Source organism: Pinus tabuliformis, chromosome X (assembly GCF_031772625.1).
Source record: "Pinus tabuliformis cultivar Carrire ecotype Pingquan chromosome X, CPIR1, whole genome shotgun sequence".
Lineage (NCBI taxonomy): Eukaryota > Viridiplantae > Streptophyta > Pinopsida > Pinales > Pinaceae > Pinus > Pinus tabuliformis.
The window spans coordinates 512,659,132-512,803,310 of NC_142308.1; the positions used below are offsets into that span (position 1 = coordinate 512,659,132).

The 144,179-nt window shown below is 37.5% G+C and overlaps 1 protein-coding gene across 2 annotated transcripts; it reads left to right on the forward strand.

The window, feature by feature from the left end:
* Positions 1-14,914: 14,914 nt before the first annotated feature.
* Positions 14,915-89,467, forward strand: PEX6 (peroxin 6). 2 transcript variants are annotated; one of them, XM_089453321.1, is made up of 17 exons: positions 14,915-16,125; positions 19,336-20,049; positions 20,223-20,466; positions 20,617-20,758; positions 21,340-21,526; positions 21,652-21,843; positions 21,956-22,249; positions 82,635-82,706; positions 83,562-83,648; positions 83,749-83,871; positions 84,002-84,112; positions 84,290-84,328; positions 84,425-84,546; positions 84,636-84,780; positions 85,160-85,240; positions 88,183-88,449; positions 88,612-89,467. In XM_089453321.1, exons 1-16 carry the CDS (start codon positions 15,808-15,810, stop codon positions 88,270-88,272), a joined length of 2,961 nt encoding a protein of 986 aa, XP_089309447.1. In that variant the 5' UTR covers positions 14,915-15,807; the 3' UTR covers positions 88,273-88,449; positions 88,612-89,467. The 2 variants fall into 2 exon arrangements, with proteins under 2 accessions (XP_089309447.1, XP_089309446.1); XM_089453320.1 differs by having other exon boundaries at positions 88,628-89,467.
* Positions 89,468-144,179: the final 54,712 nt, after the last annotated feature.

Genomic DNA, 144,179 nt, shown 5'->3' on the forward strand with positions numbered 1-144,179 from the left:
ATGATGAGAGGAGGTACAGTGCAATGCATGCTGGGAGATAGGACCAGCAACATCACGGATGAAGTAGGAGGAATCAGTGTGATTGATGCTGTCAAGGATCAAAGTGACAGAGGCTAGAGCAGTCAAATACTAAAGAGCACAATGTTGCATAGTTTTTCAGTCGACAGAGGCAATAGCAGTGAGAGACTTTGATGACAGAGGCATCATTTTGCTAATACAGATAGCGGGGTTTTTAGCTGAGGCTTTCCCCAGAGTATTCTTCTGTGTTTCATGTTTATGGTTTCTTCTTCTTTGTTATATGTGTTCCGATTGATCTTGCTCAAATTGATTAAGCTTCCGCAAAGTTTGATAGTAGAAGTAGATCAAGTATTTTTCTTTAGTACATTGCATTATCAGGTGATCTATAGTGAGAATTTCTACATGGTATCGAAGCTAACTGATCTATAGAGAAATTTCTACAGAGTTTGATCAAACCAGTGGCATCAATAATATTTTCATTAATACATCTAATGATAGTGGTGCATATCTTCCTGTTGATTTTTCAAGCCACCCAAATTTGATGATCCACCAACAGAAAGTTCAGAGACCTGTCAGGAAGTCAAGACACTTTAGCCCCCGCTGTTGGCTATGTCAAGTTCTCTTGTTCCCGTTGACACCTCTGAACTGAGTTGGAACTATATTTTCACGCATAATTCTTTCTTTAACATATATCCACTAGTTGTGAGTTCATTCTTAAAGGAAAATGTCAATTGATTGTGCTTTCAGATGGGGTTCCTACTCTAAATGGTGTGAGGTCTAGTTGGGACTTCACATCAGGGAGACCCCCTTGGTCGACGAACTCTAGCACCACCAACATCCATAAAAGTTACATAGATAGATCATACATGTTTTCTCTTATTTACAACAGAACCCGTACCCTTTTCTATCCGACAAAAGGCCAAAATATCACTATGTTGCATAATTAAGTGATGTTACACACCTCATCACTTTTACAAGTTCTTGCCCATCTTTTGGTCTTTAAAAAGCAACATGTGATTTATAATGGTGTCCACACTCAACTACTTAAAAAGGGTTATCATCTCTTACCTAACCAGGTTAATGGAATTTCTCCCTGTAGTTGTCTTTTGTCCTAAACTACTTCATCGGTTGGTTCCTTCACAAGTGCTTTCTGGTCCTCCTTTAGACATAGCTCTTGAAGGAGATTTCAACAGGCGGATTTCTGATGTCCACCCTTATTGCAATAGTTCTAACTGTTTTTATTCATCCAAACCTTTTTTTATCTCCTTTTTCTCCTGATGTGGAGAGGGATCCTTATGTCATGGCTTCTTCCTTGAATGATTGTCATTGGTGCAACTTTGGCGAGGCAAATTTGACTTAGCTCATCTTATGAAATGCTCACCTCCATTTTGCGAATGACTAACAATCATTATCATTAGAATGGTGTCATTTTCTCTCAACCTGCATTGATTTATACTCATTAATTAGATAGTCTCTTGCTTTTGTGGCTTTGGAGTGTCTTTCATCGGTGGTCTTAGGGCTTCTTTCTTCAGTGGACTGGGAGAATGATCCATCTTCCTCTCTGACATAGCCTAGTCTTGCATATCAAGGTATTTCCACCACCTGGATGGGATTAACAATGCACTGGCCATTAACTCCTAGGCCCTTTCCTTCATATCTCACCTTCTTCATTATCTTCGAACTAATGTTTGTAGTGTGCTTTTCATGAAAAGCACCAAAATTATCATCACAATGGGAACATGAAACTAAAGAACCACTAACTTTGTTTACTCAGTTGTCATTCCTAGATTGCGTGAAGATGACTTTTCTAAGCCTTCATTACACTGCAATTTTTCCAATGCCTCTTTTGTGGCTTGTAATTGAAGTTGAAATCGCTACTTCTCCTCTTCTACTTCTTATAACAATCTCCTCAACTTAACATTCTCTGCTTGAATGCTCTGGCTAATTTCCTCGAATTCTTGGAGTCACGCATTCTTTGATATTTTACCCATCTTTGGTACAACATGTGCAATCCCAATAATGTGGCCTTCATCTCACTGCCTGAATTAGAATCTAGGTCATGTTGCATTGTAGCAACAATTTTCTCTTCCCTTTTAGACCAAACTTCTTAAGCTTTAACTTTGGATGTAGTTTCCAACAATGCTCTTCATCATGCCTATCTTTCTTGCAATGAGTGTAAGAGGGATTTCCTTTCTTTTTCTTTGTTGTCATTGTCCTCTTTATATAGTCATCGTGTTCACGATTTCCTCTGTTTTTAAGATGAATTGCTTTCACACTAGCTTCATCTAGATTAGTGGGATCAAACAATAACAATGAATGATGAAGATAACTGTGTAAGCACTGATTATTTCATTAAAGTCTCTGGTGAGTCTAAAGGAAATATTCAATGCTAATGATTTCTTCCTAAACTCTTCTGTAAAACTTTGAACATTTTGACCTTTACCCTTTCTCAAATGTTGTCACTCCATCATGGCTTTTTTCTTGTAACCCAATGGGTAAAATTGTCCTCTTAATGTAGATGTAAATTCATACCATGACCAAAGGAGTTTGCCATTATGTTTGCTACCTTTTTGAAGTTTTCTCTCCCACCATATAAAAGTTGTGCTTTCCAACGCCCAAAGAGATGGCAATTGAATCTTTGCATCGTCCTCTTTGAATCAAATTTCACATCTAACGTTAACAATGACTTCTTAGAAGCATTTTTGTAATGACTATTTAAATGATGAGAATGAGGGGAAGAGGAAGAGATTGAACTTGAAGATGAAGATTCAAGAAGTTCTCCTCCACCTCCTCGGTGTACTGACACATTATCATCAGTTGGAGCTCCCTCTTTCTTGCCCTCTTTTTGCATTCTCATTTCATAATTTACAAGCAACTTTTCCACCCAATCTACCATATGTTAGCAGGCCATGTGGAAAGCCTATTCATTCTCTGCACACATGTCATCATTCTCCATTTTATTTCTTTGTGTTGCACATCCAATCCTATGGTTAAAATACTAGAATTTTCCTTCACCCTTTTTAAGTTGGACCCTAGTAAGCATCCACACTCACAATTCAAATCAAAGAAGACTTGTCTGATACCAACATGATTTGGGATCTTTTCTTTAGTGACGTTAAACATAATTGCTTAAAGAGCATGAAAATACCATAAATGCAATATCCATGAAGAAGCAACACAAAATTAAGACACTATAGACAATGCACCAAGACTTGTTAACGGAGTTCACACATAATGTGTGAGCTACATCTCCAGACCCAACTTCAAAGTGGAGAGGCCTCTATATCATCTCAATAAAATGATGGCAAGTATGTGGAAATACCTCACTTCTGGGGATGACCCAAAAATCCACTAATCAAACTGCAGCATACTCCCTACCAGCAGCTCCGCCTCAAAATTATGCAACTTTAAAGTATAAATGTGACCACCTTCTAACATGTGTAAGGTTGCCTCAAAGTTTATGCCAAGCATTTAATGAAACATGTGGGATTCTACCATGAGCCTTCAAATACGCTGCTCAAAGCCCAATTATGACTACAACAATGGACTCCTTGAAAAAATTCGAGAAAAATGAGTATATACTTGACAAGGTTTTGGCACTGTCACCTCCTCCTCAAAATTTGCACCACAATAGATAAGAATATGCTTGAAACATTCTACTAGAAAATTCTTTGTAATATGGTCTGGAATATTCTCCAAAATATTTCTTTAGATTCATGCTTGCGTGGAACCCTTGTCGTCCTACCACTCATTGCACTGAGTTCCACCATCTCTCCATAGTCACGACCTTCCTTTCTCCATGTGAATGCCAAAGGGTTAAGTAATGTTTGATGGGTGGAGTTTGCAAAGCCCACAGTTGGGTGTATTAGCTGTCATGTATAACTTAAGGCATGGGTTGGGCGGAGGTCCCAAGGTCAAGCCTGTGGGGCTCTGGGAGCACCACATGGAACTCTGGGTTGACTTTGACTTTGATATTTTTTGTTGTTTGGTCCAAACTTCAGATGAAAATATCTTCCTCATATGGACTCAAATTGAGGTTTCGTTCACACCATTGGAATCATCTCAATGAGATCTACGACTTAGTATTGGTTTTGCTGAGATTTGAGAATTTCGAATTTGGGCCCTTTTGAATCCTCTTGAATTGATCCTCTATCCCTTCAACTATCCTTTCTATATAAACTTCATTTTTAATATGCACTTCCACTGTCTTTAGACATGCCCAATATTTCTCCTCTTCCTTTGAGACTTGAGGAGCCTTCAACTCCTCAATTGGCTTCCAAAAATCTTTTTCCAAACCTTCTTAAAAAACACTAAAACTATACTCCTATGTAACATGGCCAAAAGAATGACATCGCTCACTTGAGCAAAATCTTAATATGATTGAAGAATCAATGATGAGTTTAGCTACCCATGACTATCTTAATACTTTAAGGGATGCCTCCTTATATATCCATCTTCGCTGATATAAAGAGTCAATGTCCTGTGTACTACTAAAACAATCTCTATACTTCTTTAAAAACTTATCATTTTGACATTCAAAAGTAACCTTGGAAACTTAGTCCACACTAAATTTATGTGACCTAAAATTATTGGATTTCATGAACTTTAATTAATAAAAAGTTTGATCTATTGAAATAAGTTTATTTATGAATAAATATTTATATAGAAACAAACTAAATATAAAATTTAAGAAAATCTTCATGAGAAAGTTTTCATTGTAAAATCTATAGTATTATATTAGTAATACTTTTTATAAATTTTTAATTCAAAAATTAATCCTTAAAAGAGGGGTTTAATTTTAATATTGTATTTTTAGACTTTTGAATATTTGATACTTTTGTCAACGCATTTTAGCTCAAATGGTTTGGTGAATAGTTTGTTTCCCTAATTGCATGGGTTCAAGTCTTTAGACACATGTTGTAACTGACCTATTTGTGGAAATTATGAAATATTTGTACCTAGTGTAATAGCGACAATTGATCTTTCAAAGTTATTGATTCTCCATAAATTCTCACTTCAGTTAAAACATGTATATTTGATACCTTTTAATCATGTTTCGAAGTAATGGATTTTCATGCCAAATTCATGTTTCACTATGATGAGGAGGCCTCCTTGTAACCTATGATAGATTGTTTTGATTGTTAAACATTTCAATATCCTTCATAACAATGTGGGAGGATCCTCATGCTTTCCATGATGATGAGGAGGCCTCCTTGTTACACACGGTATATTATTTTGATCTATTAGAGGCTTCTTTTAACCTAGTTGTTCCAGTTAGTAGCCTCATCATGGCATGTTATAAGATAGGATGATCATGATCATGATTGCCTGCCTCTTACAAGTAGTTGTTGATTGAAGCATCACCAAAAGGTTTGTTAGGCCCCTATACTACTAGTGTAACCCCCTATTGTTGTTAGTATAACCCACTTATTATATTGATGTACCCATGTAGTGCCCATATTGTTACTATTGTGCCACATAGAAGCCCACTATTGTTATTATTATGCCCTTACATTATTATTGTTATGTCGGCTCTGATTATGTTATAACCCCTTAGACTCCTATATATAGAAAGGAGGTCTTTTCATTTGTATCATCCAAGAATTGTTCATTTATGTAATGTAAAGGAGGTTTCCCCCTCGAAGAGACTGAATTCTAAGGCGTTGATCTATCTTTTCTATCTTTTCTTGAGCTGGTTTCATAACATTTGGTATCAGAGCTTTGGATTCTAGGGTTTCGCTGCTCCAAACAGGTCATCGTGGCATTTTCGCTATAACTTCTTTTCTGTAACGTTTCAGAAGTCTAAAAAAAAACCCATTTGAGAAGAAATCGTGCTGAACCTTGGGTCCAAATTTCAGAGCTTTTTGCGCGATATTTTCGGAGATATGATCTGAGGAAGTTGGTCTTTTTGCAAACTCCTGAATTACACTCAAAATAGGTGACCTGGGGAAAATCGTCATAACGTTCTTTCTGAGCATCGGATTGAAATTTCGTAAGAAGGTACAGAAAGAGGACGGACTATAGTTTTCTTTTATATATTTTGCAGAGTCAAAGGTTGAAACAGTGACACGTGGCACTTCATACAAGTTCGCTCTACTAAACTAGTCTATAATCAAGTCACTGTGGGAGATTTCGCATAACTCTTCCTTGGAGAATCCAATTTGGGTCAAACTTGTGGCATTGGAAAGAGGACACAGAGGGCTACTGCAGGTCACAAATTCAGAACTAGGTGATTGAAAAGTACAGAGTTACAGTCGTTTCAAGGTCGAGCTCCTAAAATCAAGAAAAAGCAAGATGAGGAAGTTTGATGGCAAGGATCCGGTAAATTGGATACTTCAAATGGAGCAATATTTTGATCTACATGGTGTACAACTGTTACAAAAGGTATGTATTGCATCTTCATATTTAGAACCAGATCAATTTTTATGGTATGAAGGGCTTTATTCTCGTAAAAAACTTGTTACGTGGTCAATTTTCACGGAGGAAATGATAGCACATTATGAGGATACAAAGAGCAACACCTTCTTTAGAGCAACACCACAACAATTGGAAAGAGTAAAAGGGCTTTGTGACATAATGGAAAGAAAAATTATGGAAACCAGGAAGCATACCCCTCACAACTATAAAGATGGAAGTGTTGTTTCTCCCAGCCTTCCACAACCTACAAGGGTTACACCACAACAATTGGAAGAAAAAAGAGAAAAAGGGCTTTGTTACAATTGTGATAGCAAATGCACTAAAGGTCATAGGTGTGCTGAGAAGAAATTATTTTACATAGAATATGAAGAGGAGGAAGAAAATGATCAAGAAACATCAAAAGAAGAGGATATACGCCAGGACACCACCCCAGAGAAAGAAGAAATGAATCCGACCATATCTTGTAAAGCATTGGAAAGAATTACCACTCCTCAAACTCAAAAGATAGAAGGACATATCAAGAAGAAAAAGGTTCAAGCAGAGAAAGATCACATCGAGCATCAACAGCAAGTTCTCCAACTTTTAAAGGATAACGCCACTTCGGTGCAAAATCAAATGAAACAACAGGTAGATCAACATCGTAGTGAAAAATGTTTTGATGTAGGTGATTGGGTATTTTTACTGCTACATCTCAAGCAAGCTATTTATGAGAAGGAAATGTTGGCAATACTACATGCACTTAAAAAATGGCGACCTTACCGAATGAGAATACTCTTCAAGGATGAGGATGTGGAAGCATTGTTTTTTGCTATTTATATTATCCAACCAAATTGGATAAACGAAGCAAGGGATGAATGGAAGAAGGACGAAGAAGTATGGCCACTTATTCAAAAGTTGCAAAAGATCCCAATTCAAGCAATATTGTCAGAAATTGAAGAGGAAGGAAAAATCATATTGGAACCTGGAGCAGTCACAGAAACAAGAACCCGACAGCTACGAAATCGATCAATTTCAGAGTATTTCATCAAGTGGAAGAACTTACCCGCTGAATATTCCACATGGGAGGACAAGAATTTTATACAGAAGCATCAAGAACTACTCAAGCATTGAGGACAACACTTTTTGAAGGAGAGGGGCATGTTAGGCCCCTATACTACTAGTGTAACCCCCTATTGTTGTTAGTATAACCCACTTATTATATTGATGTACACATGTAGTGCCCATATTGTTACTATTGTGCCACATAGAAGCCCACTATTGTTATTATTGTGCCCTTACATTATTATTGTTATGTCGGCTCTGATTATGTTATAACCCCTTAGACTCCTATATATAGAAAGGAGGTCTTTTCATTTGTATCATCCAAGAATTGTTCATTTATGTAATGTAAAGGAGGTTGCCCCCTCGAAGAGGCTGAATTCTAAGGCGTTGATCTATCTTTTCTATCTTTTCTTGAGCTGGTTTCATAACAAGGTTAATCTCACAAGTTGCTTGAATCAATTAGCATAATCATTTGATTGCAATGCTAGAAAGACTTGAATTGGCCATCGAAAAGGGCCTTCTTGAAGCTCTATGGCCTCATAGTATTTTGTTGTGGCTTGCAACAAGCCATGGCATCTTGATGTAGGCCTATAACATCCAAGCCCACAATCCACAAACACAAACACCCATGTGTGTGCGTGTGTGTTTCATAAAAGCCAAAGTTTCACATTACTTTGATGGATCTTATCTAGAAACACCATATATTTGTGGTGCTCATGGAATATTGTTTCTAAATCAAAATCATCATGTTCAAGTATGCAACTAGGTAGGATACAAATAACAAAGTTGAATTATTTTCCTTATGGTTATTTCTAAAATATGTAATTGAGAATGGGATTAAAAGGTTTTAGGTGATGGGGGAATCCAAATTTTCTCATGGATTATGTTAATGGAAAATAAAACATTTAAAATATGGTATTAAGTCCAATTATGCATAGGGTTTATGAGTTAAAAAGACAATTTCTTAAAAAAATATCTTTTACTCACATTTATAAAGAATTCAATACCCTAATTTTCCATGATGAAATTGGTAGACAAGATGCTCTTAGGAAGTAGTGCAAGAGCATCTTAGTTGAAATCCAAGTGGTGACATTTTTCTACGAAGATCTCATCAATCACTTCTTCCTATGCAACAATATATGTTCATGTGTGTGTGTGTGTGTGTGTATACAATTGGGTAAAAGTGCCAATTGAGACACTCATGAAATTTGACCTGCATTGAGTTATAGTAGAGTTATATGATAGGGTGTGATTTTCCCTGCCTCAATGACTCATATTTATGCATAACCAACATCCAATACTTTATGCCATAACCATTAAACTAATGGCATTGTTTGGCAACAAGCCATAATATACACAATAATCATAGGCAAGGATTCATAAGGGTAAACTTGCAATCTACATAATATTGATAACATCAAGCAATTACCCATACCCTTCAAACATACAATCCCTCTTCCAAAATGTCATCTTAATCTATGTTATTCTACTACTAATAGAGGGACATTTACATAACAGTGACAATAAGAACAATTTTCTTGACTTTTAAGAACGTAGACTTGCCTTACAATAAATTATAATTGGCTTTCTAATGAGTCAAAACCTAACCCATAGAATGATCATTCTTACACAAGCACAATGTTATTAGTGCAACTAATTCACTACAAAGTTGTAGCATTCACGCTAGATCTCCTAGGCAATACAACCCTGAAGCACTCTTTAAGACTTACATGCATTAAGTGTTGTACATGATTTATAAAGATAAATATCCTCCATTTAAGAGATTCACTCCAATGTTAATAATGGCTTTGCTTTCATGGATAATGCATCGTTGTAATTAAGGATAACGCATGACTATAGTCAAGATGGTAACACTTCAAGGTTGTAGATATAAGTTCAAATATGCAAGCAAACTACCAAATCCATAAATTCTTAACGATTCCATTTTGATGGCACATCTTATTGAATGAAAACATGGTTTGATAAAACAAATTGATGGAATGTAAATTTTAGTACATAAATTAGGACTTATTTGAATAAAAATTGCACAACAAGCTAAATAAGGGTGAGTGGTTTTCCACCCAATTGTAGGCACAATTGTACATAATACTTTTATAGTTGGCCACATTATAACTAGATCATGATACAATAAGGGTGATTTTTAGTAACTCTTATCAAATATGGGAAATTATAGCCTCTTAATAATGTTGAAAATATTACCAACACTGAGAGGGGGGGTGAATTAGTATTGAAAACTTTTAACAATTGTTTAAAACTTCAAAGACAACATGCAAATAATACTTATAAAAAACACATTAATTTATGCACAAAACTTATCTTAAATAGTTTTAATGTTTACAAATACCAACTTGAAGGAGGCTACAACCCCCTAGTTTACCGACACCTACTAGAAGGAGGCACCAACCCCCTAATTTATAGGCTTTAACTTGAGTGAAGCTACAACTCCCTTGCCTTGCACCACGCTGCCACCCTTGCTTTAATAAAAAGAAATAAAGACTCTTGCACCATGGATATTGGCCCTCTCACATACACTGAATAAGAGAAAAAACTTCAACAATACTTGTTGTCCATTGTTGTTATATATTAGACCTTATTAATTAGCCAAAACATACTCCAAAAGATCTTCAAGATAGGTGTCCTCAATCCAAGTGAAATTGCCTTCTTCCAATAACTGAAATCACCCTTAAAATGGCTTAGTCTGCTCCAAATATGGCTGTGGCCACATGTTGTCCAAGGTGCAGACCTATAACAGCTTGCGGCTAGTCACTAAAAAGGGTTAGGCCCCTCCAACTCTTTCACCTCCAATATGGATTTACCTTGCTCTTAAAAGTTGTTCCCTTCAAGAGAAACAACTTAGTCTGCAATATAGTGATGAAATACTCCAATCCAAGCTACTCTAAGGTTATTTTTCTCCTCCCAATAAATCATCCCCATAAGATAGTCCTCAAAGAAGTCTAAAATAAGCCAAAAACCCCTTAAACATGTGCCAACAATGTTCCCCAAGAAAATCACTTCCAAACAACTCTTCTTGACTTCTATTTCATGAGATATGAACCTTAGAAAACCTTCTTCTCCTCACTTCTTTAAATAGACCTGAATTTCTTAAGCGAAGTACTTAAATGCCTACCTATATATAAAGCTCTTTGGACTGAAGGGGTGCATATCTTTGAAAGGGTGCGACTCTTCAAATTATTTTTGTGGGTTGACTTGACTTTTGGGGAAATAACATATAAACTTAAAAAAATCATTTCTCCTCAACTGTGAGGAGTTAGAGGAAGTGTCATATAACATTGGAAAGGTCTCAAAGTAAGCTTCCAAACCATCTATGTCATGCTTCCATGTGAGCTAGGTGAGTGGACTAAAAATGCATTCAAAGAAAGGGTATCACGTTCTATTTTTCTTGGACAACCTTTGAATTAATGACAACTTCTTTCAACAATTTCCCTTTTGTCATTGATGGAAACCAATATACTCCCCCCTGTGATCATGTTCCCACTATCTCCATTCTTCCTAGTCTTTCTCTCCCCCTTTATCATCAATGGAAAATATTGATTCTTCTCTTTGGGGTTGCTCCTTTTGAACTTATGGCGCTCAATAGTACTTCACCTTTATTTTTTGTCTTCTTATCCTTTCCTTCCTTGTTATCCTTGGAGTTCTTTTGCATGGCTTCAATATTATTTCTCTCCTTTTTGTCTATGATGTATATGTTATTTGATCTTCTTATTACTATTGCAACCAATCTTCCTGAGTCTTCTTCTCTGATTTCACATCTTCAAGAATCAAACATGAGATTGTATCCTTGATCACATATTTTGCTAACACTAAGGAGATTATGCTTCAAATATTCAACTAGTAAAACATTTGTTGCTTTTACATTTTAACTTCCAAGACTTACTACACCCTTTCCAAGTATCTTGATAGAAGAATCATTTCCAAACGTAGCACTGCCACTTTTTCTTTTTCCCAAACTAATGAATTTGTTTTGGTCCCCAGTCATGTGTGTTGAGCACTCACTATCTAGGTGCCATTCGTCTTCTTTATTTTCAGCAAGGAATGCTAGTTTGCAATCTTCCTTCTTTTTCTTTTCCCATATTGTAGTTGGTTTCTATTTCTTATGATAGAAGCATCTTCTTTTATATTTTTGCAATCTTGTGCCTTGTGAGCAAGATTATTGCATTTGTAGCATACAATGTTTTGATCAATTAGTGGATCAAATGGATTGTACTTTATATTAACAAATCCATTAACATTTCCAGGTCTATGGTTGTCTTTTGTAATCCATAATCATTTGTGTCTCTTGTATAGAGGTTTCTTGCATTGATTTTACAATGAATTGCCTTAAGTCCAAAGTTTCTACAAGAATAAAAGTGACCAAGAAAAATATACCTAGTAGGAATGGACCTTATTGGTGGCTCATTTTTCTTGAATTTTGATCTTCTATTCCAGCGACGATGACATGTTCATGTTGTTCTTCAACTCCTTTTTTTTTTCTTTCACCTCTCAAAGAATTGGCATAACTTCTAGACTTTCCTTCATCTTCCCTTACTGGTGGTTTTGCGTTGCTATCATAACCAAGTCTTGTCTTATCCATAGGTGATCTTTGTTTGTTGGTCATTTCATTTAATCTTTCAATACTTCTTTCAAATTTCAAGTAATCATTCAACTTTTTTATTGTCAACATTAGATCCTTTCTTGTGTGATCCAATTTTCATTTCAATTCCTGATCATCTTTGGGTTTATCTTACTTCTCCTTCAAACTGTTAATTGTCTTTTCAAGCTCGTGATTTTCTCTTAACATCTTTTTAGTTGGCATTTCAGTTCTCTGCTTTTGTTTATGAGCTTGATATTTTCTTCTTCAACATACTTCATTTTTTCTTCAAGATTCTCTTCATCTTCCTGTTCAATTTTTATATCATCTTTGATTCCCCAAAAGGTGTCTAGTTCCATATTTGTTTCTTCTACACCAAACTTAATTGTATTGTTTACGAACTGTTCTTTAAAATCAATATCATTTGTTTCAAAAGTTTTATGGTCGCCATTCTAGGTTTCTTTCGTTATGAAGAGAACTTCCTTTACATCGTCGCCTTCTCCGTCACATTCATTTGAAGAACTGTCATCCTCTTTGGAGTAAAGACTCTTTTTCTTGTAGAACCTTTTCTTTTCTTCAAAAGGACATCTCTTAGAATAGTGTCCTATTCTACCACAATTGAAACATTTAAAGGATAACTTACTTTTGTATCTTTTGGTTCCCCTTTTGAGCTTCCTTAAGAAATTTTCTTCTTCTTCATTTAATTCATCATTTGGTATTCCTTCTACCCTGTGTTCTTTGTTCATTTTCTTCTTAGAGGCTTTAAAGGCTACTTCTCTATTTGATTGTCCATATTCTATATCTGTTCTCATTTCATATGCTGTGAGGGTGCCATGTAGTTCATCCATTGTCATTTTGGTCAAATATTTGGTTTCTTATATGGAAGATACCTTGGCATCATATCTCAAAGGAAGTGGTCTCAACACTTTCTATACAATCAAATATTTTTGGGCTTTTTCTCCTAATCCTTTGATAACATTGGCAACTTCATCTACTTTGAGTAAATAGGTTGCAATATCTTTTGATTCATTCATTTTCAGATTTTCAAACTATGCTTTGTGTCATTGAAGCTTGACCTGTTTGACCTTTTGATATCCTTCATAAAGACTTTTAAGTTTATCCTAAACCTCTTTAGTTGTGTTGCACCCCATCACCTTGGTCTTAATGGTTTTTGACAATCCACATGTGATAGCATGATGAGCCTTTGAATTACAACTAAATAATTTCTTCTCATCAGGATCAGTTAGAGGATTTTTTGGAACTTTGTAGCCATTAACAATAGAGAGCCAAACATCCACTCCTAAAGCCTTCAAGTAAATTTCCATGTTATTGCTCCATAATGCATAATCATTTCCATCAAACCCCTTAATTGTATTTGGAGAGAGGCCTTCCATTTTTATTGAGAAACCAAGTGTTAGAAGATAATGATTGATTTCTCTTGATAATTATTTGTGAATGTTTTTTGGCTTCTTATTAAATTTTATTTTCTCTTCATCAAATAATCACCAAAACATAAAGATCACAAAAAGACAAAGAACACAAGAAATTAGTTTCCAAGCCAGGGCGAAACCCCATAAGGGGGAAAACCCAAAAATCCTATTCTTATAGAATCAAATCAAAGTGAGATATCCAAGACCCAAAACCAAGACAAAGATTGTCACAAAGTTCCCAAGTTAGCCCTCCTCCAAGTCGCCTCTAATCAAGTCAAAGTTAACAAAGTCAATGTTGGTCAAATCTTTGAAATTCTTGGTCAAACCAAAGAAACTTTACTCCTGCAATAAAGGTTGAATTTTGGCCCTGTAACAACCTATGAAAATCACATGTGTGGACAGATTTAGGGTAGAAATAGTTCATCTTCTCTCTTCTTTGACTTCACTCTCTCTCCTTTGACTTTTGCTGATTTTTCTTCTTCTTCTTGCATAGAAATCGATGATGTTGATTGATTGATGAATGGTCTCCAAATTGATTGAGTTGCCTTGTATATATATAAGTCCAGTAGGGTCGAATAGCTGCCCCTAGAGTCGACTTATACAAGGAGGGCTGACTTGGTCTTGTGGAAGACATTTCGACTCTTTGACTCAAAATAAAAATAAATTTTCTTTTTCTTACAAGAAGTCCAAATGGGACTTGACTCATTCACATTTCTTTTAACTCCCAATAAATTCTCTTTTGACTCAATTGAACCTATAAGCATGAAGAACATGCTTTGACTTAAGTAAAATAGCAATGATGAATATAATAAATGGATATGATAAATACATCAATGATACATTTGAATTATAATATGAAAATCGAAGGGCCTGGAGTATGCCCTAAAACTGCTTCTGCTTGGCTAAGAGCTCGTCTTCCTCGGACGTAAGGAAACAGGTTAACGGCCCAAGACCCAGAGGCATCTGGCAGGAGTGAAAGCCTGCTCCCTTACGGACCACCAACGGGTTATTTCAGGTGGCGTGGTTTTCCTTGATAACAGTGATGTGTCAACTGACATTTGCGGATAGCAGCCAGAGATGGCTGTCCTCACTGTTGGTTTGACAAACTGAGTTTGATAGGTTTTTCCACCTTTTGAAAAAAAAAAAAAAAAAAAAAAAAATATGAAAATCGAAACTAGTTACATTTCCAACCTCCCTCTTAGCTAGGGAGGTATTCATAATGGCACAACATGTTGGATAAAATGTACATGAAAATACTAAATGATTAAGAAATGTTAAAAGATATTTGGGTACCCAAGTTTTTCATCACGTGTTCAAATTCGGGAGAACGGACGAAAGTACCTTCCAATCGGGAAAAATATAAGAAATAAGAAATAAGACAGGGAAAAATATAAGAAATAGCACAGACCATCTAAACTCCGTGTGAAAGGGTATGGGAGTAATCGAAATAGAGAAAAGCCAGTGGGGAATCTGGGGATAATGCATAGTTTGTAAGGGAAAGTGATGCAGATGCGGGCTGTTACGTTCCTGCTAGTTAGAAATCATGACAGCCTATCCCTATTTTGGGATTCTGCCAACCATGACAAATTGTCAGAGAAATATATAAAAAGATTCGCACCTTTGGAGCATTCATTCATACATGCAATGGCATTTGAATGAGAGCATTTGTGCTGTTTGCAGGGCAGTTTGATATTTTGCTCCTACACAGCAGCTATTGTAATGACAGGCCTGGATTTTGAAACCTGTCTCTTTGGTTCCTTTCTGGGATTTTTGTTGCATTTTTTTAATATTGATTCCATCGAACAGGATGAACAATTGAGAACTTGATTTGGGGTTGTGTTAAACTTTGGCGGATTTCAGGTCACAATAGCCAAACGTTATTTTTCATACAAATTTTACTCATCAATCAACAAATATTGATCTATTGCCTTCTCAGCTGCAACAACAATCACAGAACAATCCACTATTCAAGTTTCGATCTCGTGATCTACTTTTGTGGGTATAGTACTGCTAATCATTCGGAGCTAACGGCTGTCACTTAATAAAGAAAATATAATCAAGAGTTCTTTGTTACTCCGGAGGTTTGAACCCACTGCTCAGTCCATAACCTCCTGAGATTCTAAGCTAAGGCTATCGAAACTTAGAGCTAAAGCTACAGAATCGAAGAATGATGTACCGAAGGCCGTTCTGAGAGGGTTATTGCAATTGATGTATGAAAGGTGGGAAAGAAATGAGCGTAAACAGGATAGGGAAAGGAGCATATAGAGCCTAAATCTGGCTGAGGCATTGACAATGGATGGAAGAAAGAAGCCTCTGATATTGGCTAGCACCGCTGAAGTTGTTAATTCCGTCTTGCTTTCTGGAGAACATGATGGTGAGCCGGGTGCCCAAGCAGATTCGTTATCTAATTACTCGAGATTTTGCTCCATGCGTCTCTCTGCGGGGCTTCTGCATCTCCCTAGGGATGTGAAAGATGGTTCTGAATTAAATGGCAGTTTACAAGAATTGTTGTGCAAGCGTGGTGGGAAGGAAGCACCTTACGATGATGCAGCTATTGTGGGATTGGCATCAAGTACACTAAGGGAGTTATCTCTGACTTCTGGTTCATGGGTAGGGCATTTCTCTTAGTTTTCATTTTTATTATTTAATTTGAAGTTATTATCAACAATTCCCTAATAGCCAGCTGAGTAGAAAGTTTTTCACATATATCTTCATGTACATTAAGGAAGTTATCTCTGACTTCTGGTTCATGGGTAGGGACATTTCTCTTAGTTTTCCCTAATAGCTGATATTTGAGTGGAAAGTTATTCACAGATACCTTCACACACAATGTGTTTTAATCCATGAAACACCATCTCAGGATCTACCTTTGACATAGCCAAACCTGGACAGTAGCGTCTGTCGTTTCTCATGGCACATAGAGACAAACCAATGACTTTCGGGTGCTCACTTCCCCTCGGGAGTAAAGTGATTCGGGGAGTGGCCCTGGTCACCGTGACCGCTATGAGCAAAATCCTGACCAAGTGAACCATGATAATTAAAACATTAGCCACTGATGTAGATCACCCAAACCACGGTTGGAACAGTAATGCCTAATAATCGCGGAGTTACGTTTGAGCGCTAAGCTATACCAGCTCAAAATCAAAAGAGTAACAAACTCAAAATTCTTACACACATGACTGGAAGGAAAACATTAGACTTCTCTTTATAGAGTACATAGAAAATTGTTATTACATCAACATACTCTTTTTCATGCTTAACCAAGCAAGTAGGGCAAGCGCATGAGATCTAGCTCTGACATCTAACATGTCACAATTTTTCTCAAGGAACTCTAATGAGCTGAACATTGAATAACTACTAGAACTGAAATTTTTTCAATTCTCGATTGTTTTTCTTGAGGCAATTGTTCGAACATTTGGGTACAATTTTTTCACTACAGGAAGCGTAAGCATAAGATGACCATTTTGTAAACCTGACTCTAATCGTACAATTTTTGATCTTAGATAAGATAAGATAAGATAATTATATGTATGTCCAACTAATGACCACAAAGTAGGTCGAAGGGACTGTTGAGTACAATGATGTCCATAAAATACGGAACCAAATGGTCTCCTATAAAAAATACAATGAATGAATATAAAAGGTACAATGCAGGAACATAAAAGATACAATGTATGGAATGCCCTGACGAAAAGGATCAGAACATCTCTCCTAACATCCGAGACTGACTGAAGAGCACTGAAAAAATTCCACAAAGTTTGCTGGCCTGATGAAGGGTCAGTGGGAGGTATGGACTGTCCACTAACTCGTTGTCTAGGGGAGTTTGTGCACTGCTGAGATCTGGAGGACCTAGTCCGTCTCCTAGGGACAGATCTGAGACGGTTTAGCTGCTGAGGTCTCGTGTGGCAGGGTGAGGTCCCATGGATCCTCACTGGTTTAGAGTCTGGATATGAAACGGTATCAGTCATTCTCTTTGTGCCCTTGTCTGAAAGTAGTACCCTGAAAAATGTCATGACTGTGTGGGTCTGGTCTGAAGAATTGTTTTACATTTACTCACATATTTTCTTTTTTTTGATAACTGCAAGGAATATTTTCTTTCACAGAATTGACAAGATTACAAATTACTTTTACAGATATCGAGAATCCATTTTGGTGTATGATATTTGGTCTGATTGTCTTTTATTTTTTGGCTCCTTACCTATTATCACAACAGACCAATTTCTTTCATGATTCTGGACATGGGTGTAACACCCTGTATTTATGAGATCAATTCTAAATTAGAACTAGACTTATATTCCATAAATTCAACTTTGAACTTGCATGCATTAACTATCTACTACTAACAAAAATGGATGGTGTGATTACATTCTTTATATTCATACTTTTGTCAGAGGTTGGGCCACTTTAGTCTTTGCATTCTGTCCCGAGGGATCTTTGGTGATTGCTTCTTTCATCTTCTGGATTCCTTCCTTGTGTTGCAAATAATTTATTGTTATGCTATGGTCTGCCATGTGCTTGTATCATATGAAGTCTCTTCTCTCCATGCATGGCTCATCATCCTCTGCAAAAATATTATCAGCGTGCCCGTTCCTTTTCTCTCTGTAGATGAGAGAGCAGATCTCCCCCTTCAAGGTCACATTACTCTCCCCCAGCTCATCCAGCAGTTCATTCACAAACCCAACCATGATGTCCTTGACTGCCCAATGTGTTTCAAATTTTCATTTGCTTCTCTGTACGCAGACCTCTATGCCTTTCCATTGCCTGGGTCCTCAAGACCTCTGTGCCATCGTATTACCTGGGTTATAGAATGAACCACAATGGTGCTGTAACATACCCCCTACTATCCCCAATTCCCGACTAAGGTTAGTAGGAGGTGAGGTAGTTACTATGAATACCCGACTCCCATTATCACATTATGGAAATGGGGTCTAAATTTTTTTGATCTTTTTCAAATTTCAACCATATCAAAACTTAAATTGGTTAACATCGTTGCATTCGTCTCGTCGAGACCTTTCCAACAATATAAACTTTGCTCCAATCTGACCCCCGGATCAAAGATATGGTCGATTAAAGTCTTGGCCAAACAGTTTGTGCCACATCATCAACCTGTGGCCCTGCCACATGGCGCCCCAGTCGGCCACTCACTGCCACATGGCAGTGTTACCTTAGCTGCCGACCCGCCATGCCTCCTTTAATCTCCTGGTTCCAAATTCCAGGGCAGCCTTCATCTTTCCAGTGATGGCTCCTGCATCCTTTTTTGGAAAATTTACAACTTCCCGCATTAGCCTGCCACTGAAACTTCCAACTTGTGAGAAGACAGGTTTCATGACTGCAATAACTTAACCAATAACAAGAAATTCTTATGCCGCTGGTGATACTTCATTCCACTTCTCCCAGTAGTAATTGGCATGAGTTGTTCATCAGTAGTCTATTTGGTGTTAGTTTGGATTGCATTGCCATGAGCCTGATCCATATTACTCTTGTCATAGTGATTAATGAGGTTTATGACTCTGTGTCATGTTCCCTGTTACGAGTTCCTGACTGCCTGTTAAACCCATGGGGCACCAATGTACAGTTTCCTTGCTTTTCTGAAAATAAACAGTGACCACTAACTATCCCTTTAATGTAATTCTAGGATGTTCTTAGTTGTGCATGTTGAATTAGCATAATAAGGTAATAGGTTTATATGTTTTCATCTCTTCTCCTTCTGGGTACTTTTGTATTTTTTTGTGACTTGTCAGATTATATGAATGTATCCCAGCATTGAACTTGTCTGTGAATCTGTTGGAGGATGCTAAACCTTTTTTAAATGGATATCAGGTGATTGTGAAGGATGTCCATACTAATGTGGGGAGGCTTGCAAGAGTCTTTGTTTTGGATCCTCCAGACAAAAAATCTATTGAATTCCACAAATCACAGAGAGTACTATGTTCTCAGCTGGCATGCTTGAAGCATATGGGCCTTCTGTCAGCTTACTGTTTGTCTGAAGATTATGCTTTAGCCATTGATCCACAGGTGGCGTATCTCTCACCTCAACTGGCCTTTAATATTGGGCTACATTTAGCATGCCTGAAAACCCTCATAGGACGTGGTAAAGGATCTTTTGCTTCTCTATTCTCTGAAAGTGTTTCTGCTGAAAATAAGGCTCTAAATGCAACTGCTGAAGTGGAAATCATTCCGTTTACTGTTCTTCATCAATCAACAAATCCAGTCCTGCCTAGACCCCTGAATCATAATTTTGAGGGTTCTCAACCTATTATGCCTAGATATGCTTCACACTTAAGAATATCTTTTGTAAAAATACCTTCTAGTGGAGTTCTTGATGGTTTAAAGAGCAGCATCTATTCTCTAGAAGCAAAAGAACGCCAAGAAATGATAGATACTGCCTTACATGATTATTTCAAAGTTGACAGAGTTCTCGCAAGGGGTGACATTTTTTCTATCCAGCTTGATTGGAACTGCAAATCAGAGATTTGCAGTCACTGTAACAAGAAGACAGCAGCAGATGCTTCAGATGATATCATCTATTTTAAGGTAGTTCATTTTTTTTCCATGCTTTTGTTCTCAAATAAGAGGGCTAGCAATTTTAACATGCATTCACAAAAGGCTGGATTGATGCTTTCAATTTTGGCAATGCCCCTTTAAGTTGTGATTCTTATAACGGTTTGACATCGTAAATGGCTGTTTTGGGTTTTTCTTATCCTTAGGTGATGGCTATGGAACCCTTGAATGAAGCTATTCTCTGTGTTAACTGCAATCAAACTGCCCTTGTACTTGGTGGCAGTGTACCTTCACAAGTGCCTCCTGCTTTCATGGCTATTGGAGGTGCAGAATGCACACCTTTGCAAGAGGATATAGCTCGACATTTGGCATCTTTGCTGGCACCTTGTTTACATCCTTCTGCATTTTCATATAAATTTAAGATGACAGTGCTCTTGCATGGTCCCCAAGGTAACACTTTGTACAATTTGTTTGTGTTTTATAGCCTCTGATGTTTGAATACTTTTCTTTTCTCAAGGATAATGTCTTACATCATGAAATCTATGGGCATTCAAGGGATAAGGTCTCTTTAATTCTTACCATCTTTATTGATTATGGCAGGCTGCGGTAAACGCACTGTTGTCAGACAGGTTGCAAGGAGCTTAGGTCTTCATGTTGTTGAATATAATTGTTATGATCTTCTGGGAGCTTCAGAAAAAAAGACATCTGTTGCTCTTGGTCAAGCATTTAATACTGCTCAGAGGTGATCTTTGTTATCCTTTTAAGTTTTACGACATGTCCTTTGAAGAATTATAAGGCTTAGGTTTTCTGGAAAACCTTTTCTCTCTTGCCTTTGCGCTGGAATTCTTACCAAGATCTTGCATAGACACGTTTCTTTACATTGAGAAATGTTGCATTTGTAGGCTGGTTTTATGGTTCCCTTGGTAAAATAACGGTCTTCAATTGCTGTCTTTTTATTGATTAAAGCCATAAAAGTGTAGAAGCTGGTTTTCAGAAAATTGGAATCTGTCATTTAAATTATAGTAGTTTGTGGTAAATAAACATTTTTACCACAGTGACATCTCGATTGCATCTGTTGATATCTTCATGGATATCTTCTAATTATTCTAGTGGTTACCTTTTTTTTAACCATTATAAGCACAACGGAGCTTAGTAACATGAGTCTGTTTTAACTGTTAATTTATACTAATTCTGAATATCTAATGATGTTGTTTGTAGCTATGTTCCTTTCTCTAAATACCTAAATATATATTACTAGATACAGACGTAAGAGGATTGTGAATGACACGTACAATTTCTTATCTTGTTGTGATGCATAAACAGATATGCTCCTGTTATTCTTCTGTTACGCCGTTTTAATGCCTTAGGAAAGTCTTCAGCAAGTGGAAATACGTCATCTGATCAGATTGGGTCTGCCTCTCAAGTTGCTTCTGTTCTTCACCAATTTACTCAAGCTCACTTGAATAAGCAAGGAGATGATGTTGATGCCGTTGAAATGAACGATGCACTTGTAAGACATCTTTGATATCACACTTTTTGTTCAAGTGGGCTGTTCTGTTTATTTTTTCTAGGCTTAGCTGCTACTATATGAGAAGGCATTTTTCAGCAATATTTTTATAGTTTACTTTGATGCAGATTACATCTAAAACATGGGGATTGAAAGAAGGTCTATTATTTCTAGTTGCAGCAGCCGACAGTACTGAGGATATCACATCCTCTATTAGGCGTTGCTTCAGTCATGAGATAAGTATGGGGGCTCCTACAGAGACACAGCGGAACAAATTGCTCTGTCATTCTGTTCACAGTGTGGCAACTGGTTCTGACAATGTGAGGAATCAAAAACTGGTTATCCTTTTACTGTTTCTTTTCTTTTGGATATCTAATATCTGTGATTCTTATTGTACTTGTATCTGATGAATTTATATTTTGTTGCTAGCAGGATAGTATTAACCTTGTATTGAAGGACATTGCTGGACAAACTTCAGGATTCATGCCTAGGGACATTCGAGCCATAATCGCTGATGCAGGAGCATGCTTGGTTTCGAGAATCATGGAAAAGGATAAGAAAAATGAACTGGATGAAAATACACAAAGCCTTGATGTGAGGCCTAATGCTATGGATAACAGAAATGAAGACTCAAACACAGAAGTACATTCCTTGTGTAAGGAAGACTTCGAAAAAGCATTAGACCGAATGAAGAAGAGAACCGCATCAGCTTTGGGGACACCAAAAGTAAGACAACAAACTCAACTAAGCTGGAAATGTTTTCATTTACATTCTCTAGTATTCAATGAGAATAAAACCAGCATAAAGCTATCTCAAATCCAGATCTATCATGTGTTGAGAGGAATCAAATCCCTTAAGGTGCAAACGTTTATACAAATTTTACACTCTAAAAAAGGTTTGCACCTCAAGGGATTTGATCACTCTTGGCACATGATAGGTTTGGAGTTAAGATGGATCTATGCTGGTTCTTAGTATGTGTATATATGCGATGTTTCAACTCCATATTGAGCACAGATTAAATTGAACACCACATTATTGAAATGTTTTAACCATAAGAAATCTCTTACTTTCAATTGTTATATGTGTGTGTGTTACATGTCAACTCCATATTGAGCATGGAAGGAGTTACACATCTCCCTTAAACTTAGCACAACGCCATTAAAATGGTTTAACCGTTTGCACCTTAAGGGATTTGATTCCTCTCAGCACATGATAGATCTGGATTTGAGATGGATCTATGGTGGTTCTTAGTGTGTGTATATATGCGATGTGTCAACTCCATATTGAGCACAAATTAAATTGAACACCGCACTATTCAAATGTTTTAACCATAAGAAATCTCTTACTTTCAATTGTTATATATATATATATATATATGCCACATGTCAACTCCATATTGAGCATAGAAGGAATTACACATCTCCCTTAACTTAGCACAATGTTATTAAAATGTTTTAACTATAAGAAATCTTTTACTTTCAATTGATTTATATATATGTATATAGAGCAAGTTAATATTGAAATTTTTACTTAATGTGAACATTGAAATATTTTTTTCTTATTAATATTTTTTTTTTAAATGTTAGCTGTCAATTCCATATTTATGTTTGACAAATTTATAATATTATTATTTATAATAATTATAACTTTTGGCAAATAATATAAGCTTTATTTCATCAAAGCATTTTATCATTACCTATGTTGCATTAGTTCTTGGAATGGGGGAACATTGGGAACTTGGGTACGGGTGTTCGGAATGGCTAGAGGTTTCCCCAAAATTTACAGGAAATGGTTAACTGGGAGCGGTAATATTATTTAATAAAAAATAGAAAAATATAAAAACAATTTTTTCTTTTAATTATATAATTTAAATTTCTTATATTTTTGAAACTTTTAATATAATAATATTCAAACATTAAAATCACTTTAACATTTTAATTCATTATATGAATATCAAATTCAAAACTGAAAATTTGAAAATATAAATGATTCAAGGGACACTTTTGAATTTAAGAAACATAGCGAAAATCAAAGAACTCATCATATTAATATTCACATTGCTAGCATGCCCAATGCAGTACATAATTAAAAAAATAGCAAATGCCTAAAGTGGCAAAGTAATACATGGTCCAAAAATGCTCAAAGGCCAAAATATAACATTAAAGTTGAAGATGATCATAAAGTGCAATCTTTGGCATCAAGACTATCCATAGGCTTGAGCCTTGCTAGGCACTCCAATTCCATCATCACTATCATCAATACCAAAATCACCTGCAATGCTATCCAAAGCTCTGCTAACTAAACCTGCATCTGGTGAAGGATTATCCTCATCATCATCAATCTGAGAAGCATCCTTAGCATCAACATCCCATCTTGCTACCGGGCTCTGTAAATGCTAAGGTAGCTTCCTTGAGCGAAGTCGAAGACTACTATGCATATAAACGAATTTCTCCGCTCTCTTAGAGGTAAGCCTATTCCTTTTAACAAAGTGAATGAAACTATAAGTGGACCAATTCCTTTCAGCCGCCTATGAACTAGAAACTTGAGATAGCAACCATGAGGTAAGATTTTAAAGCTCTTGGGCTTTTCCCCATACATTCTCCACCATCCAATGGGATTCTTTTGTGCATAAATCTTGATGTCCACCCTTGCATCTTGAGAGAATGTGGAAGGGTTTAAGGTACCAAAATCAATAAATTGTTCCTGCATTACATTTGCTTCATTAGGTGTATATATTTTGCTTATGGCATCAAGAAAGCATTGTTTCACTTCTTCATCATCAATGGGTAGAACTTTGTTTGGTCTCTCCATATCCACTTTGGATTAAGGGCATAAGCAGCCATGTGAAGAGAGGTATTGAGTTTGATCCATCTCTCCCCTATTATCTTGTGAATTTCATTGAAGAACTCTAAAGAGGGGTTTCTGTCCCAAATGATCTACCATGCTATCAATATATTCATAAACTTCTCCAAGGGTGGGGGAATCAACAGCTGCATAACTAATCAACTCCACAATTGGAGCTGTGAAAGAAACAACATATTTACAATCAGACCACCAATCATCATTGAGAAGTTGCTCTCTTATCTTCTTTGCCTACACTGATTTAGATTCAGACCATGCTTTCCACTCTTGAGAAACAACAGTGGCTTGTAAGGGTGCATGCACCTCAACCATACGTTGAAGAAGAATGAAGTATGTAGCATATCTTGTTTCTGCAGGTTTCAAAAACCTCTTCCCTGAATACATCCTATAGACTGCTAAAGAGGCATGGTGGTTGCAAATGCACATTTGTGCATCTCTTCCATCTAAAATAAGTTTTGCAATCCAAGATATTTTGCCAATGTCTTTGAGGACATTGTTCAAGGCATGTACACAACAAGGAGTCCAAAAGATATGCCTATATCTACTTTGAACCATCAAACTCATTGCTTTGTAAACAGGTGCTGCATTTGTGATTACATGTACTACATTTGAAGGACCAAGCTCATCAATTGCTTCTTTCAATACTTCAAACATGAAGGTAGCATCCTTTAGTTTCCCACTACAATCAATTGCTCTTAAAAAATAGGGCCCAACTAGAGATGTAACAATAATATTCAACAATGGCCTTTGTTGAATGTCTGTCCAACTATCCATGATTATTGAACATCCTGAATAAATCCAAGATTGTTTAAGGGGGCCCATAAGCCCCTATGTTCTTGTCACACCCTTATCTAACAATGATGTCCTCATTTTGTTGTAATTTGGAGGTGCATATCTTGGCCTAGAAAATATGATTTTTTGCACCATTTCTTTGTAATGGGGAGAACGGGTAGCATTAAATGAAATTCCATTTGCCATAAAAAAATCAGCAATAGCATCATCAACCTCATCCCTATGTAATACATTGTAGATTTTGGAAATTTGTTCCTGAGCAAAACTAGTAGGCCTCTTATTACTCTCAAAAGTGTTGAAATATATAACTAGGTTCAGTCTTGATAATGACAAATGTAATCATGTTTTTATATATTTGATGTAAAGAGAAAAATAAATTTATTATTGTTATTCTGGAGGCATGGGTTTCATGCTCAAGGGAAATTTATTTTTAGGTCAAGCACCCATTGAGTGCTTATAGGGCTTGTCATTGAGTCCACAAGTCAATTGAATCATTGTCATGTATGCAAGACCCTTTGGGCATGTTACATATTGCAAAATTTTTTTATTTGAGTAAAAAATAGAGTTAAAGACCCTCCAAGACCTTGTCAAGGGGCTAGCAACATGTCGGTCTACATAAAGGGACAAGTCGGCCTAAAGATAGCAATTTGTACCGCTCAAAAGCCTATAGATAAGGAGGAACTCAACCTCATTTGGACACACACTCAAGCAAGTTCAATCTCCTCAAGATAGAAGCTGGAAAATGTCGAAAAAGAAGAAGAAGAGCAAAGATCAAAGTTTTGGGCCTCTCTCTCTCTCTCTTGTGTTAGGGTTTCTACAATTGCTGGGCAAGTTGAAGTGCTGGAAAGTTGTGCAAGTCAAAGTTGCAGAAGAATCTGCTGCGTCAAAGTTTTAGAGAAATTGCTGGATCGAAGTTGCAGAAGAAACTGTTGGGTCAAAGTTCTAGAAGAATCTGCTAGGTCGAAGTTGCAAAAGAATTTGCTAGGGTCGAAGTTGTTGAAGTTAGAATTGCTGGAAAAAAAGTTCATCAAGGAGAAACATTGACTTGGTCTTGGTCAAGGGTCACAGGTCTTGGAATTGGTCAATTGAAGTTCTATAAGAAGAGAAGAGTTCTTGTGGGTTTTCCTCTCAAAAGGAGAGGTTTTGGCCTTAGATGATTGCCTACATATTCTGTCCTATTGTCTCATTGATTTTATTGTTTGGTGGCTGTTTGATGATAGAGAACACTAATAATAATCAAGTGAAAGAAGAAGCTAATTAAGTTAAGTAAAAATACACCACAAGCAATTATCAAAGTAAGAGAAATCACCTAATCTAGCTGCCCTAGATTTCTCAACATGGCATCGAAGCTAAGGTGACAAGACAAGGAAAGGTAGCTTAAAGAAAGATTCAAAAGAAGTATCAAGAAAGATCAAAGATATTGAATAGGACATCGGGAAGAGATACACAAGGGCCGAGCACAAGGAATATCGAAGAAGACCTCAAAACCATAGCTAACCAAAGAAGGGTTTCTCACTTGAAAGCATTGTTGGGAAGCTCGCACATCATCATCAAAGAAGATCTCAAGGACCCTACCTCAAAAGAAGACTACACATTGAAGCATCTTGAAGTCTCTACATCCAAGGGAAGCATGAAGAAGCTTTGCCATCATCATTAAGGTGATCTCCCTCCCTTTGAGTCAAGGATCACTATCAAAGCATACTTGAAGGAAGACTTCTTCGTCAAGAAGACATCTTATATTATCAACATCATCAAGGAAGGCATCAAGTTTAAGATTTCATTATCAAGAAATATCTTCACTTGACAAATACCTCTATATTTGTGTCTGAATCGGCTATCAAAATGTCTTCATTTTGCAAGGAAAGCAACAAGTTGGTTGGGTCAACAAACTATCTTGCATGGAAAAAGAGGACAAATTTGATCCTCATAGAAAATGAAGTCATTGGTCATGTTAAGGGTTTAATTGTCGAACCGCCAAAAGAGGCTCAATCTCTAGCAAAATACATGAAGGGGGAAATAAGGGCTCAAAGAATCCTTATAGAATCAATCAAGGATTCTCTCATCCCATATGTAGCGAAATCAGAAAAGTCAAAAGGCATCTATGACAAACTGGTAGAATTATTTTCGTATAGGAGAAGTAATATCATTGAGAACTGAGCTCTACAAGATGAAGATATCAAAAGAAGAAGGAATAGCCTCATACTTTATGAGGGCGTAAAATATATGTGGCCAACTACAAGAGTTAGGAGAAATAATGTCCGATAAAGAAATGACCACCGTGGTGCTCAATGCACTACCTGATGAATGGGGCAACTTCATATCAAACATCTATGGAAAGAAGGAAGCCACCCCATTCAGTGAACTCTGGTCATTGTGTAAGATTGAAGAAACTAGGTTAAAAGCAAAAAGTGATGTGGGACCAAGTGAACAAGTTCAAGCATTTGCTACCATGGCTAAGAGAAAAGGAAAGTTTGGTCCTCTGAAAAAGAAGAAGATCGATATGTCAAAGATCCAATGCTATGGATGTCACGGGCACTACAAGAGAAATTGTCCTAAACTCAATAAGGACAACAACAAAAGAGGAAGGGAAGAAGCCCATGTCACTGAAGAAGAGGAAGAAGCTGAAAAGAAGAAATCAAAGGAGGAAGTGAAAGATCTCTACTACCACTGAGATAATCTCCTTCATTATGTTCTTTTTCAGTTTTCATGAAAGATAGCTATCATGGTAGAAAGCATTATAAGAATGATAGGATGCATCATATTAGAAGATGGCATACAAGAGATCGTAACATCATTATAGAAGCTTGAAAAAGATAGCTGAAGTAGAAGTCTACATGGTTGTAGAAGTCATCATAAAAGGAAGTAACTCTTGGTAGTCTCATTGAAAGCATAAGTAATACTTATGGGTAGAAGAAATTGATCTAGCATAGAATTCATCATGCATCATCTCCATTAGGAAGGAGCATTTGTTGGATAAAGATAATCAAGATCCTCCTTTGAAATCTTCATTAGAAGGTTCACCTCACTTGGAAGAAGCAAGTGTCTTGCTGATCATTTCACCTTATGTGAAACCCATTGTTTAGAAGGATGATGGTATGATGACAAAGGAGTGCAGCATGTCAAAATGGTTGAAGTACATTCAATCAAGGAAAGGAAGTTGCTGAAGGCAGTCTAGATGACCAAAAGGAGAAAATGTTGAAATATGTAACTAGGTTCAGTCTTCATAATGACATACTTAATCATGATTTTATGTATTTAATGTAGTGAGAAAAATAAATTTGTTATTGTTTTCTTGAGGCATGGGTTTCATGCTCAAGAGGAATTTATTTTTTTAGGTCAAGCTCCCATTGAGAGCTTCTAGGGCTTATGAGTCATTGTCATGTATGAAAGACCCATTTGGGCATGTTACATATTGTAAAAAGAATTTATTTGAGTCAAAGTCAAATCAAAGAACCCTCTAAGTCCAAGTCATGGTGCAATATTCAAGTCGGCCTAAAAGGAGCAATTCGACCCAATGAAAAGCCTATATAAAGGAGACCTCGACCTCACTTAGAGGAGACACTTCATTCACACAAGTTCGATCATAAAAAAAGAGTGCAAAGGAGAAGAGGACAAAGGAGGAAGAGACAATTGAGTTTTTGGGATTGTTTCTGGGTTACTTCTCTCCACACGTGCAAAGGAATTAGGGTTCATGTTGTTGCAGTAAAGCCGAGTTGCAAAAGTGAATTTAGGTCATCAAGAAGAGCTACTTTGGACGTTGAATTCTATAGGAGAGAGAATCTACCGAAGCGAAGGAGAAAGGAATAAGATCACACCATCATTTCTCACACGTTCAAGGGTTAGGGTTTTTGCAAAAACTTTTTTTGGGCAGATCAAAGTTGCAGAAGAATCTGCTGGGGAGGTCGAAAATTGCAAAAGAAGCAGCTGGAAGTCTGAATTGTAGAATGCTGGAAGCAAGATTTGACTTGGCCTTGGAGGGTCTTGGGCAAGGGTCATAAGTCTTGGAATTTTTCAATTGAAGGTCTATAAGAAGAGAGAATTCTGGTGGGTTTTCCTCTCAAGTTGGAGAGGTTTTTGCCCTGGATGATCACCTACATCTTGTGTCCTATTGTCTCATTGTTCTTTATGTTTTGGTCGCTATTTGATGATAGAGAACACTAATTATAATAAAGGAAAGAAGAAAGTAAATCAATAAAAATAAAAATACATCCAAGCAGTTATCAAACAAAAGAGAAATCACCTACTCTTGTTGCCTCTAGATTTCTCAACATGGTATTAGAGCTAAGGTGACAAGTCAAGGAAGGGCAGCTTAAAGAAGGACACTCAAGGACCGAAGCACTACAAGATCATCAAGAGCGTTAATCATCAAAAGGGACCTCTCATCTCAAAGGCACTACAAGGACAAGGTTTACATCATCATGTTGAAGGAAGTTACTAAAGAAGACCAAAAAACCCTAGTTTGTTCAAAGAAGGATTCTACACTTGAAGCATTCTTGGGGACCTCGCACAATCATTACTTCAAGGAGGAGAAGACCTCAAAAACCCTACCTCCACTAAAAGGACTTTGAAGCATCTTGAAGCTTACACATCCAAGGGAAGTAGGAGAAGGCATTGTCATCGTCATCAGGGAACCATGGTGATCACCCCTCTTTGAAGGATCACTTTTGAAGGAAGACATCTTCATCAAGAAGACATCTTCTATTATCATCATCATTATCAAAATCAATAAGGCATTAAGTTGAAGATATTGTCATCAAGGAGTATCTTCACAAGTAAGTATTTTTATGTCCACATCTGAATCTATCAAAATAACCTCATTTTGCAAGGAAAACAACAAATTGGTTCGGTCATCAAACTTTCTTGCATGGAAGAAGAGGATTGATTTGATCCTCATAGAAATGAAGTCGTTGATCATGTTAAGGGTTCAATTACTAAACTTCTAAAGGAAGAAGCTCAAGCATGCAAAGTATATGAAAGGGGAAGTAAGGGCTCAAAGGATTGTTATAGAATCCATCAAAGATCCCCTCATTCCATATGTATCAAAATTGGAGACGTCAAAAGAGATGAATGAGAAGTTAGTAGAATTGTTCTCCGTAAGTACTGTTGGAGAAGTGATATCATTAAGACAAGAACTCTACAAGATGAAGATATCAAAAGAAGATGGAATAACCTCATAGTTTATGAGGGTGTCAGAAATAAAGACTGACTACAAGAGTGGGGAGAAATAACGTTTGATAAGGAAATGACCACCATAGTGTTCATTGCACTATCAGAGGAATCGGGTAACTTTACATCAAGAATCTATGGAAAGAAGGAAGCTACCCCATTCAATGAACTTTGGTCATTATGCAAAATTGAAGAAACCAGGTTGAAGGCAAAAAGCGATATAGGATCAAATGAGCAAACACAAACATTTGCTGCCATGGCTAAGAGAAAAGGGAAGTTTGGGAAGTTTGGTCCTTAGAAAAAGAAGAAGAATATGGCAAAGGTCTAGTGCTGTGGTTATCAAGAATATGGGCACTACAAGAGATATTGTCTTAAGTTGAAGAAGGACAACAACAAAAGAGGAAGGGAAGAAGCCCATATCACTGAAGAAGTGGAAGAAGCTGAAAAGAAGAAATGAAAGGAGGAAGTAAAGGATTTCTACTATGATTGAGATAATCTTCTCCAAGTTCTTTTCAGTTTAGTAAAATATAACTATCATGGTAGGAAACATTAGAAGCATTATAGGATGCATCATTTTAGGAGATGGCATCATAAAAACAAGAGCTCAAGACATCATCATAAGAAGTTTGAAAGATTGTTGAAGTAGAAGTCAATGGCAGTCATGATTAGAAGGAAGGAGCTCTTGGTAACCTCATTGAAAGCATAAGTAGTACTTATGGGTAGAAGAAAGTCATCCAGTGTAGAGCTCATCATACATATTAGTAAGGAGCATTTGCAAGACGAGGATAAACAAAATCCTCTGTTGGAATTGTTGCACCTATTTTGTCACAAGTCCAAGGAAGCAGTTGTACAAAATCTTTCAAAGTTCAGAATCATCAGCCAACCAGTTCTCATGTTATTGTAAACTTTATTTTTGCAAATTAACGTAAATGATGCTATCACGACCATTTAATTATGTAACAACCTATGTAACTCTATGAATTTGGCGACGAATTTGATCCTAGGAGGTTTTTTGTCTCAATGCATTATGTGTGTTTCTAGACACGGATAATCAACAGAGTTTTCCCCCCAGCTTAACCCAAAGCTAGGGTGAAATTTATTGACAAAGTCTTAGGTGAGTCCTAGTGTTCTTAGTCGAGTCTATTGTTAAAGTGATTTGAGAATAATTTAAGCTATTTGATTAAATTATTTTATTACAGATCACTTGGTCCACTAGATCATATTGTGTCATAGAATTTGGTAAAAATTATGAGGGTCTATAACGAACGGGTATTCCCCCTTTGAGGGTTGAATTTGTAATTATCTGATGTAAAAAATATTTTAGTGCATGGTCCCTCCCAATCAGACACCATGGCTAAAATATTTGAGGGCAAAAAAATAATTAATCCCCTCTTGTGACAATTAATTATTTTTTCTGGCAAAAATAAAATTAATTAATTCTTGAGAAATTAATTTCCAAGTGGAAAATGACCAAAAAATTCGTGGGTCAAAAAGAAGTTAATTTTTGGAGGTCCCCCACCAAGGCAAAAATGGATATTTTAAGAAAAATTGAGCCCTTGGACCTTGTTGGTGAAATTAAAGTAAAAAATTTGAGGAAATTAATCCAAAATATTTATTTTCGGATTAAAAAAATGATTTTTATGAGAAATTCGAAATTTCCTCAAAAATAATATTTTTGACGACAAAGATTAAAAGATGATCAAGTATTTATCAATGGTCGAGATTTTGATGGGGATCAAGCCAACTAGCCGTTGTTTTCCACTTGGAGGGATTTATCTATAAATTAGAAGCCATTTGCTTCTCAAGTCACGATGATGAAAGCTCTGACTCTAGTCGATGTAATTTTGTAACGCTGGTTTTGTTCCACTAATATGCTAGGAACATTTGAAATATCATAATAAAAGACTTTGGGGTTTAGTTCATGGTGTTTTTTGTCTGATGATCTGTGGTATGTGCTTTCCTATATTGTGCTTAGAATTTTATAAACTTGTTTATTCATTAGATGGTGATAAGAACATTCTATTGGTAGATTTTGGGTCTATCTTAGGTGATCTGATTTGCCGTATGTCTAACAAGTTTTCTTGAAGAAAATATACAAAGTTTGCAAGTTCTTTGACCCTTGGGCTCGATGTTCATAGACTTTGGAGGCGAGCCGACCTTGTTTGGGCTCCAAGAATTTTATATGGTTTTCTTACTTCGCTAAGGCTGTGGGCAATACCATAACTTTTGAAACATATCTGATATATTGTCGTTATTCATCATTTAAAAAAAACTATTTACTCAAAAATATTTTACTTTCACAAGCATTGTATATTTGTATATAACTTGTAAATTATTTTTTGTAAAATTATTTTTCTAACTCTTGTTTTGCATCTAATTGGGGTTTGGGGTTTTATTTCAAATTTTTCTATATAATGGGGCTTTGGGTATTTTTTATTTTTTATTTGTGCAGGTGAGCTTCAAAAAGATTTGATGGGGCTTTGAGCTAGATCTAGGTCCTTGAGGGTAAGATCTAGTCTCTAGAATTTTTTGGGTAAGAGTTTCAAAATTTTTAGGGCCTTAAGGCCCAACTTCCTCCTTTTAGCCTAGCCGCAACACAGGATACACAAGATACTCAAGATAATCTTGTTACATGGCATCTTTCTCACAACCTACTCTACAGACTAGCTTCAAAATAGTTAAGAGGAAGGATACACCTAGAATAGGCATCTAATTAAAAGCAATCAAGATTCTGGCATCACACCTAAGTTACAGGATTTGCATCACATATAAGATAGTTAAACACTCGAGCAACAATTGTTCATCCGGTCATTTGGTCCTCAATTGATATAAAGCAAGTAAGTTGACTCCATAAGGCACTGATTTCATAAGTAATTTAATCTAATCTCTAAAAGCCTGCTAAATCAAACAAGTGGCTAGGCCATTCAGTCGTGTCTCTCGGGCTCCTTGGTTGCCAACTTGTATTTCATTTCCATCTTCCATAGGGACTACCCCCCATTGCTTGCTGTTGGGAGACAGCTAGAACGGAGAGGTCGGGGATCAAGGTGACAACTTCGACCTGAAGTCGTTGTCGCACCGTGCCTATACAATTTGAGCGACAACAAGAATCTTCATTAGGAGGTTCATCTCTCGGAAGAAGCAAGTGTCTCGCTAAGAATTCCAACTTGGATGGGATTCATTGTTTAAAAGAATGATGGTATGATGACAGAGGAATGCAACATGTTGATATGGTTGAAGTACTTTCAATCAAGGGAAAGAAGCTATTGAAGGAAGTCTAGATGACCAAAAGAAGAAAAGATATATGGATGCCTATGTTTGATAAATTAAGTCATTATGTAGTTGCAGATAGCATGGGAGAGTACTCTACCTCATGAATATGATCAAAGGAAAGAGATCTCTTTCAAAGGATGCATGAAAGCATGGTTCACATATTGACTAGATGAAATCAACATAATATGTTCACATATGGAATATGAGGTGGTTGAAAAATATGAAGGAACTATGAATGGAATGTTCCTGGGAAGAAATATGTGAAGAAAGAAAGAAGATCGTGAAAGATGCAAACATCTTATGACTAGAAGGATTGGCGATGATATCTCCATGGGAAGATATGAATACCTTGAGAAAGTCTGCAAAGAAAGAAGACCTGTGACAATGGAATATCTTGGAGATGTGTCAATATGTATGCAGGATGTTGGTTTTGCAACAAGCAAATGTCATGATGAAGGGCCATCACAAAAGGAAAGAGAGTTGTGGATGACACCTACAACTAGTACTCATGTGATGGGATGGAAGATCCTGAAGAAAACGTGATGTAGAAAAGGTAGCTGTATGAAGAAAAAGCCAGATATGGACTAGAAGATCATTTTCTGATAAAGAAAAGGATGACATGACTAACATGGTTCGTGAATGAAAGTGATGGATGGTTGATGCCCTATGAAGATGTCTCGAGAGTTGAAGGCTCCATAATAATAAGGATGAAATTCATGATATTGAAAGGAGGAGCTCTCCTAGCAATTGATAGTGCCATGATCTCCACCAAAGAGATGTTGTTGGAAAACAAGTCCTTGGTTAAAAGGGAGTTTGGACAAGTCCTTGATTAAGAGGGAGCTTGGGTACATTCCTTTTTATAGGAATGGGTACATTCCTTCAGAGGAATGGGTATGTCCTCCCTAGTTGAGAGGGAGAGATAGACACATCATTCTTGTCTTCTCTTTGGAAGAAAGAATGGAGGATTGGGTAAGAACCTGGTATCTGATACACTTTTAGGATGTGGTAGGGCATCCAAGGCAAGAGTAGTTAAAGAGGACCGATATTCTTTGAGGACAAGGAATCTAGGATAAGAATAGTCCTAGAAGGACATACCCTGTCAACACCCGGGTGGGGTATGTGCCTTGAGAGACAATGATGATGGTGTCTTTAAATCATTGATCTCGCCAATATTGTGCTTTGATCTTGTGGAGAGATAGAACTTTTACTCAAGCCCTTGCTATGTGACAATACTGGTTGGAATGATGCTAAACAAATGATTTACTAATCCGACTCTTCTTATGATAATTCTTCAGATTTAGAATGTCCAAGTACCTTGTATGGATTATGAATACCTCCCTTGTTAAGAAGGAGTGTTGAAATATGTAACTAGGTTCGGTCTTCATAATGACATATGTAATCATGATTTTCTGTATTTAATGTAATGGGAAAAATAAATTTGTTATTGTTTTCTTGAGGCATGGGTTTCATGCTCAAGAGGAATTTATTTTATAGGTCAAGCTCCCATTGAGAGCTTCTAGGGCTTATGAGTCATTGTCATGTATGAAAGACCCATTTGGGCATGTTACATATTGTAAAAAAAATTATTTGAATTTTGAGTCAAAGTCAAGTCAAAGGACCCTCCAAGACCAAGTCATGATGCAATATTCAAGTCGGCCTACACTCATGATCAAGTTGTCCTAAAAGGAGCGATTCGACCCAATGAAAAGCCTATATAAAGGAGACCTCAACCTCACTTGGAGGACACACTTCACTCACTCAAGTTCGATCAGAAGAAAGAAAAAGAGTGTGAAGGAGAAGAGGACAAAGGAGGAAGAGACAATCGAGTTTTTGGGATTGTTAATGTGCTTCCTCTCTCCACACGTGCGAAGGAATTAGGGTTCATGTTTCCGCAGTAAATCCGAGTTGTAGAAGTGAAGTCAGGTCATCAAGAAGAGTTGTTTTGGAAGCCAAATACTATAGGAGATAGAATCTACCCTAGCGAAGCAGAAAGGAACAAGATCACACCATCATGTCTCACACGTGCAAGGGTTAGGGTTTTTGCATAAGATTTTTCAGGGCAGGTTGAAGTTGCAGAAGAATTTGATGGGGAGGTCGAAAATTGCAAAAGAAGCAACTGGAAGTCTAAATTGCAGAAAGAAGCTGGAAACAAGATTTGACTTGGTCTTGTTCAAGGGTCAAAGGTCTTGGAATTTGTCAATTGAAGGTCTATAAGAAGAGAAAGAATTCTGGTGGGTTTTCCTCTCAAGTTGGAGAGGTTTTGGCCATGGCTGATCGCCTACATCTCGTGTCCTATTATCTCATTGTTCTTTATGTTTTGGTAGCTGTTTGATGATTGATAACACTAGTTATAATAAAGGAAAAAAGAAAGTAAATTAAGAAAAATAAAAATACATCACAAGGTATTATCAAACAAAAGAGATATCACCTACTCTTGTTGCCCCTAGATTTCTCAACAAAAAAGAGGTATGTATTTGATAGATTAAGTCAAGTCATCATATAGTTGCAGATAGCATGGGTGAATGTTCTACCTCATGAGCATGGTCAAAGAAAAGGGATCTCTTCCTTCGGAAAGATGCATGAAGGCATGGTTCACATATTGACAAGATGAAATCAACATAATATGTCCTCATATGGAATATGAGGTGGTTGATAAAGGCGAAGGAGTTATGGATGGAAGTTCTTGGAAAGCAATGTGTGAAGAAAGAAAGAAGAGATCGTGAAAGGTGCAACTATGGTCAAAAAAACCGACATCTGATGTCTAGATAGATTAGCTATGACATCTCCATAGAGAAGGAATGAAGACCCTAATGAGGTATTTAAAGAAAGGAGACCCTTGACGTTGAAAGTCTTGGAGATGTGTTTATGAATGTGCAGGATGTTGATCTTGCAGGCAAGTAGATGTCATGATGAAAGGCCATCACAAAAAGGTAACTTTGATTTGATGTTCATTTTTTATTTTTTTGAACAACGTCTAGATGGGTTTATACAGGGCTACTGAAAGAGAGTTGTAAATGTCATCTACAACTAGCACTCATGTGTTTAGATGGAAGATCCTAAAGGAAACATGACTTAGAAGAGGTAGCTGTATGAAGGAAAGCTAGATGTGGACTAGAAGATCACTTTCCAATGAAGAGAAGGATGACATGACTGACATGGTTCATGAAGGAAAGTGATGGATGGCCGATGCCCTACAAGATGAAGGCTCCATAATGATGAAGAAGAAATTCATGACATCGAAAGGAGGAGCTCTACAAGTAGCTGAAGGTACCATGATCTCCATCCACCAAAAGGCATATTGCTGCTGTAGGAAACAAGTCCCTAGTCAAGAGGGAGCTTGGACAAGTCCCTGGATGCTTGGACAAGTCCTTGGTCAAGAGGGAGCTTGGACAAGTCCCTGGATAAGAGGGAGCTTGGGTACATTCCTTTTATAGGAATGGGTATATCTTCCCTAGTTGAGAGGGAAAGATAGACACATCATTCTTGTCTTCACTTCGTGAAGAAAGAATGGAGGATTGGGTAAGCATTGGTATCGGATACTTTTTGAGGATGAGGCAGGGCATCCAAAATAAGAGTAGTCGTAGAGGAAATTCCTTAAGGATGTGGTACTCCAAGATAGGAATTGTCCTGGAGGGACATACCCTGTGAACACCCGAGTGGGGTATGTGACTTGAGAGACAATGATGATGGTGTCTATCAGTCATTGGAATCGCCAACATTGTGCTCTAATCTTGTGGAGAGATAGAGTTGTTAGTCAAGGCCTTTCTATGTGACAATGCCAGTTGGTATGATGTAAAGAGATGGCTTACCAATTCGACTCTTCTTATGAGAATTTTTCAAATTGAGAATGTCCAAGTACCTTGTATGGATTATGAATACCTCCCTAGTTAAGAGGGAGTGTTGAAATATGTAACTAGGTTTGGTCTTCATAATGACAAATGTAATCATGTTTTTATGTATTTGGCATAAAGAGAAAAATAAATTTATTATCGTTATTCTTGAGGCATGGCTTTCATGCTCAAGGGAAATTTATTTTTAGGTCAAGTATCCATTGAGTGCTTCTAGGGCTTGTCATTGAGTCTGCAAGTCAATTGAGTCATTTTCATGTATGGAAGACCTTTTTGGGCATGTTACATATTGTAAAGAAAAATTATTTGAGTAAAAAATAGAGTCAAAGACCCTCCAAGACCTTGTCAAGGGGCTAGCAACAAGTCAACCTACATAAAGGAACAAGTTGGCCTAAAGATAGCAATTCGTACCCCTCAAAAGCCTATATATAAGAAGGAACTCGACCTCATTTGGACACACACTCAAGCAAGTTCGATCTCCTCAAGATAGAAGTTGGAAAAGGTCAAAAAAGAAGAAGAGCAAGATCAAAGTTTTGGGCCTCTCTCTCTCTCTCTCTCGTGTTAGGGTTTCTACAATTGCTGGGCAAGTCGAAGTGCTGGAAAGTTGTTGGGCAAGTCGAAGTTGTAGAAGAATATGCTGGGTGGAAGTTGCTGAATAAACTGTTAGGCTGAAGTTGCAGAAGAAGCTGCGGGGTCGAAGTTCCACAAGAATTTGCTGGGTCAAAGTTGCAGAAGAATTTGCTGGGGTCGAAGTTGCTAAAGTCGGACTTGTTGGTAAAAAGGCTCATCAAGGAGAAACATTGACTTGGTCTTGGAGGGGTCTTGGTCAAAGGTCATAGGTCTTGGAATTTGTCAATTGAAGTTCTATAAGAAGAGAAGAGTTCTTGTGGGTTTTCCTCTCAAAAGAAGAAGTTTTGGCCCTAGTTGATCACCTACATCTTATGTCCTATTGTCTCATTGATTTTATTGTTTGGTGGCTATTTGATGATAGAGAACACTAATAATAAACAAGTGAAAGACGAAGCTAATCAAGTTAAGTAAAAATACATCACAAGCAACTTTAAAGTATAAGAGAAATCATCTAATCTAGCTGCCCTAGATTTCTCAACAAGAAGTAGACCCCCTCATAGACTCAAATTGTTTTGATGAATTTTGATTCACGAAATCTTCCATATCATGGGAAGAAGATCTAGGTCCTTTAAAAGTACAATCATTGTCCAAGTTCATTACATTGGATCCTAGGGCAACCACATGAAGCTTTGCCAACTCCATCCTTTTCTCAATAACACATGTACAACCCTTTGCCCCATCACCAGATAGGGATAGAAAATGATGCCACACCCTAGTGTACCTTCCTTTAAGCACATGGCTACATAATGCGCACATTCATTTTTCACAACCACCACTATTCTTTTTCTTGTTTTTAGTAATTTTTGTCACAAAGTTTAACAAGGGTTTCTTGGGGTTTGTGCTTTGTTGGATTTGGCCACTTGGAATTGGAGGAAGAGAAGAATTTTTCATATCCACTTGTTGGTATTGAACTACTACCCTCCATGATTTCCCTGTGATCCAGGAGGATCTTGTCAGATCAATTGCACAGGTTCAATTTCGTCGTCAGCATTTAGGTCCGGTGTTGTCAGCTTCGACAACGATGTTTATGGTTCAGGTTGTCCGGTAATGTATATGGTTTTCATGGTGATATGGTTTGATACCTGGTTGTCGACATGTGATTGTCGTTAGTTACGCCAGGATTTGGTTGTCGACATGTTGGTTGTTGTCAGTGCCGCCAAGATATGGTTGTCGACGTGGGTTGGTCATCTGCCTTGCAGAGTTTGGTTGTCGTCATGTGGGTTTGATTGTCACTTTGTGACAATTGGTGTAAATGGGTTTTTTGATGTAAAGGCTAAAACCTATGACTAAAACGTAGCCCTAAAAAGCTATGGTAAAAAACATGTAACCTAACACCTGGACCCTTTAACCCTAACCTAGAACCTAAGCCATGTGTCAAAACACATTTAAAATGCATTAAAAACCTAATCCTAACCATCTCGGACCATGTTATAATCAAATCATATAATAAACATATAAAAACAATACTATGTAATAAAACCATTGTAAAACAAATATATTAGTCCCTAAACCGCACGGGTATGGAGACCGTGACGGAGACAGAAGTTCATGTGAACAGGGCTATGGGTAGACTGCAGCGGAAATGTTAGATCTTAACTGCGCGGAGAAATCACATAGCCGTTGGCATGTGAGCGGTTGAGTAGTAGTCGGAGGTCATGTTACCGCCAGGAGTAATCGCTAGGTTGTAGTCGACATGTGAGCAGGGAGTAACCGCAGCAGGTGCAGTTAGTGGAACCGTCGGGGTACGTGGCCGCAAACAGTTGCAACTGCGCCTATTCACATGGCAGGCCGCACCGTAAGCTGAGACCATTGGGATGATGACCGCAGAGGTTGCAGCTTGCGGTTAGACCGCGGCAGTCACATGTTGGCCATCTTCTTCCTCCGCCCGGTTAGCTAACAACTAGCAGGTTTTTGCTTATCCTAAAGTCTAAAGTGGGTTTTTCATTAAGTTTTGGTCCTAAATTAATTCAAAGACGATGCATGTTATCCCTAGGTGGCAAATCATAACTAGACTGAGCATTTGTAACCAAAATTAGAAGCAGTTCATGCCAATTCGTGACAGAAGAAGTAAGAATGCATCTAAAACATTATAAATCCTCAATTTAGTCATTGAAGGAAGGGGGAGTGGTTTTTTTAGTTTTGTATACAGATTCTGGAGGATATAGACTGTTTTGTTTTCAGTGTAATAGGAGCATCAGGAGTCGGAATTGGGAACCGTGACAGGCGTTGCAAAGTTGGTTCAGAGAGCCTTCTTATGACAGTGACCAGAAGTGGCTGTGTGCACATTTAGTTTGGTCAATTTGCTGTGTAATCGACCTTCTCGGATTCAATCCTAATAAAGCGGTCGCCCATCTTGAAAGCGGACCCAGAGACGTAGTGCATCATGGACGAACTTTGTAATTAATCTTGCTGTCTGGTATCGCTGTGTATTCGCTGTTTTCATTTCTGTTTTGCATCTTGCTTATGTTTATCATCTGTCGTAAAGTCTTTCTTCTCAAGCAGTTCTCACAGTTTCAACACTTTAAGTTAACATTCAGTTCACTATTTGCATAATCAATTCTACTTCAATTTTAACATATTATCTTGTCAGATCATATAATTTGGTATCGGAGCAGGTTGTGTTTGTAGAATTTGTCAGTGAATGTTAACCAAGTCAAAGTTGCAACGTGGAAAAGGAATCCTTGAGGAGATTGATCCAGAAATTGGAAAGCGAAGAGTCGCTCATAAGTCGACCATGACAGGATCTGATGCAGGTGAAAATCCAGAAACTAAGATGAGCGATGAACAGTTTCAGCAAGCATTCTTGACTATGCAGTAGATGTTGGGAGAACTTTACAAAGATAAGAAGGCGAGAGATGCAACTTCTTCTTCAAAGACATCGAAGAAGGACAAAGTTAAAGGCAAGGCTGATAAACTTCCTTCACCCCCATCATCTCCATCATCATCATCTTCTTCTTCTTCTTCTAGTGCAGAATCTGAAACAGAAAAGAAACCTAAGAAACATCTCTCTTTTAAAACTTGATGTAAAATTTGACTTACCTATTTATGATGGTGAAATGAATCCTGAAAAGCTAGATAATTGGATTAAGCAGTTAGAAGTGTATTTTCATATTCAGAACATTTCTGATGATAAAACGAAAATTTAGTTAGCTACACTTAGAATGGGGGGAACAACTTTAATCTGGTGGGAAAGTAAAACTCAGATAGATGTAAAGCGGAAAGGTAAAGTCATCTCTTCATGGTCTAAGTTTTTAAAAGCTCTTAGGAAACAATTCTATCCTTTAGGATACATGCAGCAAGCTGTTATTGATTGGCAACATTTGAGGCAAGGTAAAGGGCAGAGTGTTTAGGAGTTTACTCAGGAGTTCAGAAAGAAAGCATTGGCGCTTGGTATTTCATTGGATACACGTGAAACTTTATTAAAATACATCGACAGTTTACATTCATATTTGCAGCATACATTATTGATGTTTAATCCTGATGATTTTGATGAAGTGTGTGTTCAAGCCATACATATTGAATCAGGTGGCAGACCATTCAAGTTTTCACTGCAATCATCCAAAGAGTTGGAAATCAAGGATTCCAATGATAGTAAAGGGAAGAACAATTCGAAGAGAAAGAAATCAGCAATAGCTCAGAAGGAAAGACCTACTTGTTCTCATTGCCAAAGAATCAGTCATGATGAATCTAAGTGTTGGAAACTTCATCCAAAACTTAAGCCCAAAAAGTTCCTTAAGGAGAAGGATGAAAAAAAGGCAATTGCAGCAGTCCAGCAAGATCTAGGCTCCGATTCAGGTGATGAAAGGAGGATAACTACCATAGTTTCGACAGGTAAAACTTCTGACATTGGTTCAAGTTCGAATACTATTGCATCTTCATCAAACATAAATCCTTCAAATGAGGATAAAAGAGTTGAATTATTTAACATAAGGATAACTTCTAAGCACACAAAGATAGATACAATGTTTGACAGTGGATCACAGGCAAATTTAATATCTGAATATTTAGTTAAGAATTTGGGTTTGGAGACACGGAATCATCCAAGACCTTACCCATTAGGATGGCTAAATAAATCAACTTAGATAAAAGTCACAAAACAGTGTCGATTAAGATTTGCCATTACAACTAATTACATTGATGAAGTGGAATTAGATGTGGTTCCAGTAGACATATGTGGAGTTGTCTTAGGAAGTCCTTATCTTTATGATCGTGATGTAGTATTTTACAGGAAAGAGCATAAATATCACCTTAAGAAAGATGGGGTTGAATTTATTGTCAGGGCACGTAAAAGTAAAAATCACTTGAATTTAGTTGTTGCTAATCGGATGAAGCGATTAATAAGTTCAAATAAGAGATTAGTAATCATGTGTGTAAAGGAACAACATAAGAATCGACATGATGTTTGTTCAAGTTATGAGTCTCAGCTTAAAGATAGTTTGATCAAAGAGGTAGAAACTTTTCCAGTTCTATTTAAAGAAACCAGACATCTTACTCATAAGCAGGGAATACAACATGGATTACAGTTTGTGCCTAAAACTCCTCTTCCTAATGTTAGAATGAATCAATTCAGTCCAAGTTTGGAAGTTATCAATTACACAGATGCAGGTCAGTATTGGGGAAAGTTAGTGTTAAATTTTTCTTGTATTGTGTCACCATGTCATGTTTCAAACAATTTGGAAGCCTCTTTTCAAGTGGAGAGGAAGCCCTTTTGTTTTCATATCAAAGCCTTTTCTAAAGTAGTGTCAAAGTATCCAATACATTTAAGGGAAACTTATGCATTAGGGAAAAGTGCTAATCAATGGAAACATCATTTAATGAATAAGGAAATAGTGATTCAAATAGATCAACAGCCATTTCAATACTTTCAAAATCAAACTAAGTTGCAGCAGTTTTCACATTACAGTCTGAAGGGTTTATTGCAGCAAGTTCACTTAGTAATCAAGAAGCAGGAAAGTATATCAAATCAAGTAGCTGGTTTGATGTCAAAAATTTCTTTGATTGTCTCTGTCATTCCACAATATAGATTGTTAAGACATGTCAATAGTATTGAACAGTATCCTGTAGAGACTGTTTTCAAAGATGTGTATGAATCACTAATTCATGGTACTTCGTGGAAAGAAGTCAATTGCCATGTTCATAACAGGTTGTTTGACCATCTTCACAAGTTGTACATACTGCAGATGGATGGAACAAGTCACCGATTCAAAATGTGCCATGATCAACATCATTAGGGTCATCACTTTCAGGTGTTTGATTGAATGTATTGGTACATCTTTAGGACAAGATGGAGAGTGAGGGAGCTCTACCCTCATTTACTATCTGTCTAGTCAAACTTTTGTGGTCCAAAAGCTTTCAAGTGGAGAGGATTGATCCAGGAGGATCTTGTCAGATCAATTGCACAGCTTCAGTTTCGTTGTCAGCATTCAGGTCCGATGTCATCAGCTTCGACAGTGATGTTTATGGTTCAGGTTGTCCGGTAATGTATATGGTTTTCATGATGATATGGTTTGATACCTGGTTGTCGACATGTGATTGTTGCCAATTCTGCAAGGATTTGGTCGTCGACATGGGTTTGTCGTCCACCTCGCAGGATTTGGTTGTCGACATGTTGGTTGTTGACATGTTGGTTGTCATCAGTTCCGCCAAGATATGGTTGTTGACGTGGGTTGGTCATCCGCCTTGCAGAGTTTGGTTGTTGACAAGGGTTTGTCGTCATGTGGGTTTGATTGTCACTTTGTGACAATTGGTGTAAATGGGTTTTTTGATGTAAAGGCTAAAACCTATGACTAAAACCTAGCCCTAAAAAGCTATGGTAAAAAACATGTAACCTAACACCTAAACCCTTTAACCCTAACCTAGAACCTAAGCCATGTGTTAAAACACATTTAAAATGCATTAAAAACCTAATCCTAACCCTTTCGGACCATGTTATATTCAAATTATATAATAAACATATTATAAAAACAATTCTATGTAATAAAACCATTGTAAAACAAATATATCAGTCCCTAAACTGCGCGGGTATGGAGATCGTGATGGAGACAGAAGTTCATGTGAATAGGGCTATGGGTAGACCACATCGGAAATGTCAGAGCTTAACCGCGCAGAGAAATCACATAACCGTTGGCATGTGAGCGGTGGAGTAGCAGTCGGAGGTCATGTTACCGCCAGGTTGCAGTCGACATGTGAGCAGGGAGTAACCGCAGTAGATGCAGTGAGCGGAACTGTCGGGGTACGTGGCCACAAACAGTTGCAACTGCGCTTGTTCACATGGCAGGCTGCACCGTAAGCCGAGACCGCCGGGATGATGACCACGGAGGTGGTACCCTGTGGTTAGACCGTGACAATCACATGCTGGCTGTCTGCTTCCTCCGCCCGGTTAGCTAACGGCTAGCGGGTTTTTGCTTATCCTAAAGTCTAAAGTGGGTTTTTCATTAAGTTTTGATCCTAAATTAATTCAAAGACCATGCATGTTATCCTAGGTGGCAAATCATAACTAGATCGAGCATTTGTAACCAAAATTAGAAGTAGTTCATGCCAATCTGTGACAGAAGAAGTAAGAATGCATCTAAAACATTATAAATCCTCAATTCAGTCATTGAAGGAAGGGGGAGTGGTTTTTTTAGTTTTGTATACAGATTCGGGAGGATATAGGCTGTTTTGGTTTCAGTGCACAGGAGCATCGAGAGTCGGAATTGGGAACTGTGACAGGTGTTGGAAAGCTGGTTCAGAGAGCCTTCTTATGACAGTGACCAGAAGTGCCTGTGTGCACATTCAGTTTGGTCAATTTGCTGTGTAATCGACCTTCTCGGATTCAATCCTAATAAAGCGGTTGCCCATCTTGAAAGCGGACTTGGAGATGTAGTCCATCAGGGACGAACTCCGTAATCAATCTTGCTGTCTGGTATCGCTGTGTATTTGCTATTTTCACTTCTGTTTTGCATCTTGCTTATGTTTATCATCTGTCGTAAAGTCTTTCTTCTCAAGCAGTTCTCACGGTTTCAACACTTTAAGTTAACATTCAGTTCACTGTTTGCATAATATATTCTACTTCAATTTTAACATATGATCTTCTCAGATCACCCTGATTAATACAAGAGACAGAAAACACATTATAAACAAAATGTACAATGAGAAATAAAAAATTAACATGTACTTATATACACCAATATGTTGAGAAATCTAGGGCAATGAGATTAAGTGTGATTTCTCTTAACTTGATCACTGCTTGTGATTTTCTTTACTTCAACTTATGGAATTGACAATTAGCTTCTTCTTTTCTTGATTATTATAGTGTTCTTATAATCAAACAAGTACCAAAAATATGAAGATCAATAGAACAAAGAGGACACAAGATATCGACTGCTAGCCAGGGTCATAGGTCTTGGAATTCGTCAATTGAAGTTCTATAAGAAGAGAAGAGTTCTTGTGGGTTTTCCTCTCAAAAGGAGAGGTTTTGGCCTTAGTTGATCGCCTACATCTTGTGTCCTATTGTCTCGTTGCTTTTATTGTTTGGTGGCTGTTTGATGATAGAGAACACTAATAATAAACAAGTGAAAGAAGAAGCTAATCAAGTTAAGTAAAAATACATCACAAGCAGTTTTAAAGTAAGAGAAATCATCTAATCTAGCTACCCTAGATTTCTCAACAAAAAGTAGACCCCCCCCACAGACTCAAATTGTTTTGATGAATTTTGATTCACCAAATCTTCCATATCATGGGAAGAAGATCTAGGTACTTTAAAAGTACAATCATTGTCCAAGTTCATTGCATTGGATCCTAGGGCAGCCACATGAAGCTTTGCCAACTCCATCTTTTTCTCAATAATACATGTACAACCCTTTACCCCATCACCAGATAGGGATAGAAAATGATGCCACACGCTAGTGTAGCGTCCTTTAAACACATGGTTACACAATGTGCACATTCATTTTTCACAATCACCACTATTCTTTTTCTTGTTTTTACTAGGTTTCTTCACAAATTTTAACAAGGGTTTCTTGGGGTTTGTGCTTTGTTGGACTTGGCCACTTGGAATTGGAGGAAGAGAAGAATTTTCATATCCACTTGTTGGTATTAAGCTACCACCCTCCATGATTTCCCTGATTAATACAAGAGACAAAAAACACATTATAAACAAAATGTACAATGAGAAATAAAAAAATAACATGTACTTATATACAATATGTTGAGAAATCTAGGGCAGCTAGATTAAGTGTGATTTCTCTTAACTTAATAACTGCTTGTGATTTTCTTTACTTCAACTTATGGAATTTACAATTAGCTTCTTCTTTTCTTGATTATTATAGTGTTCTTATAATCAAACAACTACCAAAAATATGAAGATCAATAGAACAAAGAGGACAGAAGATATCGACTGCTAGCCAGGGCCAAAACCTCTCATAGAGAGGAAGACCCACAAGTAATACTTCTCTTCTTATAGAATATTCAAATGATGAATTCCAAGATCTTTGGACCCAAGACTGAGATCCCTCCAAGACCAAGTCAGCCTTCCTTTCATTATACTTCAACTTCAACAAAGTCAACTATAGTCGAACTTCTCCAAATTCTCAACTTCGATCCTTGCAACACTTTCTCTCTCCCTTCTTCAAACTTGCCATTATTTTCGGCCTTCTTGCAGTAGCTGTGCTAATTTTAGATAACAATGGTATGTTCTATGCTTAAGAGCAATTTAGAGCAATTTACTTCAATTTTCCTTAATTAGTTCAATATCAATTTCCAGATTGGCAACCACATTAACATGATGTAAATGCAGATAGAACATAAATAAAAAGTAGAAGACAAGCCAAGACAAGAGGGCACAATATTTGGTGGATGCCAGGGAAAAACCCCAATGTGGGGAAACCCTTTGATCAAGTCTTCTTATTATTCTTCAAAAGTTTAGCAGAGAGTGATTACAATATACAAAATTCACTTGCCCAAACACAGTCAAATCTGTCCAGTCAAACTGCAGTCAACAGCGTGCCAAAACCAAAAAGACAACGTTGGTCAAATCAACAGAATTACTCCAAATGAGCTCGGTCAAACCCAATCAATTCAGCCTTTAAAGACAGTCCAAATCAGCCCAAAACAGTCATGAAGAAATCGGTCAAACTGGGTCAACACAGTCAAAACTGCGGTCAAACTTGCTACGGTCAACGCTGGTCAAACAACACAGAAAATCTCGGTTCATGTGCCAAAGAATGCAGCGTGCCCAAACAGAAATATTCCCGCAAAAATCGCAGTGAAACAAGGTCAAATGGTGCTTGGTCAACGCTAATCAAACTTGCTACAACTTGGTCAACACAGAAATTAGAAAACCCTAGTCAAACTTTCGCACGTGTGGAGGAGAAGAAGGCTTCCTTACAATTCGTACAACCCAATCAGATGAGGGGAGAGAGAGATATGTGTGAGATAATGAATGTCCAAATGAGGTAGATGCTCCTTCTATTTATATAACGTTTGAGGGTGAAGAGACGTGACTTTTGGGCTTCTGAGCCTATATTAGATTGCTGGCCGACCTTGACAATTTATCCATAGAAGAAATAAATTCATAATTCCATTTATACATGTCAGAATGAGATGATCTTTAGTTCAATCCTATACCTCTCGGATAGAGGAATCCAACAAAAATATCAACTCCATCATATGAGCTGTCCAAGGTGGAGTTTGGCCCTAGTTGCCAAATTTAACACTCCCTCTCAACTAGGAAGAACTCCACCTACCAAACCATCTGATAATCTGCACAATCCTTGTCATCTCTGCTCTGCTCTGCTCTTCTGAACTATGAAGAAATAATGAAGAAGAAATGATCGAGAGTGTATCATACCATTCTCCACTGACCTGAAGTCAGTGTCCATTGGTTCTAGATCAATATTAAACATCCTAGCATAGGGAGTACGGTAGTACACGATGCGTCCATCGGTAGTACTATGGTCCCTATCCTTATTTCCCTATTCATTGGCCAGATGAGAGGTACTTCCCATGTGTCTCGGACTGCATGGGTAGCATGTATCGACAGGAGAAGGTGAACCACTCATCCTGCTCATATGCCATAGGAGAAGGTGAACCACTCATCCTATGCATATATCAACCATCATGGGGTATCACAAGGGAAGGTGGACCACTCACCCTGTACATGATGCACTACTAGGGGAAGGTGAACCACTCACCCTATCGTCGCTCATCGCTCTACGAAGTACCCCAAGCCCCCTGGAGCTCCCAAAGCTCACTATCCAACTCAAACGGGACCCTCATAAGTGGTCTCTCCACGACTCCAAGTCATTCACAGAAGGTTAAGAATTTGACCTGCCCCAGGGGCTTCGTAAGAATATTTGCGGCCTGTTCATCAATACCAATGTGATGGAGCCTTATTGCTCCCCGTTGTACCATATCTCGGATAAAGTGGCACTTGATGTCATTATACTTGGAGTGGTCATGAAACACAAGATTCTCAGAAAGACAAATCCCACTTTGGTTGTCGCAGAAGATCACAGTGTTATCCAACACATGTCCAACCAACTCACTAAAGAGCTTCCTCAACCAAATTCACAGGAGGCCATACTAGCAACAATATATTTGGCGTTGGCGGTGCTCAAAGCAATCGATTTCAGCTTCCTGCTCATCCAAGATATCGAAGCAGAACCTAATGAGAAGCAACATCCCGATGTGCTCTTACGATCCACCACTCTGCCAGCCCAGTCAGCATTGGAATAACCATGGAGCCTCACATTCCCGACAGTGTATCTCAGTCCATAGGTGATTGTGCCCCGAAGATATCTCAGAAGATTCTTGACAGTGATCCAATATATGTGATGAGGCTCGCCCATAAATTGACTCAACGTATTCACTGAAAAGCATATGTCCGGATGAGAGTTCACCAAGAACATCAGGCCTCCTACGAGTTGACGATACTCAGAGGGATTTCCCAAATCGGTCCCAACAACACTTCCGCATAACTTCTTGAAGTTAAGTTCCATCGGAGTAGTCACGGACTTACAATCCATCATCCCAAATCTTTCAAGTAACTTCACAATGTATTTTCCTTGAGAAGGGAAAATCTCACCTGGCTTTTGCCAGACCTACAACCCTAGGAAATAATGCATCAAGCCTAGGTCCTTCATCTCAAATTCGGAAGCCAACTCCCTCTTGCATTAATGAATGAGAGGGTCTGCACCTGTCAGAAAGAGATCGTCCACATAAAGTACCATGATGAGAGGTCTGTCATTCTCAATCTTGAAGTAAAGGTTCAGATTAGCTTCACTTCTTGTAAATCCCATCTTCATCAGATCGATGTCGATCCTCTCATACAAAGCTCAGGGAGCTTGCTTCAACCCATAGAGGGCTTTCTTCAACCCTCATACATGTGTCTTATGATCTTGAACTTCAAACCCCTCGGGTTGTTCTACATAGACTTCCTCCTTAATTGAACCATGCAAGAAGGCAGTTTTGACATCCATCTAGTGAAGGTTCCTTCCTTGCGAGGCAACAAGGGTTATAATCGAACGAATGGTGGTATATTGGGCAACTGGTGCAAATATCTCATCATAGTCCACACCTTCCTTTTGAGAGAAGCCTCGAGCAACAAACCTGGCCTTGAACTTTTTAGCACTTCCATCAACTCCATGCTTGATCTTGTAGAGCCATTTCGAGGTGACAACAAATTTGTCCTTGGGCCTAGGGATCACATCCCAGACATCATTCTTTATAATCAACTCATACTTTTTGTTCATAGCATCCTTCCAAACTTGGTGCTTCACAACTTTTTCGAATGTACAAGGCTCAGATTGAACAATGGTGCTCATGGCAGCTAAGTACCCTTGGTATCTATTCGATGTCTTACTTTCATGAAAAGTTCCTCTTGGAGCAATATGATTTTCGGCATCTTTGAGAGTTTCCCTAAGCCATGAGGGTCTCCTTTTTGAGGAGGAGGGCTCATGAGGAGGTGGATCAATGGGATCCATTTGTCCTTCAACATCAGGAATCGGCTCATCCTGCGATTCTCCCAGATTTCCTGTATTTGCTTCTTTGTCCTTCCTAGGAATAGAAGGTTACTAATCTTCCCAAGGGCAACATCTTCATCGAAGGTGACACATGACTTATCTCCACTTCTCTTTGACTTGACACATAAATTCTATATGCCTTAGAAGTTTCATTGTAGCCCACAAATGTTCCTTTCTTCCCAGATGCATCCAATTTGCTTCTCTTTTCTTCCGGTACATGAAAATGCACAGGGCTACCAAAAATTCTAAAGTGAGAAACATCGGGTTTCTTATTGGTGAAAACTTCTTCGGGAGTTTTGGAGTCCAACGCTTGATGAGGGCATCTATTTTGAACGTACATGACAGTGTTGGCAACTTCCGCCCATAAGAACTTCAGAAGGCTTTGATCATGAAGCATGGCATGAGTGGCTTCTATAATAGGACGATTCTTCCTTTCAACAACACCATTTTGCTTAGGAGTATATGCGGTAGTAGTCTCCCTCTTAATGCCAACTTCTCTACAATAGTCATTGAACTCATTTGATTCACATTCGGTTCCATTATCAGTCGTCAATATGTTGATCTTCTTCCCTTTTTGATTTTCGACTAAGGCTTTGAAAGAACGAAACCATGTGAACACTTCGTCCTTTTTCTTTAAGAAATAAATCCAAGTTTTGCGAGAGAAGTCATCCACAAAGATAACATAATATAGGTATCCTCTCAAAGATGTCACAGGCAACATACTAGATAGACCAGAATGAACCAATTTCAAAATGTCAGTAGTGAGGAATGGTCCCCTTGTATGTTTTCCTTCAGCACATCCCTAACAAACACCATCATGTTCTACTTTGAATTCGGACATACCTGTCATCATCTTCCTCACATTGGGTAGAGCTTTATAATGTAGATGAGCAAACCTCCGGTGCTATAATTCGTATTGAAGTGATGTGTTGCAAGACATAGCTCCCAATGGGATTCCTCCAACTTGATATAGGTTCTCAACCCTGAATCCAAGAGTAAATGCTTCTTTGAAATTTCTTTTCCAAACACGTACCTTTCCATCGATGAATGCTGGTCTTCCTTGTCATTGCTTCTTTGAATTTGCATTGTTCTTCTTTTTAGAATGAGTAGAGGATGCAGTAGGTTCATTCCTATTTGAAGGCATGTCTCTCTCCATCATCCTTGTCTCTTCTTGAGTACATCTAGTCAACAATTCAGCAAAACCTGGAATCCTGTCATTGTTGAGGATAGTAGTGTTGAACACATGCCATTCACGAGGGAGACCTCCAAGGGCAATGAGAGTGAGCTCTGTATCAACAATAACTTTTCCAATTGAAAGAAGATCATTTTTGATCTCGGTAATCGTCATGAAGTAGGATTGAATAGCTTCACCTCTTCCCTTCTTTATGTTCTTCAACTTGTTTTTGAGAAAGAGGACTTGGTTTGCATTGCTAACTTTGAACATGCCAACCAACCTGTCATACATCTCCTTAGATGTGTTCAAATCAGAGATGTATGCAACCAAATGCTTGTTAATAGAATCCTTGATGATTTTCTTTGCTTTGACCTCACCTTTCTTGTACTTTGTCTTAGCGGTAGCCGGTGCATTTGAAGGAGGTTCAGTGATCTTTCCTTACACATAGTCCATAACATCCTGCTCTTCCAAAGTCAAATCAGGAGACATCTTCCATGCATGATAATCAGACTTATCATTGAGATTGTCATCAGGTTTGAAGTAAGATGCAGAGGCCATTGAATCTTGTCCTCGTCCAACAAATCTCAGTGATTGCTCTTCTTAGTGATTGATCTTTTCACTCTTGCTTGGGCTTTGTCTTCACCTCAGCTCTAATACCATGTTAATTTTAGATAACAATGGTATGTTCTATGCTTAAGAGCAATTTATTTCAATTTTCCTTATTAGCCCAATATCAATTTCCAGATTAGTAATCACATTAACATGATAGTAAATGCAGATAGAACATAAATAAAAAGCAGAAGACAAGCCAAGACAAGAGGACACAATATTTGGCAGATGCCAGGGAAAACCCCAATGTGGGGAAACCCTTTGATCAAGTCTTCCTATTATTCTTCAAAAGTTCAGCAGAGAGAGAGAGTACAATATACAAAATTCACTTGCCCAAACAAAGTCAAATCTATCCAGTCAAACTGCAGTCAACAAGATGCCCTAACCAGAAAGACAACGCTGGTCAAATTAGCAGAATTACTCCTCCAAATGAGCTCAGTCAAACCTAGTCAATTCGACCTCTAAAGATAGTCCAAATCAGCCCAAAACAGTCCTGAAGAAATCGGTCAAACTTGGTCAACACAGTCAAACATGCGGTCAAGCTTGTTGCAGTCAACGCTGGTCAAACAACACAAAAAATCTCGGTTTCTGTGCCAAAGAATACCACTTGCCCAAACAGAAATACTCCCACAAAAATCGCAGTCAAACAAGGTCAAACATTGCCTGGTCAACGCTTGTCAAACCTGCTGCAACTTGGTCAACGCAGAAATTAGAAAACCCTTGTCAAACTTTCACACGTGTGGAGGAGAAGAAGGCTGCCCTACAATTCGTACGACCCAATCAGATGAGGAGAGAGAGGGAGATATGTGTGAGATGATGAGTGTCTAAATGAGGTAGATGCTCCTTCTATTTATATAACATTGAGGGTGAAGAGACACGACTTTTGGGCTTCTGAGCCTACATTAGATTGCCGACCGACCTTGACATTTTGTCCATAGAAGAAATAAATTCATAATTCCATTTATTCATGTCAGAATGAGACGATCTTTAGATCAGTGCTACACCTCTCGAAAAGAGGAATCCAATAAAAATATCATCTCCATCATATGAGTTGTCCAAGGTGGAGTTTGGCCCTAGTTGCCAAATTTAACAAGCTACAACTTCGCACGTTTGGGAGTAATATGGTAAAATAAGTCTCCTCCTTCCTGTTGAGAATCTAGGGCATTCAATGTTAACAATTTCTCTGCTTGATAATTTCTTGTGATATGCTTGTTCTTCTTTTCTTATGATCTTTTCACTTTGTTAGCTTATTAGTGTGTTCTTTTCATCAAGACAATCATCAAAGTAAATAACAACAAGTGACACAAAATATAGGCTTCTCCAGCCAGGGCCAAAACCTCTCACCTCTTGAGAGGAAAACCCGATAAAATTCTTCTTCTAGATCTTCAATTGATAAGTACCAAGACCATGACACTGAACCCTTGACTATAGTATCCTTCCAAGACACTTGTCACCCACCTTGATCTGTTCCTCCCTTCTTTGTCTTTCCTCCTAGAGAAACTCGGTCTCTATCTCGTTGTACTGCACCTCCACAGCATCCCTAGAGAATCTTGATCTCTAGTTCTTCTAGAGAGAACCTCAGCCTCTCTTGCTGCCCCAGAAGAATCTGCTGCCCATACTTTGCACTGCCCAGACTTCACACTTCCAGAAGATTCTGCTACCCAGACTTCGCATTTCCCAGAAGAATCTTCGCTGTCCCGGGTAGATGATGTCCCAAAAGACACTTTGTCCTTCCCTTTTGCTGCTCCTTCGTCCTTCTAGCCCTCTTTCTTCTACCTTCTTTTTCGCACTTTTCTAGTGAATTCTTGTTCGAATTGTGTGTCTCCAAATGAGGCCGGGTAGGGCTATATATACCCTTCTTTGCTGCCCTTTAGGCCAACTTGACAGCTAGAGTTTAGGCCGACTTCATCTTGCAACATCCTTATAGTTTGTAGGCTGACTTGAAGGGGTTTGGTAACAAGTTCTTGGAGGATACTTTACATAGACAATATTGACCTTTTTGCCAGTTGTAACATGACTTCATTTACATGACAATGACTCTTTTATGACTAGATGAATAAACCCTAAAGACTCTCAATGGGAGTCTTGACTCAAAAACATTATTCCTTGCTCCCTCTTAACTAGGGAGGTATTCATAATGGTACCTTGGAGTTTCTCAATCTGAAGAGTTTCTCTTAAGAAGAATTCGGATTTGTAACTCATTTGTATAACATCATACCAACCATCATTTATATAGCAAGGCCTTGACTAACAGCTCTATCCATAGAGAAAAATGCTGGCGAGACAAATGATTTATAAACATCTTCATCATTGTCTCTCTCAGAACATATCCCAACCAAGTTCTCTTAGGATATGCTCCATGAGGACTATTCCTTTCTTGGACTCCCCAGTCCCCAAAAGAATATCGGTCCCCCATGACTACTCTTCCATGGGATTCCCTAACTCATCCCACCAGAGCATCAAATGCCAAATGATTACACAATCCTCCATTCTGTCTTCTTAGGTGAAGCACAGAACAACATGTCTATCGCTCCTTCTTATACCAGGAGGTTTTATTCCTTTGATGTACCCATTCCTATCACAGAGGAATGTACCTAAGCTTACGACTTAGAAATTTCCGAGTTTCTTCCAAGTAAGAAACTTCTTCTCAGGCTCCCTCTTAACCAAGGACCTATAGAACACTTAGCTGCATGAAGAGCTCCTTTCTTCGATGTCATGAATTTCTTTTAAGGATTCTTCATCTTTTGGGAACTTCTGTATGTAGGGCACATATCATCCATCACTTTTGTCCATGAGTTAGTTATGTTCCTAACTCATCAGAAAGTGATCCATCAGATTTTCCATTTGTCTTTGCTTCATGTTATTCTGTTTTCATGCCATATTTCCGGAAGAACATTACATCCTTCCATATGGTCTTCTTGGAAGTCATTAACAAATCTTCCTTTTTACAGTTCTACATAAGCCCAACCAGAGGTTAGTTAAAAAATAATCAATGTACACTAAATTAGAATTACCTTTGTGATGTTCTTTCACTATGACATCTTCCTGTAAGTATCGACATCCTGTATGCAGATTGACACATCTTCCATAGATATTCAGTGTCAAGGGTTATGTTTTTCCAACTTCTTCCAGGAGATATTCTAGTCAAATCTTCTTGGACTTTGGATGCGTTCTATCATTGTTGTATATTATCACGATCTCATCCTTTCTTTTTTACACACTTCATTTCCAGAAGCTTCCAATCTTGATTGTAGTCAGCTTCCTTATGTTGCATATATTATGTTGATTTCATCTAGTGTGACTTATGCTCTTCTGCAATACCTAGAAGGAGGAGATCCTTTCTTCTTTAGATCATATTGTAACGATATGACTTTCATAATAATCCATGTGAGCATACCTCATTTTTCTTTCGGTCATCCAGACTTCCTATAGTAGCTTCATCCGAAGGGACTTTATCCTTCAGACCTGCTTTCCTTGTTGTGTCATCATATTATTCCTTGAATCCCACAAGTTGGAATTCCTTAATGAAAAACTTTTGCTTCCTTTCTCTATCGGTGAGTCCTTTGATGAGAATTCTATCAAAGAAACTTGAGGATATTTTATGTCCTCATCCAACAAATGTTTTCTTCTATGATGATCCCAGTCGATGATGATCTTTTGCTTCTTATAAATACTCATGAGGTTTCCTAAGAGCTTCCTAATTAGTAGGATTTGGACCAGACATACTTTCTTCTCATGTCACGAGCTCTTACTTCTAATGCTTTTATCACGATGCTTCCTTCTAATGCATCCTATCTACTTTACGTTGCTTCCTACCTATAACTTGCAAGTGAAAGAAACCTTTTAATGAAGATTATCACCTTAGTCATCTTTTAGCTTCTTCCTTCTTATGCTTCTTTGTCTCAAGTTATTTTACTTCCTTAGTAGAGTAGTCTTCTTCCCTGCCCCTCTTGTGATTAGGATAGTCTTTTCTGTAGTGTCCAAAGTTGTGACAACCATAGCATCTTACTTTAGCCATGTTCTTCCTTTTCTTCCCAAACCTTTCAAATCTTTCTTTTCGTTTTGACACTAATTGTTTCCTTCTTTCTGATCTTTCTTTACTTTCATTCTTCATCCTGTCTCCTTCTGCCTTGACGAGAGACCATAACCTGATGTATGGGATAACCTCCTCTTCTCTAGAGGCAATGAGGTTATCTTGTTCATCAATTAATGCATTTAGAATTGCTGAGAGTATTTCGTTATCTGATACTCTGTCTCCTAGATCCTTTAGTTGTTTTTTTATTTGAGATGCCTTAGAGAGGCATGATGATATCCCTTCATCTATGTTCAACTTATGAAGTTTAGATCTAAGAGTTAAGATCTTTTCTACCGTGCTTCTAGAGAAAAGTTCTTCCAACTTATCATATATTTCTTTAGATGTTTCTAGCTTTGCTACATAGGAAATAAGTGAATCTTTGATGGATTCCTTGAGTATCTTTTGAGCCTTGAGATCCTTTTTCGTGTATTCCGATAATGCTTGTTCTTCGGATGACTTGGAGACTTTCCCATGAACATTATCAATGACTTCATTTACTTCAAGGACAATGTCTATCCTATTTTTCCAAGCAAGGAAGTTTGATGCCCAAACCAACTTTTGATCTTCCTTAAAACATGAAGTCATTTTCCTAGATTGTATTATAATAAGAGGTACTTGAGAAGATCAAATCTTCAACTTTGATGATGAACTTGTTGCTTCTTGCTTCAATTCTTTTGGAGAGGGAGGATTGCCTTCTATGAGATCTTTGCTTCAAGAGAGAGAGGACTGACTTTTAATTCAATCTTTCTTAGAGCCTTCACTTCCTTTAATGATGTGATGATATCTGAAATGCTTCTAGGGTTTCTGCTTCCTTCTTGAAGATGATTTCAAGATTCTTGTGTGTCAGCTTGTTTTGTCTGCCCCTTGTCTTCAACACCTTAGCTCTGAAACCATGTTGAGAAATCTAGGGCATTCAATGTTAACAATTTCTCTGCTTGATAATTGTTTGTGATATGCTTGTTCTTCTTTTCTTATGATCTTTTCACTTTGTTAGCTTATTAGTGTGTTCTTTTGATCAAGACAATTATCAAAGTAAATAACGACAAGTGACACAAAATATAGGCTTCTCCAACCAGGGCCAAAACCTCTCACCTTTTGAGAGGAAAACCCGATAAAATTCTTCTTCTAGATCTTCAATTGATAAATACCAAGACCATGACACTGAACCCTTGACTATAGAATCCTTCCAAGACACTTGTCACCCACCTTGATTTGTTCCTCCCTTATTTGTCTTTCCTCCTAGAGAAACTCGGTCTTTATCTCGTTGTACTGCACCTCCAAAACTTCCCTAGAGAATCTCGGTCTCTAGTTCTTCTAGAGAGAACCTCGACCTCTCTTGCTGCACCAGAAGAATCTGCTGCCCATACTTTGCACTGCCCAGACTTAGCACTTCCAAAAAATTTTGCTGCGCAGACTTTGCACTTCCCAGAAGAATCTTCGCTGTCCCCAGTAGATGATGTCCCAAAAGACACTTCGTCCTTCCCTTTTGCTGCTCCTTCTTCGTCCTTCTTCTAGCCCTCTTTCTTCTGCCTTCTTCTTCGCACTTTTCTAGTGAATGCTTGTTCGAATTGTGTGTCTCCAAATGAGGCCGAGTAGGGCTATATATACCCTTCTTTGCTGCCCTTTAGGCTGACTTGACAGTTGGAGTTTAGGCCGACTTCATCTTGCAACTTCCTTATAGTTTGTTGGCCAACTTGAAGGGGTTTGGTGACAAGTTCTTGGAGGATACTTTACATAGACAATATTGACCTTTTTGCCAAGTGTAACATGACTTCATTTACATGACAATGACTCTTTTATGACTAGATGAATAAACCCTAAAGACTCTCAATGGGAGTCTTGACTCAAAAACAAAATTCCTTGCTCATGAAACCCATGAAGCAAGTCAATATAATAATTTCATTTTTCTTATTTACATCTCTTTACATAAAATCATAATTACATGTCATTATGAAGACTGAACCTGGTTACACTTTTCAACACTTCCTTCGCTTAGGGTGCTTCTTTCTCCTTAGTAATTCGACTTCGAAACTTGATCTTTTGAACCCAAAATTCAACCTTTTAGGATGACTGCAATTTTGACCTTGTTGCAACAAAGTGATGCCCTAGTTCTTCGCACGTGTGAGAGAGATGGATAGAGAAACTTCAGATTTCGGTTCTTCTTGTTATCTTCTAGCCTTCTTTTGTTCTTCACTCTTCTTTCTTGCTTGGATGGCTCATCAAATGATGTCGAGTTCTTCTTATAAATAGGCTTCCAAGGAGGATGAATAGCCCTTTATGAGGCCGACTTCTTCTCTTGCAGGCCAACTTGATGTTTGCTAGGTTGACTTGTTTTTGGAAGGGTATTTTGACATAACTTTGGCTCAAGTAAATTCTTTTGACTTGATACAAGATGCCCAATAGGGTCTAATACATATGACAATGACTCTTTTAACTCTTAGACTCTATGACAATCCCTAGAAGCACACAATGGGTGCTTTGACCTAAAAATAAACTGACCTAGAGCATGAAACCCATGCTATAAAATAACAATAATACATTTTATTTTCTCTTTACATCAAATACATAAAATCAATAGTACATAGAATATTATGAAGATCGAACCTAGTTACATATTTTAACACTCCCTCTTAACTAGGGAGGTATTCATAATACATTGATGGTACATGGACATTAAAGAATTCTCATAAGAAGAGTCGAATTGGTAAGCCATCTCATAAGCTATCTTTTCAACTTATATCAATGCATCTCATCATCAACCAACATTGTCATATAGCAAGGCCTTGACTAACAACTCTATCTCTCCACTAGATTAGAGCACAATGTTGGGGAGACAATGACTTATAGACACCTTCATCATTGTCTCTTAAGGCACATACCCTATTCAGATGTTCACAAGGTATGTCCTTTTAGGACCATTCCCATCTTGGATTTTTACATCCTCAAGGAATATCCTCTTCGACTACTCTTACCTATTGGATGCCCTACCTCTTCCTCAAAGAGTATCAATATTCAAATGCTTACCCAATCCTCCATTCTATCTTCATAATATGAGGACAAGAATGATGTGTCCATCTCTCCCTCTCAACTAGGAGGATCTATTCATTCCTATAAAAGGAATATACCCAAGCTCCCTCTTAACTAGGGACTTGTTTCCAACAACAACTATCTATTCTTTGGTGGAGAACATGGTACTATCAGTTGCTTGTAGGGCTTGTCCTTTCTGCATCATCATGTCATGGATGAACTTCAAATTCTTCATTATGGAGCCATCTTTTTTCACAACTTCTTAGTAGGGCTTCGACCATCTTCTACATCACTTCCCTTCAACGAAACATAGTGTTGAACCAATTAATGCTAGTCATGTCATTCTTCATTTTATCGGAAAGTGACCTTCTTTGTCATTGTCTGACTATCCTTCATACTGCTACTTCTTCATGTTCCTCTCAAAATCATCCCTTCATGATGGCCTTTCATCATAACATCAACATCTTGCATATTGTGTGAATCTTCCTCCAAGATATTACCGAGGTTCTCCTTCTTCATCATACTTATCAGAGTCTTCATAACTTTTTCATGGAGATGTCATAGCTAATCCTTCTAATTATTATTAGATGTTGATCAATCATCTCATCTAAGTGGCTATAGATACATCTTTTACGAACTCTCCTTCCAACTTCTTCATATACTGCTTTCTCAGGTTCTCTATACACAACTCCTCGTACATAGGAGCTGTTGTTGCCAACCACCTCATATTCTCCATGAGGTCATATAATGTTGATTATATCATGTCATCATGTAGAAGATTTCAAGGCATATTGTATTTATGCCTTCATGTATCATTCATAAGGAAGAGTCCCTTTTTCTTCAATCATGCTCATGAGATAGAGCATTCTAATCATTCTATCTGCAATTAAGTGATGACATGATTTTATCTATCTATTAAAAGTTACCAAATATATGCATACCTCTTCCTTCATGTGATCAGCTAGACTTCCTTCAACAACTTCCTTTTTCGTTTCTTGAAGATGAAAATGCTTCAACTAAATTGTCATGTTGCACTTCTTTGTCACCATACCTTCATCCTTCCAAACTGTAGATCCCATACTAGGTGGAATGTAGAGTATCTATGTAACACTTACTTCTTCTAAGTAGAGGTGAACCTTTTCAACAAAGATTTTGATGAAGGATCTTGATGATCCTTATTCTACAAGTGCTTCTTTCTAATGATGATGAACTGTGATGATTTCTTATCTTTCTATCTTGCTAGATGATTTGCTCCAAGCATGCAAATTGCTATTTCTGCTCTCCTTCTAATATGATGCCATCTCAATTATTGCTACAGTGCATCTTATCATAACTGTAATGCCTCCTGTCATGACTATTGTTTTGAAAATAAACTTCATGTATGAGAGACCTTTACTAGTAGACGTCCTTCACTTCTTCCTTTTTTGATTTCTTTTCTTCAGGTTCTTCTACTTCTTCAGGTGCATGGGCTTCACTTATTTCTTTCCTTTTCTTGAGCTTAGGACAACTCCTCTTGAAGTGCCCATATTCATTACATTCATAACGCTGAATCTTAGACATGCTAATTTTCTTTTGAAATTTCTTTCGAGGCTCAAACCTTCCAAGCTTTCCTTTTCCTAGTCATAGTTGTAAATGCTTGTGTTTGCTCATTCGGTCCAACGTCATTCTTTGCTTTTAATCTAGTTTCTTCAATCTTACATAAAACCCATAGATCATTTAATGGAGTAGTTTCCTTCTTTCCATAGACGCTTGATACAAATTTGCTCCATTCATTTGGTAGTTCATTGAGTACACAAGTGGTCATATCTGGATCTAACATTGTTTCTCCTAGCTCTTGTAGTTGATCTCTAATTTGAGATACCTTCATGAGATATGAAGCTACCCCTTCTTCCTTTGATACTTTCATCTTGTATAATTCGGTTCTCAAAGATATTATTTCTCCAAATGTTCTTGTAGAGAACAACTCTACCAATTTGTCATAGACCTCTTTTGATGTCTTCAATTTTGCTACATAGGCAATGAGAGAATCCTTGAGAGATTCATTGGGGATTCTTTGAGCCCTTACTTCTCCTTTCATATACTTTGACAATGCTTGAGATTGTTCTTGTGTAGGTTTGGTGATTGAGCCCATGACATAATCAATAACTTCATTCTCTGTGAGAATTAAATCTATTCTCTTCTTCCATGCAAGATAGTAGGATGTCCCAAAAGGTTTATGTTCTCCTTGCAGAAAGTAGTCATTTGGTTTGTAGCTAGAGACATGAATATAAAATACTTACTTGACAAATGAAGATGCCTCCTTGATGATGATGTATTTCACTAGATGCCTTCTTGATGATGATGTCTTCTTGTGAGCTTTATAAGGAGGGATGATCTTCCTTCTTCAAAATGGCAATGCTACTTTTTCAAGATAAGGAGAGATGTTTTTCTTTCTTCAAAGATGTTTGAGATGTGCTCTTTTCTTCAATATGAGGGAGATCACTTTGATTCCTTTGATGATGATAAGTTGTTCTTCTTGCTTCCTTTGGATGATGATGTAGAATGTGGAGTCCTTTTTTCTTTAAGATGGAGGTAGGGTCCTTGAGGTCTTCTATCTCCTTTCAAAAGTTCTTCTTTCAAGATGATAGAGTCTTTGTGAAGTGATGACTAGTTCTCCTTGATGCTCTTCCTTTTATATGTGGCCTTTATGTATATCTTTTCAATTGAGTGATCTTAAAGCTGCGTTTCCTTGTAACCTTAGCTCTGATACCATGTTTAGAAATCTAGGGAAGCTAGGTTAGGTGTGATTTCTCTTAACTTGATAACTGCTTGTGATGTTCTTTACTTCAACTTATGGAATTTACAATTAGCTTCTTCTTTTCTTGATTATTATAGTGTTCTTATCATCAAGTAACTACCAAAAACATGAATATGAATAGAACAAAGAGGACACAAAATATACGCTGCTAGCTAGGGCCAAAACCTCTCCTAGAGAGGAAAAGCCACAAGTAATTCTTCTCTTCTTACAGAATATTCAAATGCCTAATTCCAAGACCGTTAGACCCAAGACTGAGATCCCTCCAAGACCAAGTCAACCTTCCTTTCAATGGACTTCAGCTTCAACAAAGTCAACTGTAGTCAAACTTCTCCAAATTCTCAACTTCGATCCCTGCAACACTTTTTCTCTCCCTTCTTCAGACCTTCAATTTTTTTCAGCCTTCTTGCAGTAGTTGTAACTTCACACGTGTGGAAGTAATATGGTAAAATAAGTCTCCTTCTTCCTTCGCTTACGATGCTTTTTTCTTCTTAGCAATTCAACTTCCAAATTTGATCTTTTGAACCCAAACTTCAACCTTTTAGGATGACTGCAATTTTGACATTGCTGCAACAAAGTGATGCTCTAGTTCCTCGCACGTGTGAGAGAGGTGGATAGAGAAACTTCAGATATGGGTTCTTCTTGTTATCTCCTAGCCTTCGTTTGTTCTTCGCTCTTCTTTCTTGCTTGGATCGAACTTGCTTGGATGGCTCATCAAATGAGGTCGAGTTCTTCTTATAAATAGGCTTCCAAGGAGGATGAATAGCCCTTTATGAGGCCGACTTCTCTTGCAGGCCGAATTGATGTTTGCTAGGACGACTTGTTCTTGGAGGGATATTTTGACATAAATTTGACTCAAATAAATTCTTTTGACTTGATACAAGATGCCCAATAGGGTCTAATACATATGACAATGACTCTTTTGACTCCTAGATATTGAAATATGTAACTAGGTTCGGTCTTCATAATGACATATGTAATCATGATTTCATATAATTGATGTAAAGAAAAAGAATAAAATTATTTTTGTTATTCTTGAGGCATGGTTTCATGCTCAAGGAATTTATTTTATAGGTCAAGCTCCCATTGAGAGCTTCTAGGGCTTGTCATTAAGTTTGCAAGTCATAAGAGTCATTTTCATGTATGAGAGACGCTTCTTGGGCATGTTACATATATTGTAAAGAAAATTATTTGAGTCAAAGTTAGAGTCAAAAGACCCTCCAAGACCTTGTCCATGTGCAAACAAGAAGTCGGCCTTTCTCAAGTGAACAAGTTGGCCTAAAGAAGCAATTTGACCTAGTAGGTGACCTATATATAAAGGAAGACTCAACCTCATTCAAGAACACACTCATCTCACTCAAGTTCGATCACAAGAGAGAGAAAGGTGCAAAGGAAAGAGGGATGCAGGAAGAAGGAAAGAAGAGTGAGATTTTTGGATTGGTTTTGGGCTACTATTCTTCACACGTGTGAAGGAATTAGGTCGACTATTGTAGCAGTAAAATCTGAATTGCATAAGTAAATATTAGGGCATCAAGAAGTACACTTTGGACGCTGAATTCTCTAGGAGAGAGAATCAACTCAAGCGAAGAGGGAAGGAGGAAGAATTCACCACAATCTTCTCATGTACAAGGTCTATGGTTTCTGCAGAAGAATCTACTGGAAGGTCAAAGTTGCAGAAGAATCTGATGGGGGGTCAAAATTGCAGAAGAAATTGTTGGAGGTCGAAATTGCAGAAGCTGCTAAGAAGTCGCTGGAAGAAAAGCTCATCAAGAAGAAAATAATTGATTGGTCTTGGAGGGTCTTGGTTAAGGGTCCAGGGCTTGGAATTTGTCAATTGAAGTTCTATAAGAAGAGAATAATTCTTGTGGGTTTTCCTCTCAAGAGGAGAGGTTTTGGCCCTGATCGATAAACTATATCTTGTGTCCTATTGTCTTATTCTTTTTATTATTGGTAGCTGTTTGATGATAGAGAACACTAATACTAATCAAGTGAAAGAAGAAGCTAATCAATGAAGTAAAAGCACATCACAAGCAGTTATCAAAGAAAGAGAAATCACATAATTTGCTGCCCTAGATTGCTCAACATGGCATCAGAGCTAACGTGACAAGACAAGAGAAGGTAACTTGAAGAAAGAGTCAGAGACATCGAGAAAGGACTAAAGAAGCACTAGAAAGGTCTACTCATATCTTCTCAAGAATCATTTCATCTAGAAGTAACATCAAGAAATACTTCTCAAAACTTGAGCTCATTCAAAAAAGGAGTTTATACTAGAAGCATCTTTGAGAAGCTCGCTCAATCATCATCAGGAAAGAAGACCTCAAGGACTCTACCTCCAATCAATCAAAGAAGAATTCTATATTGGAAGCACCTTGGGAAGCCTCCACATTCTACACTATCATCTAAGGAAGCAAGACAAAGCATTGCCATCATCATCATTAAGGTGATCTTCCTCTCATTGAAGCAAGGATCACATCTCAAGCATATTAGAAGAAAGACATTTTCATCATCATCAATTATCATCATCAAATACATCAAGTTGAAGATTTCATCATCAAGAAGCATCTTCACTTGACAAGTAAGTATCTTTATATTTATGTTTGAATTTATCAAAATGACTTCATTTTGCAAGGAGAGAAACAAATTGGTTGGGTCATCAAACTTCCTTGCATGGAAAAAGAGGATTGACCTAGTCCTTATAGAGAATGAAGTTATTGGTCATGTCAATGATAAAATCTCAAAGCCATCTGAAGAACAAGACGAAGCATTATCCAAGTATATGAAAGGGGAAATAAGGGCTCAAGGGATTCTTATAGAATCTATCAAAGATCCTCTCATCCCTTACGTAGCAAAATTGGAGAAATCAAAGGACATTTATGATAAGCTAGTAGAATTATTCTCTGTAAGCATTGCAAGAGAAGTCATATCATTAAGAACTGAGTTATACAAAATGAAGGTAGCAAAGGATGAAGGGATAACCTCATATCTTATGAGGGTGTCACAAATAAGAGACCAACTACAAGAGTTGAGGGAGATAATGTCCGACAGGGAGATGACCACAATTGTGCTCAATGCACTACTAGAAGAATGGGGCAACTTTGTATCAAGCATCTATGGAAAGAAGGAAGCCACCCCATTCAATGAACTTTGGTCATTATGCAAGATTGAAGAAACCAGGTTGAAGGCAAAAAGTGATGTGGGATCACATGAACAAGTTCAAGCATTTACTGCCATGGCTAGGAAAAAAGGAAAATTTGGGAAGTTTGGTCCTTAGAAAAAGAAGAAGATCAATATGTTAAAAATCCAATGCTATGAATGTCAGGAATATGGGCATTTCAAGAAAGATTGTTCGAAATTCAAGGACAACAAGAAAAGGAAAGAAAGAATTGAAGCCCACGTCACCGAAGAAATAGAAGAATCTGAGAAGAAGAAAGCAAAGAAGGAAGAAGTAAAAGATCTCTACTATGACTGAGATAATCTTCTTCACTTAGTTCTTTTCAATTTTGTGAAAGATAGCCATCATGGTAGGAAGCATTGTAAATATGATAGGATGCATCATTATAGGAGATGTCATCATATTAGAAGCATACGATTGAAGCAAGAACCCATAACTTTACTATAGAAGCTTGGAAGGATAGTTGAAGTAGAAGTCTACATGGATATAGCAGTCATCATAGAAAGGAAGTAGCTCTTGGTAATCTCATTAAAAACATAAGTAGAATATTTATAAAGAAAGTCATCTAGCATAAAAAGAACTCATCATACATCATCTATAGGAAGGAGCATTTGCTAGATGAGGATAATCAAGATCCTCCGTTGGAATCTTTAGAAGGATCGCCTCTACTTGGAAGAAGCAAGTGTCTCGCTAATCATTTCACCTTGTGTGGGATGCATTGTTTAGTAGGATGATAGTATGGTAGCGAAAGAATGCAACATGTCAAAATGATTGAAATACTTTCAAGCAAGGAAAGGAAGCTGCCGAAGGAAGCTTAGATGACCAAAGGAAGAAAAGAGGTGTGTACTTGATAGATTAAGTCATGTCATCATATAATTGCTGATAGCGTGGGGGAATGCTCTACCTCATGAGCATGATCAAAGAAAAGGGATCTCTTCCTTTGAAAAGATTGAAATGCTTTCAAGCAAGTAAAGGAAACTGCTGAAGGAAGCCTAGATGACCAAAGGAAGAAAAGAGGTATGTACTTGATAGATTAATTCATGTCATCATATAATTGTTGATAGCATGGGTGAATGCTCTATGTCATGAGCATGGTCAAAGAAAAGGAATCTCTTCCTTTGAAAAGATGTATGAAGACATGATTCACATATTGACAAGATGAAATCAACATAATATGTCCTCATATGAAATATGAGGTGGTTGACAAAGATGAAAGAACTATGAATGAAAGTTCTTGAGGAGCAATATGTGAAGAAAGAAAGAAGAGATCGTGGAAGATGCAACTATAGTCACATAAGATAAGATAATTTATCAACATCCGATATATAGAAGAATTAGCTGTGACATTTCCACGAAAAAGGCATGAAGACCTTGATAAAGTCCAAAAAAAAGAAGACCCTTGATATTGAACATCTTGGAGATGGGCTTATAAATGTGCAGGATGTTGATACCACAAGAAGTAGATGTCATGATGAAAGACCATCATAAAAGGTAACTTTGATTTGATGTTTATTTTGATTTTTGAACAACATTTGCTTGGGTTGATATAGGGCTACCTAAAGAGAGTTGTAGATGTCACCTACGACGAGTACTCATGGAATGGATGGAAGATCCTAAAAGTAACATGACTTGAAAGAGGTAGTTGAATGAAGAGAAGCCAAATATAATCTAGGAAGTCACTTTCTGATGAAGAAAAGGATGACATGACCGATGGTTCAACCCTATGGTTCGTTAAAGGAATGTGATGGATGGTCGATGCCCTACGAAGAAGAAGAACTAGAAGAAGGAGGCTCCATAACAAAGATAATGAAGCACATGACATCGAAAGGAGGAGCTCTACAAGTAGCTGAAGATATGATGATCTCCACAGAGCAATTAACTGTTGTTGGAAACAAGCCCATAGTTAAGAGGGAGCTTGGACAAATCCCTGAATAAGAGGGAGCTTGGGAATATTCCTTTTATAGGAATGTTTATATCTTCCCTAGTTGAGAGGGAGAGATAGACACATCATTCTTGTCTTCAAGTTATGAAGAAAGAATGGAGGATTGGGTAAGCATCTGAAATTGAGTTTGATGTTCTTTGAGGATGTGGCAGGGCATCCAAGATGTAAGAGTAGTCGAAGAGGAAATTCCTTGAGGATGTGTTATTCCAAGATAGGAATTGTCCTATTGAGAATGTCCAGGTACCTTGTATGGATTATGAATACCTCCCTAGTTAAGAGAGAGTGTTGAAATATGTATCTAGGTTCGGTTTTCATAATGACATATGTAATTATGATTTTATATAATTGATGGGAAGAAAAAGAATAAAATAATTTTTGTTGTTCTTGAGCCATGGTTTCATGCTCAAGGAAATTTATTTTATAGGTCAAGCTCTCGTTGAGAGCTTCTAGAGCTTGTCATTAAGTTTACAAGTCATAAGAGTCATTGGCATGTATGAAAGACCTTTCTTGAGCATGTTACATATTATAAAGTAAATTATTTGAGTCAAAGTTAGAGTCAAAAGACCCTCCAAGACCATGTCCATGTGCAAACAACAAGTCGGCCTTATGAAGTAACAAGTCGACCTTCTCAAGTGAACAAGTCGGCCTAAAAGAAGCAATTCGACCTAGTAGGAGACCTATATATAAAGGACTCGACCTCATTCAAGAACACACTCATCTCACCCAAGTTTGATCACAAGAGAGAGAAAGGTGCAAAGAAAAGAGTGACAAAGGATGAAGGAAAGAAGAATGAGATTTTTGGATTGGTTTTGGGCTACTATTCTTCACATGTGCGAAGGAAATAGGTGAACTATTGCAGCAGTAAAAGCCGAATTGCAGAAGTAAAGATTAGGGCATCAAGAAGTGCACTTTGCAGGGAAAATTCTCTAGCAGAGAGAATCAACTCAAGCAAAGAGGAAAGGAGGAAGAATCCACCACAATCTTCTCATGTACAAGGTCTAGGATTTCTGCAGAAGAATTTACTAGAAGGTCGAAGTTGCATAAGAATCTATTGTGGGGTTGAAATCGCAAAAGAATTTGTGAGAGGTCGAAATTGCAAAAGAATTTGCTAGAGGTCGAAATTGCAGAAGCTGCTGGAAGAAAAGGTCATTAAGAAGAAAATAATTAACTTGGTCTTGGTCAAGGGTCTAGGTCTTGGAATTTGTCAATTGAAGTTCTATAAGAAGAGAAGAATCTTGTGGGTTTTCCTCTCAAGAGGAGAGGTTTTGGCCCTAGTTGATAGCCTATATCTTGTGTCCTATTGTCTCATTGTATTTATTATTGGTAGTTGTTTGATGATAAAGAACATGAATACTAATCAAGTGAAAGAAGAAGTTGATCAATTAAGTAAAAGTACATCACAAGTAGTTATCAAAGAAAGAGAAATCACGTAATTTACTACCCTAGATTGCTCAACGCTAGACTCTATGACAAACCCTAGAAGCACACAATGGATGCTTTGACCTAAAAATAAATTGACCTAGAGCATGAAACCCATGCTCTAAATTAACAATATTAAATTTTCTTTTCTCTTTGCATCAAATACATAAAATCAATAGTACATAGAATATTTCTAAGACCGAACCTAATGTACCTATTTCAGTAAAGTAAACATGTACCTAATATACCTAATCTGTCCCCATCCTCTGTAATATATACTTATATATTACTTATATTACTAATCCATCACTTGCACACAAGTATTTAAAATAAGTAATATATATTTTTTTAATTTTAGATAATATTATAGAAGAAGGATCTTATAAAATTACATGGCAAATTAAAATGAGACAACGTATTTGAAACTATATATTTAAATGTGTTTTATATTATAGAAAAAAATGAATAAGTGTAAATTGTTTAGAATTATAAAATATAATTAAATAACTAACTATTTTTATTTAAGTTAATTTGTTTCATTCATATTAATTTAAATAAATGAAATAAGGCTACATACATATCTCGATCCAACATTTATGCACAAAATTCAACAATGGCCCACTGAGCAAAGAGTTAATAATATAATTAATATAGGCAACTTGTTTCATAATTAATATAAGAGTTAACTTAATATAGGCAAATTGACTTAACTGTCAGTTCTCCATTTTTTTAATATATTTACTAGTTTGAAAAAGAAATCGATTACCACTACAATTTTAATGTTACTCACAGATCCTTAGGTTCGATTACCACTACCTTAGTTTTCCAAGGGTTTCAACTTTCAAGAAATCGAATTGTGAAATCAATGTGTCTTCAAGAAATATTACTCACAGATTTCTTACTCAATGAGTCGGCGAGAATTGGAACGAGGTTCACCTGTGCAAAAGCAAATGTGGACCAAGAATTGGAACAAGGTTCGCCCATGCAAAAGCAAATGCCAAATGTGAATGAAGTGTGCGGCAAAATTTCTAAGACAAACTGTTCCTACAATTATACAAGATTAATCAAATTAGTGAGCAACAAAATTTGCAATGGTTGTAGAGGATCCCTAAATGTACTTACTCACATAGTGTAGTGCCGGAAAAAAATCTGTCAAAAATGCTAAACATGTACCTAATATACACAAAGTCAAATATGATGCTAAACTCATTTTAGAGAATGTACAAAACAAATGACGAAGCTCTTTTCTGCGAGCAAATATTAGGGGGGATTTGGGTATTTCCAACCTAATCTTCAAAATAAAAAACACAATGCAAAGGACAACTGAAAAAAGCAAGTAGTTGGATCAAAGCCCCTTCTTTTCCTCCAGAATCAAGCCTTCTTACAACCACGAGAAGCGCGGGATTTATGGCCAAATCCTTGTCTACTTCTTCACTTGGTAGAAGTTTTGGGAGGGCAAGAATAACCATAAAATATTAAAATCAATCAAAGAAGAAGTATCGGGTCCTAGGACCAACTCCATGCTCTCCATTAGGGAAACCATACACTCTGGAGCAGAAAAGAACCAAAAGGCCATTGGAGCAGATGTAAGAAAAAAAAACATACATTAACAGTTACCTCAAGCGATCGCCCACAAGCCTCCTTCTGCAGTTGTGCTAGGTCACCTAGTTGCTCAACCCACTGTTCGCTGCTCAACCTACTGTTCGGCAATTAGATGGGGTGAACACAGATTTCTCCTCCGACTCTCAACAACACACCTCAATGATGGAATGACTCATGAGTGATAAGGCCCGATGAACCAAAATTTATGGACGCGTGGGAGCAGAGGCGGAGTCAGTTTTGCGCAAATTCAAGGGAATTAAGGATTTTTTTTGGCACCAAAGAGAGAATTCCCGCCAATATCTATCATGTGAGTGTTTCCATAGCTGGGTGTTGATTTGGAGTTGTTGACCACTACTGGTCAACTTCCCATGCAGTACACCCCCTTTTCTTGGCAGAAAGGGGTAGCACCTAATCAACATGTCCGTGCCATCCTGCAGTCATCAACAGCTTGATCGATTTATGTTGTAAACCCAGTCTGCATATATGAAATGTAAATAATCTTAGCAGATCTGAGTCATGTATGTAAATTGCCTAGGTGGACCTAACTTTCTAATGATAATCTACGTCCCAGAAGGTTTTTCGTCTCACCGATCTACGATCGGCAGAGTTTTCCTTCAACCTGACCCCAAAGCCGGGATGGATTTTGCCATTAGAATTTTAGGAGAATCCTAGTGTGTTAATCTGCTAGATTATAGTTGTGTCGCAGAACTGGGTGGTTTATGAGGGTCTATGTTAAGTGGGTTTGTCCTCTTAAGATGTAAATTGTAAAAGTCATGATGTAATGTGTTTTGAGGGTTAGAAAATGTTTTAAATCCCCTCATGAGTCCTAAGTCCTAGGTCCTAGGAGGATTTTTCCAAAGGCTAAGTTCGAGGATCCATTTTAAAATGAATTAAAAAATAAAAAAATAAATAAAAATAATAAAATAAATAAAAATTAAAAAAAAAATTAAAAAATGAAATAAATAAAAAATAATAAAAAATTATAAAATAAGGCAAAAACCCTAAATAATGAAATAATAATATTTTAAGTGAATGCATGCAAAATATTATTCTTTAATAATTCGACGGATGAGATTAAGAGATGTCTTGATCTCCATCGATGGTCGAGATTATTTCGACATGGATCATTCGAACTAGCCGTTGGGATCATTTCCTTTAAATAGGGTGCTAGGGGTCATTTCAAAAATGGGATCTGTGAGTCTGGTACTGAAGAAGCTCTCTTGTAAACTTTTTCTGGTTAATAAAAGAAGACTTTGGGGTCCAAATCTTGCTGGTGTTACTCTCTGGAAGTGCTGTGAGCTAATTTAGTTTCTGCATATTTTATTTTTCAGCCATTAATAATAGCTTATTGTAGAGTATTGTGAGCACAGGTATCTTGTTCACTTGCTAGGGTTTGAGTGCTGTTAGGGTTTCTGAAGTAATGGCAGGTATCTCCATTATTTTTTGAGATCTAGCAGCATTTTTGCCCTCTTTACTGATGGTTGAAGTGAGCTGTGCAGGAAAACTCTTACTGAAGAAGATTGCCGGGCGTTAGGGGAAGTTCTCGGCTGAACCAGCCAACTCCCGCAAGCATTTTTTGCTGAGCCCAGTTGGATTTGATCCTGGGTCTATCATTCAGTTTATTTTTCTATTTTGCATGAGAGATTTTCTGAAGTTCTTCACAGTGAAAACCTGAAATTTTCATTCTTTAAAATATTTCTGTGCTTATTGCTGAATCTGGCTGTTAAGGGGCCAAAATCTTAAATTAATTACGCTGATCTAGGGTTTCAAATTTTTGCTTTATGCAGTTTTCATTAGGGTTTGGTTTTCTTGTATAGGGTTTTCATCAAGATCAGATTTTCGGAAGGAGATCAGGGCTGCGCGGATCATAGCACTCCTCTGCTTAAAATCGTGGCCATCTTTCACTGCTCTCCCACCATTGCACTTTGCGAACAAGCATCAAAATAAAAAGAAATGCAGTAAAATATTGCTTGCTGGTCGGTATAGCCAAGGCAAATCGATCTGCATCCCTGTTCATCTGCTGAGCCCACGTATTGCATTACCCGCGGAAGGATCATTCGGAAATCGGCAAATTCATATATCTACACGCAGATAGTCTAAACGACACAGCGTGAGGTGAAACGTCATTCAGTTCAATTGCTCAGCACTTCGCACTGGCATCAGTATCATTGACCGTGAGCTCTTCCGCCGACAAACTCCCTGCACACGTCCACGCACAAATAAAAAGGGGGAAAGCATTGAAACAATACTAGGCCAGGTAATTTTTTGCTGCGTGGATCGATTTAAAGGTTTAGGCGTGGAACTTTCCTTGTCCACCATCGAAAGTTTTCAGCCAAGTCATTGTCACGCGGGTCAGTTTTTTCCACCACGCCGGGTAATAACGTAAATCGTTTTCGGATTTTGCTGAGAGATATTGCGTGGAAGCTCTAGGTAAGTTTTCATTGTTTGCTATTTGCCGCCGTCCTCCCTGCGTTTTCTCGGCCTGTCGTATTTTTTTTTTATGCGTAGGTAAAGATTCGTTTAAGTTTTGCGTTTCACATTTTAGTTTAGGATGTTAAGATTTTTTAGATTTTTTTTTTTTTTTATATATAATGATATGCGTTTTGGTTCGCTTTAGCATAGGGTTCATATGTAGTTTCGATTTATTTTTAGATTTCGATCTTTGCTTTTGAATATAAATTCATAAAAATATATATATATATATATATATATATATATATATAGATATATATATATATATTAAAAGTTAAGCGTAGGTTAGAAGTAGTTAGATTTCGATTTTGTTTTAATTAGTTTTTTTAAGTTTAGAGTTTTATAAATTTAGGATTTTTTTTAAATTTTCATTTTTTATAATATAAAAAAAAATAAAAATATAAAAAGATTTATTTAAAAATAAAATAAAATAACTTAGGCTAAATTTTATTTTTATACATTTAAGTTTTAGATTTCATTTTTTAGGTTTTGTTTAATATAAAATAAAAAATAAAAAAATAAAAAAATAAAAAAATTTTAAAAATATTGTGGGATATTTTTGCCAGTTTCAGTCTTAGCTCGGGAATTACCTATGTTCCATCTTTTATGCTGAGGTTGAAAATTTTAACGTGGGAATTGGTGTTTAATCTGATTCAAATTTTCATCTGATGGTTAATTCCATGAATGTGGTCTCTTGTTATTATTATTCAAAGCACTTTATCTTTCGAAATCTTAATTTGTTGGAGTATCACTAAGTCGTTAAGCATTTTTCTCATTTGATAAAAGTTAATGATAAATGATTACTCCTAATAAGATCATATTTCTGCAGCATATGGTAATTAATCGTTTAAACATTAACTCCACAAGGCACTGGTCTTTTAACTTCTAAATCCTTTTAGTGCTTATCATATCGTGTCTCCCAACCAACTGGTCGACAGTTGGTTTTCAATCATTGTATAGGGTCTACCCCCCTTAGCCGCGGGAGACAGGCTTAAACGGAGGGATCGGGGATCAGAGTGACAGCCCTCGGTCTGAGCGTTGTCGTGTCAATCCGCGCGACAACATTTTTTGGCGCCGTTGCCGGGGACACTTTGTTCTCGGTGTTTCAAACGACAATCATCCTTCTCATTTTTATCTTTTCATCTGGCCCGGCAACGCCAACATTTTTGGCGCCGTTGCCGGGGACAAAGTTTTTCTGTTCTTGGAGTTTCATCGACATTTATCTTCTCATCTTTCTCATCTCTCATTTGAGCTGGCAGACTCGACCTTTGGGGTTATCATTTGGATCTTTCATTGTCTTATTTTTCGTCATATCATCAGTATCTCTTCGGTGTGTTTCTTGTTTGGGTGGCGACTCCATTTTCTCATTTTTTCCAGACAAGAAGCCTTGCTCATATCTGCTTGTGATTCCTTTTTGGATCTTAGAATCAGATTCATTGTTCAAGTGGCGACTCCACTGTTTTCATCTATTGATTTTCTTGAGCAGATATCTAGTTCTATCATCCTTTTAATCCCTTATCATTCATCATGGATTATTCATTTAAGCCATGTCGTTTTACTAAACGTCTCCATGATTTTCCGGAAGAGGCCATTTCTAAATTACCTATCTTCTCGGGTGGTGATTCAATCGCTGTTAGAAGGCATCTAGGCTTGTTTACTCGCATAATGATCATATATTGTAGACCCCCTCAGTTTAATCATGAAGATATCAAAATGCGTCTATTTGTCCTTTCTTTAGAAGATGATGCTTTGAATTGGTTTAACAATTTTCCTAAGGATTCTTTCACTTCTTTAGAAGACATTATCAATGCTTTTAAAGATAGATATGGTTATCCAAACAGCTTGCCTTCTGCCCCTAAAATTGTGCAAAAGAAAGAAAGTAATCCTATAACAGGACCAGCTGTTGAAGAAAGATTGCAAGATCAGAATGTGTCATCCACCAGTACTATTGCAGATCAAGACCATGATAGTGAAAAAGCAGGAACAAATGATAATGAAAGAGAAGAACAAAAGCAAATTATATGAGACCTAATGATGCTAGTAAAAAATATGGAAAGAAATCAAGCTAATTATGTCAATGATGTCAAAACTTTATGCACCCACCTGGAAAAACGTAATAGGGAGATGGAAATCATGCAAAATCAGCATACTAAAGAAATTGAGGCCATGAAAACTAAGTATGAAACAGAAATTAGAATCATGCATAGCAAGATGTCAGGATTAGAGGAAAATATGGTGACCATGAAAGCTGATCATGATAGGGAAATTAATTCTATGCAAAACAAGTTATTAACTATGGATGAAGAAATGACTATCATGACGTTCGATCATGATAATCAGTTGGCCACCATGCAAGCAAATCATAAAGAAGAAATAAACTCCATGCAGCATTGCTTGATGGACATAAAGGAAAAGAACGATAAAGTAATAAAAGATATGGAAGAACATCATGCCAGGCAAATCAGTGCTATAAAGCTTGAACACTCTAGTCAGATAGATGCCATTAAAATACAGGTTCAAAATTTTCAACAATGGTCAGAGAATAAAAGACACCAGGGGACATCAACAGAGCAGGAACCTTCTCATTTGTTGCAACAAGTTCCATCTTATTATGAGGAGGTCATTGATTCGATTGAAAGGTGGTTAATTGAAGGAGATCCAGATAGACTTAAAAACGACAAAGATCAGATGCAAGATAAAGAAAGACATAGCACGCATATCTTACATACTTCATCTGATAGTTTTGAAACAGAAAGTTCCATGTCATCAGTAATTCAACTTGCCAGAAAGAAAAAGCGCAAGAGAAAGAGAATGAGACGAAGATTTGATGCATCAGACGGCCGCGAGCAGCTTGATTTTCGGATAGGAAAAAGTCCTACCATATGCAAAATTGGACATGGCACATCCGACAAGCAGCCAACAGATTTGCCTGAAAGCAGGCAAATGCTCAGTATGCACTATATTGAACACATCTGATGCCATGGGGCATCCTTTGTATCGTATTTCTAACCCTACTCCTTGTTTTTTCCGCATTTTTTAGGATGAGATTTGCTTTTCTAGATAGTTAATAAATAAAGAGCTTTTATCTTTTCCTGTGCTTAATGTTATATGATGATTTTTGGATGAACGCTACTTATTTTTGTTGTATGGATGCAGATTCTGGATTCTCACATTCCTGCAAAGCAGCAACGTGTCCCCAAGTAGAGCCAGATGTTGACCACTACCGGTCAACTTCCCATGCAGTACACCCCCTTTTCTTGGCAGAAAGGGGTAGCACCTGATCAACATGTCCGTGCCATCCTGCAGTCATCAACAGCTTGATCGATTTATGTTGTAAACCCAGTCTGCATATATGAAATGTAAATAATCTTAGCAGATCTGAGTCATGTATGTAAATTGCCTAGGTGGACCTAACTTTCTAATGATAATCTACGTCCCGGAAGGTTTTTCGTCTCACCGATCTACGATCGGCAGAGTTTTCCTTCAACCTGACCCTAAAGCCGGGATGGATTTTGCCATTAGAATTTTAGGAGAATCCTAGTGTGTTAATCTGCTAGATTATAGTTGTGTCGCAGAACTGGGTGGTTTATGAGGGTCTATGTTAAGTGGGTTTGTCCCCTTAAGATGTAAATTGTAAAAGTCATGATGTAATGTGTCTTGAGGGTTAGAAAATGTTTTAAATCCCCTCATGAGTCCTAAGTCCTAGGTCCTAGGAGATTTTTTCCAAAGGCTAAGTTCGAGGATCCATTTTAAAATGAATTAAAAAATTAAAAAATAAATAAAAATAATAAAATAAATAAAAATTAAAAAAATTAAAAAATTAAAAAATGAAATAAATAAAAAATTATAAAAAATTATAAAATAAGGCAAAAACCCTAAATAATAAAATAATAATATTTTAAGTGAATGCATGCAAAATATTATTTTTTAATAATTCGACGGATGAGATTAAGAGATGTCTTGATCTCCATCGACGGTCGAGATCATTTCGACATGGATCACTCGAACTAGCCGTTGGGATCATTTCCTTTAAATAGGGTGCTAGGGGTCATTTCAAAAATGGGATCTGTGAGTTTGGTACTGAAGAAGCTCTCTTGTAAACTTTTCCTGGTTAATAAAAGAAGACTTTGGGGTCCAAATCTTGCTGGTGTTACTCTCTGGAAGTGCTGTGAGCTAATTTAGTTTTTGCATATTTTATTTTTCAGCCATTAATAATAGCTTATTGTAGAGTATTGTGAGCACAGGTATCTTGTTTACTTGTTAGGGTTTGAGTGCTGTTAGGGTTTCTGAAGTAATGGCAGGTATCTCCATTACTTTTTGAGATCTAGTAGCATTTTTGCCCTCTTTACTGATGGTTGAAGTGAGCTGTGCAGGAAAACTCTTACTGAAGAAGATTGCCGGACGTTAGGGGAAGTTCTCGGCTGAACCAACCAACTCCCGCAAGCATTTTTTGCTGAGCCCAGTTGGATTTGATCCTGGGTCTATCATTCAGTTTATTTTTCTAATTTGCATGAGAGATTTTCTGAAGTTCTTCACAGTGAAAACCTGAAATTTTCATTCTTTAAAATATTTCTGTGCTTATTGCTGAATCTGGCTGTTAAGGGCCAAAATCTGTAAATTAATTAAGCTGATCTAGGGTTTCAAATTTTTGCTTTATGCAGTTTTCATTAGGGTTTGGTTTTCTTGTATAGGGTTTTCATCAAGATCAGATTTTCGGAAGGAGATCAGGGCTGCGCGGATCATAGCACTCCTCTGCTTAAAATCGTGGCCATCTTTCACTGCTCTCCCACCATTGCACTCTGCGAACAAGCATCAAAATAAAAAGAAATGCAGTAAAATATTGCTTGCTGGTCGGTATAGCCAAGGCAAATCGATCTGCATCCCTGTTCATCTGCTGAGCCCACGTATTGCATTACCCGCGGAAGGATCATTCGGAAATCGGCAAATTCATATATCTACACGCAGATAGTCTAAACGACACAGCATGAGGTGAAACGTCATTCAGTTCAATTGCTCAGCACTTCGCACTGGCATCAGTATCATTGACTGTGAGCTCTTCCGCCGACAAACTCCCTGCACACGTCCACGCACAAATAAAAAAGGGGAAAGCATTGAAACAATACCAGGCCAGGTAATTTTTTGCTGCGTGGATCGATTTAAAGTTTCAGGCGTGGAACTTTCCTTGTCCACCATCGAAAGTTTTCAGCCAAGTCATTGTCACGCGGGTCAGTTTCTTCCACCACGCCGGGTAATAACGTAAATCGTTTTCGGATTTTGCTGAGAGATATTGCGTGGAAGCTCCAGGTAAGTTTTCACTGTTTGCTATTTGCCGCCGTCCTCCCTGCGTTTTCTCGGCCTGTCGTATTTTTTTTTTATGCGTAGGTAAAGATTCGTTTAGGTTTTGCGTTTCACATTTTAGTTTAGGATGTTAAGATTTTTTAGATTTTTTTTTTTTTTATATATAATGATATGCGTTTTGGTTCGCTTTAGCATAGGGTTCATATGTAGTTTCGATTTATTTTTAGATTTCGATCTTTGCTTTTGAATATAAATTCATAAAATATATATATATATATATATATATATATATATATATATATATATTAAAAGTTAAGCGTAGGTTAGAAGTAGTTAGATTTCGATTTTGTTTTAATTAGTTTTTTTAAGTTTAGAGTTTTATAAATTTAGGATTTTTTTTTAAATTTTCATTTTTTATAATATAAAAAAAATAAAAAATAAAAAATATAAAAAGATTTATTTAAAAAAAAAAAATAACTTAGGCTAAATTTTATTTTTATACATTTAAGTTTTAGATTTCATTTTTTAGGTTTTGTTTAATATAAATAAAAAATAAAAAAAAATAAAAAATAAAAAAATTTTAAAAATATTGTGGGATATTTTTGCCAGTTTCAGTCTTAGCTCGGGAATTACCTATGTTCCATCTTTTATGCTGAGGTTGAAAATTTTAACGTGGGAATTGGTGTTTAATCTGATTCAAATTTTCATCTGATGGTTAATTGCATGAATGTGGTCTCTTGTTATTATTATTCAAAGCACTTTATCTTTCGAAATCTTAATTTGTTGGAGTATCACTAAGTCGTTAAGCATTTTTCTCATTTGATAAAAGTTAATGATAAATGATTACTCCTAATAAGATCATATTTCTACAGCATATGGTAATTAATCGTTTAAACATTAACTCCACAAGGCACTGGTCTTTTAACTTCTAAATCCTTTTAGTGCTTATCATATCGTGTCTCCCAACCAACTGGTCGACAGTTGGTTTTCAATCATTGTATAGGGTCTACCCCCCTTAGCCGCGGGAGACAGGCTTAAACGGAGGGATCGGGGATCAGAGTGACAGCCTCCGGTCTGAGCGTTGTTGTGTCAATCCGCGCGACAAAAGGGGTAAAATCGGATGTGCTCTAAGCCTCAAATTTTGCAGGAAGGCTTGAGCACATGCATTCCAAAGAACCCAGAAAGCGTTTTGGGAAATTCCACCCAGAAGTGATTTTATTAAAATAATTAATATTTTTAATGGGGTTCCTAAGTCTAAACTTAGGAAAATTAAAATATTAATGGGTGTTAATCTAATGAGGGGTGAAACTTCTAGAAAAAGACACAGATCAAGCCAAAACGATCTAAGCCTTTGATTATGATTTAATCTAGATTGTTGGTTGTCCAACAGGAAGATATAAGGAGCTTGAGGGTCATTTGGAAAACACACAGAGAGATTGAGGAAATCGATTTTCTAAAGTGAGAAGTTCTCAGGAGGAAAAATCAATTGAAGAGAGCTCTTGCAGTTGAGGGGCAGAGATAGTAGCTTCCGGAGAGAGAGATTCTCAGCCGAAGATACATTAGCAGAGAGAGACAGAGAGTGATCCAGTAGCCTTGACGCAGAGGGTGACGCAGGGCCAGAAGGGCCATGCAAAAGCAACATAGAGGGAGAGAGAGAAAGTAAAAAATCAGAGCAAAGGGTCAGTTTCAACAGCCGAAAACTGGGGTGTGAGACCGGGAGGCTGAGAGCAGTGACTTTGGGCTACTGATCGATTCCCCAGTTGGGTGACGCTGTGCCTGAGAGGGTTGACGCTGGGACAATGTAGAGGCAGCGCAGAGATAACGCAGGGCCTGCCAGGGGCACCTCATCTAGCAGCCGGAACAACCGAGACTTTTTCTCAGTGATTGTGTGAGGTAAACTCACAAAGCTTTTGCCAATATTTCTCTCTGTAACTGAATAACCCTGTGAGGTATTCAATGATGTATTCAGAATTTGCTACTGCTTAATAATAATAAACCCTCAGAGCTGCTACACCGGTTTTCCCGCATTGGGTTTTTCCGGGGACTTTTGTCCAAAAATAACTGTGTCCTATGTGTTTCTATTTTCCTTGCTCAGTTTCTATGTTTCAGAATCATATTTAATTGGTGTAGGCTGCTTTAGTAATTTACTTCAATGTTTCAAGAAGAAATCTGAAATAAGCTTGTAATGTAATTTACAATCTAGGAGAAATAGATTCAGTTGGTTGCAGTAGGATTTTTGAGACTGTTAGATCTAGGAATTTTCACACTGGGAACTCTACAAACTCCACTCCTGAGTTACTTGGTCGGTGTCCTCAAAGCTCTGGAAATAGTCCCTAGCTCCCATTGCCATTCCTTCTGAAAAGGGAACGCTCCGTTGCAATTCCAAAGCTCTCGGGAATGCGGGAATCATTGGAACGGGTTTCCCACCTCTCGGGAGTGGTTCTCGTGTAACCAAGTCATATACATTATATACAATATTCACTATATAAAAAAATATCTATATCAATATATTTATTGTTAAAGTTGGCAACTAGGGCCAAATTCCACTTTGGACAACTCATTTGATGGAGATAATTATTGCATTGAATTCCTCTTTTCTAGAGGACCAAGATTGACCTAAAAATCACTAAATTTGGACAAGGAGAAATGTGTTTTTGAAGTGAAGCCCACACACGTGCAAATTGTCAAGGTCGGATACAATGTTATGTAGGCTCATGAAGCCCAAGAGACTTGTCTTTTGAGCCACATTGATTCATATAAATAAGAGAGGCCTCCAACCTCATTTGGTACTTCATCAACTCAACACATTCTTCTCTCTCCTCATCTGATTGGTTTGTACACCTTATTGGGCAGCTGTTCTCTTCACACGTGTGGCTGAAAGAAGGACGAAAATCACAGGAGCTCCTTTCACTACAATTTTGTGGGAGATTTTACGTTTAGGAAGGCCACATTAATTGGCACAAAAATCAAGGATTTCTGGGCACTTTGACCTGCATTGATTGCAGCTCTGTTTGACTGCAGGGTTGACTTTTGCTTGATTGGGTTTGACCACTCCAAAGTTGATTGTTTTGTGCTGACTTTGACCAAAAAGAAAGGACGAGTTCATTTCTCCTTTCACTGAGCTGTTTTGGAGAAGTTTGACCAGACTTTGACTGGAGTTGACTTTCTGGTTAGGGCTGATTTGATTGCTGTGGACTAAGGGCAAAATTGCAGATTTGACTGGGCTGTTTTGGACAGTGATTTGGCAAGTCAATTTTGACTTTGACTTTGTATTATTGTACTCTCTCTCTGCTGAACATTTGATATTTATAATAAGAAGAATTGATTAAGGATTTCCCCCTTGTGGGGCTTTTCCTTGGCATTTGTCAAATATTGGTGTCCTGTTGTCTTGGCTTGGCTTCTGCCTTTATTGTTCATATTCTATCTATAGTTACTGTCAATGTGTTTAATGGTTGATGTGATTGCTATTGGAAATTATTATTAGGCTAATAAAAGACATTGAAGTAATTGTTGCAAGCATAGAACATACCATTGTTATCTAAAATTAATATTTATATTTGTAAAAAGAGTATATTTTATTATTATAATGTAATTTTTAAATAATACAACTAAAGTTGATAAAGTTTATGAAGGCAAAAGAACCGAAGAGCATGGGAATATATAGAAATGTTGGTTATTATTAATATAAAACTTAATAATACAATAAGGTGTTTATATAGTTTCACATAAAAATATGTTCATATTTATCTATCTATATGTATTTTATAGAATGTAAATAAAATAAAATTTAAAAATTTATTGTTTATTTTAAATTATAATATAATGAAAATTAATTCAAAATTTATTAATATAGTTAAACAAAATTGAAATTTATTGATATATAAGTTTAAAATGAATTTTAATGGACATCAATCATCATCATCATTATGTTAAGCATTGAAAGAATTATACATCTATATCATACTCATATGTAGAAGGCACCTATTAACACAATAAGAGGGCTTTTTACTTTTTTTTCTCTGTGGTTCACGGTCCTTGGAGATCTGTGACTCTGACATTCACGAAATAATTGTACAAGGCAGATCTACTTGAAAGGATCATTTCCTACTGGCTCAACCACGGAGCCTGACCTTGAGAGTGTTGAGAGGATTGAACTCGTGACTCCCCAATAGTAGAGGTGCTTTAATGACGGGGACTCTACCAACTGAGCTAGTCTTCGGGGCTTTTTTTACTTATATATATATATATATATATATATATATATATATAAAGTTGATACAAAATTATTTCACTTAAAGTGGACATTGAAATATTTATTTATAATTGACATTGAAATATTCATTTTGTTATTAATATATTTTCTAAAATGTCCTGTGGCAACACCATGTTGAACACTTAAGGATTTACACATCTTTCTATTGAAATATTTTATGTAAGGTGGACACTAAAATATTTTATTTATGGCTGACATTGAAATTTTTGTTGTTATTAATATATTTTTTTAAAATTCCTTGTGTCAACTCCATGTTAACTTGTGAAGAGGAATTACACATCTCCCTCTTAAGAAGCATGTATGGGCAGAATAATTTTATTACTTTCAATTACTTTATATATATATATTGATGTAAAATTATTTTACTTAAGGTGGATATTGAAGTAATTTTCTTAAATAACACGTGTCAAACTCCATGTTGAGCATAGAATGAATTACACATCCATACTGAGCTGTAGAATGCACCTTTCAGTGCAATCACAGGCAAGTACAGTCTCAAAAATTTATTAGTCAAAAAGTGTCATGTATGGAAACATTGTATGCTAGATTATCTGGATTGGACTCACGTAAATTTGAGTGATTACAAATAACTTAAAAATCAAAGATTCTCTGTTTCTGTTTAAAAAAACATCGATTAGTCGTCATACCCATGTATTGATTGAGTCATATTTATAATTTTTGCAGGTGCCAAATGTAAAATGGGAAGATGTTGGTGGACTTGAAGATGTGAAGAAGTCCATTCTTGACACAGTACAGGTACATCTGATTTATCCTCTGTCATTGTTACAGCCACTCTTCATATGAGCACTCAGAAATTCCATGTTGGAATCAACTAAAGGAAAAATATGTATATTGTTAGATACAAACAAGCTCCTCCGCTGTGGATGTGATCTGAAAAACAAAATATAGTTTAGTATGTAAACAAATTTCAGAATTGACGAATGGTGATGTACAGGTAGGATAATTTGTGCTCATTTGAATCAGAAGCAACAGTTAACATCTCTTGCACCTTGTTAGCACCATACGATACTCCAGTGTTAGAACATGGCTTGAGCATCACGTTGTCTTCATGCTTTCTTGCATCATCTCTCCTGAGAATCTTGGAATTACTTTGATTAGTCGTAAACCTCTAAATAATAATAAGAGAAGACATTATTACCCCGGTTGAAGCATAATAGGACTTCAGAGGTTACATTGATATTCGGCTTCTCCAAAAGGCCAATGTTGGATATGAATTACATAATGAAGAGCAACATTTCCGAAACAATGTAGGAGTTGATACAGGTTGATAATGATAGAAGTCAATTGGAAGAACTATTTGAATGAATTCTTAATTAATACCAAATGAAAAGCTTCACTAGATTCGCTGCTAAATCACCATGCCCATGTGCTATCTGTGCAGGAGCTACAAATGTTGATTTATAGTGATTGATTATTATAGATTGGATTTATTGTAGGTCAAATGATGATACGCTAATTTCCTTGTAGGTCAATACTTGTACATGGTTTCCTCCCCTCTCAATGAATATGGCTACAGTTGTTTTGAGAAAAGCATGTTGTTGTGATTGTTAGCATCAGCAACTAACAGTGCTTGTTGCATGATGTTTATAGCTGCCTCTTATGCACAAAGAGCTCTTTTCATCTGGGTTGCGTCAACGTTCTGGTGTTCTTCTATATGGGCCACCTGGCACGGGCAAGGTAAATTGCATTCATTATAGCTGAGAATGCTTTGAGTGTGAAGAATAAAAGCATTTTGTATTGACTTACCTGAGATTATGTGTCTTTTTTTGTTCACCAGACATTGTTGGCGAAAGCAGTGGCAACTGAGTGCTCACTAAATTTTCTCAGTGTGAAGGGACCTGAGCTGATCAACATGTATATAGGAGAGTCAGAAAAGAATGTTCGAGATATTTTCCAAAAGGTATATTCTTGAAGAGCAAGCAAAGAATCATTTATTTTGTTGAGGTGAATCAAACTGAAGGTTTTCAGACACAGACTTTGAATTTGACCATGAAAATGAACTTGGAAAATTGTGTCTTCCTTATGACTAGGCGAGGGCTGCCCGGCCGTGTGTCATTTTCTTTGACGAGCTTGATGCCCTTGCTCCTGCTCGTGGGGCATCTGGTGATTCAGGTGGAGTCATGGACAGAGTAGTATCTCAGGTACAATCACTATATATATATATATATATATATATATATATATGATCTAGAAATTCATTTCAGCCCTTTGTAAAAGCACAATTTTTAACCTGTATGGATCACCACCCATACAAAGGGTGGAAAGCGTGTGTTTTATGTAATGAATTGTGTGATGATCCATATTTTATTGTTTTACAGATGCTTGCTGAAATTGATGGTCTAAATGAGACTACCCAGGTATATCAAGTTTTGAGTTTGGCACTGCAATGTTGTAGACTATGTACGTTAGCTTTCTGTAAATGAAGATCTGTTATCCTGTCAATCTTTCTCCAGGATTTGTTTATTATAGGCGCTAGTAATCGGCCTGATCTTATTGATCCTGCACTTTTACGGCCTGGACGGTTTGACAAATTATTGTATGTAGGCATCAGCTCCGACTCATCTTATAGAGAACGGTAAGTTTATAGAGAGATTCATAAGTCATTAGCTATTTCCTAAAATAACAAGTACACTGTCTGATAATTGAAAACACTTTTACAAATAGGGTGCTGGGAGCATTGACCCGAAAGTTCAAACTTCATGGAAATGTATCATTGTCATCAATAGCAAAAAGATGCCCCCCAAATTTTACTGGTGCTGATATGTATGCTTTATGTGCGGATGGCTGGCTTCAAGCTGTTAAGCGAAAGGTACACCTATTGATGTTTTCTCATTACTAAATCATGCCTTGCCTTGCCTTTATGTTGTAGGGGCAATTGTTTTTTTGGATTTTATATGAAAATATTAAATGTCAAGCTATTAAATTACTTTTATATGTTCATTTTGAATATTTAAATTTTATTCAAACATCTGCTTGCAAATGTTCTGAAAATATTTTGCAAACTGATAGAGGAACTAGCGTTTTCTGTAATGTGTTTTTTAATTACTTTCCTTGATGTAATTTTTTGGAAATTTTATGAGCAGATTTTGACACGTTATTACTGTTTCTTCTGGATGTTTGGAAGTTTGAGGATTTCAATGACTTTATTTAGAGAGCTTTTTTGTTTGTGCTGTCTTGGAATCTGGCAGTTATCAGATAAAAGGGCAGATGCCCCAAGGGACAATGAAGATCATGATTCAGTTATCGTTGAGCATGAAGATTTCATCAAGGTATTGGCTTTGTCATTCTCTATATCTTTTACACAAAGGCATGATTTTTTTATACAGAAGAAGTGCATCCTGGTAAATTATATGTGCATGAATGAGATAAAGATATTGCATGTTAAATCACATGTTTATTACTACCTACATGCAGGATTCTGTGCATGTTTTGAGTATTTGGTTTGTTAAGAGAATACTTCCTTAAATAGTATCTCATGATTTATGACTTGATTTAAGGATTTCACCTCTGCAAGGCACTCTACTTGAAATTAAGCCCTCAAATGATATGGTTTTTGTTGTTAAATGTGCAATACTGGAATTATGTGTACTTGAGAAGGGACATACTAGTCCAGAAATATTTTTTTAGGATACTTCCTTGACAAGAGTAACTTGATCTTCTAATGCAGAACTTCTGTTATGTCTACATATTTTCACGATGACTGGCAAATAATCTTGAGGCAAAATGCCAAGCCACTCATTTCCTTCAGATGGCTTGAAAAGATGACTATAGTTGCTGCTTTCACTGCTGTATTAATTAGCAATTTCTGATCCCAGTAGATGTAGAATATCCTAAACCCTATTTTGAGATGACATTACATTCATTCCTTGTAATTATATTTTGTGACAATGCAAAGAGCTATTAAGAAGGGATTAATGCATCACGTAGATGGATCATATCTCTACAAATGAGTATCTATTTGGTTTCCACAAAAGCTGCCATGAAAACTTATTCGCTGACTTGCAAAGTCATGTTAGATTCTGGGTCTATTAAGGAATTAATGCATCAAGTAGATGGATCATATCTCTACAAATGAGTATCTATTTGGTTTCCACAAAAGCTGCCATGAAAACTTATTAGCTGACTTGCAAAGTCATTTTAGATTCTGGGTTTATTAGGGCAATTTCTTTTTCCATGCTATTTGCAGGAAGCTTTATCATTCGAAATGTTTAGACTTTAGACTGTACTAAACTGGCTTGATTTCTGAAGTGTCCCCGAAATACCTGGGATCATCTCCCTTGTCAATAACAATTCCAGAGTCTAACAAGTATCCTGAGCTTCCCTAGTGTAATATAAAAAATTCTTCTGCTGCCAGTACAACAATGCCAAAATTTGCTAGGAATGATATATTTAAATCTGTTCAAAGGGTCATCATCCTCGAGGGAAATCGGTCTGTGTTTACAGCGTGCACGCAAGCTTAAATTGTCAATATTAGTGTTAATTGTTAACTACTGAAAGGTCTAATATGCAGGACACCGAAGACGTACTGCATGTCTGATATCAATTGACTTATATCTCTAGCATACAAAATTACGAGGTCCAGGTCTAGCATTTTCAATTCTCAATATATCCCATATGCTATCCAAAGATATGCCTAAGTGACCAGAAGGCGGAAACTCCTGAAGAATTTGCCAGAAACGCGGATCCCCGTTTCCGATACAGAAATGGATACAATTCTTGCCCGAAATGCTATAAAAACGTTTTTGCATCGTTTCAAAAAATCGGAAACTTTAGATTTGGAATTGGATACGTTTCCAAGGGATCACAATTTTTTTGGATCCGTTTCCGGAAACGGATCCATGATCCGTTTCCGGAAACGGATCCATGAAAATTGTGATCGGAATCCACCCTTAAAATGTTAAAAAGCGTGAAAATTTGTATAGCCATAAATAAATAATAAAAATGAAGAAATCAGATTTGCAAATAAACTCACTATAAACACAGTCTCATAAAGTCTCTTCTAAATCTTTAAAAACAACGACACTCCATATATTTATCAAGGATCCTTACTAAGAAAAAGATAGATGTTGAAAAATGCAAATAAAAGGGTTTGATGAATGTCTTCGTAAAGAGATTTATTTGAGCGATTAATTTTCATTTTGGTTAAGGTTTTGTTAATTGTCATTGATTTTGCTCTTGATTTCATAAATCCCTCCAATATAACAAATTTTCTCTAGCCAATCTTGTCCCTGCATATAGTCAAGCGACCAAGCTGACATTGAGAAGATTGAAATGTTGAAATAGGTCTTGACGGAATATCCTAATGATCCCATGGGCCTTTTAATTGTCATGCAAGGAAGATAGATATCATTTGCCATGCATGACACGTTCTTTGAAGGAGTTGGACCCAAAAGCACAAAGGTTGTAGCATTTCTGATTACATTACTAATGATGATGATAATATGTTGAATGTTATAATAATCACTAATGGTGATGCCATTGTTTATGCCGAATTGATGATGATGATTTGTTTATGTTGAATTCATGACAATGATTATGTATTTTTAGATATAGATTCTAGATTCTAAAAGGTGAATGGTAATATGAAATATATATATATATATATACACACGCCGTTTCCTCGCCGTATCGTATCCTGATATTTTGAAAATTTGTCGTATCCGTTTCAAACCCCATATTCGTATCCGTTCCCGTATCCGTTTCAGTGCAACTTAGAGATATGCATGCATGTGCATATTGATATAGCCATACAAGTGATTCACTATGAACTCTGGGTACAAGTCAATCGTTTTGACCTTAATTAATGTAAGAGATACATACATGTCCACTGGGTTGTGGTTTCGTAGCAACTTGGAGCACTTGCAACGGAGTTCAATTCCTGCTGTACATGCTTCAAAGTTGTTGCAACTGAGTCTGGGTGGAAATCCAGAAACCTTGATGGGCCACACTTTTGGTGTTTCTCAGAATTCTCAAGGTCAGGTGCAAGTCCCATGTGGTTTTGATGGGTAGGAACCCATTTTGTGATTTATAAAATGTCCATTTACCCAAAGAAAATGGAAGGATAAGGAGCACGCACAGACATACCATCTGCACTTTTAAAATATATATTTTGTCAGTATCAAATTGTAAGCTTTCTTTAATGTTTATCTTATCAGGTTGCGATACTCTTGTATTTATGATTGCCTAAGCAACGATTTTCTTTTCTCTACAGGCGCTTGGAGAATTATCCCCATCGCTCTCTCTGGCAGAACTTAGTAGGTATGAAAGGTTGAGACAGCAATTTGAAGGGCAGTCAAAATAAAAGCTGTATCTTGCAAATGTATGGGAGGATCATTCTCTCTCCTCCTTAGGGAGAGTATAGCAAGGTTATGGATCCATTTAGACTTCCCTTGTAATAAAATACAAGATGATTTGCTGAGCAAGATCACCAGTCAGAAGATTGAACAACAGCATGCACATGTTCACCATCTATTCAAAGGTAAACAAGTAAAACAAATCATTGTTTGTTTTGACAACGCTTTGAACCTCTGAACTTTTTTGATGTTTAACTGTCATTCATTTCTTGAGAGCCATTTTACATGTTTGCAATCAATTCTAGTAAGTTCTTGTATCTTTATTTATTATCCACCCAAGTCTTTAGCTTTTCTGTCTCACAGCCTTGACACCATTTCTGCCGGAGCTGGAGGTTAGCAGGGGATTTGATTTAAAGGGCTGTTTGTAGGAAAGAGGGCTACAGGAGAAGTATTGCTGTTTCTGCCTCAGGCATAGTAGATCAATTCACAGTGCATTTTTTAATAAAATCAGTGTTTCCATAGCTGAAGCAAAAACAACGTTTGACAGAATGAAAATGGCATACCATTTGCTCTAATATCTGTCACATGGAAATATTAGTGACAAACAATTTCTCTATTGTGACCATTTGAAGGAGATTGAATATGGGTCTTCAGAGAATGATATATCAATCCACGCTAAAGCTTAAAGCTTTTTCTGGAAGGTATGAACTTCAAAGTTACATTTCTAATGACTAGATGTGAAAGTAACAAGTCATTGAATGTGTTATTGTAAGCATATTCCCATGTTCAATTTATACTCTCATGTATCATCATAGACTGATCCATAACAGCTGAATTTGTTGCATTGCATTATTTAAGCACATTCTGACCAACTTATTTGATGCTTTGTTGTCAAAGTTGTATCTATGTTCAAGATTGCTCCTTTGGGTTCAGGACTAAAACTGATCTAAAAACAGGCTTTGTAAATTGTTGATAAGCCATTCAATTAGTCAAATTGGAAGACTATTTCATGGACTTCCAATACCTGAACAGGGAGAGTACTTTGAAAGACGAATCAGTTTGATTGTATACTCCACATGTCAAGCATAATAGACCTAGAATTTAATCTCCTCCCTTGGCACCAATTGTAGTATAAGTCCATAAAAGAAATGGATCTCTTAGTGACAGTAACTTTGCTATGCTTAGTTTGTGAGCTCTACAAAATTTTGATTGCAAAATATTAGGGAAGATTGGAGAACAGTAGAGAAGACCAAAAATTATAAAAAATCTCAGTTGATTGTGGCAACTGTTGAAAAGTGTAACTAGGTTCGGTCTTCATAATAACATGTGTAATTGTGATTTTATGTAATTGATGTAAAGAAGAAAATAAAATTATTTTTGTAATGCTTGAATCATGGGTTTCATGATCAAGGAATTTCATTTTTATAGTAGAGGCTCCCATTGTGAGCCCTTAGGTTTAGTCATCAAGTCATAAAGTCTATTGAGTCAATGTCAAAGATGAAAGACCCATTTGGGCATGTTACACATTGTAAAAGAAAATTTATTTGTATCATAAACTCTCCAAGACCTCGTCACTATCACTCCTTGAAGTCGGCCTAAAAGATGATTCTAGAAAAGACATGTCAGCCTAGGCACATATTCAAGTCGGCTTATTTTGGATGCACTGACCACTATAAATAGGCAGCTCAACCTACATTTGGAAGACAGAATTTCGGTCAAGGAGAAGAAGGCAAAAAGAAGTGTGAAGTTCTCAAGAAAGGCAGCCTCATAACTAGGAAGGAGAGAGATCAAACTCATTTGGCACTATTTTTGGGTTAATATCTTCACACGTGTGGCAAAAACTAGGGTTTCTGCAGTAGGGTTACATCTGCCCTGGTAAAAGACAAGTAAAGGGTCTCCACTCAATCATCATTGCTAGCCGAAATAACAAGGAATAGTCCTCAAGGTAAGCGAAGGAGAAGCACACCAAGAAGAACCATAATTCAGCCCACACGTGTGTCTTTGCAGTGATTTCAAGAAGCCGAAATTGCAGATCTGTGGAGGAAGGCCAAAACTTTAGAGTAGCCAAGATTAGTAGTGCATGAAGGCAGTTTGACTTGTGTTGACTTGTGCAAGAAGGAGAAGCAGTGAAGAAGGATCTTGTGACTTGGTCTTGGAGAGGTTGTTGTGTCAAGGGTCTAGGTCATGGTCTTGGTATTCGTCAATTGAAGTTTCTATAAGAAGAATAATTCGTTTGGGTTTTCCTCTCAAGTTGGAGAGGTTTTGGCCTTGGCTAATCACCTACATTTTGTGTCTCTTGTCTCTTTATTGTTTATGCTTTGGTAGTTGTTTGATGAAGAAGAATACTATAATAATCTAACTAAAGAGAAGATCCTAATCTATTGAAGTAAAAAACATTCACAAGCAGTTATCATTAATAGAGAAATCACGTAATCTTGATGCCCTAGATTTCTCAACATGGTATCAGAGGTAAGGTAACAAAGTCAAGGAAGGGCATCTTATCAAGGGACACTCGAGGGTCAAATCTCGAGAAAGACATCAAAGCAAATCTAAAAACATCATCTTGGAGTCAAGATCTACAAAGAAATATCAAAACCCAAGAAGAAGTCTACACCAACATAAGTCTTGGGATCCTCAAGTCATCATCAAAAGACCTCTAAGGCCCTACTCAAGTTGAAGGGATCTACAAATCAAAGTCACTTGAAGATTTTTCATCCAAGAGAAGCAAGATCAGGGACATTGTCATCATCATCAAAAGGCAATCTTCCTCTCGTTGAAGCAAGGTCCTTACCATTAAAGATGATTATCCAAGGAGCGTCAAGACATCATCAAGAAGTCATCAATGATCATCATCAACAAGGACATCACCATCAAAGGATATAAAATGATCTCCTTCTTTGTGGGGACAAGGATCATTTTTGAAGAGAACTATCTTCATCAAGGAGAATCTCTCTATTAACCATATCATCATCAAAATTCACGGAGGCATCAAGTGGAAGAAGCATCTTCTCAAGTAAGTATTTTTAATTCTGAATCTGTCAAAATGTCTTTTTGCAAGGAAAGAAACAAATTGGTTGGGGCTTCAAACTATCTTTCATGGAAGAAGAATAGTGTTCTGAATCTTATTGAAAATGAGGCTATGGATCATGTCAAAGGATCTGTCACCAAACTAACGAAAAAAGATGCTCAAGCACTTGAAAAGTTTATGAAAGGGGAAGTGAGGGTTCAAAGGATTATCATAGAACCCATTAAGGATCCCCTCATTCCATATGTATCTAAACTCGACACCTCACAAGAAATATGACAAATTGGTAGATTTGTTTTCTGTAAGCATTGCAGGAGAAGTTATCTCTCCAAGGCAAGAGCTCTACAAGCTAAGGATATCGAAAGAAGAAGGAATAACCTCATACTTTATGAGGATATCTGAGATAAGGGATCAACTTCAAGATCTGGGAGAAATAATGTCTGATAAGGAGATGACCACTGTAGTACTAAATGCACTACTAGAGGAGTGGGGTAGCTTTACTTCAAATATTTATGGGAAGAAAGAAGCTACTCCATTTTAGGATCTATGGTCATTATGCAAGATTGAAGAAACTAGACTGAAGGCTAAAACTGATGTGGGATCCAGTGAGCAGAATCAAGCATATGTTGCTATGGCAAAGAGAAGAGGGAAGTATGGGAAATTTGGTCCTCAGAAAAAGAAGAACTTGGCTAAGGTTCAATGCTATGGATGTCAAGAATATGGGCATTACAAAAGAGAATGTCCTAAGTTGAAGAAGGACAATAACGAAAGAGGAAGAGAAGAAGCTCATATCATTGAAGAAGTGGAGGAAGCTGAAAAGAAGAAGTCCAAGAAAGAGGAAGTAAGAGATCTCTATTATGATTGAGATAGTCTTCCTCACCTAGTTCTTTTCAAGTTCTTAGTTTCAAGTCGTCTGTTGTAAGATATGGATATCATGAATCACTAAGGAAAATGATAGGATGCATCATGGCATCATAAAAGCATTAAAAGCAAGAGCTCGTGACATCATCATAGAGAAGCATGAAAGATAGTTGAAGTCTATGGCAGTCACCCATGGAAGGATATAGCTCTTGGAAACCTCATTAGAAACATAAGTGGTACTTATGGGAAAAGGAAGAAAAAGTCATCTAGTACAAAGCTCATCATACATTAGTCAAAAGGAAACATTTGTTGGATGAGGATACTCAAGATCCTCTATTGGAATATTCATCGAAAGGTTCACCAATCAAAAGGAAGCAAGGGTTTCATCAAGAATTCCAACTTGTGGAATTCATGGGATGATGGTATGATGACAAAAGAGGTGAAGCAGATCAAGGGATTGAAGTTCTTTCAATCAAGGAAGTTGCTGAAAAGAAGTCTAAGATGACCTAAAGGAAAATGAGGTATGTATGCTTGTATTCAATATTATAGAGTCATGTCATATGGTTACAGAGCCATGACATATGGTTGCAGGTACCATGGATAAATGCTCTATCTTGAGAACATGATCAAAAGAAAGGATCTCCTTCTTTGAAAGGATGCAGGAAGGCATGTGTTACACATTGTCTAGATGAAATCAACATAATATATCCTCATATGGAATATCAGGTGGTTGAAAAATTGGCAGAACTATGACTAGAAGTTCCTAGAAGGAAATGTGTGAAGACAGAAAGGAAGAGATCATGAAATATGCAACTATGAAAAAGGCAATTAACATCAAAGGACTGAGAGATTTGACTAGGATATCTCCATGAAAGATATGAAGACTTTGATGAAGTCTGAAAAAGAAAGGGACCCTTAACAGTATATATCTTTTGGAGATGTGTCAATGTGTATGCAGGATGCTGATGTGAACTAGAAGATGTCATGATGAAAGAACATCACAAAGGTAATTTTGATTTAATGTTCATTCCTTATTTTTGAATGATATCCAAAGGAAGATCTATAGATATCTTCCACCACTGAAGTCCATGTTAGGATGAAAGATCCTTAAGGAAACATGGCATGAAGAACGCAACATGGCCTGAAGGAAGGCCAGATAGGAACTGATGGATCACTTTCCGATGAAATGAATAATGACATGACTAACTCATGGATGGTTTGTGCCCTACGTAGAAGTCCCAAAACATGAAGACTCCTAAATAAAGAAAAGAAGTTCATGACATCGTGAGGAGGAGTTCTTGAAGCAGTTGCTTGTCCCATCATCTCCACCTAAAGAGCTGTTGTAGGTCCCTAATTAAGAGGGAGTTTGGAAACAAGTTTATAACTTGGTAGAAACCTGGAAGCAAATTCCAAAGCCAAGAGTGAGCTTAGGTACATTCCTTCCATAGGAATGAGTACATTCCTTCTTTGGAATAGATATATCCTCCCTAATTAAGAGGGAAAGATAGACACATCATTCTTGTCTTCACTTGGGAAGACAGAATGGAGGATTGGGTAAACATCTAACATCCAATGCCATTTGAGGATGAGTTAGGGCATCCAAGATAAGAGTAGTCGTAAAGGGCCGATATTCTTTGAGGATTGGGAATCCAAGATAAGAATAGTCTTGGTGGAACATACTCTAAGAGAACCCGGGTGGGGTATGTTCCGAGAGAGACAATGATGAGGGTGTCTATATTTCATTGGTCTCACTAGCATTGAGCTTTGATCTAGTGGAGAGATAGAGCTGTTAGTCAAGGCCTTGCTACGTGACAATGCTGGTTGATATGATGCTATACAGATGAATCTGACTCTTCTTATGAGAATTATTCAGATTGAGAATGACCAAGTACCAATATGAATACCTCCCTAGTTAAGAGGGAGTGTTGAAAAGTGTAACTAGGTTCGGTCTTCATAATGACATGTGTAATTGTGATTTTATGTAATTGATGTAAAGGAGAAAATAAAATTATTTTTGTAATGCTTGAAATATGGGTTTCATGATCAAGGAATTTTATTTTTATAGTAAAGGCTCCCATTGTGAGCCCTTAGGTTTGGTCATCAAGTCATAAAGTCTATTGAGTCAATGTCAAAGATGAAAGACCCATTTGGGCATGTTACACATTGTAAATGAAAATTTATTTTTGTCATAAACCCTCCAAGACCTCGTCACTATCACTCCTTGAAGTCGCCTTAAAAGATGATTCTAGAAAAGACATGTCAGCCTAGGCACCTATTCAAGTCTGCTTATTTTGGATGCACTGAGCACTATAAATAGGCAACTCGACCTACATTTGAAAGACAGAATTTCAGTCAAGGAGAAGAAGTAAGAAAGAAGTGCACAGTTCCGAAGAAAAGCAACCTCATAACCAACGAGAAGGAGAGAAAGATCTAACTCATTTGGCAGTGTTTTTGGGTTAATATCTTCACACACGTGGCAAAAACTAGGATTTCTACAGTAGGGTTACATCTTCCCTGGTCAAAGACAAGTAAAGGGTCTCCACTCAATCATCATTGCTAGCTGAAATAACAAGGAATAATCCTCAAGGTAAGCAAAGGATAAGCACACCAAGAAGAACCATAATTCATCCCACATGCGTGTCTTTGCAGTGATTTCAGGATGCTGAAATTGCAGATCTATGGAGGAAGGCTGAAACTTCAGAGTAGCCGAGATTAGTAGTGCATGAAGGCAATTTGACTTGTGTTGACTTGTGTAAGATGGAGAAGTAGTGAAGAAGGATCTTGTGACTTGGCCTTGGAGAGGTTGTTGCGTCAAGGGTCTATTTCATGGTCTTGGTATTCGTCAATTGAAGTTTCTATAAGAAGAAGAATTTGTTTGGGTTTTCCTCTCAAGTTGGAGAAGTTTTGGCCCTGGTTGATCGCCTACATTATGTGTCTCTTTATTGTTTATGCTTTGGTAGTTGTTTGATGAAGAAGAACATTATAATAATCTAACTAAAGAGAAGATCCTAATATATTGAAACAAAAAGCATTCACAAGCAGTTATCACTAATAGAGAAATAACTTAATCTTGATGCCCTAGATTTCTCAACAACACACCCTGGACTATTAAAAATTCAAACATTATGTGAAAGTTGAAAAAGCATATAAATTTTCAGTTAATTATTGAAGTAATATTTTCATGTACATTAAAAATATTATTATGTTTGCTTGAGTTAACGTGCATCACTGAGAAAAATGTTTACAAAATTAACTGTGGTAACTTCACTGAGAAGAGACCTATACTAGTTAAACTTTGTAACTTAACCTCTTTACCAGTGGTTGCAGTAGTTATAAATGCTAATTGCTAAAAAAACATATAGATATAGAAACTTAAAGCCATGAGCTACCCTTAAGGGTCTTAATGATTGTACTCCAAAGGTTGTTTATAACTGTTGCATCCTAATTCACTACTATAGCCACGGTTTTGTATTCATGCACCTTAAAAGTGAGTGTAGTTGCCACCTCAGTCATACCGGAATTCCAACAATTGTTGAATGACATGGTCTTCTTGAAATAGCTCAATGTCTAAGTGAAGCTTTACTGTCTAATCAATCTCGCACAAATCCATAAGGGGTTGAAGCTGCCTTGTCAATGAGATGCACGATATTTGTGAGAAACAACACTCATAAATGTATTCAGTATCCTCTTCTTAGTCTTCTTAAAGAGTTGAAATGGCTCCAATATAGTAGTAAAGTGACGTGACAATTTTTTTCTAGCTCCTTTTGGATGTAGACAGAGTGAGCATACTATGTCTAAGTAATTGAAAATCCAATTTTGCTACTTACAAATGCATGCCAAAATCGACTTATATAATAATAAGACAATGATGTGCAAGGATCATTGGTCAGTTGTGAATGGAAGAATCCAACACCATGTGATCAAACTCTCAACAATGGTGGATTAGTATAACATACTCATATAACAAGAAGACAATGATGTGTAAGGATCATTTATCAGAATTTGTAAAATCAAACTCTCGACAATGATGGATTAATATAGCGAAACATAAGAAATGAAAAACTATTCTACTTTCACACTTGAATAAGAAAATAAAGAGGAACTAGGGTTTAGAGAGGAGGAGAGAACTGTCACTGTGGGCATTCCTTGTAGGCTCTTCAATGGTTGAATTTGAGTTGGAGCAGCGATAGGAGGACAATTGTCTTTCAGTGACACTGAACATAAAACAAAGAAAGAAACCCTTCTCCTTACAATGGTAAACCTCAATGTTGGACGTAATGCTTCCATGTCATGTGTAGTTGTCATTAGGAGTTACGAGGAGTCAGTGTAGACGTTGTTGTTTCCAATGTATGAGTTGTAGCCATGATCTAGATGTGTTGAAGTCAACAATTTATGTCCTATATATTTGTACCTATGATGATCAATAAAAGTATCAAGTGTGATTTGTGTTGTGTGTAATCACTATCTCTGTTGTCTTCTATTTGTCTAATATGGTTCATCCCTGACTCTCCCAAGGGAGGGGCTGTGATCATGGAATTTTGAGCAACATTAATCCTTTGTACATATATTAGTGTAATAGAGTGAGCATTTTTTATTTTTTATCTGTGTGTATATTTGTTTCCGATAAGAACTTGTTTAAATTTTATTTCATGCTACCAAATCTTGTATTTTGAGGCAAATAAAGGGGGCAGTTCTTGCTTTTACCATGTGGCCCAATGATCATTGCTGAGAGGTTCGTGTAAAAGGAAAACCTTATTGGTTGGTTATTACAAACAAGGATGACGTAAAAAGGAATAAGATGGCAATATGTAACCATTGCTAGGGAAATGTAACAAATGTAATTCCCTACACATCGACAACTATTCTAAGATCTGACAGAATCATGATGAAGGGATTTTTTGCCGTTGCTCTCGCTGCAATATGTTTGCATTTGCAACAAACAAAGGTCTACATTACAAAAAATTTCAACTCGAAAATAGCCACCTAAGAAAAAATTAAGAAATTAATAAAATAATGCCATGTAGACAATCTTTTAATATATCACTTTTATTATTTTACATTTTTTTGAAATTACCCAAATAAATGTCATGTTTATCAAAATAACAGAGTATGTAATTTATCTTTATATTAATTTATTAACACAGTGTTTAATAAAATTTAAATTAGAAAAGAAAATATAATATTTAATTAAATTAAAATTAAATTTAAATGGCCTAAATTTAAATTAAAAATATATATATTTAAAATTTTAATTAGTTGCCCATCATTAAAAATAAATAACAATATATATTATAGTTAAATTAATTTATTAACACAAAATTTAATAAAATTTAAATTAAAAAGTGAATTTAAAATTTAAATTTAAATTAACCCAATAAATGCAATTTTATCAAAATAATAGTATGTATATTTTATATTTAAATTAATTTGATTACACAATATTTAATAAAATTTAAATTAAAAAAGTAAATCTAAAATTTAAATTAGTTACTTGTCATTAAAATTATTACCGATACTATAACTTTTATAGAATAAGATATTAATTTTATTTTAAATATTTAATGTAGTTTGGGTCACTTGGGCACTACTCACGCTTAAGACAGAGAAATTTTTTGCCAATGCCTAGTCACACATGTATCTCTTTTGAATTTTAAAGGATTTTGATTGGCTTACACATTATGACATGGAAATTCAATGTTAACATTTTAAAATAAAATTTCCTCTAATGAGTCATGGGAGGCTCTGGTCATTTGATGTTAGACCATGATCTCAGGTCAGATGTGTGAAACGCTGAAGATGAGACCTAGCGGCATAAGACTGATTCTTGTGAGCATCACAGAACCTCATCCCTTGTTTCGTTTTAATGGAAGCCAAGTGATATGTTTGATGATCGACAATAGAAAAGAGGAAGGCGAGATTAGTGGAGCCATGTCCAGCGTTGGAGCCGCAAATGTCCATCGCGTGATAAAATCTGTTGAACACATGAACGCTACGCACCGTGAAAACATATGTCAAAATGCAAATCCACCGTGGGCCATCCAGGCATTCAAGGGAAACGCTGACAATGGCGTAGGATGTGTGCACAGTTGGAGAGTATCACCTGCCCTCATACAATATTTTTTTTGACACCCCGCTGAGTTGGAATTCTGCTTAGAATTTGTGTCAGAAGAATTCTTCCAGCCAAGATATACCTTTGCGTGGATGAAACACAATGGATCGAGGTAGCTAAAGAAATCAAAGGGGCCGAGGGAAGCAATGTAGTACATCTGGAATGAGCGTTGACCTGCCTTCATGACTGTATGTAACATCAATAATGAAATCTCTACCTGGATAGATCAATCTCTATTACAAAGACACCAACAACCACTGCTACGTGCCTCGTGCTGGTGGATCTCGAAATCAAGACCTGTGGTGAATTTGTTTATTTTCTCACATGATGGATGCAATTGTAGATATGCAGTTTGTCTGGTTTGCGTTTGCGACCAGTTGTAAAGTGCAGGAACTATAGAGTGGTGGCAACGAGATTGGATGTCGAGCTTGGTAGAGAAGAGATTCTCCGTATTTCAGTTTTGTGGAGCAAGTATTTTTTATTGGAAATCTTCAATCTGTGGGCGAGTTCTGGTTCAAGATTTGTTTCTTAAGATGTATAAATAGATAGTATACTATTTTGAGTGTTTTTATATGTAAAATTTATATTGTTTAAAAAGGATTGGTGGTTCTTAAACTGGAAACCCCTGTGTCCAAAACATCAATTCTTGTGTTTTTATTGGTTATAAAAAGGGTTAGTGGTTCTTAAACTGGAAGCCCATGTGTCTGAAACATCAATTCTTGTGTGTTAATAAGGTCAAGTTGTTTGATCAACTCTTGAACACATTCAGTGTCTAGACCTCCATCCTAGCAATTGACGGATAGCCAAAAGCGAAATATCCAACAGATGGTGGTTGGTCCATATGATGGTTCATTACTTGACAACTCTTACCGCAAAGCCCCGACGAGCTAAGGTGTCAATATTGTTGATCTTGTAAATTTCATCAACGATTGTAAGAGGTGGTTACATTTTAAATAGAGGTCAAGTGACAACTCGAATATGTGGTGGTGAAAGAGCGGTGTTTGCGAGATTCCATAATGGATGTGAGTGTTGATGAAGACCAGTCAAACATATATCATATTGTTGTTGTAATATGTGTTTTCAACGTTTTCCATGTAAGCATTAAGGGAGGTGTTGGAAGTAATGCTTCCAATTCATGTGTAGTTGTCATTATGAGTTACGAGGCGTCAATCTAGACGTTGTTGCTTCCAATGTATGAGTTGTATTCATGATCTAGATGTGTTGATGTCAGTAAATTTATGTCCTATATATTTGTACCTATGACGATCAATAAAAGTATCAAGTGTGATTTGTGTTGTGTGTAATCACTATCTCCGCTCTCTTCTATTTTTCTAATAATTAAAACTCTAGATCTAAATTTGCTCAAAGTGAAAGTAACCTAAATCTACACGTACCTTGTTGAATTTCAAGAAGAATAGGGCTTCTTCTTGAAATTCAACAAAGTACTTGTAAACAATACCATGATTCAATGATAGCAAATGGAGGAATAAAAATGATTCTCATTAAATTAAGAAGAAAATATTATAAAAGCGTTACCTTCCACACATGATGAAAGCATCCAACCTGGCCTCCCTAAGTTTCTTATCCTCACAAGGCTATCAAATCCACAAGATGGGTGTTCCATGTAGCTTCCAACAACATGACAAGCATTGTGATAGAGACCTCCTTATAGAATTATGATTCCTCCCAGGGGTTTTGAATGAAGGACAATGATTCCTCTATGGTTTAGCATGTATTTTTGATCATATTTTATTGTTTCAAGGGTGGCATGTTAGCTTTCTAATACACAACTGCTAATTTAACAAAAATTCTGAGATGAGGAAAATGAAAAAAATGAACTCCAAACTCTTGTACTAAATATGCTAAGTATTCTAACAAATAATGGTAGCAAAAAACAAAATTACAAAGACACAAGCACACAATAATAGCACACTAGAATTTACTAGGAAACCCCAATGGGAGAAAACCTACTTGTTGCATCTTTTATTAATCTGCTAGACAAAATTTCAGGAATTGATTACAAAAAATACTAGGAAAATTTCCCTTCCAATTCTTTGTTCCTCAACACACAAATATGTGTACCCTTGATTAAATCGACTTCTCTCATGCATAGTTGTATGGACTGTATAGGCTAAGTCTGCTTCCTACGTAAGTCAACTTGGCCATGAAGTGATGTGCTTTGGCTATAGAAATCTCGAGGCTATTCTTCCTCTCTCTTCCCTCACACGCTGATATGGAAACTCCTTGTTGAGTTCGCACACACAATTTTCTCTAGTGCATAATCACATGATTTACCAAGTTTGCACCCTTCTTTATAGAATCAAACTAGCTCCTCAACTCAAGTGAATTGGCTCCTTGAACTCAAGTCGAACTTAGTGTTTTAAGACTAGACTGGTATGTCTGGTACTCAACATGGTTGATCGAGCTAAACCCTTGCCCAGATCGGCTTGATCAATTATCCAGGTTGGCGGTTGGTCTGTTATCGAACTAGCTGAGTTGTCACCGACTCAGTCGGTTTGGTAATGGACCAGCAAGTTCGGCTGGGCCCGACTTAAACTGACCGGCCTAGGCGACGGGAAAAAAGGCGGCCTATGCGGATTTCAATTTTTTTTTTAAACTTTTTCCTAGCCTCTCTACCCGTCGCCCATGCCTATAAAAGTGATCCAACCCCATAATTATTCCTCACAACAACCTCATTGCATCTGTGAGTTGTTTGTGAACAGTTGGAGTTGGTTTTTGGAGCAACATTGAGGAGGTTCTTAGGCAATCATTGGAGCGACATTGAGGATTTGGTTTTTGGACCAACATTTGCCATTGATAAGTTGATTTTTGGAGCAGCATTGAGGAGACTACATGTATGTTTTTTTCAATTCTCAAATTTCCTTTTTTTTTTTAAATGAGTAATGTATGTTTTTTTCACTTCTCAAATTTCATCTCTTTTTTTAGACTTTTTCCCTTTCATTTCCAATTTCAATTATTAGAAAATGGCTTATAGGATGAAAGATGTTGCTTGGGCATATGCTAAGATGATTGACAATCAAATGTAGTGCAAATTTTGTCATAAAAGAATTAAGGGAGGTGGAGGTGACATTCATAGTCTAAAATAACATTTGGCTGATATTAGAGGCCAAATTGTCCCATGTGCAACACCACCAGAGCAGATTGGGGAAATTAGGAATGAGTTGCTGGAAAAATTTGGGAAGTTTGAGGAAGACAAAGCTAGGTAAAAAACAATAGAGGTTGAAATAGGGAGGAAGAGGAGTCTAAAACACATGATGGTTTCCAACCCCAATTTTGATTATGAGGGCTCTTCATTTATCCTTTGTACTAATTCATCCAACCGCTTTTGCTATGAAACTCCCTCTTTGGAGTCTATTCAAGACAAGGGTAAGGGTAAAAAGAAGGGTGGTATCAAAAGTTATTTCTTATCCTCCTCTCCCTCTGATAGTGCACATGGTCCTCAAGCTAATCAAAGTAAAATCCAATCTACTTTAGATGACCATTGGAAGAAAGAACTGAGAGAAACTGCTTGTCTAATAGCTAGATGGTGGTATGGTGCTGATATCCCCTTAAACACTGCCCACTCACTATATTATGAACCTATGTTTGATGCCATCGTTGCTACTGGTAAGGGCTTCAAAGGCCCTACTATGCATGAATTAAGGGGATCTCTTTTGCATAAAGAGATTATGTCCATTGAGGAATATTTGAAAGATTTCAAAAGCTCATGGGTGAAAACATGATGTACCATCATGTCAAAGGGATGGACTAATCAAAAGAACCGTACCATCATAAATTTTCTTATCTTTTGCCCTCAGGGAACCATCTTTCTAAAATTAGTTGATGCATCTGATAAGGTGAAATATGCAGACTTGTTGTTTCAACTTTTGGATGAGGTTGTTGAAGAGGTGGGGTTGGCTAATGTTGTTCAAATCATCACAAATAATTCTTCTAATTATGTTCTTGTTCGTAAAATGTTAGAGGAAAATCACAAAACCATCTTTTGGACCCCATGTGCTGCACATTGCATAGACCTCATGCTTGAGGATATTGGTAAAATAGATTGGATCAAAAACAATATAGAGCATTCCAAAGCATAACAAAGTATATCTACAATCACTCATGGATTTTGAACTTGATGAATAAAAACAAAGGGGGCAAGGATCTTGTTAGGCCTGCCGTCACTAGATTTGCAACTCATTTTTCGACATTGCAATCTATGCTTTCCCAACATAAAAATTTACAGAAGATGTTTTCTGGTAATGAATGAAATGGATGTCAATGGGACCGCAGGATGGAAAAGATGTAAGAAAGAAAGTTAATGATGACACATTTTGGAAAAAGGCAACAAAGATTGTGAAAATTGTTGAGCCACTAGTTAAGGTGTTGCAGTTGGTGGATGGGGAAAGATTGGTTGTGTTTCATTTATAAGGCTATGGATCAGGGAAAAGAGAAAATAAAGGCATCACGCAAGGATAGGGTGGCTAAGTATGGGCCTATTTGGGAAATCATTGATCAAAGATGGAACAATCAACTCCATCACCCTGTATGAGTTAGATGGATTGTATGAGTGCCTTGAGCGCATTGTCCTTTATGAGAGAGAAAATGGAGAAACACCGATAAATCACTTGTTTCAGTAGAGCCACAGGTACCTTTGGCAAAAACCTAGCAAGGATTGCAAGGGAAGCATATGAGACAGGTAAACAATTTCAATTTTCAAATTATTATTTTGTTAAATTGTTTATAATTTGAAAGTTGGATATAATTTGTTGACAAACTCATTACACAACTTGTTTTTTGTAGCACACTGGTGGGAGGCATTTGGTAGCCAATGTCCTCAATTGCAGAAGTTTGGAATCCGTATTTTGAGTCAAACTTGCGATGCTTCTGGGTGTGAGCCTAATTGGTATGCCTTTGAGAGGATTCACACGAAGAAGAGAATCCGTTTAGAAAAAAAACAATTAAATGGTCTAGTCTTTGTCTAATACAACCTCCAGCCAAGACGCATCCAATCATTGAACAAAAGGCCTGATATAAATCCCATTGTATTGGAAGATATTGATCCAACCTCAGATTGGGTAGTGGAGACTCAACCAACATAATTTGACCTTGATGTGGATATTGATGTTGATTTGGAGTTGGATGTATTAGGGATTATTCAATTAGATGCAGATCCACTAGTACCAACCCTAAGTCCTCCTGCTGCAAGCACTTCCTCTACTCAACCACGACGCGGGTGCATAGCTTGTCTATCTCAGTGTGCAGCTAGTGCTAGTGCTACTACTACAATTGCAATTGGGGATCTTGATGAAGAGGAGGAGCCATGGGTTTCCTCGTCTCACTCTGATTTAGAGTCTGAGCCAAATGATGTTGCCTTGTCTAGCAGTGGTGACTAGTGGTCACTAGATTGTATTATGTGTTAGTTACTTGTAGGCTTACAATTGTATTTTTTGTTGTAGAGATCATTTAAAGCATCATTGGTTGTGTTTTTGTTTTGATCTCTATATATTACATGTATTGGACAGTGCACTGGGTACCATTTTGATCTAACAAATATATTCATGAGCATACTTTGATCATATATTGTCTTCTCTATATTATTCTAATGCTTTGAGTTTGGAACATCGATGAAAATCTTTAAAAAAATATTTTTTCATAGAAAATTAAATATTTAATGTACTTTTTACAAAGACCGAGTCATTGGAATCAACAAGTCTGAGTCGATATCGAGTCAGAGTTGACCCTCAACTGGTTCTGAGTCCGAGTCCGAGTTTCAAAACATTGGTCAGACTCTTTGCTTGATCTCAAGTCAAACTGGCTCCTTGAATCAAGTCGAATTGCCTCATTAAACTCAAGTTGAACTAAGAATAAATTTACATGCATGGCTGAGTTCGATTTACTAATTTTGACTAAAGAAAAATTAGAGATTTTTCCTAAGTCAAAAATTGCACTGTAGCTTCACTTATGTGTTCCTCTGCCAAATTTAGTGCAATGCTAAATTTGTAGAAATTTCTTGTAGATTCAAACTGTAAATGTAATATGCTAAAATAAAAGACTTGAATCTACTCTACTCATCACTAGAAACAATTAAATGATCGATAAATCACAAAATCAACATCAGACAAGATTCAATCACATATGCTCAGAGATTTATCTAAGGGGAAAGCAACTGCTCAAAACCCCTTCCTACCTGTATTGCATTAGTCAGAAAATAGAGAAGAAATACAATGTTTGCTCAAGCCTAAGCAACCTCTGCACTAGTATAATCTATCTCTCTACTTCACAAGCTGCCTTTGGTCAATACTTAACCAATTCTGCTACTTGCCAAGCTCTTATTTCCTTGCGTTGTTTCTCAAGGAATTAGCCCCTATTAATTAGGGAAATCCCCATCCTGAATTGTGCACTCCCTATAGGTCCTTCTCTGACTGCATGCATTGCCTGTACAACTCGGAAAATTATACAACTAATAGTACATTGCACTTGAACTCCAATCTCAGCTAGGTAACTCGAATTTCATGCATTCATGAGTTAATTATGGCCGATTTATCAATTAATTGGTTGAACATGTGAATCTGCACCCCACTGTTAGACTTCCTACTAGTTCCTCCAACAATTTGAACTAGTTTAACTGACATTAACTCAGTTTAACTGAATTAAACTATTACAACTCAAATTAAAATCATCCTAGGCTCCTAAATTTTAGGAACCACTCTACATGACTCCAGTTAGGCCCTCAAGTCGAATTAACTAAGCTAACTGAGTGATAACAACTATTTCAACTTAGTTAACTCATTCAAGTTATCTATTGATGTGGAATTTCGATTTTCTCATAATTTAATTCAAGGGAAAATTAACTGGGGAAATCCCCACCCTGAATTGTGCAATCCCGATCGGTCCTTCTCTGACTGCATGCACTGCTTGTACAACTCGAAAATTTATACAACTAATAGTACATTGCATTTGAACTCCAATCTCAACTAGGTAACTCGAATTTCATGCATGCATGTGTTAATTATGGTCGATTTATCAGTTAATTGGTCGAACACGTGAAACTGCACCCCACTGTTAGACTTCCTACTAGTTCCTCCAACAGTTTGAACTAGTTTAACTAACATTAACTCAGTTTAATTGAATTAAACTATTACAACCCAAATTAAACTCACCCTAGGCTCCTAAAATTTAGGAACCACTCTACATGACTCAAGTTAGGCCCTCAAGTCGAATTAACTAAGCTAACTGAGTGATAACAACTATTTCAACTCAGTTAACTCATTCAAGTTGTCTATTGATGTGGAATTCTGATTTTCTCCTAATTTAATTCAAGGGAAAATTAAATCAGGATTTTCTTGTTGCCATTTTCAACACTCCCTCTCAACAAGAAAGGGATTCACATCTACACAATCCAACACCTTGGAATGTATTGCATGCAACACTTCTCACTGTTGTTGTTGCTGCTACAACATCTGCAACTGAAGAGCATAAAAATAAATAAACTGAATCAACTGTGTCTGTCGTTGTCTACTAGGAAACCCGTGCTGCTGCTAAGTCTGAGACTGAACCTCTTGCTCTACACTCCTCAATATCTCACTGACACTGATCCTCCTACTACTAAATATTGTGGGCCCTCGTAGCAAGGTAACGATCCATGAGACAAACACACCTCAATGGACCTTGTCCAATCTCTAAAACTCTTGGACTAAGGTTTCATATCGCCCCACCTCACACCTGGAGGTATGGTTGCATGTGCTCCCTATGCCCACTTGGCTTGAACTTCCCCCCTACTTGAGGTCTCTGCTTGAGTGGATGTCCCCACTCGGTCTCCTCTTTTCTTCTCCATTTGTGGCTGCTCCACAACTTCCTAAGGGTGCTACTGAGGCTCCATTTTGAGAGGTAAATTATGCTCTCTCTCAACCACCAAGTCTCTAACTTTTGCCTTGTTCTTGAAGGCTTTGCATTCATCTTCGACCTTAAGTGCATACATGTTCTTGATTCACACACCGATTTGCTTCACTTGTTCCGTGGCGATGTGTCTAAGGAAAACCTTTCCTTTGCTAAATATCATAGTGTAGCCACGGTCTTCCAATACTGCGATGGAAATAATATTTTTCTTTAGACTTAGAACAAACATCACATCCTTGAGTTTGAGAGGGGATCCAGAATACCTCTGAAAAGTAACTGTACTAATACCGGTTGCGCTATACCTCCCATCATCTCCAAACTCAATGTTCTGCTTGAGGTATTTCTCCTCCAAGTCACTGAAGAGATATTTATTCCCTATCATATGGAACGAGACACCGTTGTCGAGATACCACATGCTTCCCATTAATGTGCTTTGCATGCATACAATGAGAGTAAAATCAAGCTTGAATTGTGAAGCTAGAGCTTCACCTACTGCTGCTAATGTAGGCTCCTTTTTACTTGCTTTCTTTTGTGGACATTTCGTGGCATAATGCTTGAATTCATGACAATGAAAGCACTTGATGTTGGACAAGTCTTTCTTCTTTTCCTCCTCGCCTTGAGACTTATTTCCCTTGGCTTTCTTTCCTTTACTAACTAATGCAAGGTCCTTTTCATCTTCTTTGGATGAGGTCCCATCTCTATTGTCTTGCCTTACTTCTTCCTGCACTAGATCAGACCATAACCACTACCAACTTGGTAGTTTGTCTCTACCATTAACGGAATCTTGATAACTATGCCAGCTCTTGGGAAGACCCAACAAGCTAGAGATACCAAATATTTTTCAGGGACAGTCACACCGACTCTGCCAAGTTCATCATGACATTGTAGAATTGTATCATTCTTTTGCATCTTAATGCTACAAAGCTTGTCCTTCAGTGTCATCTTCCTGTGGTCACTGTTATTCTAAAACAAGTCGATCAATGTTTTCCACATCGCGATTGGAGTTTCTTTCCCCTGGAGATTCGGGACAATGTGATCTCGAACTCCCTCCAATATGATCCTCCTCACTTTAGCCACATCCTTCTTCCACTGAGCGAGATCCTGGGCATCAAATGCGGGGGGTTTAACTACATTTGTCTTGATGTAATCTAGTGGCCCGTTATCATCTAATACTGCTTCCATACAGATCTTCCATGCCATAAAATTTGTGGTTCCTTCTAGAGCATACTCAAGCCTGAGTCTGGTCGAAGTCATCTTCTCAGTCTTGGAGAAAACCTGCAACATTGATCTTATAATTCAAACCTCCTGCACAAACTTCGATTTCTCTTGTTTACTGTGATACTTGACTCTGATACCATGTGGAAATTCCTCGTTGATTCAAATTGCTTATGTAATATGCTAAAACAAAAGACTTGAATCTACTCTACTCATCAGCGGAAACAATTAAACGATCGAGAAATCACAACATCAACATGAGACAAGATTCAATCACATATTCTCAGAGATTTATCTAAGGGGAAAGCAACTGCTCAAAACCCCTTCTTATTTGTATTGCATTAGTCAGAAAATAGAGAAGAAATGCAATGTTTGCTCAAGCCGAGCAACCTCTGCACTAGTATAATCTATCTCTCTATTTCATAAGTTGCCTCTGGTATATACTTAACCAATTATGCTTCCTGCCAAGCTCCTATTTCCTTGCGTTGTTTCTCAAGGAATTACCCCGTATTACTTAGGGAAATCCCCATCTTGAATTGCGCAATCCCTATAGGTCCTTCTCTGACTGCATGCACCACCTGTATAACTTGGAAAATTATACCACTGATAGTAAACTGCCCTTGAACTCCAATCTTGTTAAGTTATGGTATGTTCTATGCTTATAACAGTTTACTTCTTTTTCTTATTATATTCCACAGATTAGCAATCACATATACATAAAGTAAAGTGCAGATAGAACATTAAACGATCGACAGAAAACAAGCCAAGACAAGAGACACAAGATGTGGCGGCTAGCTAGGGACAAACCCCACACTGTGTGGGGAAACCCTTTGATCAAATCTTCTTTTATCTTCAATAATTCAGCAGAGAGAAATAATACAATAAATATGATTCATATCAGCAGTAGCAAACCCTAAATCATCAGCATCAGCGTTATCGGCTTCATTATCAAACTAGGGCAGACGATATCTCACAAACCGACCATCGGTTTGACTTCATTCCACTACCAAAAGTTGTAGCTTCCAGAGGAGGTTCATATGAACCTACAACACAGTTCAGATGAGGAGATCTTCTAGACCACGCAGGTCAATCTTTACTTCTGCAGTTGCAGCTTCAGTTTCAGCAGTTTCCGGCTTCAAACTAGAGCAGTCGATATCTTGCAAACTGTTCATCGGATTGACTTCATTCCACCACCAAAAGTCGCGGCTTTCAGAGGAGGTTCAGATGAACCTACAACATAGTTCCAAAGAGGAGATCTTTCTAGGCCACGCAAGTCAATCTTTACTTCTGCAGTTGCAGCTTCAAATTCAACAGCTTTCGGCTTCACATGTGTGAGAGAGAGACCCATTTCAGCGCAGTAGAGAAGAGACTCATTTCTGTGCAGTAGAGAGAGAGAGATGTGATGAGATGAGTGAGTCCAAATGAGGAAAAGTCCTCTTATATTTATACACAACATTGGAGGGTGAATAGATGCGACTGTTGGGCTTCTGAGCCTACATGAGTTGTAGGTCGGCTTGATAATAATTCCATAATCAAAATAAATTCATATCTCCATGAATACTTATCGGAATCGGATGATCTTTATATCAATCCTACACCTCTCGACGAGAGGAATCTAATAAAAATATTGTCAGCCATGAATAAGATGACCCACATGAAGTTTTTCCCTGGTTGCCAATTTTAGCACTCCCTCTCAACCATGGAGAACTTCATCTGCAATCTGTCTATCGGTCGTTACTATTCATCCATCAAATGCACTGCCTTGTACAGCCTGACCCTTTCCCTACTCTGCTCTATTCTGCCTGTTCTACTTTCTCTTGTTCTGCCTTGTACTGATCGGTACTGTTTTTCTTTGTTCTGCTCTGCTCTTGCATTGTTCTATTCTGCTCTGCTTTTGTTCGAATTATGAAGAAGAAGAAATGATCGAGGATGTATCATACTGACTCAAAGTCAATCTCGGAGTATGTACCACTGGTCCCAGACCAGTCTCAACCAACCCGAAGTCAGCGTCATAGTGAGTACAACTCCACTAGTCCTAGACCAGTATCATTCTCCACTGACTCAAAGTCAGTCTCAGAGTGCGTACCACTAGTCCCAGACCAGTCTCAGCCGACCCGAAGTCAGCTTCATAGTAAGTACCACTCCTACCACTGGTCCCAGACCAGTGTTGTAGTCTCAGAGAGTGTACCACTGGTTCCAGACCAGTCTCAACCGACCCAAAGTCAGCGTCATAGTATGCACTTCTCTCACTGGTCCCAAACCAGTCTCAACCGACCCGAAGTCAGCGTCATAGTATGGTACAAGTCCTACCACTGGTCCCAGACCAGTATCACAGTCTCAGAGAGTGTACCACTGGTCCCAGACCAGTCTCAACCGACCCGAAGTCAGTGTCATAGTATGTACCACTCTCACTGGTCCTAGACCAGTACTGCACTGACACGAAGTTAGTCTCGGAGTATGTACCACTAGTCCCAGACCAGTATCGCAGTCTCAGAGAGTGTACCACTGGTCCCAGACCAGTCTCAACTGACCCGAAGTCAGTGTCATAGTATGTACCACTCTCACTGGTCCCAGACCAGTACTGCACTGACACAAAGTCAGTCTCAGAGTATGTACCACTGGTCCCAGACCAGTCTCAACCGACCCGAAGTCAGCGTCATAGTATGGTACAACTCCTACCACTGGTCCCAGACCAGTATCATTGATCCCAGATCAATGGAGGTCATCCTAGCGTAGGAGTACGGTAGATACAACGATGCGTCCATTGGTACTACTATGGTCGCTAACTTCATTTCCCTGCTCATTGATCAGATGAGAGGTACTTCCCATGAGTCCCAGACTGCATGGGTAGGATGCCTCGACATGAGAACACATCAATCCTGTCCTCACAGGAGAACACATCAATCCTGCTACAATCGCCATGGAGAACACGTCAATCCAGGCCTCACAGGAGAACACATCAATCCTGCTACAATCGCCATGGAGAACATATCAATCCAGGCCTCACAGGGGAACTAATCATCCTGCTACACAGGAGAGTGAATCATCCTGTTCCACAAGAGAGCGAATCATCTTGTCCCACAAGAGAGCGAATCATCTTGTTCCAGTGCGCACCACCAAGGGAGGGTGAGTCACCCTGTGGTCGTATGTTGTTCCAGTAAGAACTGCAAGCCCTCAGAGCTCCCAGAGCTCAATGTATGCAACATGGAGGACCCTTGTACAAGGGTTTCTTGACGACTCCAAGTCGTTTGGGAAAATTACAGATTAGATCTTTCCTCGGGGCTTTGAAAATGTGTATCGACCTGTACATCATCTTAATGCAATGGAGCCTCCTTGCTCATCGACTTACCATATCCCAGATGATGTCTATCTGCTGGAGCAATTGACGAATACTGGATTCCTCAATAATCGAATCCCACCTCTGGTTGTTATAGAGAATCACAGTGGTATCCAATGTAAATCCAAACAGCTCACTGAAGAGCTTTGGCAACCAGACCGCCTCACACAAGGTCATGCTAGCAACAATATATTTTTCTTCGGCGGTGCTCAAAGCCACCGACTTCTGCTTCCTGCTCATCCAGGATATCAAAGCAGATCCCAAGGTGAAACAGCACCCGAAAGTGCTCTTACAGTCCACCACACTACCTGCCCAATCAGCATCAGTATATCCAAGTAGTCTCACATCTCCGGCAGTGTATCTTAACCCATTGTACCACGAAGATATCTCAAAAGATTCTTGGCATCAATCCAGTGAGGCTTGACCAAATATGAGCTCACAATGCTAACTTCAAAACATATGTTCGGATGGAGGTTCACCAAGAACATCAATGCGAATGAGTTTATGAAACTCAGAGGCATTTCCAAAATCTGGTCCGACATCACTACCATATAACTTCTAAAAGTTAAGATCCTCGAGGTAGTCACAGGCTTGCAGTCCATCATATCGAATCTTTCCAATATCTTTACCACATATTTTCCTTGAGATAGGAAAATTTCCCTTGGCTTCTGCCACACTTCAAGTCCTTGGTCCTTCATTTCAAATTCAGAAGCCAACTCCCTCTTACATTTTTGAATGAGAGGGTGTGCAGCTATTAGAAGGAGGTCATCCAGATACAACACCAGTATGAGAGGTTTGTCATCTTCAACCTTAAAGTAAAGGTTAGGATCGACTTCACTCCTAGTGAATTCCAGCTTCATCAAGTAGCTATCAATCCTCTCATACCATGCTCGGGGTGCTTACTTCAGCCCATAGAGAGCCTTCTTCAACCTGTATACATGAGATTTTCAATCATAAATCTCAAATCCTTTAGGTTGCTCCACATAGACCTCTTCTTTGATCAAATCGTGCAAGAACGCAGTCTTGACATTCATCTGATGTAGGTTCCATCCTTGTGAAGCCACAAGGGCTATGATCAAGCGGATGGAAGGAAATCTGGCAACAGGTGCAAATATCATAGTCTATACCTTCCTTCTGGGATAAACCACGAGAAAAAAATGAACCTTATACTTTTCCATACTTCCATTTGCTGCATGCTTTATCTTTTAAAGCCATTTTGAAGTAACAATTATCTTGTCCAGGGTCTGGGAACTACTTCCTAGACATCATTCTCCATAATAGACTCATATTCTATGGTCATAGCATCCTTCCATAGTTAATGCTTGACGACATCTGAGAATGATGAAGGCTCATTTTGTATGATCGTGCTCATGATGGTCAGGTATCCCCGATACCTGTTAAGTTTCTTACTTTGATGGAAGGTTCCTCAGGGTGCAACATGTCCTTCAACATCATAAAGTATCCCCCTAAGCCATGAAGGCCTCTTCCTAGAAGAGGAAGGCTCATGTGGATGAGGATCAATCAGATCCATGGGTTCTTTTACATCAGGCATTGATTCATCATCCTTTTCTTTCAGTTCCTTGGTGTCGGCTTCTTGAGAGCTACTCAAAGTCAGCAGATTGTCCACCTTGTTGAGAGCCATATCTTTGTCAAAGGTGACATCATGACTAATCACGACTTCCCTTTGACCGGTGGTGAACATTTCTTCAGGAGTTTAGGAACCCAATGCTTGATGAGGGCATCGATTTTGTACATATACGGCAGTGATCGTAGTTTCAACCCATAGAAACTTCGAAAGTCTTTGATCATGTAGCATGGCCCGGACAGCTTCCATCATCGTGCGGTTCTTCCTTCCCACCACACCATTTTGCTCAGGAGTATGTGGTGTAGTAGTCTCCCTCTTGATGCCAACCTCCGGTATGCCTGAGTGAATCAATTGTAATATATCGGAGGTCTTGCTTTGGCTTGAGGGGAATGGTCCCCTTTTGCGCTTTCCTTTGGCACATCCTGGACATACGCCTTCTTTCTCTACTCAGAATTCGGGCATCCCTGTCACCATTTGTCTTACACCGAGTATAGCTTTATAATGAAGGGGGGCAAACCTCTAATGAAAAAGTTCGGACTGAAGAGATGTGTCATAAGACATGACACCTAGTAGACTTCCATTGACCTGATATAATGAATCAACACTAAACCCAAGAGTAAAGGCATCTTTAACATTATTTTTTCATATACGTACCTTGCCATCGCTGAAGGTTACCTTGTAGCCTTTGTCTTCCGTTGCCGAGATGGATACCAGGTTCTTTTTGAGGTCAGGTGCATTTAATACATCCTGGAATTTCTAGCCTTCTTGAATGCTTGTCCTCTTCCTTGATTCCCAGCTCTCCTCTTACCTTTGCTGTTGAATTTGTCATTCCTTTGATGGCCATCAGAGGGATTTCTAGTTGCACCACTGCATACTGTACCATGCTGCTCTAATCATGATTATCATCATGCTGCCCATGTCCATGATTTTATCCATCATAATGCTGCTCAAACTAATGTGCATCATCATCATGCTGTCCTATATGTCCATGATCTCATGTTGCCCTTTATGTCCATGATCTCATTCATCATGATGCTCATGATCTCATACATAGTGACTTGCTTTATCGCAAATGTAACATCGTCATTTTCTTCTAGCTTTAGGTCCAACCTTTCCTTTTGATTTAGTCCCGGAATTATTTCTTTTCTTTGCGTGAGAAGAAAAAGCAGCAGGAGGACCTTTAGACATGGGCATTTCTTGCACTTCTTCCCTTGTTTCTTCTTGAATGCATCTAGCCAATAATTCCTCGAAACCAGGAATTACATTATAGTTCAGAAGAGTGGTCCTGAACATATACCATTCAGATGGTAATCCTCCAAGAGTTGTGAGTGCCATTTCTTTGTTAGTAATAGTTTCCCCAATAGATAGGAGATCGTTCTTGATCTCGGTGATTCTTAAGAAGTATGCTTGCATACTTTCATCTTTACCCTTCATGATTTCCCTCAGCTTATTTCTAAGAAACAAAACTTGATTTGCATCATTAACTTTAAATAAACTCACCAGTATATCGTAGATTTCCTTGGAGGTGTCCAGTTTAGAGATGTAGGCCACCAAGTGCTTGTCGATAGAGTCCCGGATGATCTTCTATTGTTTTGACTTCTCTATTTTTCCATTTGTTCCAGGCAACAACAGATGCATTTGATGGAGGCTCAACAATATTACCTCTTACATACTCCTGGATCTTCTAGGGTTAGATTGATAGACATCTTCCATGCATGATAGTCATCTTTCTCACGGAGCTTGTCTTCGGCAGGAAAGAGTGTTGAGGACCCCATAGTTCTTTTAGGATAGCCTTGCCAATCTTCTCTTCGGTGATTGCTTTTGCTCTTGCTCGGGCTTTGTCTTCACCTCAGCTCTGATACCATGTTAAGTTATGGTATGTTCTATGCTTATAACAGTTTACTTATTTTTCTTATTATATTCCACAGATTAGCAATCACATATACATAAAGTAAAGTGCAGATAGAACATTAAACGATCGACAGAAAACAAGCGAAGACAAGATACACAAGATGTGGCGGCTAGCCAGGGACAAACCCCACAATGTGTGGGGAAACCCTTTGATCAAATCTTCTTTTATCTTCAATAATTCAGCAGAGAGAAATAGTACAATAAATCTGATACCTATCAACAGTAGCAAACCCTAGATCATCAGCATCATCATTAGCGGCTTCATTATCAAACTAGGGCAGACGATATCTCACAAACCGACCGTCGGATTGACTTCATTCCACCACCAAAAGTTGCGGCTTCCAGAGGAGGTTCATATGAACCTACAACACAGTTCAGATGAGGAGATCTTCTAGGCCACGCATGTCAATCTTTACTTCTGCAGTTGCAGCTTTAGTTTCAGCAGTTTTCGGCATAAAACTAGGGCAGTCGATATCTTGCAAACTGTTCGTCGGATTGATTTCATTCCACCACCAAAAGTTGCGGCTTTCAGAGGAGGTTCAGATGAACCTACAACGTAGTTCCAAAGAGGATATCTTTCTAGGCCATGCAAGTCAATCTTTACTTCTGCAGTTGCAGCTTCAAATTCAACAGCTTCTGGCTTCACATGTGTGAGAGAGAGACCCATTTCAGCGCAGTAGAGAAGAGACTCATTTCTGTGCAGTAGAGAGAGAGAGAGAGAGATGTGATGATATGAGTGAGTCCAAATGAGGAAAAGTCATCTTATATTTATACACAACGTTGGAGGGTGAATAAATGCGACTGTTGGGCTTCTGAGCCTACATGAGTTGTAGGTCGGCTTGATAATAATTCCATAATCAAAATAAATTCATATCTCCATGAATGCTTATCGGAATCGGATGATCTTTATATCAATCCTACACCTCTCGACGAGAGGAATCTAATAAAAATATTATCAGCCATGAATAAGATGACCCACATGAAGTTTTTCCCTGGTTGCCAATTTTAACAAATCTCAATCGGGTAATTCGAATTTCATGCATGCATGAGTTAATTATGGTTGATTTATCAGTTAACTAGTTGAATACATGAAGTTGCACCCCACTGCTAGACCTCCTACTAGTTCCTTCAACAATTGGAACTAGTTTAATTGACATTAACTCAATTTAACTAAATTAAACTATTACAACTCAAATTAAACTCACCATAGGCTCCTAAAATTTAGGAACCACTCTACATGACTCAAGTTAGGCCCTCAAGTCGAATTAACTAAGCTAATTGAGTGACAACAACTATTTCAACTCAGTTAACTCATTCAAGCTGTCTAGTGATGTAGAATTCCAATTTTCTCCTAAAAATTAAATCAGGATTTTCTTGTTGCCATTTTGAACAAAATTTAGCAGAAATCTTCCATCTCTAACTTCAATTAACATAGCACACATTTAACATAGCACACATTCTATGATCAAAATTTTCATTTTTAGTAGAGTGGGTTTACATTTGATTTTTCATCGCTGCGATTTTTAAAGGTAAATTTGTCCATGTTAAATAGATCAAGGAGTTTTACAATCTTCCAATTTGAAAGACACACATTTCCATATGTAGATCAAATTTAGATGTAGATGGTAGCCAATCCTATCATTGAAGAGCATTACTTAAAGAAGGTTTTCTCAAGTATTTCTCTATGATAATTTGCTATTAAAGTTAACCCTATAAGCATAACATGCCATAATCTCTTTGCCCCTTTTATGTAAGAAATCAACATATGGTATGTAAGTCTGCCCTATATAACATGAAGCACAAATATTTGCCGATAAACTGGCTTAAACTTATGACTCTTTTTTTATGCAACATTTAAAAGTAAAATTATAATAATTTGACTATGTTTGCCCTTCTTTTTTGGGTACATCCCAAATTATTTTGTTTGATAAAATACTTCTTTTAAAAATTATTAATAAATGATATCTACATGCATTTTATAGAAAAATGTGGGTTGTCGTTGAAATTGCGTCAAGAAAAAGTTCGTCTCGTCTAAAGGGTCTATAAAACCCTGGGATTGCCCCACCAACATATCACAAAAAATAGTAGTGTATGTTGCAAGAAACCAACAAAGTGCATGCTCATATGGCCATAGGCTTTGCAAGCAACCAAAAATTACATGATAATATGGCCATAGGATAAAAAATAAAGACAAAGACAAGTACAATGGCTAAATGACCATAATGAAGATAAATGTAAATACAAGTAGCTGCGATGTATCCAAGATGAGGTGTTGAGTCATGATCAATGGGGTTTGGGTCCTATTACTGCAAAATCTAGCAATCCTAGTGCAAAGCCTCACTAGGAACGTAGGCCTTTTGACAACAAAGAGATCATCCACCATGGTCACTTTAGTGTCCTATCTCCAATTCTTCTATGGTGAATATTATCCCCACAAGGGAGGATTCCCACGCAAGAGGTTAGTGTTGAGAGATTTAAATGATCAGATTGAATCCCTTAATATTAATTGTCAATCCGGGGTTCGTAAACACGAATTGCCTTGCGCTCTCTTTGTTCAGGGCTAGGTCAGAGTTTGATGATTTCCTTTTTACAATTTATGGAGTGATAACTATTTGTAAATCACATCATCTAGTTGTCAAGAGCAAACCCAACAATCAAATTCAATCTAAAACCTTTACAAATTTCAATATTCAAATTTGTACTCAACTATGTATCTCTAGAGAATAGACTTTTATCCACACCAAACAGTATCAATCAGATCTCTGAATGCTTATACCAGACTTTCTATGTGAAAAACCACTCAATCATTCCTCAACAAGCATCCTATGGTAATAGCATTTCTTACTCGAAATAATCAAACAACCTGTACTAATAACTACCCAACTGATTAAACTCTTGATTGTAAATAACAATTCATTCCTGAAGCAATTTATAACCATCCAACTTGTAAGAAAATGAGTAGTCTATCCTAGCAGTGCTTTGATCAAACAATCGTTCTGTACTTAATGTTCCCTTATCAAGACTCAGGAGTTAAGTACTAATTTGGAGGATTTACTTTGTCTTACTCTGTCACTTACTTACTTATTGTCCCATCTTCAAATCAACTACTTACAAGATTTTAATGAAAGCAATCTTAACGTTGATTTTGCTTAACACCTAGCTATGTAATCACACAAATTCAAGGAACTGTACTTAAATATTTCCTGGGATCACACCAATATTGACTTATGAATATCCTTACAACCAATATGTTTCTGCAAATTTAAGTAATGATTTAACTACACAATGGATAACCGGAACCTTATGAACCAAGTAAAGATCAATCATTCAATGAGACTAATTATTGCACAAAAGAGGGTAGAGCACTTGTTTCAGTCGGCTAATGAAATTGGCAATTGCATGAATAGGGGAGGTAAACTAAAGAATTGGTCTTCAGTAGCTAATCACACACAAATCATTCCTGCAATGTTTTGTTACCAACCCACAACACATTGACCCGATAGTTTGTTGAATGAAACAAAACAAAATGAATCCCAATCAATCATTTGTGCAAATAATGCGACTTCCTACCTTGGTCATTAATTCAATTCATAACATCTTGAACAGTCAATGCAACATTCGCCTATTTTGGGTTGCCTACTCCGTGCTACAGTTCAGTCAAGGGATTGATTTGAGTCGGTCTTCCCAGAGAAACAGAGGTAGGTTTGGCAAATAAATCGAGCCTGTCTTTAATCAATTAAGATTGTGTTAAGGAGTTTAAAGACTTATGCCAGCGTTGTCCACAGGTACTGATTCCATCTACTCAGCAAGCGATCATACGATGTGTCTAAGATGAGAGTAAGTCAAGGTAACGGTACAACTCTGGTTTGGAAGGCACACAAAGTTCACACCAAAATCTAATTGCCACTATGTCAATAACAAGAACCTCGAAATCATTCACACACCTGTATGCACTAATCAATCAAACAAACAATGCAATTAAACTAACTGATAATGGAAAAGGAAACTAACTGCACTAATTTCACAGTGACACTGTCAATGAAAAATACAGAGCTAACCCAGATGGGTGGGTCCAACCACACCTGGGGGCTTTTAAACTTACAGCAACGAAACAATTACAATCACAGTTAAAACATGAGCATCAGCGTTCCATTCAACACATTCCACTGGAATTCAGAGCAAGAGCATCATAACAGACTTCTATTAGAACTTCAGTCATGGTTACACAACAAAGTATTTCAAAAGTTTAGCATGTTGCCTAACATATTACATCCCCGCCTTTTATAGGCATTTGATTCCATTTAGACTTTAAACTTAAAAATAACAATTTATAACCGTTGAACAATATTATTCCTTCAAAACAAGTTGGTTTGAACTGCTAGCTCGAATTGATGAACAACCTCGTAACCAAACCCCAACTTAGTGTCTGCTATATCTAAAGGAAGGAGAGTGAATATTTTGAGGTCGGATGCATTCTTCTCATGGTTGACTCAATCTCCCCATCCAGCAGTGCGTGATTCCTTGCCCATTGTGTTGTTTGAGTACCAATCTGCATGTGGATTTTGAGTACTGAAATAGAGAGTCATGGTTCCTCAACCACTTCTTCTGGTATAGTCCTACACATTTTGCTGAGAAGTCTACGCTCGATTACAAGAATAAGTTAGTTTAAGAATATGCTACTTATATCCATTTAAATCTACCAACAAATAGACAAATGGAATCAAAAGAAAAATTTCCTCGAATGGGGATTGGGACTAGATTAGGATAGTAAACTTAGCAAAGAAGTAGGTTCCATAGTGCCAAAAAGAGGTCAAAATGGGGATTGAACTGATAGTAATAGGGACAAAATAGGGGATCAACATCCTCCCACGCTTAACCTGATGCATGCCCTCATGCATCCAACAAAAAGGAGACTGCCAGCTGAAGGAGACTGTTGTCAAAGACTAGCAGTCTTGATTAAGACTTCGATCCCTCGCCCAATAGGTGGTGAGCACTTTTGGAATTGCAATGCTATGCCCTTAGCACTCAATTGTTTTGCAGGCTTGTTGCGGGCTGCCTTCCAACATAGAAGGCGCTTGTTCTTTCATACCAAAGCATTATTCTGAACATACAACTTCATATTGGAATCCCTGACTTGCTGATTTACGTTCTTCACAAAATGAAACAATACCTTATATTTGTTTGCATATTCTCTAAGCTTGGTAATTGTTTTCCGCAGCTTCACAAGCATAATTTTTAAATTCTCCTCAGCATCCATTGTAGGCTTTTAGTCGGGGTCGTTGATTGCTGCGAGATACTCCCCCTTGGCGATTTTCCTCTATGCTGCTTAGAAGATGACGGCTGTCGAGTGCTCTTTGTAGCGTTCCTGCTTGCTATTGGTTCAGTAGGGGACAAGGCTTCCATATCCCGTGTAATATCCACTGGGATTTGGAGTTTAGTTGCGGCAATGGGCTCCTCTGCTATGGGCGTTTGAGACTGCGGAAGACTGGTCTCGTGGGAGGACGAAATAGGGATATGGACGATGCTAGGTCCTTCAACAGTGTTCTGCGGGGAAAAGGCCATACTACGGGTCTGACGGTGACCTTGAGCCGAAGTTTCAACCATAGGAATTGGGAAAGTTTTGGAGGGAAATCGGGGTTTCCGGCGTTTAGCTTTAGGAGCAGTGCTTTCAGGGTTGAGGGGTGGATCCGTTGGAGACTCCGGGGCATCACTTTCTGTCATGAGACTGAGATTAGGTCGGGTAGGTTTCGTCCCGTCATACTTCATTTTCTGTAGTGAGCTTATGGGACTTTCCACCAGAGTTCCTTGTGTGCCATCCTTCGAGCTACCTGTGGCTGTAGGAAGAGGTGGGGACACCGGAGTAGGGGAATGGGTAGGCTCAGATTTGTATGGGGGAATTTCTTCTTCGTTTTTCAAGGTTAGGCCTACTACACGCTGTCTGCCTTTATTTTGTGTTTCTTGTCCAGGAAACGCCTCTATGAGGAAATCTTCCCATGACCGTTTTCATTTCTTCAGCTCAGCAACCAATAAGATCTTGATCAAACTGTGATGATATAATGCAGTTTCAGGCTTTTTGCTATGAGATTGAATTCCCTTTGCCATTTTATGTAAGCTTAACCTTAGGAAATAAGGGATATTGAGGTGCCTACCTTCTGTAAAATGGACCATGAGCCGAATATGATAGAGAAAAACAACAACGAACCTCCCTTCACAGGTCACAAAGTGTTGTAGCATTGTCAGGAGTGGGTACCATTGCTCCTCAATACAACTACGAAGCACACCCTTTGTCCAACTAATGGATCTGTATGCTGGTTTTAGGAACATGGTGCAATTTGGTACCTCTAATTGGCCACCTTTGAAAAATTTCTCGTCCTCAGTTGGTAGTCCAATTGCCCTACTCACTGACTCATCAGTCATCCTGAAGCTGAGGTTGCCAACTTGGGCGTTTTCACCGTCGAAGCTCCGAGTGAATGCGAGCGCCACCTGATCATTATATCCTTGGAGTTTCTGGAGAAAAGGCATCCAACCATTCTCTTCCAAACTCACCTTACATCCTTCATACTCTGGGCTATGTGAGAACTGAACGAAGGTAGGTTCATGTCTATCCGCTCCCATGGCACCTTGGATTAGCTGCAATCGCCTGCATTGCCTATCTCTGGTTAATTATTCGCCCAAGTCTACAATCACCCGCATTTTTAACTGCAGCTGGATGCCCATTATGATGATGGATCAAATTAGTGGGTTGGCTCCATGATGGTAATCATTCCGCTTTCTCTGATTAGGAGGGTGGGCACTTAAGTGCAGGGTGTGATCTGGGAATGGAACGTGTGAGCACCCTTGTTATGAGGCGGCACGTTATTTTCATGAAGACGCAAGGCATCTCGGAATGAGCAACGAGCGGTCATAACAAGGATAAATCGAAGGTGATGGCAGAGATATAACACGCTGGGTGATAATTGCCATGAATCGGGACTGGACAAGTGAGGCATAGGATATCCGGTCATGATGATCATAGGATAGATCCCAAGGCATGCTTCAATGATAAACACTTTAACTATCTATCAGTAAAATTCAAGTGAAATACAAATGCATACCTCAACAACTTGAATGATTTATGTCGAGTGTGTGATCCACGTGCTGAAACGGCTCCTACGATTGTGTGCTGGGCGCCCAGATTCTAGAAGATTAACATGCTAAGCCTTTGGAAAATAGAGTCTTGTTTCCAGGAGTCTGTTCTTAACTCTGAGCAATATGGTGGTTTTGATCATTCCCCCACTACATATGAAGATGGCCCTGCTTCTTCAAAACATATTAACATAGACAAAGTAATACAGAATGGTTCCGTGTGTATGTTTTGGCATTAGCTGAGGGATTATAGGACCCCAGTTTAAGCAAAATTTCGGGCCCTCTTGTACAATATGAGTTGTATTTCTGGACAGAGTATAGGACCTGGACCTTTCGAGCACAGCATGAAACAGAGGTGATCAGACATAAAACACAATTATTTGAACGGGGTCATGTAAAATCAGATTCTGGGATCCTTATGAAAACAACTGAAGCTGGACAGCGAGTAAGGGATAGATTGACTGCTATCCTCCCGGAATCTTCAGATTCCATATCATCGACTAGGTTGCTCATTATTTTTGTAAAGGAGACTGCTTTACCAATCCATGGATTTTAACCAGGCCTGGAATGGTGACTGCCTGGGGCATTTCTTTTTTGGGAGCTGGAAATGGCCAGAAAGAGAGCTCCAGGGGGGGTTCTTTTCTGTAGTTATTCCTTTGGACCCAGAAAAGAATAATTCATAGTCCAGAGGATCCCTATACTACTACTACCTTATTATTTTAACGAGCCTAAAGTAGTTAGTGCTCGAGGCATTCTTATTTAGAGAGTATGAATTGCCCAAAGTAGACTCCACATGTTTCCTTTTCGTAATTATTTCCTTGAGCCTGGAAAAGAACAATTTTGTACCCAAGGAATCCCTAAACTACTGTTGGTCCATTTCATTTACGAGCTTGGATCAGCCATTGGCCAGGAGCTTCATATTTAGAGAGTCTGAAGGCTTCCAAAGAAGACTCCACAAGTTCCTTTTCCATATGTAATCCACCAGGCCTGGGTAAAGGGATAAAATTCCTCCTGGTGAATTCCTCCTTTATTCTACATGGGCTGTGGGGAGGACCACCTATAGATAACAAAAGTGAAAACCCATTGTTTTATATATGTATAGATATATGTAAAATAGATAAAAAAAATTAATTAACTGAACCAACAAGGGGCTGGTCCTTTGCATGAATCAACTCCAATCCTGGATCCTTTTGAATTTCCTGCAAAAACTAATCATGTGAGAGTGGCTTATGATAAACTTTAAGTGATGACCATTTACCACAAAAGAAGTCTTGTCATTATCAATAGTATAGATGCGAACTGAGCCATTATCAAAAACTTCAATTACCTCATATGGTCCCAACCATCTGGTAGAAAATTTACCTTTGAAATGCTTAAACTTACTATCATATAATAAGGCCCAGTCGCCTGGACAGAAGACTTTCTTCTTAATGAATTTATCATGCCATCGGGCTCTTTGGTTTTGTACTAATGCAGTTCGGTGGTAGGCATCTTGTCGGATTTCATCTAGCTCGTTCAATTGCATCAATCTTTGCTCTTGAGCCTCGTTTAAATTCATGCCTAATTGAGTAGCTGTTCTAAATGTTTTTACCTGAAATTCAATGGGTAGAAGTACTTGTTTACCATAGACTAGCTCATAGGGAGTATGCCCGGTCACATTCCTCCAAGTGATTCGGTAAGCCCAAAGTGCCTCTGGTAACTTTTCCGCCCAATCTCTGTGATGCAGTTGAATTGTCTTTGTAAGGATGGATTCCAACACCTTGTTCGTGGACTCTACTTGCCCATTAGCTTGGGGGTGGTAAGGAGTTGATTTGTGATGCTTCACTTGATATTGCTCTGTAAGTGCCTTGACCAACTTTGATGTAAATTGGGTGCCCTGGTCAGTGACAATTTCACGAGGGACCCCAAATCTTGTAAAAATGTCCTCGAACAAAAACTCCACTACCGCCTTTTCTGTGGCAGCGTACAATACTTTAGCCTCCACCCACTTGGTGACATAATCAGTGCATACCAAAATATATTTTTTCTTATTTGACATTGGGGTGATGGGCCCTACGAAGTCCAATGCCCACTTCTCAAAGGGTTCAATAGCAATTTGTGGGTGAAGGGGCATTTCATCGGAGGCCACTGGTCTCCCCATTCTTTGGCAAGTGTCACAACTTAAAACAAACTTCTTGGCATCCTTGAAGAGCGTAGGCCAATAGTATCCGGTGCGGAGAACTTTATATGCCGTCCTCTTATCGGCAAAATGGCTGCCACAAGGTTCATTATGACTAGCGCTTAGTATGTCATGCATTTTGTCTTCCCATATACATCACCTCATAATTAAGTTTGGCCTTGTATAGAATAGATGTCCCTCAACCCATGAGTAATTAGCGCTGCATTGTATTATATTATGCCTTTCCCGAGCTGACATGTTCTGAGGTAACTTTCCTGATATCAAATACTTGGCAACATCAGCAAACCAAGGGGTAATGGTAGAAATGGCAAATAAAGCTTCGTCTGGGAATTCGTTTGGCACTGACGTTGGCATGCTTTCCTGCATAAGATTCAAACGAGATAACAAATTAGTTGCCAAATTATCCCTTCCAGGCCTATCAATTAAAGTTATATTGAATTCTTGTAGAAGCAACAACCATCTAGTTATCATACCATTAGTAATTGGTTTATTCATTAAAAATCTAACAACAGAATGATCCATATGAACAAATGTCTCGTAACCAGTAATATAATGTCTAAACTTCCCTATAGCATGTACAACTGCTAACAGTTCTTTTTTAGTGACCGTATAATTTAATTCAGCGGGAGAGAGATTTTTGCTAACAAAATAAATGGCATAGGGAAAGTTATCCTCCCTTTGTCCCAAAACCGCTCCCAGTGCGGTGTCTGAAGTGTCTGTACAAATGTGAAAAGGTAAGGACCAGTTTGGTCCTCTTAGCACCGGAGCTGTGGACAATCTTTCCTTCAGTACCTGAAAAGCCTGTTGACAGTCAACATTCCATACAAAGTCAACATCTTTAGTTAACAATTTAAATAATGGTGCTGCTATTCTAGTGAAATTTTCAATGAATCGTCGATAATATCCTGTGTGCCCTAGAAAACTTCTTACCTCTTTTTGTGAGCTCGGAATAGGGATACACGAAATTACCTCGATTTTTGCCCGGTCAACCTGAATTCCTTCAAAGGATACATGGTGGCCTAAAACAATCCCCTTAGTTTGCATCATCCTACATTTATCACTACTAAGGGCCAGATTGACTTCTTGACAATGGATCAATACCTTCTCTAGATTTTCCAAGGCTTGCGGAAAGTCATCCCCATAGATTGTGAAGTCATCCATATAGACTTCCACACAACCATGGATTAGGTTAGAAAAGATAGCAAGCACAACTCTTTGAAAGGCGGTGGGAGCGTTACAAAGACCAAAGGGAAAGACTTTATATGCATAAGTACTCCATGGGCATGTGAAGGTGGTATTTTCCTGGTCTTCTTCGGCTATTTGTATTTGATTGTACCCGCTATAGCCATCTAAAAAAGAAAAATATTTCTTACCTGCATGCGTGTCAAGAACTTTGTCAATAGAAGGCAATGGAAAATAATCGCACAACGTGGTTTTATTTAATTCTCTGTAATCGACGCAGATCTGCCATTTTCCATTCTTCTTTGGGACTACTACTAGAGGTGATACCCACTTGCTATCGGAAATGGGGTAAATGAAATCTGCGGCCAAAAGTTTCTGAAGCTCTTCTTTAACGATATCCTTCAATGTTGGGTTCATCCGCCTTTGCGGCTGCCGAATAGGTCTCATTTCTTCGTTTGTGTAAATATGATGGATGCAAGTGTCTGGATGTATACCTCTCATATCCAAGTAATCCCATGTGAATGCTCCGGTTTGTTCTCGAACCATACTCATCAACTGTTGCTTTTGTTCTGTAGTCAATCCTGTGCCAATATGTAGAATTTTCCCTTCAAATATTTCCACAGGTTCTGTGGTGAGCTCCTGGCTTCCTTCCATGGCTGCAAATGAGGCGAAGACGGCCGGATGGTAGGTTTCCTGAAACTCATCACTAAACACATGCTGATAACCATTAAACGAGATGGGATAATTGATGCAAGAACTATCAGCTAGAAACTGTTGCAAAACATGCTCATCAGAGTGTTCCTGGAGACCTCTAGACTGATCTAATGTTAATAATGGAAACATGCAGTCTTCGTCTCCATAAGGATTTTCGAGCCATACTGGTACTTTGGCAGCTGTTTGAGCAGGTGGAAAGATGGACAACATTTGATTGTGAGAACCATTTGAAATAATCATTTCCCAATTTCTGCATCCGATGACGACATCTGCAGTGGCTAGCAATGGCCTTCCTAGGACCATAGGGTGTCCAGGTCTAGAGGTTTTTGGAGAAATGACTACAAAATCTATAGGATATTGCTAGGAGGAAATAGTGACTACTATATCTTCCAAGGATCCTATTGGTTTAACAACGGATTTATCTGCCATCTCTAAAAGGATAGGGGTGGTTTTGAGTCCAGGTAGCTGTAGGGATGTCATTGTTTCATAAGTCATTGCATTTATTGCAACCCCTAAATCTACAAGAGTATTTGGCAGAAGCACTCAATTTATTTCGATAGTGACAATGGGGTTCCCAGAGTCACTATATTTGGTAGGCATATCTGAAATCATTGTGGACATTTGACTCATAATTTTGACATTCTAGTTTTTATGCCCTTTTCTCCCCAGTTTCTTGATGCAGAGATCCTTGACAATTTTAGTGTATATAGGGATGTCTCGGATTGCTTGTAAAAGTGGAATTTTAATACAGACATTTCTAAGCTCGTTTTCCAGGTCATATTCAAGCAGGACCTCTTCTTTCCTTACTATTAGTCTCTCCGGGTATGGTGGTTCAGTAAACTCTTTTTCCGTTGTTTGCTGGTTTTCATTTTGTGAATGTTTTTCGGATGACGGGGAGGGCACCTCTTCTTGAATAACCACAATCGATTTCCCTTTATTCACTATTTTTCCTGACCGTAACTGGATTTCGTTCATAGGAATGGCCGTGATCATGTATGTAGGAAAGGGTTGGATATCTATGTTTTGCATAGGTTGAGGTGTCCTATTGTGATTTGGTTTAGGTACGAGTTGTGCAGGCAGTAGTGTAGGTCATGGTGGGTTTTTATTAGCTAGTGCCTGTGGGGGGGGTGTGTTAGTAGGTGCATGTAATAATTGATGTATAGGAGGTGTTGTGTTGGCAGGCGCTGGTAATAATTGATGCAGAGGAGGTGGTAGTTGTGTAGGTTGTTGATACATGTTAGGGTTATATGCCTGCTAATAATTTTGCATGGATGGATTATATGAAGTGCTTGGCATATTTGGATAAGGCGTGTAGAATCGGGGTTGATAGTTGGTAACATAAGGACTCGTTCTCCAATTCTGGTTCCAAGTAGTACCTTGTGGTTGTTAAGCAACCCAAGGGGGGTAGGATGCAGGAAAGGTACAAGGTTTGGTTTGGCTATATCCTTGAAAATTAAAGTCTGGGAACAAACTCTGACTTTGACTTTTCCAGGTGGGTCTTTTAGTCGTTTGAGCTTGGTCAAGGGTTTCGGGATTTCCTTTGTAAATGGCCTGGAGACCGGGAAGTGATGGGCACTTCTCGGTTGGGTGCTTTAAAGTGCGGATCCCACAGAGTTCTATGGAATTCAGAGGACACTCCCTCTCTGCATATTTACGCCTACACTTGGGACAAAAGATCGCCAGGGATGCCTTTTTAGCCTCATGATTTTGATTGATTTTCATGGTGTCAAGTTGGTCGCTGATTGTATTCAAGATGTCAGTTTTGAAATTCTCTAATAGGTTCCCTAGCTCAACTTTGGTGACAACATTAGCTGCAGTCTTCTTTTGCACATAGTCTCGAGAATTGTCTCGAAGTTCACGAAGCTTTTTACCTACTTTAGCTTGGCTTCTAGAGTAGGTACGACAAAGGTCAATGATTTCAGCAAAGGATTTCTTGTAAATGTCCCCACCACTAAGCAAGTTCAATGTTTCTATGCAATCGTCTCTTAGCCCTTTTAGGAACACAGTTCTGATGATTTTTTGGTCTAGGGTGCTTCCACGGGATTTATGAAAGTTGTACAGGAATCTCTCAAGATACTCTTCTAGGTTTTCGTCTTCAGTTTGCTGCATCCTAAGGATATCACTGATGTCCCTACTCTTACAAAAATCTTGATATTTTTTAAAGAAAGTTGACCTCATGTCATCCCATGTGTATATGGTATGCTGCCCTAGACTCATGAACCACCTAAGGGCTGCGTCTTTTAATGTGGCGGGAAACAATTTGAGTTTATGTGCATCTTCATAGTAATTATAACTACGACATAAAATATTGAATTCAAAGAGAAAAGCATCAGGATCTTCAGATGATTTACCATAGAATAGTGGTAGAGATGCCATCGGAATGTTCTTCATGTTGATGTCGCGAGTCACATCCAGGATAGGGAACCCGAAAGTGACTTCTTCTTCTTCTTGGTTTCCTCCAAATAGGTTAACATTCCATCTAGGGCCTTCCCCTTCTTCGTGGTGTTCGTCATGATTTTTGTCCTCACCATCTGCATGTTCCATATTTGCGATAGGTACCCGCTAGGGTTTGCTAATTATGGTGTGGACCGGGGGTATTGGAACGTGGTACATGTTCATGGACTGCTCGTCCAAGGGGTCTCGCTGTTCTACTGGTTCTTCTACAGGGTTGTCAAAGACAACCTGTTGAACGATCCTTCCTTCTCAATCAAAGAATTCCTAATCCGAAACCACGTTGGCATCAACACTTCCTCCTTCTTGTCTTAGACCTGCATATCGATTAGCAGTGGTTAAAATATGTATATTCACTGATCCAAAAGTTGTAGGAAATTTAGAATTCGAAATAAATCTACCTTTACTGTCCCTAGGTCTACCTGTACTTCTACGCATAAAGATAAAGGAAAATAGAAATCAAGAACAAATAGTGATTGGTCAGACTTTGGAGAAATCCCAACAAAATTGGATGCGTGGCTCTTCACTCACGTCTTACCGTACTCTCTCTGCGCTCTGACAGTCCTTCAAGATCTTGAAACTCTAGTAATAATGGTTACCTGAATAAGAAATGACAACTTCCCTAGAAACAGTGCCAAAATGTTGAGAGATTTAAATGATCAGATTGAATCCCTTAATATAATTGTAAACCCGAGGTTCGTAAACACGAATTGCCTTGCGCTCTCTTTGGTCAGGGCTAGGTCAGAGTTTGTGATTTCCTTTTTACAATTTATGGAGTGATAACTATTTGTAAATCAAATCATCTAGTTGTCAAGAGCAAACCCAACAATCAAATTCAATCTAAAACCTTTACAAATTTCAATATTCAAATCTGTACTCAACTATGTATCTCTAGAAAACAAAATTTTATCCACACCAAGCAATATCAATCAAATGTCTGAATGCTGCTACCAGACTTTCTATGTGAAAAATCACTCAATCATTCATCAACAAGCATCCTATGTTAATAGCATTTCTTACTCGAAATAATCAAACAACCTGTACTAATAATTGCCCAACTGATTAAACTCTTGATTGTAAATAGCAATTCATTCCTGAAGCAATTTATAACCATCCAACTTGTAAGCAAATGAGTAGTCTATCCTAGCAGTGCTTTGATCAAACAATCGTTCTGTACTTAATGTTACCTTATCAAGACTCAAGAGTTAAGTACTAATTTGGAGGATTTACTTTGTCTTACTCTGTCACTTACTTAGTTATTGTCCCATATTCAAATCAACTACTTACAGATTTGATTAATGAAAGCAATCTTAACGCTGATTTTGCTTAACACCTAGCTATGTAATCACACAAATTCAAGGAACTGTACTTAAATATTTCCTGGGATCACACCAATCCTAACTTATGAATATCCTTACAACCAATATGTTGCTGCAAATTTAAGTAATGATTTAACTACACAGTGGATAACTAGAACCTTATGAACCAAGTAAAGATCAATCATTCAATGAGACTAATTATTGCACAAAACAGGGCAGAGCACTTGTTTAGTCGACTAATGAAATTGGAAATTGCATGAATAGGGGAGGTAAACTAAACAATTGGTCTTCAATAGCTAATCACACACAAATCGTTCCTGCATCTTTTGTTACCAACCCACAACACATTGACCCGATAGTTTGTTGAATGAAACGAAACAAAATGAATCCCAATCAATCATCTGTGCAAATAATGCGACTTCCTACCATGGTCATTAATTCAATTCATAACATCTTGAATAATCAATGCAACATTTGCCTATTTTGGGTTGCCTACTCCATGCTACAGTTCAGTGAAGGAATTGATTTGAGTCGGTCTTCCCAGAGAAACAGAGGTAGGTTTGGCGAATAAAACGAGCCTGTATTTAATCAATTAAGATTGTGTTAAGGAGTTTAAAGACTTATGCCATCATTGTCCACATGTACTGATTCCATCTACTCAGCAAGCGATCATACGATGTGTCTAAGATGAGAGTAATTCAAGGTAACAGTACAACTTTGGTTTGGAAGGCACACAAAGTTCACACCAAAATCTAATTGCCACTATGTCAACAACAAGAACCTCGAAATCATTCACACACCTGTATGCACTAATCAATCAAACAAACAACACAATTAAACTAACTGATAATGGAAAAGGAAACTAACTGCACTAATTTCACAGTGACACTGTCAATGAAAAATACAGAGCTAACCCAGATGGGTGGGCCCAGCCACACCTGGGGGCTTTTAAACTTACAGTAACGAAACAGTTGCAATCACAGTTAAAACATGAGCATCAGCTTTCCATTCAACACATTCCACTGGAATTCAGAGCAAGAGCGTCATAACAGACTTCTATTAGAACTTCAGTCACGGTTGCATAACAAAATATTTCAAAGGTTCAGCGTGTTTCCCAACATATTACATCCCCGCCTTTTATAGGCATTTGATTACAGTTAGACTTTAAACTTTAAAATAGCAATTTATAACAGTGGAACAATATTATTCCTTCAAAACAAGTTGGTTTGAACTGCTAGCTTGAATTGATGAACAACCTCGTAACCAAACCCCAACTTAGTGTCTGTTGTATCTAAAGGAAGGAGAGCGAATATTCTGAGGTAGGGTGCGTTCTTCTCATTGTTGACTCGATCTCCCCATCCAACAACGCGTGATTCCTTGTCCATTGCATTGTTTGAGTACCAATCCGCATGTGGACTTTGAGTACTGAAATAGAGAGTCATGGTTCCTTAACCACTTCTTCTGGTATGGTCCTACACATTTTGCTGAAAAGTCTACACTCAATTACAAGAATAAGTTAGTTTAAGAATATGCTACTTATATCCACTTAAATCTACCAACAAACAACCAAATGCAATCAAAAGAAGATTTACCTCGAATGGTGATTGGGACTAGATTAGGATAGTAAACTTAGCAAAAAGTAGGTTCCATAATGCCAAAAAGAGGTCAAAATGGGGATTGAACTGATAGTAATAGGGACAAAATAGGGGATCAACAGTTAGATGACTAGGGCTTCATTGAATGATTTTCTAAGGAGTTTGTAGATAAATCACCCAAATGATCTTCAACAAAAGAAGGTTCAAGGGTGAAGAAAATGTCTAAAGATTATACGAGGAAGGTATTAGCCAAACCTTGAAAGAGGGTAAGATAAGTGTTGCAAGAGGACAAGTATATTTTCCTAAGACCCTTGAGAAGAAAAGAAGAATTGTTATAAGTTAAATTTCGTAAGATACTTAGGTTTAGGGCATGCAATGACATATAAAATTTAGAGGAAATAACCTATCAAGCATGTATCAACAAAGGAACAATGCTATCGAGGTGGCAGAAGGAGAGGGGTATTGTATAACCCCAAAGGAAAACTGCTAAAAAGGTATGCCTGGGGTTTGGAACACATGACCAACAACTAGGTAAAAATGCATGGCTTGTTGCAAGGTTTGCTTCTGGCCAAAGCCATAGGAGTAACTACTATTAACATCTTGGGGGATTTGCTCATTACTATTCAACATTTGCACCAAATAACTTGGCCAAGAGACAAAACCTTAAAGAACCCATTGAAGAAAATCATAAGGCTTCTAGATGACTTTCCTCAAAAACACTTTTTCCACATCCTAAGAAGCCAAAATATTGAATCTGAACAGAGTGCCAATATTGCATGTTAGCGCCAAACTAGGTAACTATAAACTAATGGAGAGTTGGGATGGTGGATATTACCATAACCCCAAAGCCCTCATCAAATTAATGAAAGGCTCCAAGGTCAATGTTCAGAATATAACACATCTTGAAAGGGCATATCACAACAATTTCATAACATTAATAAGGCACATTAATCGAAATAAGGAATGGAGTTCGATTTATGTTGTGGCATCCTAATTACATTTGAAGCATGCAAATGAAACAACCCCTAATGGAGTGTTGGGATGGTGGATCTTACCATAACCCCAAAGTCGTCATCAAATTAATAAAGGCTCCAAGGTCAATGTTCAAAATATAGCACCTCCAAAGGGCATATCACAACAATTTCACAATGTTAACAAGGAAACATAGGTAGCGTTCCTTGCTGCTTAGTTTAATTATTGAACTTTGGAAGGTATGAACCAACTCCCACATTTGAAGAAGTGCTACAACGTAGCTATTGTAGCCTAGTTTAAGTATAGTTAACTTAGACGCAAAAACAACAAAGACATACAACTTTATACTAATAAAAATTACAATCCACGATAAGAACTCTATTTGTGGATAGTTAAAAAAAAAAACTTTGATATCATATTTGTTCATTTTAATCTATTAATTATATAGATTTGTACAATGAATTATATGAATAATTGTTTAACAATTTTTCTTTCTTGATTTTTTTAATGTAATCAAACATTTTATGGTAGGTAAGGGTTATATATATATATATATATATAAAGAATTGACCAATTTTTTTATATTTATTTATTTAAAATGTAAAATTCTTATTGAAATTGTTAATGTATCAATTTAAAAATTGAAACATATACTTTGAAATTTGTTTTGGTTTCTACAACAAATCATAATGTTAAATTGAAATTTAAATGAGGAATTGTTTATAATTCAATTTCTATCAAGTTTATAATTCAATTTTTTTTAGTTAATTTTGTCAAATTTTAATGAAAATAAATATTATGGTTTCAGATAATGTGCACATTCGTTGAGTTATGGATTCTTTAAGGAAGAATAATGTTGCTCAATACTCACTCCCTAAATAGTAATTTATAAAAACAACTAAGTCTCAATTATTTTTCTTTTTACAAATTGGCTAAGTAAATATTTGTTTTTTCTATGACTAATTCACTATCAAAACCAAATCTTTGTTATTATTGTTATCGACATGTAGTGAAATTAACAATATCTTCCATTTCTACTACTAATTCAAAAACATAAATTTAAATTTAATGGGTGTTAGTTTTAATATGGTGTCTACAAATGAATGAAATAACTTAATAAAAACTATATTACCTTAATAGGTTAAACAAATATAGATAATGAATTAAACAAATAGGGAAAATATAAGAGTTAGATGACACTTTTGTTTTTATCAGAATAATATTTAGCTTTTACCATGTACAAACTTTTTTATAAAAAAAAAATCTAAATAATATTATTTTTATTAAATTTTATTTTTTTATTTTTTAATGATTTTTTAAAGCAAGATATTAATACATATATGCAAAAAGTTTATTTGAACTTGCAACATCCACAATGTGGTTGTTCTAGCTAAACTGTGTTGGGAGGTGATGGGATACCAGAAGTTAAAGTTCATGAATATGATTATTTAGCTTTGACCATGTACAAACTTTTTTATAAAAAAAATTCTAAATAATATTATTTTTATTAATTTTTTTTTTTTTTTTAATGATTTTTTAAAGCAAGATATTAATACTAATATGCAAAAAGGTTATTTGAACTTGCAACATCCACAATGTGGTTGTTCTAGCTAAACTGTGTTGGGAGGTGATGGGATACCAGAAGTTAAAGTTCATGAATATGATTAAGTACACATTAGATTCTTAGTATTGAAATTTGCAAAAGAAACAACTTATCTTGATCATTGTAGTAACATCTTTAACAATGAATGTAGCAATTATGAAAAAAATTCAACCATTGGGACATTTCGTCAGAATGTTTTTATTATAACATTATTCACTTTTTAACATTTTCAACGAAGAATAGTACTAATTATGAGATGTTTTTAACGATATAAATAACTTGTCAAATATCATACTTGAATCAGCTCTCAAGTATATATAGTCTTGACTAGGATTGGACCACAAAACCTATAAGACCAAACCTCCCCATTTAACCATTTTACCACATCCTTAAAACTAGAAATCATAGATAACTATGATGAATAAGGAAACAAATATACCTACCATGATTCAAAAGTGTTGGTAAAACAAAGCATTTAATATATCTTTACAAATTAAGAGAATTCAAGCACTAAGATTTGTAATCAAATTTGTGGATGGTTATCGAGAAACCTGCCATTACTGCAGCATTTACCTCGCATATACAATGTGCCACTAGGACAATAGCACATAAAACTTTCCAGTTTTGAAATTTTATAACCACAACTTCCGTTACTGGCTAGACATGTGACACAACTTTGATGTTTGCTTTGGTAGTCGTCACCATCGTTGAGTGAATTATGATTAATAATGTACTGGAGCATGTGGTTCAGAATTGGATATTGTAAATGACTTTTACAGGAGCGTGTCCCTTAGGGGTCTAATTCTAAATCCAAACTGTAGTACCAATGATCTTCACGCGCATTGAGATAAGGCATTATTCACATTGTTGCATCCAGAAATCTTCACAATTGTCTCGTCGCAGTCCTTCCCAAACGTCACCAAGGTGTATTCGATGGCCAAATGGAAAAACTGAGAGTCATGCCACAAAGAGTGATTATTATTAATTTCACAAAAAAAAATCCATAGAAAATTGGATCATGACAAGTGAAAATGGACTACTTGGAGGTCCGCTTGGGGAGAGCGACGCCATATCAGGTTTAGTGGGTAAGTCCAACTACCCGACCTCATGCACTTGGGCTGTCGGTTAGTCTAACACAATAAGGCCTTCCTTCGGGTCTATCAATGACTGAATTGACCCCTCTAACACTAAGGGGGTTTTCATGATTTCTTGTTTTTGCAGGAAACCTTATATAGGTGAGACAAGTTAGTCTATCAAGCGTAGAATTCAAGAACATGGTGCAGACATTAGACATAATCGTTCTTGCTCTTCGGCTCTTGTTGAGTATTTTGTTAAAACGAACCATCACATTTGCATTGAGGATGCTTCTGTCATTGCTAAAGTCTCTTATTACCATCACAGGAAGTTTATAGAAGCTATCAAGATAGAAAAACAGGTAACCAACTATCTAAACAAAAATGATGATTAGAGAATCAATAGAAATTAGATCCTTGCTCTCTCCTCGAAATTCACTTCTTCTTAATTTCCTTATTTTTCTTCTTCCTGAATTTTCTCCCTTCTCTTTTTTGTTAGCTTTCTTTCTTTCTAATTTATTATTTAGTTATTTTCCTTTTTCTCACCTTTTTTATTTATTTCAATGTTAATATTTAGATAATTTAGTCATCCTTATATTTCTATTTATTCCTTTATTTTATTAATTTAGTCTAACCTTCGTAATTTTTCTATTAATTTTGTTATATATTATTATTTTTCTTATATTTATTTCATTTGTTATAATGTGTATTTATTAATGTTATTTTATTGTATTTATATTTAGTCATTATTTTGTTATTTCTTTGGTTTATCTTATAATATTTTTTTTAGATTTTTTAATATTTTTTCATAATTTTATATAACTCTATCTTCTTTATTTAACTCTATCTTCTTTATTTGACCTCTAGTTTTTTATTTTATAACTTTATCTTCTTTATTTGAAATCTAGTTTTTTATTTTATATATATATATATATATATATATATATATATAATATATAATATAATATAATATAATATGTTAGGTTTTATAAATATTTATGATGTTTATTTATTTATATTTTATAATTGATTTAATTTTATTTTTTATCTTTAATTATCCATAATATTTTATATTCATGTACCTTTTCATTTTATATATATATATATATCTTAAATTTTCATCCTTAATTATCCCTAATCCTGTCTTTATTATCCTCTATTTTTATTTTTTAATAGTTTTGAATTATTATTAATATTACTAATTTCTCTAATTTTCTTTAGGGTTTTTTTTGCTTTGTTTCTCAAAGATTGATGTCGCTGCTACTACAACATTTTCTCAAATCTTAGTTTCTTTCTCTAGATATGGCCTCATCGTGCCTTTCCATGCATGCCATAGGAAGTTTTATCAAGGTTGGTTCATTCTCAGTTTCTTTTCTTGGCTGCGATAAATGAAGGGCTTTTTTTTTTTTTTTTTGTTTATTTGTTTGTTTGTTTTTGTTTTTGTTTTTGTTTTTGTTTTGTTTTGTTTTTTTGTTTTTTGTTTTGTTTTGTTTTGTTTTTTTGTTTTTTGTTTTGTTTTGTTTTGTTTTTTTGTTTTTTGTTTTGTTTTGTTTCTTTTTTACTGACTATTCAATGTCGTCCAGTGTTGCGACCAAACCTTAGTTTTTTCAAGGTCCTCTACTAGCCTCTTCGTCTTTCGTCACATGCTGCGATGGAGGTTTTTGCATGGTGTACTGGATAAGGATAAAGTGACCTCTAGGTACCAGGGATACATTATTTCTTTCGTGTGTCTTATTCCCATTCCACCTTATACTTTCTCAGGTCTCTGTTCCCTCATTTACACATCCGACCACTTGGATTTTGCGGATCTTAGGTCAAGGTACCCATTATACCTTTAACATGACTTATGTTGCACATGTTTTCTAGAAAGAGCCAAAAATAGAAACACATTTTCATATTTTTATTCGGTATATGGGGGGATCCATAATTATTTGGGAAAGTTCTTTTGATTTGGTTATATCCCTCAAAAATATCATTGAAACGAAATGGGGCATTCCTAGATTTTCTCAATGCGTGCAATATGAAGCAAAGATCCTCCATGACCATATTTTGCTCAAAGAAACCTATATATCTAAGAACTCTACAATAATTATAAATTGCAGACTATGTGGAGGTGTTCAGAATATCGGGTCTTCCAATGATTCAACTATCTCATTCAAATATGCAGTCAAATAAAGGGTTTCTAGTTTAGTGAAATAAAACTCAACATATTTGAATCAAAATATTCGAGGCCCATATATTGTGGACCAAATGGAGTAGGCTCCATCCTTGGAGGTCAACATTCCGCAAGTATCCTCCTTATTCTCAACACTGGAATCAAAAGCCATTATATGTAGATTTAATGACTTCTGGCCAAAACTGGAAGCATTACATCAGTGGGTGTTCTCTTCATGGACAACAAATTGTGATATTACCTATGTTCTAAAGGATTTTTTATACTCCAATTTGAAACTAAAAAACAACTAGACTTTGTAGTAAAGAAGAGCCTTGGTTCTAGGGTAGCGCTAGACTGTTTATCACTTTGTGGTTCCTTTAATTGGTTGCTACATCCATGGTGATCACTACTATGGTAGTATGGGTTAGTCTTCCAAGTCTTTGAAGACATTGGGAACAAACTAGGTAAATACAAAAAAATGGATATGGAGAGGACAGAAAAAGTCATTTTCACCTGTACTAGGATTTGTGTGGAGATTGATCTTAAAAAAGGTTTACCAAATCACATCACTTTCAAGCACAAGAATTTCTAGTGGTCACAAACTCTATATTATGAGAACACAACCTTTAGATGCCATGTGTGCTTCCAAACAGGTCGTCTTTAGAACATGTGTCATATGGAAAATAAGATCCCAAAAAGGAAAAAGAAGCAACCAAACAGACCAAAAGGTTCGCAATTTAGTGAACCTCCTCTTTCGGAAGTTAAGGAAGAGGACACCAAAGGGACACAACCAGAATAAACCACAAACAAAATGGAAGGGAAGGTTGTGGTTTAGGAGGGATCGACCACTCCATCATTGTTAGGTCCAAAATTAGAAGAATATTAGCTTTCGTCAAGTCTAGGTGGAACCAAACTTGCACATTCCTTAGAAGGTTAAAAATTAGACAAGGAACCCCCACATCTGGAGGAGGGCATTTATCTAACTTCGGTTATGGTTGATCCAGATCTAAGTGGTTGGAAACAGGTACAAAGAAGGAAGGGTAAAAAAGAAAAAATCAACTTTTCTTATTCTTCATAATTTCCTCTTTCACTGTTTTTTTATTTTTGTTTTTTTATTGGCATGACTGGATGCACATAGTTATTTTAGCCCCAAATGCTCATCACTGCACATTAGTGTATTGTATCACTCTTGCTCGCCTTTCAATATACACACTTTGTGTGTTTATAAAGTGTGATTTTTATTTTTATAGATAAAGGTTACATGTTTTTTCTGGGGGAAAAAAACACTAAGCTCCCTAATCCTATCTTTATTATCCCCTATTATTATTTTTTGATAATTTTGTATTATTAGTATTTTTTTAATGGGAATGGATAGCATTTTCATTATACTGTATGTAAATGGGCCAGGTCCCTTACAAAATTCATACTTGATCTATCTGTATCTTTCCTTTCATTACAATGAGTATGGACCTTCTTGCTACCCCAATTATTTACATATGTTCTTTTTATAAAGATATAGTTATAGATTCTCCAAAAACTACCATTATAGACTATACAATGATATTGCATATATATAAAATAAAAGTACTTTCAGCTGCTCTGTCTCGACGTCATCACCCATAGGGTCACCCACATATGTCTTCAAGTTCTCTATTTCGTTCTCTTCTTCTCCCTGAACCTTCGTAGCAACAACATTAATGTCATCGTCATCACCAACCAGAACCTTCACAACAACATCCTTGTCGCAATCGATGTTGGTGACCGAGGGATTTCCAACCCCAAATACCTCTTTTAAGTCTCCCTCCGTAACCATCTCCACCTTGATTTCTATATTGTCAACCTTTTGTTGTATGCTCCGAACGTCCATTTGCAAACCTGCCATTGTTTTCTGCATAAGCTCCCAGTCTTTACCCAGACCGGAGAACTGCGCATAAATGACTGCAATATTCTCGTTTAATTCTTTAATGATTTTGTTTATCACATTCTTGCAGTAGTCCTGATCCACCCCAACATTCCTCTCCAACCTATCTTTCATAAATGCGGAACAGTACAAGGTCTTATCAATTTCTATACCTTCCATGTTTCCCCATGTCGAAGACCAAAGTCTTACATCGATGGTGTTATCTTCCCCTGTAGAAATTTTTATATTGTACAAACAGGTGAGAATTCGATGCCTCATCACACACTTGTCATCACACATGACCTATCGTCTGACGACACTACAGTTGTGAGTTAAAATACCACCTACCATCCCAATATTCAAGATGTGAAGGCACCTCGGATAGCCGTCTAACATAACTACCACCACATAGAGGATCCTAGGCGAGTTGGCCTCCTTAACTGCTTCCATAATGTTCTGACGACCCGTACTCCCAATGTACAATGTCGACTTGAAGCCATCGACTAAGGGATGGGACATAATGTTATGTGGTGATTTATGCATACTATACCAAGTCCTAATATAACCCCCGCATTTGCCTGAATGTCTGCCATCTGGTTGTTGGCTCGTAACACATGGAATAGATTAACTTTATCAAATCTTTTTAACAAATATATTATTCTTACCATGATTGAGGAAGTTTCATTTGCTAGATGGGAGCCATTCCCGAGAAGCCTAATACAATTTTGAATGATTAGCTTGGAATCACCCACTATGTTCAAGGAGTTGACACCATTGTCCAAACATATTTTTAATTTTTAATATGGTTGTTAGAGGTGACCCCAAGTCCCCAAGCATATTTTACTTTTGTTTTTTATTCTAGGTTGATTATTACCCCTCCCTATCCAACCTACCTGGGGTTACCTTTCGACGCACCATCAAAATACAACTGGATGTTCTTGACTTTCCTTTGCCACTCGGCGAAATCGTCTCCTTTCAATCTAATGTAGAATTTTGGGGTTTCAACGGATCTTAAACGTGCGAATTTGGGAAGGGAAGAACAAGCCTAAGCCAACATTTTTCGAAGTTGGTCAATTCTTTCATATCTGAAGCATCGTATCCCCGTGAAGAGATGACCTCGAAAAGCAACGTCACACCTTTAATTGGAACTATTTCCGAGCTTTGACGAAGGTTTTGTAAGATAGTCTGATTACGGCACAACCATATTGATCCATGTGGCTCCACGGACACACACAAGACAAAGAAGGCATATGAAAGCTCAAAAATAAAAGTGATCCGAATTATTTCGAACCAAGATCAGAGCGTAGATCGCGTCGTCCTGATCGCAGTGGTGTGAATGGTTCGTCAATTTGAGCTCGTGTGAGGGAGAACGAGCCAATCAAAGTTTTGGTCAAAGTTGGGCTATGGGCTAGGTTTAAGTATCCTACAATTTGAATGACCCTGGGAATGAAACCTAGCTCCCGAAAGCGGTCGAAATTGTGGCCTCGTTAATTTGCCTAATATCCCTTATTTTCTAAAGATTTGAAAATCTCCCCCCATTTTAAATAAAAATTAAAAAAATATATGAATGTGGTGGTGGGCCACCACCCCTGCCACCCCCAAAACTACATAACAAAATTTTCTTAAGGGGTCGATGGGCCATGACCTCCGCCAGCCCTCCCACAACCATAAAATAAAAATATATTAAATTTAGGGCCGGCGGCCATCACCCCGCCGAACACTCCAAACCTCCGCCACACCACATATATCATTATCATTGAAGAGTTGTGGGCAGGCCACCTCTGGTGGACTCGGCCCACGCCCCACCACAATTATCACATGCCATATATGGGCTGGTGGGGATCGAACCCACCTGGCTACGTGGCTGGCTTGCACCACGGGCGGGCCAACGAACCTCCATGTTTCACTCCCCCCAATACCATGTACCACCCATGTCAACGTGCTTCCAAACAATTAAATGCATCAAACCTTAAAACGCGCCAACAGATCCAAGTTTTGTGTTACCAGAGTCATGGGGTGGGCCGCCTAATGCGAACTCGACCCCCAAATACATATGCGGTTTTTTTAAACGAATAATAATGTATTAAAATGGGAGGGGTGGGGTTTGACCACCTGACCCCTCCTTAACTAATTTCTCCTTAAACCAATCCACCTAAACCAACTTCTTGGTTAATCCGCCCAAAAACTTATATAAATGTTCATTTCACCAGTGCGCCCAAGCAGCATGGAGGAACCAGGAGCGGGCACAAAATTCGAGGAGATATTGTTTTAATTAATTTATTTGCAGGTGGAACCATGATTGAGCAAAATTTCCAAGAGGGTGAAATTTTTGCAGTGTCCAAATTGGACAAACTTTATATCGATCTTACACTTCTTAGTGGCACAAACCTGATGGCGTAGTTAGTTTCCTGATCTGAATAGCATATTTGCAGAGGACCCGGAGGAGGGAATCTTTAAGGAATCTAGGGGGAATCTAAAAGATTCCTTGAGCCCCAGATTTACATTTTCTCATAATTCAGAAATTTGACAGTCGATTTTGCACTATTCGACGCCACAAATCTGATGGTGTGTTCAGATTTTCCATTCACTCATTTCATTTTTTGGCCACTTTTCTAAGTGGAGTGTAGGTGTCGGCATTCAGCGTGTGAGTAGTCATTTCATGAGATTCGATGCAACAAGGTTAATGGTACGAACAACTTCAGCAGTTTGACATCCTTTTCTTCAGATGGCCCTTGGATGTGAGGTATATGCAGTGTGTTCATGTACTTCTTTTGCTATGTATCACGTGCTGCAGAGATCCCTGTTTGATGTTTGATATGGGATCTTGTCTCTTGTTTTCATGATTCCTGCTTGATGTGATGCGGAATCATTTGTGTGATGTACTTTTTGTCATGATTCGTCATGTTTTATTTGAGATCCCTTTGTCGTTATGTTGATGGGATACTCATGTGTCACCATGCATGTTTGCATTGAGATCCTTTTTATGCCATGCTGGCAGGATGTTCATTATCATCATGCATGAGTTTATGTCATACTGATAGGAGTCCTTTTTTATTGAGAGTTCCTGTAGCGGAACATCTCTTGGCGCCACTCCCGCATGAGGTATTTTTCCTTGTATGATAGCGACATCATCTCTTATGTACATCATTACTACTAACAACACTTAATGCAGCGGCCTACACCATCTTGACACCGGGGTTTGGAGACGTAGTCCCTCCTCGACAACTCCATTATCAACGGCTTATGTTTTCATGTGTTGATGAATGTCATGTTCCTCTTCTTTACAACATGCAGATGTATTCATTTATGTTTTTTTTTAAATGCAATTTAACACATCACGAAAGTAAAAGGTCTTGGAAGGGTCCTTCATCACACCGGGACCTAGATCAAGTGGTATTAGAGTGGTCTTTGTGTCGATGTGAATTGCAACGTGAACAATGGAACGTGCAACGACAGAGGATGAAAAAGCAATGTATGAGACCATGCTCAAAATTTCCAAAAGAGTGGAAATAATGTATGCAACTCTAGAGAAAGAGACAGAGGAAAATGAGCGATTGAAACTTCAGTTGCAAGCCACAGAAGAGGCCCCTAGAAGAACTGAAGCACAACAACCAATGTCTTCAAACAGAGAACGTTGAATTGAAGATGCGTCTACATGATGAGAAAGAGGAGAAACATAGTTTGCTACGACAGCTGCAAGCTAGGGACGAGGCCTTGGAAAAGCTGTAGCGTGATCCATGTGAAGTAAAAAGTAGTTCTCTGAATTCATGTATGTGTCTTGATGATAATTTCGCCGTTTTTGAAAATCATACCACATGAATTGGCTCCAAATTGTTGAGAAAAATGGGGTATGAAGGAAAATTCTTGGGCGTTAATGGCCAAGGCATTGTCAACCCCATAAAAGGAGAAGAATTACCCCGTCAAACAGGACTTAGGTATGTCAGAAAGGAATTTGGTGAATGCGCCGCGACAACAAGCGAACCACGAACAACAGATGATGAGAAGCCCTCATCAGTTCTTTCCAAATCGACAGAGGAGGTAAAAGATGTTGATTTCCTTTTGGTTTCGTCTTCACATAGTGTGATTTTTATTGGAGATTTGGAGATCCCAATTACAGGGACAAACATGAGGCTCCTTACTAGGACGAGGCACGAGGAAGAAAAACTTGGTGTTAATAACCAAGGCATAAGTCAACCATTGGAGGTTGTGCAGAGACCTCAATTTGCAGGCTTGAGATACACCGAGGGAGAATGCTTGAAGGTGTCATATGCTTCTGAGACATTGTCGAAATCGTCGAGGAAAGAGAATGATGGGAACACATTTCCATCATCCCATGGCAGTTTCCATTGCAAGGAAAGAGTTGAGGCCAGCTCTCATTGCCATACTTACACTAGAGATGGCAAGGAAAAGTATAACCACTCTCGACATTCGAATGTTCATTTCAATTATAATCATGTTGTTAGAGATGAACGTGAACCATGGAATCAAAAGACATGTACCTTTTGTGGATTACATAACCATACATTTTCTAAGTGTTGGAAAAGAATGGCAGCGCACAAAAGGATGAGGCGTGAAAGACCCTCTCAGGGAAAGAAACATGTTAAGCAGATCTGGAGGAAGAAGATGTATTGCAGTCATTGCCATAGAAGTGGCCATCAAAGAGCCACTTGTTGGAGGCTCCATCCTGGGCAGTGCCTTAAAGACAAAGTGTCGATGCATGAACCAGACGAAGCAGTTGTTCGAACATCGAATGCGCCACAAGGAGGCGACCCATTCACCTTGATACGTGAAAAATGGTTTCTAGATATGTTAGTATCTCATGATCGTGCTTTTGTAAATCATTTGTTGCATTTTAAATATGTAAAAGTGATGATGTGTTTTCCATCACTTGTTCAACAACAATGATGTCTGGTATTATTTTGAGTAGCATGATGAACTGTGAAAGTGATGTCGTGTTTCCATCACTTGTCAAAGCAAAAATAGTGTTTAGCCTTATTGTTGTAAATCATGTGTTGCGATGATGATGTGTTTTCCATCACTTGATGAAGCAACAATGATATTTCGGCCTTGTTGTCATAGTTGGGGTATTGTTTCCATTTCGATGTAAACTCGACCACCTAGTATGTGTTATAAACTCGAGGCAAGTGTGGGATGCTTGGGTCATTAGTTGGTCATGAAAATCAAGTATGTAATTTGAAAAACAATGTACTACAGGTTGTAGAGGTTGCAGGTGTCGGCTCATCGCTTAAGGCTCCAAAGAACAAAGGTGAAGGAGATGGAAGCGAGGCCTTTCAGGACGCTTGTGATGTAGACAAGGTACAAAGAAGTTGCAGATTATTTTTCATGCTTTTGGAGGACCAAAAGCTCCTCAGTGGGGAGGATTGATCCAGGTGGCTCCAGGAACACACACTAGACAAAGAAGGCTTATGAAATCTCGAAAATCAAAGTGATCAGAATGATTTCAAACCAAGACTAGAGCATATATCTTGTCGTCTTGATCGCGGTGGTGCGAATGGTTCGTCAATCTGAGCTCGTATGAGGGAGAACGAACTAGTCAAAGTTTTGGTCAAAGTTGGGCTATGGGCTAGGTTTAAGTATCCTACAATTTGATTGACCTCGGGGAATGAAACCTAGCTCCCGAAAGTGGTCGAAATTGTGGCCTTGTTAATTTGCCTAATATCCCTTATTTTCTAAAGATTTGAAAA

Excerpts from the sequence above, each read along its gene's own strand:
- PEX6 (XM_089453321.1), top strand. The coding sequence starts at position 15,808 with ATGGATGGAAGAAAGAAGCCTCTGATATTGGCTAGCACCGCTGAAGTT. Across the intron at positions 83,649-83,748 it reads GGCCACCTGGCACGGGCAAG|ACATTGTTGGCGAAAGCAGT; the intron begins GTAAATTGCATT and ends TTTGTTCACCAG. Across the intron at positions 84,781-85,159 it reads TTCAAGCTGTTAAGCGAAAG|TTATCAGATAAAAGGGCAGA; the intron begins GTACACCTATTG and ends GGAATCTGGCAG.